Genomic DNA, 144,179 nt, shown 5'->3' on the forward strand with positions numbered 1-144,179 from the left:
AGAAAGGCACACATTTGCACTCCACTATTCATTGAGCAGATTCCTTTTAAACAATGTCTTATATTATTATCTCTACTCTACTCCCCAATATCCATCTCCCACTTTATTCCTTATTTCCTCTAGTCTCAGAAGGAGTCAAAGTCAATCCACCCCTACTTTTTAGGCTATATTAATCATTTCTCTTTCATAATTGTAGCACACTCCTTCTTTGATGTTAAAATAGTACACAAGGTAGAGAGTTGAGACTTAACCTCCCTTGCCTCCCCCAGCCATCCCATGACTAAGTTTTTCCTGACTCCCCTTAGATCACAGTTTCTCAGTGTGGCTGCAAGGTCATGGGTTATGAGCTAGTGATTAGTCCTGGGGCTACCTTTAGGGCCTGTCACTGTGAGCGTCCAGGACCAGTTGGAAGACACTTGGCAGCAGCTTCCTCAGCCTTTCCAGTGGGCATGGAAGCATCATTTTTCTGTAGGTACCATGCTGTAAACATTTCCATTACCATGGCTTCTCATTTCCTCTACAACTTCCCTAGAATTCACCTCTCACAGTGTACCCTAGGGTCTTTCCTTTTATAGATCAGCTCTACCCTGATGGTTTCCTACCCCATCAAAAAAAAAGAAAAAGAAAAAAGGAAGATCTCTATCATGAAATTTTCTAGTTGCCTGCTTTCTTGGCTTGACTCTTTCCTTGCATTTCCTTATATCAGGATGTTCATTATGTTAAGATTAGAATAAAAGGACAACAGATCCTTTTTTTTTGGCCGGTCGTGGGGCCTGAACTCTGGGCCTGGGCACTGTCCCTCAGCTCTTCAGCTCAAGGCTAGTGCCTTACCACTTGAGCTGCCAGTGCCACTTCCAGCTTTTTTTCTGCTTATGTGGTGCTGAGGAATCAAACCTCGGGCCTCATGAATGCAAGGCAAGCACTCTACCACTGAGCCACCTTCCTAGCCCCAAACAGATCCATTTTTGAGTAGCATAAGCTATAATCCACCTACTACTCATTGTTGCCCAAGTATGTCTCTACCTTCCCTGTCTCCTGTCTGTCTTTGAGAGCCAGCCCAGCTGATTTGTGCCTTTCAGCTGTGACTTCCGGGATAGCCTGAGCTCTCATTCTTTTCCTGGGTTCTGCTCCTAGCAGCACATCTGGGTTTCTGTCACTCAAACAGCATGCCAGAAGGCAGGCACATTTACTTTGTCTCACTAGCAAGCACAGTGTCGTGCTGTGGATGAATGGAGGAGATCACAGAGGAGATCCTGTGCCAATCCAAAAAAGGGCATGGAGATTTCTCAGGTGGAGTAGGTATGTTAATAGTGTGTTTCTATCATGTCCTTAGAGAAGGGAGGCAAAAATGAAGTCCTGAACCACTTCTATGTGGTAGACATTAGGCAAAACAATATACACACAAAATCTTTCTTTCTTCAGATTTTAAAACTCTATAGCCTTCATCTTCTAACTTTCCCATGAAGAAAATCAAGAAGGAAGGCTTCTTCTCCAGCACCATGGTCTACACTTCTGATCCGGGTACCATCGTTCTCTTTGATGGAGATAAAGCTGAGCTGAAGTAGGTCCTCTCAGTGCTCTCCTTTTCACCTCCACACAGACTGTTCCCCACCCAATCTCAGCCACCTCCTTGTTTTTCCATTCCTGGGAGTAGCTGCAAGCTGTATATGCAGCAGTATGGGGGGGCGGCTGTGGACTTGACCTTCTTCCTTCAGTCCCTGTACTGCAACAGTGGTATGACTGACCTGTGTCCAGAGACTGCTAAAAACTTCTCCCTGTATTTGCAAAATCCAACTCCTGAACTGTGTTAGAAATGAGTCTAGACTTTTAAGCCAGGTGCCAAAGCAGAGCTAGTCACCAGGACTTGACTTTTTTTGACTGGTGCTGGGTCTTGAACTCTGGGCCTGGGCGCTGTCCCTGAGATTCTTTTGCTCAAGGCTAGCGCTCTACCACTTGAGCCACATGCCACTTCTGGCTTTTTTGGGTAATTTATTGGAGATAAAGTCTCATAGACGTCCCTGCCTGAGCTGGCTTCAAACCACAATCCTCAGATCTCAGCCTCCTGAGTAGCTAGAGTTACAGGCATGAGCCACCAGCACCCAGCAACTAAGGCAGAGCAGGTGGGTTCCACTTGCAGGACATCTCATGGAAAGCAAGGTCCTGGATTTGATTTTCTTGGTATGTCAAGGGTCTGGCTACTATCACACCTCAACTGACTTAGTGATTGATCATTCAAGTTGAACCACTTTTTGGTTGTATTTTTACCTGGTTTTGGAGAACTTTCTATTGAGGATTTCATGGTGACAGACATTAGATTTCCATCTTTAATCTTTTGGGAGACATGATCTTGAGATGCTTCTCCAGTTGGTGGTGGAATGAGATGGAAAGATTTTTCATTTATACATAATTCAAACAACAGTAAGGAGAAAAAGCAATGAAAGCAGCCTCTCCAAGAAAGAACCAGTCCTCAAGGGCCAACTTTTCACATCTTTTTCACCTCCTTGATATGAAGAGCCCTGGGACCTATAACCCAGACCCTGGGGTGAAGTGGGATGTGTGTGTGGTGGTGGGTTGTTCTTTAATTTTCATAGTTTTTGCAAGATACAGTTCAGGGTAAGAATAGCTTTACAACAGGGTATAGTACTCTTAACTGCGGAGGCTGTAAACATAGACAAAAAGGGACTATGGAAGCTGCTGCCATCAGAAGCTGGAGGCACTACTGTAACTTGTGTTGGGCAGGAGGGTCCTACTAAGGATCACTGTTTATTTCCTGGACTCCTGTGAAGTAGCTCTCCTAGGATCCAGCCATTGGCAGGGCTGAGACACTGGTGCTCAAGCAAAGGCAGAGCTGACTCCTGTCTTTTTACAGAAAAGCTCCTCTGGGACCACATGACTCAGTGCACACCAACAGTGGCTATCAGCCAACACGAACAGCTCCATAAATCTGCTTTGATTGTTTGGTTGTCTGTAGAGGTCAAAATTGGGCCAGAGAAAAAGTTTACTAGGTTCATTTAGTTGACAGATCTCCTAATAGAGTCAGCCCTGTGCTGCTCATTCCAGCCTGTGAAGTAATCCTACAGAAGACCTTGAAATAAACTCAGCCATTTTATTGCTGGGGTGGGACCAAAAAACAACAACAAAAAAAACCACACTTCTTGGAATAAGACGAGTGTCATCGATGCTTTATTTACATGCGTCACCATTTCTTTTACAAACTAGATTATGGTTTTAAATGGAATACACAAGGCAGTATCTACAAACACCAAGGAAAGTAAGCACTGCATCTCCACTTCATTTGGAAAGGGGATAATTCCCAAATCAAACTGGTTTTGATCCTGGAGAAGAAAGGCGGCAGATGTAATTCATGGCAACATATGGTTATGTTAAAATCCTCAGTAAGAATGCGGGATGATAGTGTTCGCTTTGGAAGAAAGGATGGAGGTGCTTCAAACCAAAGCCGAGCTGCTTGATTCTCAGGTGTTTGAATATGGCCATGCATCATGTGTGACTCTAGTTGTATAGGGTAGGAGCAAGAAACTGAAACAGGTAAGACAGTTTTACAGATACTGTATACAGATATTTTTCATTCATGCAACTTTTTTTTCTTAAAAAAAAGTTAAACATGTGAAGCCAAAATGCACAATACATTTTTAAAAATATCACTAATTTTCCTGGTCCTCTTTCACATTGTTTACATTCTTGTGGATATACTGTGCTAGGACAAGTGTACAAGGGAAGACTGATTGCCAAGCAATGAGAGAATTTGAGAGAAATCAGTGACCAGACATAACAGTTTTTTGTCGTTTTTTAAAAGTGGCTGCACACATATTTCTCGAGTGTAGCAGATGCCTTGTAATCATTCATCAAAGAAAAGTACATACAAATAAAATTAAGAAACAAGAAGAAAATATCCCATCCATTTAACCTGTATAAAATGTTACCCACATAAGATTTAGATCAAATATCACAGTCTTTTCAGATACTTGGATATCTGTTTTAAGATCTTGTTTGAAAAAGAACTTCATTTTCAAAGAGCGAGGGAGTATGATGGGTGACACTGATCCAGAGGCATTGTACTCACAACCTGACTTTGTACAATTACTTAAGAAAAAAGAAATCAGAATTTTGTTTTCCCCAGTGCCCTGCCTCCCAGGACTCGGGGAGGGCTGGCATTTTCGTACCTCTTTACCAGTGATTGCACTTTTATGAAAAAAAATTTTTTTTTTGCTTTTCTTAATTAAAAAAATACACCTAATAATATGGTGTTCCCTCAAATACAACAGGAAAAAAAAAAAGAATTCAGAACTGTCAAGAGTTTTCTTTTTGCCTTTAGAGAAGGATAATAGCTTTATTTCCCAACAGCCTTTGACACCAGCATCAGGAACAAAGGACTTGCTTCCTGAATGTTTTATTCCTGCTGGCCTTTTCCAAGAGATTTAAATGCTCCGTATTCATCAAGTGAATAGTTCCTTAGGGAGAGGTGAAGTCTGTCTCTGTAACCCTTAATCTGGGTATAGGGTTAGAAGCCACCTGAAGTCACACCCTGAGTAGTGAGCCACGTGTCTTCTCCTCAGGATGGGAAAGCGACACATAGGATACTAGAAATCAACACCCCAAAGAAAACCCACTTTGCATTATACAAGGATGCAGGATCCTCCATGAACAGAAAAGAGACTTCAGCAAAAAATAATTTTCAAATGTGGTTCAGCAATCATATTGCAGAGGATTGATGCAGGAAGCCACCCTCCGATGCATTCACAGTTAATGGGGTACGCTGTGCCTGGCACTCAGACTTTGTGCCAGGACAGTGAAAGCTCACAATAAAGCTCTTTTCTAACTTTGGTACAAGGTATCAGGTTCCGAAGCCCGCAGAGAGTTATGGAGCCCCAGAGTGCATGTCTTGTCTCCACAATTATGTACTCTGCTTCCTGACTTCCTGTCACAAGTGGGTGGCTCCCTCCCTAGGGGCAGCTCACTGACTGAGGGGCTGGGGGTGACCCTGCATAATTCTCATGATTCAACAGTGCACTGCTGGCCCTGGCCTGAAGGCTGCAGTGTCATCCGAGATGTTTCAGATCACACTATGGTCACTAAGGTCAGGGACTGAAGACATTCAGAACACTACACTGTGGCCCGCAGTTAGCCCACTCTGAAAGCGGGGACCTGATAGAGGGGACAGAGGGCCCAGGCGACACCTCTGACCACTGTATAAACTGGCTCATCTAAGGGAATCTGGCCTCTGTGTGTAGGGAGTGGGGACAGAGAAGCTAAGGTGGAGATTGAGGGGGTTCTGACACCTTATTATTTAATTCTTGCCTGACCCTCTCCTGGGTGTGGCAGTCTCATACTATGTGTAGACTGTAGACGCTTGTTGGAGTTATCTAAAAAAACATTCTGTTATTCTGATCTGGTCTGAGGCTGCCTTGTCCTCATACCCGTACCCTCTGTCTTTCCCTCAGCTGTTTCAGATTAAGTCATAATCTGGTTTTAGGACATTCTGTAAGACATTGTGCTTGAAATCCAACAAACACTGGAAAAGAAGAGGATAAATGAGATGCCACATGTCTGAAAGGAATTCAACATTGTCAAGCTGGAACACATTGGAGGGTTGACTCTCTGGCTCCCAAGTGGCTCCTAGGTCCTAAAGCTGCATAGGCAAGTAAGCTATTTTGTGAGTTAATTTGTTCCTTTGAACTCAGGAGAGAAGTCTCAGGGCCTTCAAGTTGGAAGCACTTGGGATTCTCCCTTGTATCTGATCTTTATCCGATCTCTCTCTGCCCACCTACACCCTGTAAACCCACAGCAGCCCCTGCAATACCTCTGCCCAGGCAGCACCATGCAGGAAGCCAGGCAGGCAGCCCTCCTTTACCGACACTGTACAGCAGACTACTAAGGAATCAAAGGAATGGCTAGCGTTATTATAAAGGATATGGTAAGCAAGTGTGGCTCACTGACAAGCAGACCACGTAAATAGAATACATATTTTTAAAAATTATATATACTTTAAAAATGAAGATTATAAACATGTAGCAGTTCAGAGAAGGCAATACACTACAGGTCTACTATAATCACAACTGCACAACAATTTACAGACTCTGTGAAAGGCAGGGTGAAATCAACAGAGCCGGTGCTCAAATGTGACAATCAGAGCAAGGCGGAAGAGACGTGTGACAATACCAAATGGAACTCTTATTAGGCTAGGAGCTATGATCACCACCAGCATCATCCCCAGAGGAGTTATAAAGAAAGGTGCAAAGGGGACCTTGGGGGGCTAGTGGTGGTGGGTGCAAGGGGTTGGTGCACGTCCGTGTTGGTGCCCACTGCCAGGGTACAAGCATCAGCGAGAACTCAAGCAGGGAAGTCTGTGCTGAAACACTAGCTCGTGTTCCTAACGCCCATGCATAAGGCTCCATTTTTGTACTGTACATGATAAAATATACTTATACATTTGTATGCTTAAGCTTTTTACACAAAGAAAAGTCTTTGTATCACTTTGGAGAAGTCTGTTTATGCTGTGCTAATCAGAGCATCGTTACACCAATTTCATATGTACCAAAAGTGTTCCCAACTTTTCTGTCTACAAAGGGGGTGATGAAGACAATCACACTTTCCAGGATAAACAGAAAGCACCTATACAGCACCATAACTTTTTGAAAACACAACAAAATGAAATCCATAGAAGCGGGAAAGTTTTTCGTTTTTAAAAAAGTTTAAACTGTCCTATTATTTTTGCTTCCATTGTATCTCTTACACAACTACAACTTAAGCTTACGTTAAAAAAAAGCAGTTTGTATGCTATTGCCTTTCACCCATATACTTCTACAAGATCAGATGACACACAGCAAGGCTGAAAGTAATCAAGGATGTATATTTCAAATGAGATCTGCCCTCCCAACCACTCGGTGTGTCCTCTGCTCCTATCTTATCTCACTGGAAGCTTAGTCGCCCACCTGTAAGCTCATTTCTTCTGAAAAGCAAAACAAGACACATTTTCCCCCTCTTTCCTTTTCTCCTTAAAATTTAGTCCCATAGTGGCATTTGGCAATGAGTGGATGGCTGAACTTATTTCTTTCTTGAAAAGCTACTCATTTCTAACCTACCAGCTCAAAACTGTCTACTGTATTAGCTGAAAAAAATTGATGAGAGACCACAGGTCCTACTGACTGGGGGGGGGGGGAAGGGGTCTCACCCTCAGACCACCCTACTCAGAAGCTGAGGAATGGAAACATACGGGTCAGATGGATACTGTGCTCCATGTGTGTTGTCTATGCGTGTTTCAGTCCTGGACGGGTGCGCATAGCAAACAGTTGTGCCATTGTTCAGTTTTTAGAAAAGGATAACATTCTGCCAAACAAAAGAAGAAAGAAAATCCCCCCCCCCATAGTTTCTATATTGTATTAGTTTATGGAGTTCCATGGGCTCAAAAATCTTACCATGCCCAGAGCCAGAATGGTATAACATTTTCCTTTTGTTTCTAAATGTGCCTGGAAAGGATGGTTAACATTTTAACAGAAAAATACTGCAAGTTAATGTGTGTGAAAAACTCAGAGGGTCAAAAGAACACAAACACAAAACAACACGTAAAACATCCCATAAGCCATCGCGATATTAAAACACCACAGAATCGCCCACAGGGGCTCACAATGTGCTCTGAAAGAGACTGGGCGGTGCTGACGGTGCCGGTGCCGTCCTCGCTGGCAGGTGGCTCACCACCCCGTACCAGGAAGGTTTTGCATACTTTATAGAGTTCAGTTCCAAGGGTAAGTGCTTCACCCAGAATAAAGGGCTGTTAACAGTCTCTGCTGGGTTAGGAAAATGGCGCGGGATTCACAAAGGTGTTAAGCTGTAAACGGTATCACTGTCCACTTGCTGAGAGCAGATTTGGCAAAGGGTTTTCTCTGTAGGTCTTGTGTCAGTTTGAGGGTCTAAAAGGCAAGAAGAGAAAACCAGATATCGTTAAGGACATTCAAATGGCAGCAGTGGGCATCCAGGGGCATGCTTCATCATCTTCCCATCTGCTTACCCTCCTTTGCAGCCCAGGGTACAGACAGAAAAGCTGTTTGCTACAGAATTTTAAAGGTCTGAAAAGTCCAAGGACAAAGTGGGATTACTTTCTTTATTTCTTACTTGGTCCTTTATAATCAAATGCTCTGAAGTGGAAAGGCCCACAGGAAATGAGAGCAGCACTTCGGGAAGCTAATGGAGGAAGGCACACAGGGGAGGCTCTGGTGGGCCCTGTTAAGTTAGGCATACCTAGGGTTACCAAGTTTTGTGCTAGACTTTGGAACCCAGGGGTTTTTCCATGGTGCTTTTCTGCTAAAGCAAGGCACTTTTATCACCCAAAGCAGACATCAGCTATATTTCTACCCCCAGCAGACACAGGTGGGCTAAAGGAACTTTCTCACTATCCTTTCCATCCATACTCTTCATGCAGGGGAGAGGACATGGCCCTCCTACAAAGGCTCAGTAAACCTGCCTGCACTGCACATGATGTGTAGTAAGGACTTACTCTAAGTAGGCTATCTTGGAAATTTAATTGCTATATTAAAAATCTGCAGAGAGAAAAAAAGTTTGTAATACATACCAAGCCAAGCAGACCCCCTCCCCCCCCCAAAAAAATCATGTTAACAACTAACAGCATTGTTTTGTTGCCAGTTGTCTTCAATGGAAAAGACTGGTAGTATTCCCAGAGCATCTGAATTTAGACAAGTGTTACCTGATTTCATGGGGTAGTTAAACCCAGAAAAGAGGATTAACACCACCACCACCACCAAAAACAAAACAAAAGTACATTAGAGATTATAGCTAAAGGAACTGACATGACAGGCCTGGAGACATAAGATCTTTTGTTTATGGAGACAGTGTTGGCTGTCATGGTAGTAAAGAAATGGCTCCAGGCCAAGACATGGGTAAAAAAGTGGCAGTGAAGCATCATAAGCTCATGATCTTCTTACCACCAGGCAGAGTGACTAAATAATGAGCAAGGTGCCAGGAAGCTCACACTCAATGAGGTACATACATCTGCCCCTGCCCATGGAGGCAACACGTGTTCATTTGGGATTTCCACCAGTGTTCTTCTGACTCCAGTCTCTTCTGTGACTAGGGGTAATCTCACCTTCTACCATCAACATTTGCAAAGGCAGCAAGAATAATATTTATAGCAATGGTTATATTTACCTCTGCTATAGCTCCAGAGAAGGTGTTTTACTGGAAGGCAGAGACAATAAAGATCAGGAGGCCACTCCCATCTCCAGTATTTAGCTTCATGTGTTTTAGGTGGTTTTTTTGTGTGTGTGTGTGTAATAAAATAATGGTTTCTTACTTTCAGAGGGAAGAAAGCTAAAATAAATCGCAGACCTTGGTATTCGTGAGAAATTAAAGCTGGTGATAATCTAAAGCCTCTGCCAGGATCCCTGAAGCATGATCACACAGGTGCTCACAGATGAAAGTCTGCTGAAGGGAATTTGGGTTTTTTTTTCCCCTTCACAATAACACTTAATAAATCACAGTCTAACATCACTATGCAATTAGTCATCAGGGATCTGGGGACTACAGTCCCCAAGTCCCGACCCTGACTTTCTGTAAGTTCTAAGGGAGGTGCGTCAAGATATTACCTAATTCAGACCCCTCCTTGGTTCCCTTTGGTGTTAATTAATCCACTGCCAACACTGGTGCATAATGGGAAGATAACACACTTCATTCCCTAAGTACAGAGGCAGAGCTGCAGATAGCTGTGCTGCTGGGGTGCCCCAATACGGACAGGAGGAGCCAGAGAACACCTAGACCCCAGGTGTGGCATCACCTGGTCAGGACAGACCATCAGTCCTGAAACCAGGGTAGAAGGCCTTCCTGGGGTGGTACAAAGACATACCAGCACCCATCCCCGGGTCACACACCCACTCCCTCAGCAAAAGGGCCCAGAATCTTCTGGGAGTATCATCATTAAAAAGGAGATGCACTAATTATCACTCCCCTTCCTGCAGCACAAGACAGAGCAGGAGGACTTGTGATGCTATGTCCTGGATCTTCCTCCAGGGTCTCCAGCCCTCTTGGGGAGTCTGCTGCAGGAAGCTGCCTTGGTGCTTATGGTTGAGGCCACTAGTGCCAGGCATAGGGACAGAGGCAGCTCCTACAGAGGGCACATTTAGTATGGAAATGATCACTTCATACAACTGAAAGGCTGCAACAGGAGGAAAACAGACTGCAAAATATTGTGAAATTAAGCAACCAGATAGATAAACGCAGAACAGGAATATAATCACCTTCTAAGAGAAGCACTAAGATCACCACTTACGACAAGCCCCAGGAAATAGAAATAACCCTTTGGAAAAGAGCAACTGCCTGGACTTCAGATTTCTAATGGCTCTTCTGCAGCTCAGATGGTCATTTGCTTTGGTCAAGGACCAGAGGAGGTGGGAAGCACAATCAGCTACTGAGCTGGGAATTCAACGATGCTTGGCTGGGATGCAAGTTTCATGGGATTTAGCAAGCTCTCACCACCCTCTCATGGATTAAAGTATGGCCCTTTAGTTAACTGTGAGGCTTATGTATGTGTGTTGATACCCTTGTAGTGTAAAAACATATCAGATTAAGCAAAGCTTTTGGAAGGAAAAGGAAGTAGATAGCTGACAAAACCACAGCTGTTACTTGGCAGTTACTAGGCAATACACCAATTAACGACGAGTAGAAATGGTTACCCTATCTCACTGGTGACTTTCACCAGTGAGGGAGGAGGTGCACCCCCCCCCCCCGCACCCTCGCTACTCAATAAGTTTAGAATCAGGCTGTTGATGCAAGGAAAGTGAAATGGGGAGGCCAAATAAATGATGAAGCCCAAACTAAAAATATCTGTGGATGCTGTCATTTGGTCTCTGGTGAGATCAGTCCCTCTGTAATCCTGGCATCTGCAGGGAAGACAAGCTTCTGCCTAATTATCACCACTAGGTCACATGATGTTCTAAGAAAGGGAGATGCCTCTAAAAGTACAGAAAACATAACAACCCAATCAACTGGAATCCGAGCATGGACATAACTATCCCTACTCCTGTCCTCCCACAACATTCTCTGCTGTGGAGAAGTGCACACTTGTCAGCAGGGTTTTTATCTACTTGGCAGAGAAAGATGACTTCAATACTGACTACGCTATAGAAGGAAAATGAGACATAGGTTAAAACCCTCACACCTGCAAATCCACGCAGGATAGCAACCATTTTCCTAGTTAGAATTTTAATTTAAAGCAAAGTCAGCATGTAAAACAGAATTAAAGTAAAATGACACTTCCTTTATGCTTGAAAACAAGGACAGTTTAAGCTCAACCTTGTAACTATCGGGGCAAGCTGGAGCCTACACAGGAACACTAGGATAAAGTGAATGGATCCCTCAAGCTGACAGGACAGCCCCATGGGGAGTCACAGAACAGGTGTGGGTTTCAGAGTAAACCTGGCAGTACCATCTCTGTTTCATTCCTAGAAGGACTGGAGGGACATCAATCCATCTGGAGTCTCAATCCAGCACCCACCAAGGCTGTTAGAATTGGTGTCACCCCAGGAAAAACATTTTTGCAGGTCTCAGGCTAGGCAGCCTCATCTAACTTTGAAATGCCAAAATGGTAGCACTTCCTGTACAATTAGTTCATCTCTACAGGCCAACATTACACTGTGTAGGCAAACAGGCTACCACTATAATTTGGTCATTTCACATTAGCTTTTAGATTGGGACAGCTGAGGAAGAGGAATCAGACACCTTCAAGAAAATCAGCCTGGTGGTCAGTGATGGCTAGTGCAAATCCATCACTAAGCCTGTACTGTTGACCACAGAGCCATCTTCTATGTCTGCCAGGGCAAGGGAGCTAACAGGTGCAACTGCATGAAGTCCATTTTGGTAAGTGCTATCACTTTGCCATGTTAGGTAGTTATGATGGAAATGGAACAGGTAAGGAAGTTCTAGGCAGATTAGAGGCCATGTTTCTATCCAGTTGTAAATCCTCCCAAAGGAAAAGCTAAATATCCAGAAAACCTGGCACCTGGGCTGTGAATCTTTCTACTAGAGGAGGTCGAAGAGATAATACAGAGAAGCTAAGAGTGAGGATTTTTTAATGATAAGGTGACAGGGTAAAGAATTTGACTACTCACACTATTGAAAAACATTTTTTTTTTTTTTCATGAGAGTAGAGCTTGACTTGTGGAAAGTGCTATGCTGGTGACCTCTTAGGAATGCCTAGCTTTTCAGGTATTTAGTAGAGCCTGTCAAGGAAGGCTGGTAGGTACCTGCAGCTAGCCCTGCCTACCCTTGCTGGCCAGCCATTAGTTCATGCTGACAAAACATGAGGAAAAATGAGGAGGGAAGTGGCTGTCCTAAGTCATCACAACCCAGACAAAGGACTGTGCAGAGGACCACTGATGGCTACACAGGTTCCATAGAAATAAACTAGCTCTGTCTTGACACTGCAGCATGGATTTTTTCTTTAGCCAATATTCTATATACATGTCATTTAGTGTCAATAGTAAAGTTGTCGAGATTTCCTATTTTCTTGAGAAGACTATTTCTACAAAGACTATTATGTAAAGTGTGGGATATTAAAGAAGCATTTTAAAGGCAAAAAACCCCCAAACCTTTAAGGAGTATTTGGATTCCCCTCTGAACTGATTAATTATAATATCCAAAGACTTTAGCTGGCAAAGACTAATGGGATTAAGTTCTACCTCATTCTTACCTTGTATTCCAGTGTTAGTGGGAACAAACCCTCTACTCGCCCAATGGCTCAGGCACAGGGATGCTTTGTCTAGCCCTCTCTTCTCCCCACCTGCATGAATCACTCCTGCACTCAGACAGCTCCTCCACCCCATCTTCCATTGTTTGGCCTCTACTGAATGCCAACACCTCGCACCTGGCACCTGATCACATGGTACCTGGACTGAGCACTTCTTTGTGAAGTCTGAGCTTCCAATATGGTGAACTCCCCGAGAGAAGGGAAAAGGCTTCCAATGAAACCAACCATTTAGGAAACATCTGATATTTTAAGATCACTGTTTTAGACATGATATTTTCCTTCAATCTGCATAGATTCCAAGGGGAGCAACAAAATTTCTTTCACATTCCAAGTACCACGGAAATTTGAAAGTACAGAACAGTTAATGTTGGTTAGATAAAATGAATAAACCATATTCCTGGAAGAAGCCTCACGCTGCTTCCTATCTGCCCTATTGCTCCAAAAGCTACTCCAATTTGCCAAGAATGAGTCTCACTGGAGGTGGGGCAGAACCCAGGACAGAATGTAAGATTTGTATAGTTTTTGGAGGCAGGGACTGTTTTCTATTAAATTTCTAATATTCCTGTATCTTATAAGACAAAATCAATAGAAGGCATGATTTTTTAACAATTTAACATTTCTATTCCTTATAAGACAAACTCTTAATAGAAGGCATGATTCTTAACAATCAACTGATTGTCAAGTACTTAATAAAGAATTAGCCTTCTTACATCTTTTCTGTATATCCCAACATATACAACCATTATCAACAGCACTCAAATCCCCAAATGAATAGTCCAACAATTCTATGTCTCAGGGTACTGTCATGACACAGTGATCCACAATTTTAAAACAAAAGGGATCTGGAGCCCAGGGAGGAAATGCTTAGAGCCAAGCCATGACCTGAATATCACTGTTTATCTTTGCTGGGTGTGGCACTGTCCTATATGACTCTTCCCTGCATTTACTGGGGTGTGTGTGTGGGGGGAGGTGCGGGAGCTAATGGCAGATGCCCTAGATTTCCAGAAGGTAGGGGACCAGGAGGTGTAGTCACCAGTCTATTAGAGGGTCTAAGAACAGAAGTAGGGGCGATGAGAGGTGCATCCTCCAAAGTTCTCTTTCCCTACTTCAGATACTATAAAGGGTTTGTGAGACAATCTAATTTTCCAAGTAATTCTGAAACCAACAACAAAACCAGCAGAGTCACATAAATAGTTTGAACCACTCATCCACATGCTTAGTGTGACCAGGACATGCTGCTGACAGATGGTGACCAAAAAGCAGTCATCACACTATAATACAGGAAGCAAACCCAGGGGGAGCTGAAAGGAGGGGTTCCAGCATGGCTCTTGATTGAGAATGACACAAGAGGGTCCTGGGCTGGTGTTCTGGCAGTGTGAAGACTCGGAGTGATAAAGTCTGTGATAAAGTGCCCCCTGCCCCCAACCTGGCCATGTCACCTGTACCTGCACTTGATACAAAGCACTTGGGCTTCCCCACCCCAGTCAGCAGGACAGGCTGAGTGGTGGAAGTTGACTGGCTCCCAGCAGGGAATAATTTGGCTTAGATGCTTATTTGGTGGCAGGCAGCATTTTCAGTGGCATGTAAGGGCCAACCTTCTAACACGTCTGTCAGTTAACATATTTTCTGACTACTTATAGCTATGTTGGGCTGTATAGTTTTCCAGTTATTTCTGAATACACAAATTCTAAATGGATTACAGCAGCATGTGCAGAAACAGAGGCCTAGTGGAACTTAAGGGGTGCAATATTGGGGTCTGAAGTCAGAGCTTCATGCTTACATGGCAAATGCTTTACCACTTGAACCACTTACTGAAAAATAATTTAGAATTTTGACCTCAGAACTCTGAGACTTCTATCTCTGGCCTTCTCTTCCTGGCCACAAACTTCCCCCAAGGAATAAAATCAAACATTCTACACAGACACGAATAGTTTATTAAAAAAATTGTATGGCTCAGACTTCTTTCATCAGAGAAAAAGAGAAGGAAAGACATACTGACACACAAACCCTCAATCAAACCAAGACTGGCAATTAAGTCCATCCTTCCAAAACACTAGAATTATCTTCAGAGACTTCATGACTAAGTGATTCTCATCCTTTAATAAATGAATGCCATGGATCTTTACAAAAAGGTTATCCAATAAGAAATCTAGAATTACAGAGTGAGGCCCACATCTCTTACTGCAAGGAAAAGAAACAAAAGCAGCCTAGACACTGGCATTCCAGCCCCATTCAGTCTTGCAGAGCACAGTATCTCAGACTGGGTCTGCTGTGACGTCTTGAGAAGGGCAGCCTGGTCTTTCAGGTTTTCAGTGACTATCTTTCTTAACAACAGAATTGTGTCATAAGAGGTAACTCATCACTGCTGCATCATGCCCGTATGAGGCAACTTTTCTGTTTCCAAGGAAGCCCTAGAAGATCTGTGTGGCCTGGGATAGCCTGGCAGTGGGAGGGCAGAAAGGAGAGTTTCTGGAGACCCGAACCATGGGCCCGGCTCAGGATACCCAGGAAATACAGCTGAGGCTTCTCCCTTAGCAGCTGGCTACTAGCTCCTATGAACCCATCAGGCCCTTAGGGAAACCTAAGGCCACACAGCCAGGTTGCTCAAGCACTCCTTCAAAGATGCTAATGGAACAATTTGGGCACCATATCTAACCTGTTGGTCCATCTGCACAGAGGCTTACTTTGAAAGTGGAAAAACATCAGTTTCTCTAATGGGTGCCCTCAAATTAGTAGGCAGGACTTCTAGGGAACATTGTCTTCAAAAAGCAAAGGCTTTTATCTGACATACAAGTGCTATACTTGTTGAATAAAGAATATAGACTGATTCTAGTTTACTGAGAAAAGTAGTGGTTCTCTGTGTTTATAAGACTCGCTGTTTTCTTTATTCTGTATCGATTTCTGGAGTCACTTAAAAATCACAAAACCTGGGCAATGTGGCTCATGCATGTAATCTTAGCTACTTGGGAGGCAGGAAAATGCAAGGAATTGCAGTTCAAGGCCAGCCTTGGCATGAAAGTTTGATTCATTCCATCCCAACCAATGGCTGGTCTGAGTGATACACATCTATTATCACAGCTACTGGGGAAGCACCATGGCTGGGCATACCTGTCATCCCAGGGATACGGTACAGATAGCCCAAGCATAAAGGGACACCCTAGCTTGAAAATAATGCAAAAGGAGGCTGAAGATATGGCTCAAGGGGGCAAAATGATCATTTAGTAAGCACAGAAACTAATAAGTTCAGACCCCAGTGGGGGAGGGAGGAACCCAAACACAATAAATATTAAATAACTTTTTTTAAAGGGGCAAACAAGACAGTAAATTCTATCAGAGCTAGTCCTGTAAGAGCTAGCCCAGAGAAGAAAGTCTAATTTTAACCCCATTGCATAGATAAGCAAACTGAGACTCATCTGAGTGGCTTGACTCAGAGCCACGAGGCATAAAAATGTGCTACTAGTCCACATTCCCTCTGCCATTTCACACGGCCTTGCTCAACTCCCTGCAGCTATAGGGAGGCCTTTTAACCCACAGTTCACCTCAGAGTAGAACCCAGGAACAGCATGCTCCAATGGGTTCAAACTGGCTTATGTCCAATGTAGGAACTGCTGCTACCTTCTCCCCAACAAATAAATGATAACAAAATGGAAGGGAGAAAAAGAACACACACTCAACTACAAAACCAAAACCTACAGCAAAAGTCCAGTGGGGCTTTTAACAGAAACCATCATCTGGAAACCAATGATGAACTGAGTGAACTCTGACCTATTCTGATAGAACTCCCGAAGCAGTGATGTTTGTATTTTTATGCCCCAAAGACACATGGAAAAAGAAAAATATACAATAAAGAAACACGGCTCTTTAAGTCAGAGTTGTCCAAGAAGTCTGGCATGTTATGGTTGCCACATTGTGTGTGTCTTTTGCTCCCACCTGGCATGTGAGGCCGTTTTTCACTGTAGTTTGGTAAGTCACCGCCGAGGCAGCCAGTTGAAGGCGAGGCCCTTTTTGATTCACCTCTATCCCTGTGCCCAGCAGATTCTCAAAATACATTCTGTCTAATGAATCTAGGCTTTGCTTAGCATTTCCATCAAAATGGGGTCTGCCATATGCTAGGTAGCTAGCTCATCCACAGGAAGAATACAGTCCACAGCTGAGAGATGCTTATTATGTGACAAAGGCATACTAACCCTCCTCCCCCCCAAAAATAAACAAATGGGCTCAAGTGACACAGCACTTGCTTAACAACTGTAATCCCCTCCTCCCCGCCCCCTGGAGGAAAACGTGAAGAACCCACCACCTATTTTAGCAGGATTTCTTAAGGACAGGATTTCTTTTTTTTCGGGTCCGGTCGTGGGGCCTGAACTCTGGGCCTGGGTGCTATCCCTCAGCTCTTCAGCTCAAGGCTAGCGCTCAACCACTTGAGCCACAGCACCACTTCTGGCTTTTTTTTCTTTTTTCTTTTGTGGTGCTGAGGAATCGAACCCAGAGCCTCAGGCATGCAAGGCAAGCGCTCTACCACTGAGCCACCTTCCCAGCCCCAGGACAGGATTTCTTTAGGGCTTCCTAAGAATGCTGATCCTGTAGGTTCTTGCAAAATTAAAAAGATGTAGTCAAGATACCAAATTTAGGAAACACTGAATGCCCTGTGTGATATAGCCTATCTTCCAAGGTTTGTAATGTTCATTTAGGTTTTAAGACAACCTGCGGGAAATAACCTAATTTTCCTTTGTTTAACACAGTATTTCCATAACAGGCTCCATTTTCTACTACATTCTCATGGACAGTTTAAGAGTAATTATTCTGTGAAGTACTTTAAGGAACAATAACGTATTAGAAAACTTTTTTTTTTTTTGGGTCCAGTCGTGGGGCCTGAACTCTGGGCCTGGGCGCTGTCCCTCAGCTCTTCAGCTCAAGGCTAGCACTCTACCACTTGAGCCACAGCGCCACTTCTGGTTTTTTCTTTTTGCTTATGTGGTGCTGAGGAATCGAACCCAGGGCCTCATGCATGCAAGGCAAGCGCTCTACCACTGAGCCAACTTCCCAGCTCAACAATAACGTATTAGATATCTAAGCATCTACAGTATCACTAATTCACAAAACAAAACTTTAACTCATTTTAGTTTCTAAAGTTTAAATTTTAAAACATTTTAGAGGATGGGGTAAAGCAAGACTTTGAAATCAAATGAACACATCAATAAGGATAGGGTAAAAGAAGTGATATCTCAATTTTTAGGATAAGAAAATCTCTACCTTTGAATAAAATCCAACCTTGGTCTTTAAGTCTGGAGAGAAAAGGCAGCCAGCAACTGTCATCCCACCTTCCCAGGACTGAGGAGAACAACAGGGGCAGGCAAGCTCTCCAGCCAGGACATCGAGGTGGCTCTTGATACACCCATTTCCCTTCCCCATACAGAAAGGCAGCCTGAGAGATGCACAGATAACCCCAAAGGAAGACTCCACTTACAGAAAATGGTATTTATAAAGCATCAAATGTTGAGCAGTACAAATACTTAAAAAGAAACTTCTAATGGGAGCTTATACTCTACAAGAATTACAATGAGCAATTGTGCTGTTTAACCCATTTGTTTATAGTCCACAGAAAGCTCCATGGCCAAGTGAGAGCTTTCTAACATAATGCCACTTATAAATGCACTTGGTTGAAGTGGAAAACTCTCAAACTCTGCCCCATGTTTAGCAGGCTGGCCAGAAGCACACATAGGTAGATGATAAAGCCAACAAGTCCAAGGAAGAGCAGTGTGTGTGCTGGATGTCACTGTTTTCCAGGGGAAAATACCATGTATGGCATGTCCCAGACTGTACAAAGAATCCCTGTTCATAGCTTGATCAAATTTCCTTTACTGTTATCAACACTAGGAAGATCCAGTCATCTCATGAATAGTAGGTGAGAAGTTAAGCTTCTTAAAGTGGCAAGAATAAAGACCTCTGCAGATGCAGAACACACTGTTACCCAGACTACAGTCGAGGGACAAATAGCTGGGTCTGTTTTTCAGGCAGAATATCATATTCTCTAAAACAGAAATTATTAACTACATCAAGAAAAACAAGACTTCAGATAAATGAAATTCCAAATACTGCTACCCGTATTTGGTTAAAATTAAAAGACATGATAGAATCACAAATCACAACCTTCAAACATCAATCAAACTGGCATTACAGATTCACCCTTTTAGGAAGGTAGCCTATGCATCAGTTCCAAATTCTAATTCTATACTAGTACATCACTAACCATTTTATAAGCAGAATGTTTAGTTTCAAAGTTCAAGCTCTCTCGCTCTCTCTTTCTCTCTCTCTCTCTCTCTCTCTCTCTGATCTATCTATCTATCTATGATACACCCTTAATGTTCTATGTTTCTATTCTGTTTTATAGATTAAGAAAAACCCTAATATTCAAAGAGATTTCTAAGTGATGTGGCTAGTGACAGGAACAGGAAGACAATGACCCCTCTCTCTTCTCCATATGGCTTCTCCTGGTGGATGTTTTCCAATCTTACCATGAAGTAGTTTAAATTACATTGTGAGCTGTTCCCTAAACGTGTCCCCGAGTGACAAGAGAGGAAAACAAATCAAAGAGCTTATGGATTCAGACATCTTCTGACATCAATACTAGGGAGAAAGTGAAGCAGCTTTCCCTCCATGGAGACACTGGTCTAACTCAAGAGGGTCCAAAAGCTTGAAGAGCTTGAGTCCATCAGTGTGTATGCCCAGGGAACAACGAGGGAAGACTGTCAGTCACAAAAAAAGTATGGAAAATGTTTCTTTTGCAGACAGACACAAAGGTCAAAGGATTTTATCTATGCCCTAAAATGAAAGCCACTTGTGAGACATCCAGAGAAGCACCCCAATATAATTCTCCAGCAAAATGTCATCTGAACAGAGCTGCTCCATGACCACCAGGAGAAAAGCCATGGGACCTCTTGCCAGTGAGTTGTAATGAATATAGAGAATGACTAAAACAAAGGCAAACAAAAGAGTCATTGCAGAAGAGCTCTTGGGAAGCTGGGATGCTTAATTTGGGGTATGAGGTCTGTGATTCTGTCTTAAGTCCTGTTTTCTGAATGTAAGAGTCTTCAATAACTTGGGCTGGGGAGGTGGCTCAGTGGTAGAGTGCTTGTCTTGCATGCATGAGGCCTGGGTTCGATTCCTCAGCACCACATAAGCAGAAAAAGCTGGAAGTGACGCTGTGGCTCAAGTGGTAGAAAGCTAGCCTTGAGCTGAAAAGCTGAGGGACAGCGCCTAGGCCCAGAGTTCAGACCTCACAGCCAAAAAAAAAAAGTCTTCAAAAACTTGACAGCTAAAGCTTAAAAGTAAAAATATGCTTCCAGCCACATGTGCTCCTGAATGCTGAGAAATTCATTCCAAGGCAATGTGGAATCTTATACCAAGAAGGTGGGCCCCCCCTTAAGGAGCTTCCACTGTCTATACTCTGCCCTGTGGTTATATTGAGCTGGTTTCCTTTCATAGCGATTTAGCAACTTGCTTTGTTTGAGTTGCCATCCTTGCCTGAAACTTGCTATGTAGTCCCGGCTAGTCTTAAACTGATGATCCTTCTGCAGGCTGGGATTACATGAGAAGTGGTTCCTTTTCAAATCAAGAAATACCCTATCAAATTAACCTCTTCCAAAAAGTTGTGAGGAAAAGGTGACTAAATGACAACTTCCAACAGGGTATAAAGATGAAATGTATCATACCCAAAGTAGTCATTTATCAGTATGAAAATTATGGTTTAGCCAATAAAGATTTAAAGCTAATATATTTAATCTCTCTTAACAGATCTTTGTACAATCTTTCATAATTGCACACACATACCCACACAAGAGGGAAATCCACGCTTGAAATATCAGACAAAAATTGATGGCACGTTTTCTGCTCAACTCATTCTTTCCAGGGAACACGAAAGTGGTGTCCTTTACAATGACAGCCAAATTAAAACTGTGTCTTTAGAAGACATACACTCCTCTTCCTCCAAGAAGACAAACCATCTATTCTTCCAAAAACCAAACATCTACGTTTCTAAAGACCAACTTCCGTCAGCTCAAGCTCAGGTAAGAGACGGCACTGGCTGGCCTGGTAGCACTGTCATCCTATTTAGTTTCCATTACATTCTTTTTTTTTTTTTTAAACCAGCTCAAGGGCCATTAAATGTCAAGAGCAGATGTCTGGGTTCCATTAAGGGCCTATTCTTGCCTGGGAAAGCTGAGATGCTTTAGCTCACAGTGCTGGCTCTCAGACATTCCCTTTCCACAGCTATCGGGGCTTCAGTGAGCTCACTGTAGGAGCCCCTTGTAATTCCTTTGCATGGAGGGTTAACAAGACTGGGTTTTTATGGCTTTGAATTCCTTTTCTCTTTCATGTCATTTAAAGAAGGGAGTAAGCAGTTTTCTGAGAATGAAACTTAAGAATAATAAAACAACAACAACCACCAGAAAGAACTGGGGCAAAGCAAAGCCTTTTAGAATGGTGACTGGGGCACAAACCTGTTACCAGAAGGCCCCAAAGTTCCCCTCAGTTTTCTAGAAGGATAGTTCCAGGGCAAGCTTTCTATTAGCTACTACTTGAGCTAAGTCCAGAGCACTTCCCATTTTGTACCAACTGAAAAAAAACTAAGGAACTACTATGAGTCAAGCCATGAGTCCAGCTGTGTGGCCTTGGGCAAACTACTTAACCTCTACGGGCTCCCTATTTGATCATCTGTCAGTATGTTTGTCTAATTGCACTGTATATATTTCAACCCACTGTAGTTTTGCAAAGCACATTCATATCCTTTGTGCATTTTATTCTTGCAAAAACCCTGTGGAGTAGCTAGGGTCATTACCCTCATATTCTAAAATGGGAAACTGAGGTGCAGGTGCTAAGCAACATGCCCATGACAGCAGCCAAAAAACTCCCAACTCTGATCCCAAATCACACCTCTGTGCCACCATTCACAAGTGTGCCACTCTGTCTGATATCATTTATAGGTTGAATAACAAGGAGAAGCACATGAATAACTGCTCCCTTAAATAAAATCTTGTCTTTTCAGCCTCTTTTTTTTTTTGGTCAATCATGGGGCTTGAACTCTGGGCCTGGGCGCTGGCCCTCAGCTCTTTAGCTCAAAGCTAGCACTCTACTACTTGAGCCACAGCGCCACTTCTGGTTTTCTGCTGGTTAAGTGGAGATAAGAGTCTCACGGACTTTCCTGCCCAGGCTGGCTTTGAACCGCAATCCTCAGATCTCAGCCTCCTGAGTAGCTAGGATTACAGGCATGAGCCACCAGCGCCCAGCTCATTTGTATTTTTAAATGCTTAAGTCCTGAGCACTAATCTAGATGTCTAGTACTACAGTGAAGAATAATCTAACAGATCAGATAATTCACATAAGAAAGAGTTCAGAAACAAATGCTCCATCACCATGATGTTGGAAAAAAAAAGATGACCAGACGCCTCATCACATGGCAGACTGACAAGGGAAGTGCTGGATCCGATTGCCTATAAGGGAGCCCTGGGGTTTCCACCCTTCACCTTCAAGCAGGACCTAAGATTCCCTTCCTTCTCCTTCTGCTCTCATCCACTCATCCATCATGTAGGGGGGACTGTGCCATAACTCAGTGAGGGCTACAGGATACAAAGGAGCCTCTCTGTATATGTGTGTGTGCTCTTCTTACTATCAGAAAAACTCCTGAGGAGGGAAGGGTACCTAGCAGCCCTATTTGGTTATCAAGTACAACTCTGGGGTGACTGTCTTGGAGCCAGAGGACTGTGTACCACTGACCTACAGTTCTCTGGGGCAGTTAAAGTCAATAAAGGACACGTGTTCTGTGGCCCTTCCTTCTTATTGTTATGCCATAGCCTTGGGCACTGACCTGCTTTGCCCACTTCCCCTTTCCTCAGTGATCCTTCAGCCTGGCACCCAGCTCTGAGATGAGGCCTGCTTAGCACCAGTGAAGTTCCCCACGTTCAAACCAACAACGTTCTGCGTGGAGATGAGGGAGTCAAAGTTAAAATCCAACCCATCAGCATCCATGAGTTCACTACGGATAATGGACTCCATGTCACATTCCAAGCTCCCATTGAACATGTCCAGGTCCAGGTCACTGGGGAACTTCTCGTGGCCCATGACAGGAAGGTTTGCACTAGTTGAGTATAAGGAGGAGCCTGAGAGAGAGTCTGAGAGGGTTTGCATAGACTGGTTGCCAGGAGACTGTTGCTGGTGTTTGGCTGACCCAAGGCTGTTGGAGTCACTCAAGCCCATGTTGCTGACGGAATTCGACAAGGCACGGCTGCCACCAAGAGCACTCTGGGTTTGGTGCTGATGGTGGAGCAAGTTCTGATTGACCAAACTCCCCTGGGTAGGCTGGGCAGCAAAGGACATCATTGGGTCACTGCGAAGAATCACGTTCCGGCGGGAGTTCTGAGCAGACACAGCAGTGCTGGCCTGAGACATTAGGGGGTCTGACTGGGTCATCATGACATCGCTGTGGCTGAGTGAGTCCGAAGTGAGCAGGTCTTGGAGTGTCTGGTTGCCATAGTGTGACATGGAAGAGAAGGTGGCTGGCTTGTTCTCTTGGATGGTCTGCATGGGAGACTGGCGCAGGGAGTTCAGAGATGAAGGTCCAAATACGGTGCTATTAAAGGAGCTGGTTGGAGAGCCCAGGCCAGAGCCCTTGGTGGTATATGGGAAGCTAGAGCTCCGCTGCATGAGACTCCCAGTGGGTGATGACTGGGATGAAGGGAGTGTGATGTTATCTAGCAGGTCGTCCATGAGGTTCTCAGTCAGCCCATCATTCAGATTCATAGTGCCCGCCATGTCGGTGAGCCGTGGCAGCTCCATGGTGCATGGCTTGCTCACTGAGGGCGACAGGCTGGCTGAGCTGCTGTAAAGCATGGGGGAGAGTGGTGCGTCGTCGTCCTGGACATCATCCAACTCTGTGCTTGCCAGGATGGGTGATAGGCGGCCACTGACTGTGCTGGCATTGGAATTGGTGCGTGAGCGGAAGTCTGTCCACGCATCCAGCTCATCGCTGCTGCGGGATGTGGGGCTGCCGGGCCACTTAGAGAGCTGGGAAGGGCTGTCATCTGCCGACTCCTGTGCAGTCTGCAGGGCTGCCTTCTTCTTGGCTGCACGGCCACGGCTCTTGGTGTACTTGTTGCTGTTATCCATGGAGACGGCTCTTCGCCGGGGGGCCTTCCCACTCTTTCCCCCATCAGGGTTGATGATCCACCAAGAGCTCTTGCCAGTCCCCTCATTTTGGACCCGCATGAATCGACTGTGCAGTGACAGGTTGTGCCGAATAGAGTTCTGTAGAGAGAAAGGGAAAAAATGTCAGACATGAGCCAGGATGCACGGAAGAAATACATAAATCAAAAATTTCCATTTTCAAGTCTTTCCATCCCCCACATCCCCCTGGCTGATACTAGGGTTTGAATTCAGGGCCTCACAGTCGCTCAGCTGGCATTCTACCTCTTAAGCCACACTTTCAGCTGGCTTTTTGTTGGATATTTTGGAGATGGAGTCTTAGGGATTTTTTTCTGCCCGGGCTATCCTTGAATTATAATCCTTCCAACTCTCAACCTCCTGAGTAGCTAGGATTAGAGGCATGAGCCACTGCTAGTACTGCAGCTTAAAATCAAGGCCTTGTGCTCTTGCTTGGCTATTGTTGCTCATGGATGGTGCCACCTGAGCCATGCCTCCAGTCTGGCATTTTGTTAGTTAACTGAAGATAAAGAGTCTCAGAGACTATTATGCCCCCAGCTGGGGCAGACCCTCAGATCTCATCTTCTAGGCTAGAGTAGTTAGGATGTCTGCAGTAAGCCACTGGCACTCAGCTAAGCCTCCTCAATGTTAAAGACTAAAAATGATTTACAAGACAATCATCTACATGATTTTCCTACATGCAAGTCATGGAATAAAGAGGCGAGGTAAGTGGGAGGTTTCATGTCTAGGAGGTTGGGAGATGGTTTCATAGCAAGGAGACGCTAGGAACAAACAAGCTTATTGACACCGTGTTCCCCCAATTTGTAAGTTTTATTGTCCTTTCCACAATTATAATCCAATATTAGAGTTCACACTTAGAATTTATTGCCACACTACTCCTTTCTTTGTACTTTGCAACAGAGCTCCCTGACTCTCTAGAAGTAATTCATCATCTGAGCATGCATTTTACTCCCCCATGGTCCTCTCTTCCACAGTAACAGAGGCAGCATCTACTTCTTAACTACTTCTATGAACTAAGAATAGGAATTGTTACCTGCCTTCCCGTGACTCCATCCACCCCATCTATTCACATCTTATTATGTCACATCTGGTAGACACAAGAATGATAGGTCAGGATTTTCTGGGTTTGTAAAAGAAACAGGCAAATCTCCAATTTGGAAGAATTCAAATAATTTATATACGATCCCCTCAAGGTAATGTGGGTTGAGTGCAGAATGTTCTGTCCAAGAGTACGGTATAAAAAGAGGGAGAAACACTTTTCAAAAGGTTTTTCAATGGACAAAATATAGTAGGATTTCTCTATATTATTAGGTTAAGCAAATATATTAGCAAATGTATTAGGTTAAGCAAATAAAAATAGAATATATCTAAAAAAAACAGGGAGAAAATTAACTTTACAGTGGAGAAAGCTGACAAATATTATCTCAGCCAGGTGATCAAGATCAACACCAATGGAAGTACCTGTTGGTAGTCTGTACCTTTAGAAACAATGTGTTGAAAATAAGCAACTTTTGTATTCTTTTTCTCCAAAACCACAATTCCAATCTAATTATGAAGGAACATTAAGCAAATCTCAATTAAAGAACATTTACAAAATGCCTGCCAGCAAAGAAGAGCCTAAGGAGATATAATGGTTACTGGTAATGTAGTGTCCTAGATTAGAAAAAATGAGGGAAGTCTGAATAATATATGGATTTTAGCTCATCATAGATGTCAATATTGGTCCACCATTGTAACGTAAGTACCACAATGTAAGATGTTAATAGACGGAAAGTGATGTTGGGTATATGCAAACTCTACTATCTTTGCAACTTTTCTACATGTCTAAAACTAAATAAAAGGTATGCATGCTTTTTTGTGTGTGTGTGAGTGTGAATGTGTGTATGTATACACGTATATGGATGAAGAGAGAAAGGGAGAGAAAGGGAGAGAGAGAGAGGGAGAGAGAGGGAGAGAGCGGGAGGGGAGAGGGAGAGAGTGAGTGTGTGTATGTATACACACATATGGATGAAGAGAGAAAGGGAGAGAAAGGGAGAGGGAGAGAGAGGGAGAGAGTGGGAGGGGAGAGTGAGAGAGTGAGAGTGCAGGTCTTGTGGCTTGAACTCAGGGACTACACCCTATTCTGAGCTATTTTTTTGTTCAAGGCTAGTACTCTACTACTTGAGCCACAGGCTCCACTTCCAAGTCTTTGGTAGTTAATTGAGGGGTAAGAGTCTCACAGACTCTCCTTTGTGTGTTGGCTTTGAACTTTGATCCTCATATCTCAGCTTCCTGAGCAGCTAGGATTACAGACATGAGCCACCAGTACCAAGAAAAAAGATTTACATTTTTCAAGTACAGCAAATATCCTCAAAAACCTGTCTCCAAAAATACCTTCTTCCTTACCTAGTAGATATACCTGGTTGTCAGGTGTAACCCAGATTCAGTTCTATCTCTGCTACTAGCCAAACATGTGACCCCAGACAAATAATTTAATCAGTCTGCAACAACTGCAGTACTCCATCTTCATTACAGCCATGATAATATCCTGCCAGGGATGACATAATGACGATAGATGATAATAACACACTTCAGAAGCCAAATCACGCTAGGCAGTCAGGGTGTTCTGGTCGCACTTGTGAAGTGCAGAGTCCAACAGTGGGCTCATGGCCTGGGGCAAGCTCATTCTGATCTGTAAAATGCTCCTTGTGCAGAAAAAAAAAAAAAAAGAGTTGATGGTATGGTCCACATCTGGAACAGCATCTGCAGGCCAGATGAATTTTTATTTGCAAGTTAAAGATAAAAGATACTGCCTTTTGCCATGTATTAAATATGGATATATATCCATAAATATGAATCTTTTTGTTACCATTCTTTAAAATTGGCAAATCTTAAAGTGTATTTATATAGAAGATACAAATACATGTGGTCTACCAGAATGTTTTTAAAATACAGAAAGACAGCATGATTTTTACTGTAAGTAAATGACCCAAAATACTCAGTGTTTCCTATGCATGTTCCCATGCAAGAACGAACTGCACTCCAGGCAGAGCAATGAGCATCAGCAATCTTGGGTCATACTTGGCATTTCTACAACTGCCATCAAGATGTATGGGAGAGAAAAAAACAGACAGCATGCTGAATATCTGATGAATCAAATAATCATGTACCCTGCTTCTCTTTTAACTCTTACATTTTTTAAGATAATAATAGCAGCTCTACTAATGGTTCAGAATTAGATTCCCTAGAAAAGTCCAACACTTTCTCTGTGAAATAGGCATAAAGCATGATCTTGATATGTACTCTGCAGAGTTCAGGAAAGACGCAAGTTCAAGGTGGTTCCACTGGTGAGTACTCACAGATGACTTGATTAAATAAAAACATAAACACAAGCTAATGCATGAAAAAAAAAAATCGAGATGTCCTGAAGTTACAAGGGTACTGCAGACATCTTTCTAATTACACTCGCCAGCTCCTTTGCTCTAGATTCTAAAAAGAGCTTATACCAACACCCAGAATTAATCAGAATGAGCAATTGTTAAATATCATCTATCCCCTCTTTAAAAAGCATTTGGGGAAGAAAAATGTATTTTAGTTTTATCACTTACAAACCTACTGAAAGAAAAACATTTTATGGAAATTCAAAATGTCCTGTGTGGATTTTTGGATGGTCATCTATTACTATGACTATAACCTCCAGCAACCTATGTGTATGCAATTATAAGTTACAACTAGCTGAATTTAGAGATGGATATTAAGCTACTGTAAGGTATGTGGTAAAGAGGATGGAACACACATATTGAGGGCCAGAGCCATACAAGTCAAAGCAGGAAAGGAGGGCCATGAAGACAAGCCACCCATTCAGGTCCCCAATGGCAAGGACAAAGATCTGAGGGGCTTACAAGCTTCCAGCATGGGTTGTTACTGAGACACAGGTTTCAGAATCACCGTTTCTAATTCTTACTATAAGCCTGCAGAGTCTGTATATCCATGTTTAATAAAGGTTCAGGCTAAGAGATAGGAAACAATTTAACACAAGACTCCATAGCTGGTCCATAAAGAACCACAACTGAAATGAGGCTTCCCAACTCTAATCTCACATTTTCTTTACCATAACCCTTCCTAGATCCACTACCAAATTATTCACTAGTCACCATTTAATCTATATGTGCTAACAGTTCAAGAGAGCCTTCTAAAGCAACTGATGCTTAAGAAAGAAGGACATAAAAGCATTATTGTATTACTTTGATTTTATTTATGAACTATTGTGGGGTAAAAATTTGGGGCTCTCCCCCACTATTTTGTGTGTGTGTGTATGTGTGTGTACTAATACTGGGGTTTGAATTCAGGGCCTCGGCCCTGTTTTTGAGTTTCTTTGTTCAAAGTTAGTGCCCTACCACTTGAGCCACTGCTTCAGTTCTGGTAGTTAATTGGAGATAAGAGCCTCAGAGACTTTCCTGCCAAGGCTGGCTTTGAACCAGCATCCCCAGATCTCAGCCTCCTGAGTAGCTAGATTGAGCCACCAGCACCTGCCTCGGCCAGCAAAAAAAAATAATAATTTTTTAAGGACTTAAAAAAAGAAAAAAGGCTTTCTGGAGAGCAAACCCGAGGACAGCAATGCCTTCCTTCCTTAGTGATGCAGCCTGCACAGCACCGTCTCTAAGGGGACACAGGGTGGTCTCTTTAAGGATGGGACTACCCTCAGTTTCTGAAACAAATTCTACCTTCTTTAATGAGCAATTAGCTTCAGTGGGTAGCCAGTCTTCACCTGACTCAAATTTTAGAGGTTTGGGTGGCAGAATATATTGCCTAAGGCATATATCTAAAGAGCACTCAGACAGGTTTTTCTAGTTACTTAAGACAACAGAAACAGAAACTGGTAGGCCCTCATCTCAGCAGCATCCTATTCACACAGGCTGTCCAACTGTTCCTTTATAAAAATCCATAATCTGAAAAGTAGGGCATTGACAATGGCCAATAAGCATGACTCACACCTGTCTGTTTCTGCTTCAAATGCCAGAAATGTATTCTGTTTTCCTCAGAAGCCAGGACTTCCAATGACTAGCTTTTCCATCTAGGTTTTGGTGAAGCAGGAAAGGCAAATAATAAATAAACGCCAAGTAAAATACCAGTACTGTGATGTTTCTCCACTGATAGAATTTTCAGTTATTTTCCTAAAGGTCCTTCCTTTGCCTCAATCTCATTGTTTAAATATTAAAATAGTCTATGATTTCCCACAGATGTATGTATCATCCTACCAAATAATCTAAAATTCTTAGGATTAAATTTGTTTGGAGACTGGGAGATGAAGCTAACTAAAGAAATAAATCAAAAGAACTAGAATTTTTTAAAAATCATGCCAAGATTTTGAAAAAACACGGTGAGTTGGCTAGAGAACTGGGAGTAGCGTTTCCTTAACAGTGAAGTGATTAGTTACATCTGACCAACCAGGCTCCTGCTGCTAAAGCTCAGGCCATTCCCTCCCTACATTTACTTACTGAAGGAGCCCAGAAGCTTCCTCAACCTGAGACCATGAGAACAGTTCCAGTTATTTAGATCCACTACTTAGTAATCAAGATGCTGATAAGTAACAAGGAAGCAAACATCTCTAGGAAGAATTTTTTTTTTTTTAACAGTCCTGGGACTTGAACTCAGGGCCTAAGCACTGTCTGAGCTTCTTTTGCTCAAGGCTAGCACTCTACCACTTGAGCCACAGCACCACTTCAGGTTTTCTGTTTCTGCAGTACTGAGAAATCGAACCCAGGACTTCATGCATGCTAGGTAAGCACTCTACCACTAAGCCACACTCCCAGCCCTCTAGGAAGAAATTTCAGCTTCAGGAACCACTATACCAGTTTTCTCTCAACTTGAACCTAAAGATTTATAGAGCCTTAAGATAACTCTATCACAATGTGTTCAAATACTCTCCATCTCATTTGTATGTCAATCTTTGCTTCTACAAAATGACAGACACTGGGTTAGAAGCCCATTAGGTATGATTCATTAGCAAGAGAGCTGTCAAACCTGGGTCTTGCACATTGCAGCTATAATCTCCTTCAAGGAGGCATGTGCAGTAGGTACATGGAGGAGGTACATTTCATAGTCAAGCTGACTGCACTGTGTGGGCACTGCCTAGAGAGTCCTTTGCCTGGACCACCCCCAAATAGTTAGCATAAAGATGACTGCACTTATTATAACCCAGTAATTACTTTCTTGCTTACTGCAAATGCTTAAGTATCCATGCTCCCTACATTTATAAAGACTGGTTAGGTAGATGCCAGAAGCTGTTTAAAATGAAAAAAGTATCTCACCAATAATTAACAAAGCAGATAATTCAACACCCAGTAAAAAGTGGTCAGAGGAAGACACAGTATTGAACAAATACTCAAAGTTCATGGCAAGTGCTAAAGCTGACACCTGCCTACAATCTTAACTTTAGCTACCCTATGGAAAAAGAGGGGTTAAAATGTTCTCTGTCCACCTCTGGGATCTTTGAGAAGATTAAACAAAGCTCTGCATGCACACCAGTCAGCAGAATGCCAAGCACAAAGCTTGCAATAACTGGCAGATCCCATGTATAGCAGCTGTGAGATCACCAACCTTAACTTAACGGTCTTCCTGGCATCATATGCTTTATGCCAAAAGGTGAGAGGATGGTTCCTTCTAAGGAAGGACTCCAAACTTTTTTGTTGTTGTTGTTGGTCATGGGGCTTGAACTCTGGGCTTGGGCGCTAAGCTCTTCAGCTCAAGGTGAGCAGTCTACCGCTTAAGCCACAAAGCCACTTCCGGTTTGCTAGTGGTTTATTGGAGATGAGTCTCCCGGACTTTCCTGCCCAGGTTGGCTTTAAACCGAGATCCTCAGATCTCAGCCTCTAAGTAGCTAGGGTTACAGGCGTGAGCCACCGGTGCTGGGTGAACTCCAAACTTTTGAAAGTGTTTAAAGGTGCTGCATTAGTTGGGAGTAACTGGAAATTTCTTAATGGTTCCTCTACCCTTATGTCTGCTCTGGCCCTTTCCAAGTCATGTTTACCGTGTGGAGATTGTGCACTAACACAGATGCCAGCTGCATGTGCTTCTCCTGGAACAGAGGGGGTTTTGTCTGGAAGCAACATGTGGTATCAATTTATCTTTCTCAGCAACAGTAACAAGAAAACGACTCACTTTAAAAATTAAAAAAAGGAGTTGTGTAATTTAACTCTTAAACATCCCTGTTGGTTTTTTTGGAACAAGACAATCTCTCTCTCTCTCTCTCTCTCTCTCTCTCTCTCTCTCTCTCTCTCTCTCTCTGTCCCTCTCCCCAATCTCCTCCCCTCCCCCTCCCTCCCTCTCCTTCTCTCTTCTGGGCTGTCTATAAAGCAACAAAGTGAGTTATGGTTGTTAACTGTGGAGCTAGGCCCACTACATCCCACTAGGCAACTGCAGGTGTCTACTGGTCCTTAAAAGGAACTTCAGGGGGGGAGCAGTGGCACTTCACAGGACCACCTTCAAATGCAACGTGCATCTTCTTTTCACAGGATCAGCATTTCAAGGTCTCATTGCTTAGCTTGTGAGCACTGGTAATTTACAATGAGGAAGTGGAATGCCTGGATTCCAATACATACACCTGTAGAACCACAGGTGACAAAGGTTATATGACAGTCCAACAGAAACAGGATCAGAAGCAGTCCTAGAGGTCAGTGTGCCACAGCAGAGCAATGTAAAGAGACAGGATCTGAGCAGGTGCTTTTGGTTTATAACCACAGGCTCTCTCTCAAAAGTCCCTTCAGTAGTATTCTTCACACTGGCTGCCTACTAGAATCATATGTGGAGACTGTAATCATTTACATTCCACCCTAAACGTTTCTGATTTGGTTACTGTGGTTATGGCCTGTTTGTAGGCATGGTTTCCAAGCTCCTCAGATTATTCTAATGTCAATTAGGGCTTGGTAAGCACTAAAACATCACCTCCCCCTATTCTGTTAATGTCTCACTGACTGAGATCTGACTCCAACTTAATTCCTAGTTTTCCTAGGTTTGGTGACTACATAATGATATTCTTTAAGCCAAAGTTTCTACCACTCAGAAGATAAAGGCGAGAATTGGTGTCAGAGACTAAAGTTGTAATTTTGTGTGGAAAAATGGAAAGTTATAAAAATTATTTTAGATAATTAAGGTCCAAATCTCTACATCTGCTTTTTCTCCCCATCCCAACCCCCAGCAGTACTAGAGTTTGAAACAGACGTGAATTTGCTTTTGCTTACGAATGATTAAGTATATGGAAAAGGATCCTGATCTTGAACTGCCTCTTTCTGCCCTGTGGTGCTTCCCCACTCAGCATGCAGAGGTAAGAAGAAGAGAGCCTGGAGATTTTTACAAAGCTAAGGACTGATCTGGCTTAACTGGGAGGTGTGAGGGTGGTGATTTTCTTAGATATCGCTAGAGTCTGATTTTTAGCTCTCTTCTACTAGATTTTTATATACTTGAGGGCTAATTTAATGTTTAAAAGTATAGAAAGTATGACAGCATAAAGCAAAAAGTTGAGATTACAAAATTATTTCATAAATAGTATCCCTATAGTAGGAAAAAATAAGCATTTCAGATTGAGAAAAAATGTCAATAAACCTGCATATAAAAAGGATTGCACAAACAACTCTGATGTGTAAGATCCAGTCTAGCTCTACTCTCATTCTTGTCTAAAACACAAGTTTAAACCACCAGGGGACTTTTTAAAGACGATGTTCTAAAACAATATTATTTGGAATTTGGCTGAAGGCTTATATTTCCAGTTAGAAACAAGACTTCCCGTTACATTCACTGACAATAATTTTTTACCCAGAGATCTCCTTTAGAAATTAGTATTTAAGTTTTCATGCTGCAAGCAAATGACAGGCTCTGGTTCCTCATTAGGAGGAATAAAATAATAAACACCTGGTGATCAAAATGGTGAATCCATTTTCTATCCAGACAACTCTTAACTTTCCTATGGGAGCAATGGCTAGATAGACAAGGTTAAGACATTTTTTATCCTGCCTCCAACTGAAAAAGAAATCCTGGATGGGAAGCCAATTCTTCTAACTGGCATGTGAAAGATGGTCACGACTCTACTGAAGAGAGGTTTGCTGGGTTTTCTAATGTAGATTTTCATACTCATTTTTTTTCTTTTTTCACTTAGCAATCTTCAAGCTCTTCCACAGCTGTTTCTGCTCTTGGAGGGCAAGAAGGAACATTCCATTCCCCACAGCCAAACCTGCACTTCCGGCACACACAGAACCCTGGCAGCCTTGCAACTTCAACCCACACCCACTCCCTGCAACACCCTCCCTCCCCCCAGGCTACTTCCCATTCCAAGTCCTACCCAGACTTAGGAAGCAGCAGCTAGGGCCCTAGTGAATGGATGACGGTTCCCAGAAAGCAGGTTAAATTGATAGTGTGTGGCCAGCTCCAAGCTTTTTCCAAGTTTTATCTCCGGTATTACTGAAACTGTTTCACAGTCCATAAGCCCTCAGCAAACCCAAGTTCCTGAAACATTTTAGGACTATGCACATCTAATAATATATACTCAACACCTCAAAGAGTTAAAATTAGCCAAGGAATTAGAACATTCTTAAGATTCTGAAAACAAGAATAGTTTTATTAACCTAATCTTCAGTTGGATTAAAAAAATAATAAAGCCCTACCTTTTTTCCACTTTGAAAACTTACTGTGTATAAAAATGAAAATACTTAAAGGGGCACTAAAATATACATCCAGAATTAGGGAACCCATCAGAAATATATGTTACATATTATATTTATGTATATATATTATAATCACTTTCATGACATTAAACAATTAAGTTTGGCAGTAAGCTCAGTAAAAAGTGATATTGGGGAAAATGGAGAGGCTATGAAACAGCCCTAACTTTATAATTAAAGGACATAAGAACCAAAAAGGCGCAAGGCCATACTTGCCACCTTCAACCAGCTATTTAGTAGCCATAATGTGAGGCATTTTCAGACCCTTGGCTTGAGGTATCAAAGTAATACCACTCAGAAACAGAGCATTAGTTCTATATCTGGATTGCCACATCAATTTGAAGGGATTATAAAGTGAAGAGAGAGCCGGGTGCCAGTGGCTCACGCCTATAATCCTAACTACTCAGGAGGCTGAGATCTGAGGATCAGGGTTCAAAGCCAGCCTAGGCAGGAAAGTCTGTGAGACTCTTATCTCCAATAAACCACTAGAAAACTGGAAGTGGCGCTGTGGCTCAAGCGGTAGAGCACTCGCCTTGAGCTGAAGAACATAGGGACAGTGCCCAAGCCCAGAGTTCAAGACCCATGACCGACAAAAAAAAAAAAAAAGTGAAGAGAGTACAAAGGATGGATATTACCTATCTTCCAACCATCCTCCCACCCAACAATCACCCACCTATCTTATTTTGTAACTTGAGTAATACAAATTAGACACTTTAAAGCAGATAGCATCTCTTATATAACCCTAGCACTTGGCCTAGGGCCTGGTCCATAGTAGGTATTAAAAAAATTCATCCAATCAGTGGATTAGTTGGAAGGGTGTAGAAGCCACAAAATATTGTGTTTTTAAATGAAATATGATAAACTGTGAAGCCAATGAATGACACTTGTATGAGTGAAGACAGAATATATGTCTACTATTAAGTCTTGAGTAGCATTTGAGTTGTTTTCAGATAATCAAGAATCGCCCTAAGTGTTAAAACATAATGACATAGTTTGACATGTAGGCTTATTTTTCCAATAATAAGGGATGGGAAGAACAACAAAATGACAGTGTGCAGACTACTCAATGGAGCAAGGCCATAGCAGAAGGTGTCTAAGATCCATCTGGGATAAGAGCTGACTCCCAGCCTGTATTAAGATACCATGGGCCCTCATTACTTAGTAATGAGGCTGGCTCAGAGTTCTCAGAGTCATGCTCAAAACCACAAATAACACACCCTTCCTTGCTCTAAGTCTCCTCCAAGCATGCCGATTCATAAGAAGGGAAATTCAAAATAGAGACTACTTCACCTGTAATCTAAAGGAAATGAATGTATTTGGTGCCTGCCAGATGCTCTGTGCGTGGTAATCTGATCTCATTTTATTTTCAACACAAGTCCGCTGGAGAAAACAGACATGGAAAGATTAAGCAACTCGCCCAGTAGGCCGTGCTACTAGAAACCAAGCCCGAGGCTAACTCCAAAGGTTCATATGAGAGTTTTCCTCTGAAGACATCAAACTGGCTCGGGAGGGCAGCAACAGGTGACCAGAAACTTCAAAATCTATGTGACTGAATCAAATGTTCTGCATGTATTCCTTTAGGATGATGAAGGGGAGGACATGACAACCATGAAGCAAGCCTTGTTGGAACCATTCTAACCATCTGCTAAAGCTAATTGTTCAGAACTGAAATCTTTTTCTCCTAATCTATTCTGGGATTGCCACTTCTAGGCCACTATCAAATATGATTACAGACATAAACTGTTAAGTATTCAGGCCTTGCTCAGTGACATACCTGGTGGCTACATGTTCACGAAGAATTAGCTCAAGTTAAGCAGCATTACCCAGCTGTCCCTGGCAGACCTGTTCAGGCCCACACACAAATGGCACCATGCTACAGCCGTCCAGCCAGAGACATCAAGCAAATGTTTCTTAGTGCTCTGGACCTTGCTATCATGATGCTTAATTCGAAACATGGATTCTACTCTATACCATTTAAAACATGCAATTAGTCTGTTATTTGGCCAGAAAATATTAGCTTGCTTTAGACCACGTGAATCTTAAAAAAAAAATACAATATCTTTTGCTTGCCAATGACTACAGAATCAGAATTCTCTGTTTAACCTCAGTCAGAAACTCTGATAGAAAAGTGCTGTAAGGTTGCATATGGGTGTTATTTGTCTTCTGGATTCAAAACCTGCAGCAACAGAACCACTGACACTGCAAACACATTGAAAGGATGGATTGGAGGTGCTGAGTGGGTGCGTTAAACAGCCTGAGTTTGACATCTGAAATCCAGAAAAACTGCTTTTCTGTTCTTAGTTTACAATCTCTCCCTTTGCATGAAATTTATTGGCTTTGCATCACACATACAAACACAACTGTTTCCAGCTCTTCAGATGTTGAAGCTCAGAAAAACTGTTCCTTTTTGCCTTGTTATGTCAAGAGCAACCGATTTCTTTTTGGTAGCTCTGAAATACATGCCAATATGTGGGCACAGTCAAACAACTACACACAGGCCCACGCCCTGGAAAGACTGGAAGGGGTGGAGACAACCTTTTTGGGCTAAGGAAAGGAAAAGTTTGGACTAGTATTTACAAAACAGACAAGTGTGTGTACATGAATCTGGAAACAGGCTATCTTCCAAGTGTCAGTGTTAATTATGTTAACAGTAACCATCAGTCAAGGTGTTACTGGTGGAAGTTGAAAAATAAAGTAAATGCCATATCCAGCTGCTGACAAGTACAAATAAAATAATCAGTGACTTTTTCTTTATAGGAATTGAGTCTACTCTGCAGAGACTCGGGTAACCAGTACCCTATGTCTTCCACACCCCACTGTAATCCAGCTAATGTGGAGCCTCCTAGGAGAACTGCCTTCCACCCTACAGTCTCATCTGCATATGCAGTGTTTCACTATACTGGTTTTACAAGATTGCTTCTTGTTGAAAACCACAGGATGCAAAAGTGGCTGATGACCAACATAATGATATTGCTAAATGGTGAAGTGAACCAACCGCTGATTCCAGGACACTCCTGGGTGCCAATTACACACCCAGATGAGCACAAGACAGCTCAAAAGTCTGCATAAAGTTATTAAATAAGGGTACTTCCACTGACTAAAGAAGCAGATAACCTTTCCATTTTCCTGGAAAAGCTTTCACTGAGCCACCTAGATACTCTTAAATTTAAAGTCTAGGATGTTCCCAAATGTGCAAGTTAGTTTTGGGCTGTTCCCTGAACTATGATACATGAAGCAGGCTAGCAAGTGCAGACTAAATCAGCTTTTCTAAAGGCCACAACAAGAACATAGTATTTTAATATTAATATGTGCCAGACTATAATCCCCTTCATATGCACTGCGAGGTAAGCCTGAAGCACTTACACTGGAAACATCTGTGTTAGTAGTATAATATCTATCACACAAAGAGCAGGAAGAATAATATTAACTAGCAAGGAGAGTCATGGGCAGACTATAAAAGCTAAACACAGTGTAGTAAAAAGAGCAAAGTCCAGTAATAGGTGCTTCAAAAGCTAAAGGTATTTAGGAGCTAGCTCTTTCAGATTCTTTTCAGGGCTGCAGATGACAGAAAGGTCTAAGAAGACGAGATAAAAGCATGGGAGGATTGGGAAGTAGGCCTACCCTTCAACTAGCATGTGTGACAGTATATTCCATATACTGGTTGCCAGGGATTTCAGGCCACTCAATGATGCAGGGCCACTGGCCTCCTTCATGGAGTTGGACTTAACAGTTTCAGGTCTATTTTCTCTTTCAACTTCCTGAAGCCCATCATCTAGTCCTCCTGAAATCTCCAGCTCTTTCCTCTTGGGTGGGATGTGTGTGTGATAGAAGAGAGAGAGATCATCAAGACAAAGGAAAAATACACAAGAACAGATGTTGCTGAGCCATTTTCTGGTTCAGAGGTATCTTCAAGTACACACTTTCAACTCTCTGAGGAATCATGTGAAATAATATTGCCCCACATTATTAGCTGTTTCTTCAGAAACAAGTCCATCAGGTTATTTCAAACAGCTATGACCTCAGCAGTCTCCCTAAATAAGAAAGACAGCCAAGCACTGATGTTAATGTGTGGAAAGAAAAGCAAGGGTATCAGCCTCTTATAAGACTGACACATCTAGGTTGGAAGACACCTGGGCCTCTGGTATTTGCATGTCTTGCAAGCAAATTTACAATGACCTTTGTCATTTCAAGGACATCTGCATTTGTGCAATAAATAGCCATAAAAGATAAGTAATAGTGTAAAGAACAAAGAGACTTACAGCCCATTACGAAAGACTGAGGATAGCTAGACTCAGGGTTTCTGGATGACCCAACACACATGCAGGATCAACTTGGGCCCAATTGGATCCACCCCCCACCCCCACCCCGGCTTCCTGGAACCCAGGATGGGGGTATACTATGTAAGAATGAACCCCAGAGTCCTGTGTTGGGGGGAGGTCTAGTCTCAGATGCTTGAAGTCCTGGACAATCCTGTAAACTGCTCACAGGTCTTTAACTGTATAAAAGATGCCATGGACTGATAGTACTCTGGCTTGCCTCCTTCTTTACCCCTTCATAAATAAAGAGAAATCATGGTAAGAGGATGTAGACGAAGAAGAGCCACCAGCATGAGAGGCCAACCTATATAGCTCTAGTACTTGTGAGTGTTCTGACTGGCTCTATTGAGAATCTTTAAGACTATATGACAGTAAGCCATGAATAAAAAGTGGGGGAAAAAGAAACGATCCTCAGATACCATCATTTTGCTGCAATTCATCTGCATCTGACACTTTTTTACAGCTGTTGCTCAATATTAGGGCCTGTAAAAAAATATAGTGAGCAAGCCAGGCACTGGTAGCTGACACCTGTAATCCTAGATACTTAGGAGGCTGAGATCTAAGGATATCAGTTCAAAGCCAGCCCAGGCAGGAATATCTGTGAGACTTCTTTTTTTTTTGGTCGGTCGTGGAGCTTGAACTCTGGGCTTGGGCACTATTCCTGTGCTCTTCAGCTCAAGGCGAGAGCACTAAGGCTTGAGCCACAGCACCACTTCCTGTTTTCTGGTGGTTTATTGGAGATAAGAATTTCACAGACTTTCCTGCCCCGCTGGCTTTGAACCATGATCCTCAGATCTCAGCCTCCTCAGTAGCTAGGATTACAGGCGTGAGTCACAGGTGCCTGGCTCTGAGAGATTCTTATCTCCAATTAATCACCAAAAAGGCTTAAGTAGAGATGTGGCTCAAGTGTAGAGAGCCAGCTTTGAGCAAGAAAAGCTAAGGCAGAGTGCCCAGGCCCTGAGTTCAAGCCCTAGTATGAGAACGTGTGTGCACGCGCGCACACACACACACACACACACACACACACACACACAGAGTGAGCAGAGAGATTTATTTCTATTTACCTTCCTCTTCCACAAGTCACAGAAGTAGACCACCTACATCCACCCCTTCCCATCTCCCTGGCCACCTGGATACAATGCAACCTTGACCATAACCTTTGTTGAGTTTCTGTGGGGGCTACAACTTCATTATGGAGCCCTGGGCCATTTTCAATGGAAGAATCTCTCTTTAGTACCTTGATTTGTCTATGGGGTGCCCTCCATTTACCCATGGTGGAAATGCTTCCAGGTCTTTGCCCTGGCCACAATGACTCTGCAATGTGTTGTATGTGGAAACCTAAGCCTCCCTCCTCATTCTGTTACATCTCCCATGTAAATTTTCTTCATTCTTTTGATAGTGTTTTGCAGCTTTGGATCTATTAAAGGAAAGTAGACTAGGCAGTTCTTAGCAATAAACATTTATATACTCTCTCCAAGTTTCTAAACGAGGAGAGTTAATTTTCTAGCTTATTAACTATGAACCAGGAGCCTTTGCTATTAAATAAAAACCCTTACTTACATGATTTCATGCACCACAGTTTTAACTACTGACTTAAGCCAGACACATTCTGGTATAGAAGAAATTGGTATTTTTCTGTTCCTGCTCCTTTCCTTTTGGATAACCTACTTCCATTTTGGCAAAAGGGGTTGAACATTTACTATGGTGTTTATATGCATCTACATGTCTAATGCCTGTAGAATGACACTGGATTGTTGCCACATGGCCAAATAATGTGCTCTTTGAGAAATAATTATCAATTAGAATGCTATAAAACAGGCCAGCAGTTCCATTCTGCTCAGGCTGTGTGGTATTTTGGCCACCAAACACAAAAAGCTTTCTTTGGTTACTCCTCACATCAATCAGACAATTACTTTAGTTTTCTGTGATGTGGACATTCATGGAGAAGAATGCAGACATCCAGAAGGAAACTTGGGTCAGCTTGCTAGACATCAGCAGGTCACTGCGTAGGCACCCTTGTTATAAACATGCCCAGAGACCCCATTCAAGGCGGGGTGGTAAAGGCTGCAACAACTTACAAGTAATCAATTTTTAGTGCTTCTAATCTAAGGTAGCTGCCAAAAGAATTTGGCAAAAGCTCTTATTTTAAAAACTTTGCAGGTATTGTTGCTCTCATAAGGAAGTTTTAGGTTTCCCTCACCATCTATATATGTTGTCTAAAAATGGCAGGCAAAATAAAGTTTAAGATTTAGGTATCGCGCTGGAAAGGTGGCTCAGTGGTAGAGCGCTTGCCTTGCATGCCTGAGGCCCTGGGTTTGATTCCTCAGCACCACATAAGCAAAAAGAAAAAAAGCCAGAAGTGGTGCTGTGGCTCAAGTGGTAGAGCGCTAGCCTTGAGCTGAAGAGCTGAGGGACAGCTCCCAGGCCCAGAGTACAGGCCCCACGACCGGACCCCCCCCCCAAAAAAAAAAGATTTAGGTACCATTTGGATTAAAAAAATAATTCTGTGGCTTTTCTTTTATTTGACAGTTCTATGATTCTATAAATAGTACATAACATTATGTTTAGTGATGATTATTGAAATATTTCTTGGGGAGAAAAGGCATAAAATATGGAGAAGTCACATGAGATCATACAACAACGAAACGGAAGAGTCAAACAAAAGCCCATGCCCCATATTGATTTCCCTCCCTTTCTCCTGTTCCTCATCTATGACACATGGAAAACTCTGAATACATTTTCTTCAAAGAATAAGTGAATTCCTTCCTTAGTGTCTCCTTTGAACTAAACTATGTGAAGTTAGCATCGGTTGCAACATGCCAGTGAGCCACTAAAGAGGGAGACATTCCCTGTTCCCAGATTCTGCAAGGAAACCCGTTTTCCCCAAATCATAGTAGTGTCAGACTTAAGTAAATCAGGTTGTCTGTCTTATTAATGGACAGACAGCACTTCTACAGGCTGCGCTGGGGCAAAAGAGCACAAAGCACACAGAATCATTTTTGCTCTTTGTTCTCTGGCCCACAGCCTAGGCAGGAAGGAAGTGGAGCAAAGATCAGATGTCACTGGATTGGTGTAGAACAGTTCTCTTATCCCATAACCAGGTATAAAAAGTAGAACAGTAGTTGTCGATTTCTTCTGAGTCTTGTTAGATACCCATGAGGGTAAGCACCAGTTTCTAAGGTAAGTAGTCTCAGCATTTAAAATGAGCAATGTCTACTTGGGAAGCTGAGATTGGGAAGTAAGAAACCCTGAGTTCAAACCTTAGTACTACCAAAAGAAAAAGAAAAAATATCCCCAATTCTCTAGATCCCTTCCCAATTCTGCCTCTAGCCAGTTTAATTTATATTAGGTCTGAAAAGGTCAAGCTGGCCATGGGTGAAGAACTTACTGTTTACACAATAAAATTGCAAGAGTGAACTAAAGATGAAGCCATCCTGTACAGAAGAGCAGGACACAAGAACTGGGGTGCAACAGATTCTTCCTGTGGAAAAGCTTTCCATATAGACTGCCAAAAGTTGGGGGAAAGGAGAATTGGAAAAACCATTTGCATTTTATGACTTGCTGTCTTTGGATTTGAAAGTAGAAAGCCCATAGAAATTCTTAAGCTAGGAAACTTAACATGCACTTATTAGATCATGTAAAATACAAATTCCGTTCTGGATTCTTGCAAATGAGCTCAATCTGTATGCAAAGGCTAGAAACAAACAAGTTGTAATAATAACAAAAACTGATGTAGTTGAGGATGAATTGACTTTAGGGAACCACTAACTGGACTTTATAGAACCACAAACTGGACTCATCTGGACATCAATAGGACATTCCTACCTGTGATTATAAAAATGGATGTGAAAAGTGAAAATTATGGTCTTTCTTATCGATACACTCAAATTATTCTAATTTTTAAAGATCTTTTGTCATTTATAAACCTTGAATTGAGAGATGAAAAAATTTTCAGTCTTTAATTTTCATTGATTTACAACATAATAGATGCTTACTCTAAAAATTTGGTAAGTGTGAAGAAGCAGACAAATATATCTGCTAGATCAAAGCTTGTAGACCGTGATTTTTTTTCCCCCTTTAATAAGAACATCCTGCATGCTATCCTGATCCCTGGTCCCCATTAATGTTATAACATCCTACTCTCTTAAATATATTACTAAAAACATCAATGACCTGTGCAAGTCACTGGCTAGTTATATACTGTTCCCAAATTCTGAATTATTATTGTCTTTATAGTGACAAGTCCTGGATATTCTTGAATTTTTCCTCCTAAATTCCATGTAGAATGTACAACATAAGTATGCAGAATGTTATTCCTTGTTAACCCACCTGTACAAATAGCTCTTCATAGGATGTGTAATATTTGAATTCAAGATACAAAGTCTTTCTGAGTGAAGATGTTGGTTCTCTTCATTATACACTGAGATTTTGACTGTAGATTTCCTTTAGCCCTAATACACACATCAACCTTGAAGACAGCCCTCACATCTTTCTTTTAATGTCTGCTTATGTACTCATAAGTCCTCACGTGCCATTGTGCTTGATATGAGAGCCAACCAAGCCACCAAAGAGGAAAAAGACCCCAAAAATGCAATAAGGTAAATTATGCCTCAAATATGAATCATCCAAATGTTGTCCTTTAAAAAGTGATATGTACTTTTCTGAGAAAGTTAGCCTACAATTAAGCTACTCAAATTAAATATCAAAGAGAAGAGCCTGAGTGGATTCCAGGGTGAGATGGGGGTATTACACTCAACCTGGAAGCAAATCCACAGTCCAGCTTCACCTGCTCCTTTCAAAAGAACTCCTGCCATTTCCATCACCTGTTTTTTGTTTCAAGGAATGCTTTCTGAGAACAGAATAAAATGGACACAATCTGACTTTCCTCACATAAGTCCAATGCATTTGTGACTTTATTTACAATACCACATACTATAGTTTTTGTATCTGGAGTTCTAATTTCCTTCCCCAGAGTGTGTTGGTGGGGGAAGGGGAAGAGGAGAAGCATTGCACTTTGCATTTGAAGGAACAGATTTGGGCCTCACCCAATGAGATTGTAGGAACAGGGCCTGACAGGAGGACCTCCAGTCTTCAGGTCAAAGGAGCAAACTAATGCCAGGACTCCAGGCACCTCCAGTGAGAAAGAAATCCTAATCTTTTATCTTTGGCCATTACTATGAAATGTGTTCCCCTTACCTGCTAGGGCCATCTATCTATACAATGTACAATCTCACACAAGGATTCTGCAGTCTGTGGAAATGAACACCCCAGACATTAGCCAGGACATGGTATCCCTTTCCTGCCCCTTTCTAAGTGGGCTCAACCCAGAGGCTTACTCTGATCAGTGCAGAGCAGAGACTGAGACATGTGTGTAAATTCCACCTCTTCAGATCCACTGGCAACAGGTCTAGGGAAGAAGTGCACAGGCCACACCTACATCTCCCTGCAGGAGAACACTTAAGGTATGCGTAGTGTACATACTTGTGACCCCAAACACTTATAAATATGTTAAGTCACACAGAGATGGCACCATGGCACAAAGATCACTTCCATCTCCAAGTCTTCTCTTCAGAAGCAGGGAGGCAGGAAGCACAAGGTTCCATTTTGGAGGCAGACCATTCTAGGTCAGCTGAGGGCTGACCTACATAGTCCCACTTTGAGGGGGGAAAGTTGACTCCATTAACACACAGGCTGTTAATCAGCAGAGGACATAGCTTTCCTTTTCTGAAACGTCTTACCTAGGCAACTGCTACTATATACAAAAGTTGTACTTAAAAAAAAATCTTCCTTTTTGGGGGGTGCGGGGAGGAAGGAGCTAAGGAGGTGGAGAGGGAAGGGATGGTAGAGGAAAAACAAAGGAGGGGATAACAATGCTCGATAGGAAATGTACTCATTATCTTACTCAGGTAACTAACCTCTCTGTATAGTATCTTTACAATAAAAATACATATTAAAAAAAGGGGAAAAAAAGAAAAAATCTTCCTTTTTCTTGTCTCTAAACACTTGAGTCATTGTAACCAACTCTTCTCCAGTGACCTAGCCAATCTCTCTGATAATGGCAGTGGGTCAGCATGTTCTAGACAAGATGAATTCTACTGTATCTAGCCACTTTATTTATTTTTTAATCTAGTTTTGTTGTTCTTATTATAAAGATGATATACAAAGGGATTACAGTTACATTAGTCAAGTAATGAGTACATTTCTTTTTGGACAATGTCACCCTTCCCTAGCTTTCTCCCAGTTTTTCCCTCCTGTCCATACCCATAAGTTATATACTTCATTTTCAACATAGTGTCTAGTGAGTACCATTAGCTAGCCACCTTTAATTCTATCCATCTTCCCTCCATATGTCCTACTTATAAGGCTATTCTCCACATCATGCCATATTATGAGTGGTCAGCCACTTCCTCACCAAACTTCAAAGTAAGTACTCCACTTCCTCTTAGAGAGGAAGAAGTTCCTAACATGCCTAAAAAGCTTAATAGCATCTTAGGATTTATTATTCCCCTTATTGTGACATATTTTAAACAGATAAACATAATTATATAGAGTACAACAAATACTTAGGTACCTACCACTGAACTTCTAACAGGTCAAAGTATTTTTGCCATATGTACTTTAAATAATATTTGAAACTAAAAAGTATTACAGGCTCAAGTGAAGAACGTGATGTATTCTCTGCTCTTCTATGTCTTCCACTTCCTCCTCTGTTGATTACTATTCTGAAGTTAGTACTTATCGTATCTATGACAAATTTAATTTTTACTATATAATTACTTAATATTGTTTATATGTTTTGAAATTTTACACTTTGTATCTTGTCATGCAACTTGAGTTTTTGCTCAGTTTTTTAAATCCTTTTCTATAGAAATTCTCCAACATATGCAAGAGTAGGAAGAATGTTATAATAAACAGCATATACTCGTGGAGCCTTGTGGCCAATCTTATAACCACTTATGACCATATATGGATTAAGTCTATTTCCTGCCCACTCAACCTCCTCCTAGCCCTCCAATTACTCTGAAACAAATCCCATATAGGTACAACTTTTAGTTTCTATCAGAGCTGACTGGCTTTCTAAAGAGCAGCCAAAGCAGTAAAGGGGAGGAGGGATATCTATACACAACCTAAATTACTCTAGGAATGATGGCTCAAATCCTTAGGAATGCTGGTTGTGGCCAGGTTTAGTAGTCTGAGCCAGAACATCTACTTTCCTGGTAGCTTTCCAGCAAGTAGGAAGGTCATCCCTGAACCTTTCCATTGCTTGCTACCTTTAGCTTCAACTCAATCTTTGCTCTTAGTTCTTGAACCACCCAAAATAATATCCTCTTGTTATCCAGAAAGAAACCCCATCTTCCCCCTCCTTCAGATCCTCAATGCCTGCACTGCCCTCTAAACAAGCTGACATATACATATTTGACAGACTTGCTAGAATTTATCAAGTGCTTTCTTTGTGTGCACTGTTCTTTCTATGCTTCACATTGGACTATTAACTCAGACAAGGAAACTGGCACACAGGCGTTAAACAACTCTTCAAGGCCAAACAGCTAATAAATGGAACCATGTACTGAGCCCAGGTGGATGGGCTCCAGGGCCTACACAACTCACATTGCTTCCTTAGCAAAAAGACCTGTTTCTGGTGGAATGTAAAGATGCCATACATTTATCAGACGTTTGAAGGCTATGGAAATTCCCTCAGCAAATATGTGATAAAGAGATGAGTGACTGAGTCAGATTGAAGGATGCTTGTCAACTACTCTGGACAATTGGTTCTCAGCTCTATGACATTTGACTTTTCCTTTAAGAGGCCACAACCAAATTGACTCTGTGTAAAAAGAGTGAAATATAGTATAAAGGTATAGACAAAAGCCTTTTTATTAGTCCAGCTTCTTTCTTCAACAGCCACTCTTAAAACAGGGACTAGAAGACAGACTCTGCTCTTAATGCCTGAAAGCACGTGACCCGTAATAAAATTGTGGTGCATCTGTAACAAAGAGTGCATTGTTCTGCATGCACAAAAGGGGCAGAATTGGCATGACCTAAGTATTTGATTTTCAGGCAATAAATGCTTCAAAGTTTGGTCAGTTATAATAAGAATTTTTTAAAAAGAAATGTTCATTTTTCCTTTTAGGACAAAAATCTAGAATTTTACTCAGATTTTTAGGCTGTATTATCTTAAATATTATTTTGTTTATTAAATATAATCTTTGTTTAAAAAAACAGCAGATAAGATAATCCCTCTTCTATTTATATCCCTTCTCTTTCTCCCCTCCTTCTCCCTCTCCCTCTCCCCCTTTCTCCTTCCCCCTCCCTCTCTCTGCCCCTTCCCTCCCTCCCTCCCTGTCTCTCTCACACACACACACACACACACACACACACACACACACACACACACACACACACACACACACACACACACACACACACACACACACACACACACACACACACACACACACACACACACACACACACACACACACACACACACACACACACACACACTCCTACCCATCTCCTCATGCATGAGTCAAAGTTTTTATCCAAAGCTGGCTCAGGATTATCCACTGGATCATTTTGTTTACTTGAAATTTTTAAACAAGAATAAACACCACTGTCCTAATGTCTTGTTTTGTTTATTCAAACAGCATTTACTGAGTACTTAGTACTTAGTAGTGCATTAAATGTGGAAATACAGCAATGAAAAAGAACCTCCTCAGAGAACTTTTTATTTTTAATATGTGGACAAATTCCCTTTAATTCCTGGCTTATAAACCCTCAATTGAGACCATCCTCTAGCTGACATTTTACTTTGTTATAGAAAAGAGTAACGTCCAAAAAGTGGCAATTGAGTGGGAAAGAGACAGTGGTGAGGGGCTGGGAAGGTGGCTCAGTGGTAGAGTGCTTGCCTTGCATGCATGAGGCACTGGGTTCAATTCCTCAGCTGGAAGTGGGGCTGAAGTTCAAATGGTAGAGCGCTGCTAGTCTACAGCTGAAGAGCTGAGGGACAGCGCCCAGGCCCAGAGTTCAGGTCCCACGGCCAACAACAACAACAACAAAAGAGACAGTGGTGAAAAAAAAACTACAATCATTATGTTAACATACTACTTCAGAATTTGAAAAACTTTTAAAAATTCTGCTTTATTCTTGGCAAAGTGTAAACCTCTTCATGACATTCCTCACAAACAAAAATACCAAGGTGTCATGAGAACACTGTGCTTACTGTTTCTTTGCTCTGACTTTACATAGCTCATGCAGAAGGACCTGGAGAAACAGAATTGGTTAACACAGGTGGGTCCCCAGTTCAGGCATGATGCTAACTTCTCTTCTACTCCTGTGACCCTCACTGATAAGACACAGGAAGTTAACAGAGATTTTTGCAGGCCTATCCTGAACCAAGTGTACTAAAAGGCTCCTGCAGGGCTGGGAAGGTGGCTCAGTGGTAGAGTGCTTGCCTTGCATGCATGAGGCCCTGCGTTCGATTCCTCAGCACCACATAAGCAAAAAGAAAACAAGCCAGAAGTGGCGCTGTGGCTCAAGTGGTAGAGCACTAGCCTTGAGCTGAAGAGCTGAGGGACAGCGCCCAGGCCCAGAGTTCAGGCCCCATGACTGGACCCAAAAAAATAAAAATAAAATAGAAATAAAAGGCTCCTGCAGCCACATTACCACACTTTGAATAACACAATGCATAGTGGGCTAGGAGAGAAAAAAAAATTGTATGGAATAAAACATACTAATGAATGGGAGGACACTGCATTTCTATGCTAAGTTTTTCAGAGTACTAAAACTTTCAAGGTTTCTTAGGCAATCTCCCTTTGATGATGAGGTATTCCACCTGGGATAACCCTTGACCCCCAGATCCCCACTACACTTACTGATCCTCTGCCAGGCTGCTTATCATGATATGCTTCCAAAAAGAGACTTAAGGAAGCTGGGATTTTTTTTTTCTGCTACTTGATCTTGAACTCAGCCTAGGTGCTGTCTCTGAGCTTTTTTACTCAAGGCTCTCTACCACTTGAGCCACAACTCTACTTCTGGCTTTGCTAATTGATTGGAAATAAGTCTCTCAGATCTGTCTGCTTGAGCTGGCTTTGAACCACAATCCTCAGATCTCAGCCTCCTGAGTATAGGACTATAGGCGTGAGCCACATGCTCCTAGAAACTATATTCATCTTTGGAATCCCATGGGGCCTAGAACCATGTCTACAGCAAACTCAGTGAGAGTTTTTATATTAGGGAGGCTCTTTCTATCATGCTACAATGGGCACACAGCTTAGGGCTTAGGGCTTAGTTTAAATCTAATAGACCCTCTAATAGCCCTTAGTAAACTAGGGCTTAGTATAACTCTAATAGACCCTCTAGAGTTAATTTCCACTTTCAGGAAATTTGGGTGATAGGAGAACACGACCATGATACTGTAAGAAAACAGATATACCCAGAATGTGGGACATTCTGCAGAATTTGACCCAGTTTCTAAAATGAGTCAATGGCATGGGAAAAGAGTGTGTGAGTGTGTGTGTGTGTGTGTGTGTGTGTGTGTGCATGCGTGCGTGCGCGCACGCACACACACACACATGCATGCGCATCTGTGTATGTGGCTGTTAACTGCTCTTGATTAAGAGATATAATAATATCCACATGCCAAATGTGGCACTTGTTTAATACTAATTCTAACAAACAACCCTGAAGGACAGTTCTTTAAAAGACATAATTGAGTTTTGGGTTTTGTTTTTTTTTAAATTATATATCAGCACTAGAGCATATCTGACACTTAGTAAGGATACTATGGGTTACCCAAGAAACTGTACATCCATGCTTTCCAAGGTGCAGGCTGCCCTATACAAAGGTGAAATAACCGAGGCCTGGGATCTACCTTAAAATTCTCAGTAACAAGCAACAAAAAAAGCCAAAACCCAAGACAGAGAAGGTAGATTAAGCATATGGAGAAAAATCTTGATAACCACTACATATTATATATATATATATATATATATATATATATATATATATATATATACACACACACACACACACATATGTATATAATACATATATACACATATACTTTTGCCTTTGTTAAATTGTTCATAATTTCTAAAATAAGGAAGCTATAATTTTAAAAACACTAATGGGTAAAGTAACCTCATTAACCACTCTTCTAATTGTCAGAAAAGTAGCCTCGGTGCTGGGACTCAGGGAAAGAAGAAAGGAGTACCGGCAGTGCAGTGTGGGTAGGTGCACTGCTGAAAATCACTTAGAAGCACCACAGCATCCATTTCCCAGCTAGCTCACCTGACAAATGATAATCCTGGGCTTTCTTTTCTGATTGTCCCTACTAATATTTTTCACAAAACAGAACACTTGCCATAAAGTCAGTTGAGTAATAAGGAGTGATTCTATTAAACAGGGTCCATCTTAAAGATGTTTCTTCTGCAGATGCTTGGCACTGCTCCTTTTTTAGACAGGAGTTACACCCAGGCCCCTCCAGGCAACTCAGCATATAGAAGAAGCTTAGTGGGACAAGAATGTCAGAAATCATTTTACTGTAGTAAAGCACCTAAGAAAATAAAGCCTTAACTATGTATGGTTTGAGGAGTTAGGCATTTGTAGATCAGAGGCAGAAATATATATTTATGTGATGGTAGTAAGTTCCAGATTTAAGGAAGCAGCATAACTGCACACATTTTAGAAAGACTACTACCAAAAATATCTAACTTAGGTGTGGTGTACCTCTATAAATCCAGCCCCTGGGAACTAGAAGCTAGAAGCTAGAACCTGGACTAAACTGAAAGATTCTAACAAGTGAAGAAAGGAAGATAAAGAAGAAAAGAGGGGGGAGGGGGAAAGAAAAGAAGCCAGGTGTTGGTAGATCATGCCTGTAATCCTAGCTATTCAGGAGGCTGAGATCTAAGAATCAAGGTTCAAAGCTAGCCCAGGCAGGAACGTCCATGAGATTCTTATCTCCATTTAACCACCAGAAAACCAGAAGTGGTGTTGTGGCTCAAGTGGTAGAGCGCTTGCCTTGAGTTGAAGACTTCAGGGACAGCGCCCAGACTCAGAGTTCAAGCCCCCCGCCCCCAAAATTAAAATCTGTATTCTCAAACTCTTCCTTCTCACACTTGACTACTCTTCTTTTTTTGCTCTCCCTTGTCACCAAGGATTATTGTATTCTTTCTTAAGAAGTTACTACAAAAGGTTATGTTTGTTAACTGAATAGAATGCAGAAAAATAATCTTAACTTTAAGATTATTACTTTACATTAAATCAAAGGTATTTTTTTCATTCTCTCTCTTTTTTTTTTTTTTTGGTCATCATGGGGTTTGAACTCTGGCCTGGGCACCATCCCTCAGCTCTTCAGCTCAAGGTTTGTGCCCTACCACCTGAGCCACAGCACCACTTGGGGTTTTCTGGAGGTTAACTGGAAATAAGAGTCTCACGGAGTTTCCTGCCTGGGCTGGCTTTGAACCATTATCCTCAGATCTCAGCCTCCTGAGTAGCTAGATTTACTGGCGTGAGCCACTGGCACCTGGCTGAGAATACAGTTTTTTTTTTGTTGTTGTTGTTGTTTTGGGTCCCATCGTGGGGCCTGAACTCTGGGCCTGGGCGCTGTCCCTCAGCTCTTCAGCTCAAGGCTAGCGCTCTACCACTTGAGCCACAGCGCCACTGCTGGCTTTTTTCTTTTTGCTTATGAGGAATCAAACCCAGGGCCTCAGGCATGCAAGACAAGGGCTCTACCACTGAGCCACCTTCCCAGCCTAGAATACAGGTTTTTTTAATCTTTCTTTTTTATTTAAAATGAACTTGATTTTCCCTTTGCATCTTGAAATATAATTACATATTTCCTATATGGACCTCCTTGGATTTGTACCAAAAAGCAGTATTTTCCTAAAGTAAACCAAGAGATTCTTTTCAACCATTAGTCTGTCCTAAGAAATGGCTCATTAGAACAAGAAACACACTACATTCCATCAACATAGACTTCAAAGCCTTTGGCTCAGATGCAAAGATGTCCTTGAAAGTCCAGGGTACAGTTTGACCTGGGTATACAAACTTAGATTTTGCTCACTAAGTAAGTAATTACTCTCCTAGAACATTCTCAAAATATCAAATAAGTTCATGGAAAGAATGAACTCATTTGCCTAAGAAAACGCAACTCTATTTTATGATGTTCTTGTCAGAGTTTGTATATTACCTGGATGCAAAAGCCTTGGAAGCAACAATTACTACAACTGTCCAATAACCTATTTTCATCAAAGAATATTATTTCTTCAATCACTTCTAAATCCAGTTAACAAATAAAACATCTGAACCTGCAGATTTTTGTTGTTGTTGTTGATGACAAGGAAAGGCTGTATCAACTACTCAAAAAGATGGAAACACTTCTTCTTTTTAAGTCAGGTTCATGAACCCATACCTATAACACCTTAATTCCCTTCCTTCCTAGGCTTTTGTTAGTAGCTAAGAGCTAATCCTGAATGAAACATCCATACAAACAAGTGTATACTTTGGTTACAACTTGTTACACTGTGTTTTCTACAAAAGCCAGAGAATCCCAGGGCATGGCCCTTAGTCTTTCTTTGTCTTCCTAGAAGGAGGATATATGATTTTGGTATAGCAGACCATGGAAGAGAAGGATACACATGGGCAGGGGAGGGGATATCCAAGAACAAAGGACAAGCTGAAAAACAATGACAAGCTTGTCCAAAACTGAAGGCCACGCTCAGCAGCCTGCGGAGCTGAGCAAGGGCTCATCCTTATTGAACCTCAGACAGGGAGGAACCTGGAGGCACAAGCTTCTCTACTCAGAACCAGGAGGTGAGACATCAAGGAAGCAAGGTTTACAGGTGCAGGTGGGTTCACTAAAACCTACCTGCCCAAGAGTTTTCTGCTCACTCACAAACCAGCCTATATCTACCCACACTCACCACTGACCCAGAATAATGAAAGGAGGTCAGTCAGTTCATAAGCTCATCAGAAAAGCATCTGGAGACATCAAGGATTTTTGGTGTCTGCCAAGTTACTTCCTAAGGGTTAGTCCTAAGAGCTCAACTAGAATCCTCCCAGCCCCAGATGTTGGAAACCAGCAACCAATTATGTGAGGCTTATGAAGATGCTCTTGTTCTCAGGCTAATTCAAGATGGGCTGCAGAAGATGGGTGAACACACCAGTACCAGGCCAGCTCAGACTGCCTTCTGTGACTTCTCCCACTGTCTTGTAAATGGCCCAGTCTGCCTACTGCTATCCACTGCCCCCAAGAGAGGGAAATGCTTACAACTTTTAAAAAAAATGCCTTTTTATGCAAAATCCCAGAAGATGCAAATTTCTGAAAGAATGCCTGAACAAGAGGCTGGGCATACTAGGGCCCTGTGCTCTCTCTCAGATACCACAGACACCAGTGACTCCATTTATGCCGGCTGTTTGCTGTTGCTGCTGTTGCCACCCTTTGCCAGGATAAATGAATAAAGTGCGTGGATCTAACGGGATCTGTAGAAAGTGGATGTGTAAGATTCTCTCAGCAGGGTCCAGGGTCAGCTCCTGCTGCCTCCTCCCATCTAGGAGAGAAAGGCTCCCCTCCATGTCTGGTGGAGAGAAAGAGACAGGGAAAATACCTAGAAGGGGAAGATAGCAAGGAAGTTCAAAAGAAGAAAATGCACCAAAATGAAAGATAAAATGAAAAAGGGGGCAGGGTCTCAATTCAACCAAATGCTCATGATAATTCTCCAAGAAGCAGGGACTCCTTCCTCTGAAGGAAATTACTCTGGACAAGATCTGCCCTCCTTTCCTACCCACTCCTCCTCCTGGCTAATTCAGGTACAATTCAGGACAGAAATCTTTCTCTCTTCTCAGCTCTTTTGTCTTTCACAGCAACACTACCCTAGCCTTTCCTTCCAGGGGCCTTTGCTACTTTCTTCCTAGCCCACCATACAAAACTGTGATTTGTCCCCTCAATCACATGAGGCCCTCCCATGCTTAGTGTCATAAGAACAGGATGACTTGAAACCAAATTCTGGAGAAATTTTGTACTATATCCTAGGCAACTGCCTACCTGGCAAGCACTGAGGGGCCTAACATCAAGAGAGCTAAAAGTTTGTCACCCCTGCTTTTCTCTATGTCCCCACATATACTCACTTGTTAAATGGCCTTGTCCCTATCAGGCTTCAGGCAAGATTTCTCAGTCTTGGCAGTCAGTAGCAGTATTTGGGGCTGGGCAATTTGTTTTGGTGTCCTGTAGGATACGTGGCAGCATCTCTGGGCTCTACCCACTAATATTCAGTAGCCCCTCCGTCCTGTCCCTCCCCCCCACTTCAGCAGACAGTATCCCAATGTGTGTGTGTGGGGGGGGGGTTGTAACACCCTTCTCCCTCATGTTGAAAATCTCTGGCTTAAGACAGCACCTCTATATATTCTGTTTGCAAATTGCCATATTCTTAAAGTGAGAAGACCAAAACTGCTACAAACTAAGTCTTCAGTATGAATTAATCTGTGCTCTGAAAGGAAAACACCCTGACAAGGACATGAATAAACTGAGAGGCTCAGGGTTTGGTCAGGGCCAGGGTGAAAGGCGGAAATGGAGACTCCTGTACTATAGAAGGAAACAGCTAACTCCACTCAGATGTGACATGTAGGGAAGCAGAATTCAAGGCCCACATCTTATCCAAATACTACAGACTTGACACTGAGAAACTAAGATAACCTCAGAGATACCAAGCCACACCAAACATCCTAAGCAAAGTGCTGTTACTGAGTAAAGTCTAGTGCAACTGGCACCCTGCAGAGAAAAACTAGAACAGGTAAGACCAAACTCACAATACCTGGTGAGGGTCAGCCTCACAGGGACTCTGGACATTTTAAAAGCAACCAACAATTATAGATCTGTAAGATTTGGATGATACACAAAAGGTTAAAACATTCCTGTCCTCAAGTTGCTGAGGACAGGAAGCTGAGAATAGAAAAAGGTTAATTATACATTCATCAGCATCTTTATCACCACCTAATAGTAGCAGCTGTAGTTTATGGGAAGCTTGTAATTTGCCAGGCTCTGTGTTATGCACTTTATAGTATAATCCTCTTTTAATCCTTCTAGCAACCCTATAATACAGGGAATAGAGGAGCAATACTACTCTCATTCTACTAAAACAAAACAAACAACAACAACAACAAAAAAAAACCAGACTGACTTGCCAATGGTAAATGCATATAGCTGGTAAAACTGAGCTTTAGACACAGATTTCTGTAATTCTATAACTCATGTCTATGACTACCATGTAGTGCTGTGTAGGAGGCCCCAATACCACACGAGTGCAAAGTGCCAAGCACTGTTAGGACCTCAAAGAAAGCCAAAGATTGGAATTGGCAAAGAAAGTGTTTCCACAGCAAACATTCTTTAAAATTTAGCTCCATGTCTCGAAGTTGCTTAACTAGCCACTGGAAATGCTACTGCCCACAAGAGAAGTCAAAACTTTTCCTTGAAAGAATTCAGGGTTGGAACGAACAAATGGGTTACTGGAAGCAGGCAGAGATAAAGGCCAGTAAACATTCCTTTTTCTTCCAGAGTTAAGTATCTTCCTTTCTAGTGTGCTTAAAGCTTTACCTTCTTTTTCATATCCAAACCATCTCTTCAGTTCAGTGTGTAATCATCTCAAAGTCATGGGCTCCTCTCACATACAAAATTTCCTGCATTCCATCTTTTTGTTTTTGTAAGTCATGGGGCTTGAACTCTGGGCCTGGGCACTGTCCCTCAGTTCTTCAGCTCAAGGCTAGCACTCTACCACTTGAACCCCAGAGCCACTGCTGGTGGTTTACTGGAGATAAGAGTTTCATGGACTTTCCTGCCTGGGCTGGCTTTGAACTTCGATCCTCAGATCTCAGCCTCTTGAGTAGCTATGATTACAGGTGTGCATTCCATCTTTACAACACTTAAAAGACTTTCAGGTTTTGCCAAGTCAGGCCAATGTGAGCCCTTCTTTGACTCTAAGTTTGATTCTTACTTCTTAAGGCATTTTCATCCTAATAATCCATCTACTTCTCCCAATAGTAGATGTATATCTGGCTGAAGAAAAAATGGGGTGAAAGATGCATTCTGAGAGCTTTTCATTACCCTACCTAAAGTACAGCCTACACTATACACATAATAAATTTCTTCTGGACTCTGCCTTGTTTAATTGTGTTTTTAATTATGCCTCTTGCCATAGCCTTAAGGATGATCAAGGAAGTCCGTGATGTGACTTGATGATTTGGTTCAAGCATACCAAGTCACCTGGATGACTACTGCCTGGATGAGCTGCTGCTCCTCATGGGCAACTCCTAGTTTTTCAGGCAGAGCAAGGGCCTACAAAGCCTGGTTTCTAAAGTGCTAATGGAGCTTATACTGGTTTCGTGATTCACTAAGTAGTACAGGATGTACCCAATTACACATCTATTTTTTCCCAGTCTTATTTCATAAACCCCAATTTCACAAGAACGTAGATTCTCCATCCAAAGTTATCCAACTTGAACAATTAATATAGTGGTTATCCTAAAAAATTTCTTTGGAAGAAAGGGTATAAATAAGATGACATTTGTTCAAACATCTAAGAAGTATCTACATTTTAGAGATCATGGCAGGCCATAGGCATACATATAGTACTAAGGATCAATACTGAAGCACCAAGCAATAAAGACTCTAGAACTGGCCAACTCTGGTGTCTAATTCAATTTTGTCATTACAAATATTTCCAATGTTAATTGTGTTCTTCTTTACTCCACCCCAGATTAAAAACTTGAAGTCTTTTGGTAACAGTCTGCCAACAGCAGCTGCTCTTGACTGAGAGAGGAAAAAAAGAATATTGTTATTATTATAAACAAATTATTAATTCTTTCCCAGATAAATAATGACTTGATGTTCTCATCCACAGATTCAAAAGCATGGCTTCATTACACAAATGATCCCAGCTCTATGGGAAAACATCATGCTTTCATATGTCTTTGCCGTGTACAGCCCAACCACATGTAATGTGTTATGGAAGAGATCAATACAGGGCCCTGTCTGCAAAAGTCAGGCATTCAGTTTTTAAGGAAAAACCTCTACATCTCACATGGAATAACATAATGATACTTTCCGTCATGCTATTTTCCTACTGAAGGAATTTTCCCCTCCAAAGAAAATGATAGGCAAAAAAGAAAAGTATGTATCATCGAGGCATTAAGGAAAAATGTTTCACTTGTAGAAACAAAATCAAAATATAACACCAAACCATATTAAGACTTAAGACAGAAATCAGCCAGTCATACAGTGTATTCTGAAATCCCAAATTCAAGCATAGCTTGCCCCCACCTCAAATTAGAATGAAAGGAATAACCTAAAGATTTAACAGGGATTTTGTTAAAACTGGTTTGGGGAATGAACCATGCTCTCAGCCAAGGGGTGTTATTTAACTATGTGGCACCAAGAACCATCTGTGGACTCTCCCTCTGACTGTATGAACGTGGCCTATGCTGTGAATGTCATCTATAAGGATCCCTGGCATTTAGGAAATGAGGCCTTGAGAAGGCGGTGCCAGGTCTTAACTTGGCATGCACCAAAGACTCATTTGTCAGGCTTTGCAACCAAGCTTAAGTGAGATTTAAGAGTAAGACATGCCAAATGAAAACGCTTAAGGATCATTAATCACACCCTCATGACTTCAGATATAGCAATACAACATATGCTATGTAGGTCTGGTCTTCAGTCTTAATCAAGGATATTAGCTTCCTACTACCAACAGCCCAAAGGTGGAACTGTCTAAAAAGTGGGGCAAGTATGAGCCAGCCCACTCGTAAATTTTATAATTAAAAAATACAAATATGAAGCCAGGAGCTCACTCTGTAATCCTATTTGGGAGGCAGAAAACAAAAGGACTGCAATTTGATGCCAGCTTGAGCAGAGTAAGTTCCTGAGACTCCTTCTCAATTCATAGCTGGGCATACTGGTATATGACTCTTACCCTAAGCTATGGGAGAGGCTAATATTGAGAGGATTGAGGTTTCAGGCCAGCCATGAAGAAAACTTCTTGAGATTCCATCTCAAGGGTGAGAAACTGGATGCAGTGCCACATCCTGTCATCCCAGCAACAATAGAAAGCCAAAAATAGGTAGAGTGTGGTCCAGGCGGGAATGAAACCCTATCTCAAAAGTAACCAAAGCTGAGGACATGGCTCAAATGGCAGAGCACCTACCTAGCAAGCCTGACCAAAGTATATATTGCCAAAATAAAAAAGGCTGATAATTTTGCTATTCTATTTTTTTTGAGGGGGGGGGTCCGGTCGTGGGGCCTGAACTCTGGGCCTGGGCACTGTCCTTCAGCTCTTCAGCTCAAGGCTAGCACTCTACCACTTGAGCCACACGCCACTTCCGGCTTTATTTTTTCTGCTTATGTGGTGCTGAGGAATCGAACCCAGGGCCTCAAGCATGCAAGGCAAGTGCTCTACCACTGAGCCACCTTCCCGGCCAATTTTGCTATTCTTGAACACAAATAGTAAGAAGAAGTGACATCAAATTTACATCTGAGAACATATTCAGTATTCCACTTTCAGTCTCTGATGTTCAGTTTCTTACTGTCAAAGATTGGGTAATAAATCTAAGAATCTAACCTTTTAACCAAACTAGGAAATCTATTTTTACTTCATTTGTTTGGCATATTCTAACTGTTAAAGAGAAAGAGTGAGCAATGATGCCAAGCAGGGCCCTAGGCTTTGCATGTAGGTGACTAAACTGCATGCAACGTGTCAGTTATTCAAGAAATGACCAGCATATCAAAAATTCAGGAAATACTTCTACAAATCACACATGCCCTAATTAGTGTTAGAAAAGAAAGATAACCTGACTGTAGTATAGAGTTTATGCTGCAACAGAAAAAATTCAGGAATGCACACAGGCCTCAGAAGAAAATTGCTTTAGTTTGGGGTTAAATCATCCTTAGATTGCTATGGACTGACCATAACAAAGTTTATAAGCTAACTTCCAAATGATACAACTGGTTCCAAGTAACTATGTACTAAAACAAAACTTACACTTAAGAAATAAAAATCTAGCACTCAACGCTGCAAAATTTACAGTATCTGGGACCCAAGCAAAAATTACCATGTGTACCAGGAACTGGAAAATATGACCTATGACAAGGAGAAAATTTCATCAATAGAAACAGATTCGAAAGTGACAAGATGACAGGATTAGCAGACAAAGACATTCATTAAGCTATTGTAATTGGGCAGCTTCTTTGAAAATAATGTTGTGGTAGTTCTTCAAAAGGTTAAAAAGAATTCTCATATGACCCAATAATTCTATTATGCATAAAACCAAATAAACATCTACCCAAAAACTTGCAACAAATTATTACAACAGCCATATTCATTATACCAAGAAGTAGAAACTCAAACATCCACCAACTAAGTGCATAAACAAAACTGGTATCCATACTAAGGAATATTACTAAGCAATAAAAAGAATAAAGTGTTGATAAATGCTATCACATGGATGAACCTTGAAAATAATATACTAATAGAAAGAAAATAGTCATTAAAATACATGATATCATTCATATGAAATGCCCAGAACAGTCTCTGTAGACTGAATATTTCATGTTAGTATTGTTTGGAAAGGAATGGGGAAAATGAAATACAGGATTTCTTTACAGACTGATGAAAATGTCCTAAATTTAGGGCTGGAATGTGGCTTAGTGGTAGAGTGCTTGCCTAGCATGCATGAAGCTCTGGGTTTGATTCCTCAGTACAACATACACAGAAAAAGCAGGAAGTGGTGCTGTGGCTCAAGTGGTAGAGTGCTAGCCTTGTGCAAAAAAAAGGTCAGAGACAGTTTCAAGCCCCACAACTGGCAAAAAAAAAAAAGGCCTAAACTTAGAATACAGTCAAGCTTCCAAACATTTATAAATGTACTAAAATCCATCAATATGCTTACTATATGACAATTTGAATAATACTGTCAAAAATTATTAAAAGGCCAGAAATATAGCTCAAACAGTTAAGTGCCTTCCTAAAAAGTATGAAGTGCTAAGGTGTTGAAATTCCAATAATACAAAAAAAAAAAAGAGGAAAACTATTATAAATATACTCTGCACGTAAAGAGGAGTAAAGTGAAGTACAAAAATGGAGACAGAAGGGGCTGGGAAGGTGGCTCAGTGGTAGAGCGCTTACCTTGCATGCATGAGACCCTGGGTTCCATTCCTCAGCACCACATAAGCAAAAAAAAAAAAAAAAAAAAGACGGAAGTGGCACTGTGGTTCAAGTGGTAGAGTGCTAGCCTTGAGCTGAAGAGCTGAGGGACAGCGCCCAGGCCCAGAGTTCAGGCCCCATGACCGGACCCAAAAAAAATGGAGACAGAAAACAAGCCATTCCTGTGGCATTTCCAATGAGGAAAACAACCTCTCTGAAGGGGTGTGTGTGTGTGTGTGTGTGTGTGTGTGTGTGTGTGTGTGTGTGTGTGTGTGTGTGTGTGTGTGTGTGTGTGTGTGTGTGTGTGTGTGTGTGTGTGTGTGTGTGTGTGTGTGTGTGTGTGTGTGTGTGTGTGTGTGTGTGTGTGTGTGTGTGTGTGTGTGTGTATTATATATAAGATATATTTATGTATCTATCTTCAGATATATTATATCTTCATATGTGTATATGCAAGATAGGATCAACAGCAGGTTAGAAATTGCCTAAGATCCAAAGATCCAATGGTTGCCAACTATCCAAAATAAAACACAGAATAAGACAAGAAATAATTTCATAGAGTATCAGTGATTTATGGAAACAATATTAAATTGTCTAACATTTGTAATTAGAATCACAAAAAGAGGGATAGGTTAGAGAAAAACATTTGAAGAATTTTTTTAATTAAAGACTTTAAGTGCTTAAAATCAAGAAAATTCAATAAATCTCAAACAGAACAAATATACTGAAAATCATATAGGTGCATATCATAATCAAAACAAGTGATAAAAAATATTTCAAAGCAGCAGGGAAACATCATTAGGAAGAATGACAGAGGGAAGGAAAGAAGAGGGTACTAGCAGGATGGAATTGGACTAATAAGGATGAAAGAGAATGAAAACTATCAAAGCAGGTTGTTTACATATATGAAAACAGAACAATAAAACAAGTTGAAATTGTTTTGGAAAGAGGATACGGGAGTGATAGAGTGAGATTGATTGGAATGTATTATAAATGTGTGACAATGAAATGTATAACAATGAACTACCCCCCATAACAGATAAGAGGAAATGACAGGTGATCACAGACTGGCAATGACAAAAGGGGAGAGAACATGGAACGTGATGTCTCACACATTGCTGGTGCAAACATAAAATGGCACATCCACTTTGGAAAAAGTTGGCAGTTTCTTATAGATCAATGTATACTATACCTATAATCAACAAACCTACTCCCGGGTATTTCTCCCAAAAATTTTTTTTAAAAATACTATATCACTAGCAACAAATCAAATGTTCATTGACTGGTGAGTGAATAAACTACTGTGATAAATGTACATAATGGAATATCCATAAAATGGCACACTTCTTAGCCATTAAAAAGAATGGGCCACTGATAAAAGGCATGAATAGCTCTCAAATGCACTATGCTAAGTGAAAGATGTTACCACAAACAGCTACACTGAGTAGGATCCATTTATGTGAAATTCTAGAAAGGCAAGAAAGCTCTGCTGTTACCCAGGGACAGGAGTAGGAGGGGGGGGACTAACTGAAAAAGGCCACTAGGGAGGGAAATGCTTGAAATGCTTTAAATCATGACCATGGTCTTAGTTATACAACTTCATATATTTATCAAAACTCCAATTTTATACTGAAATAGATAAATTGTTTCCAAATTATAAACTCAAAACATTTTTTTTTTCCTGATAGGTAAACTTCAAAATAAATCACCATAGTTAAAAATGAGAAAAAGACAATTTTATTTCCAAATGCTTCCAAAATTTTTGGTGGAAAAGTCTTTATGGGTCACAAAATGGGGGAGGAGAGAGGAACAAAAGCAAAAAAAAGATATAAACACTAGGAAAATGTGAAAGCTACTCTGAATTGTTTTATACAGTATCTGCATGCTTCAGATTGCACCGAATCTTTGTTTGCAAAAGCCACAGAATGTGGATTTCTGTCTTTAAAAAACCATGCACAACCACCCATTCATGAGCTCCATTCTAATTTCCTCTCTGACTCCAAGCATAGAGGTGAAAAAACGCAGCCCATTAGACTAAGAGGGTCAGTCTCATGACTCTCATTAACACTTAGGAATACTTTGGATTCTGTTGTTTCTTATAGACCAGACTTCCCTGTAGCCAGTTTACTGTGAATTCCTCCATAGGAGACTATATTTAAAAGGTAAGCCATTTACCTAATTCTTAGATTGATTCCTTTTATTTGAATAAAAACTGTAGTATTAAAAATATTAAAGAAAGTTCTTCAATAAGGAAATGGTTAAATTACAAATCCATCCAATCACTGCCCTGTTAAAGCAGCTAAAATATCGATTATAGGAGGAGGGGGTACACAGCAAGGAACCCAAAGGCTCTTATTGAAACTGAATACCTAATTCATAAGCACATGAAGAAACCTGTAAGGAACTCATAAAAACCAAGATTTGGATGGGTTTTCTCAACTTCTTTACAGTATATGTGTATGCATGCATGCATGCGTGCACACATTAAATCCAACTTATATCTCCTGAGTCTAATAAAAGGATTCTATCCTAGAGAAGGAGCCCTGTGTCACAGTAAAGTCCCCCGTCACGTCTGCAGCATGTTCATAAGTGTGTTGTTAAAGCCTAAGAGACATCTGAAGAACCTGGAAAGATACATCCTGTTAAGGGGTTGTTAGTGAGAGAACACACAAAACTGCTTTCCAGTATAAGAGGGGTCACTTCGTTGGCCCAGGTGGCTGACCCAGAAACACAAATGCCTTTGCGTATAGGTGATCCACAGCACTGGCACAAAGAGATGTAATGAGAAACATTCACCTGCCCATCTGGTGCTGGGCCTCATCACCTCCCTTCCTACCACCACCACCTGCAATCTCTAGGCTGCATTTTCCCCACCACCCTGAAAACAATAGACTGGGCAATTAGTACCTTGGAAATATGGCCCAAGGTGACTCAGCTATAAAGCAGCTAATCTGGACTAGAACCCTGGGCTCATCGGCATGCAATGGGTAAAGCAGCTTGGTGCAGTTCTGTACATGACAACTACTAACTACCTCAGTTTCCAAACCGTTCCTACCCACTGCTGTCTCCTAGGAACAACTCTGGAGATCTGTCTAATCTCTGAAACAAAACCTTTTGGAAGTGACGTGACCATTCACCATTCATTTGAGGGGGTAAAGTTAAAAATAGTAAGGCTTAGAGATAATCCATTTACTCAGCTTACCAGCTCTATGGAATGTGAATTACAATAGGCTGATCTTAAGACATTTAAGAACTAATCTCCAATAACCTCTTCTGCATCATCCTTGGGTAACTGGGTGTATGGAAGTGAAACCAAACAATGGTCTGAGGTCCAAATAACAAACCTTCAGAGATGACAAAAGTCCTCTGGCATTAACAAAAGAAACCATGCTCTATCCTGCTGAGCATTAACTAAGCAACTATCCTGAGGTTGAAATTAATGTCCAGGGGATTTAGGGTCATTTATCTGACTGAATAGAAGCAAAAGTTAACAAAAAGTTAAGCACCTCTTTCTCTCTCCAACTTTAATGTATTCTAGTTCTCTCCAAATGTTTTAATGTTTACTATTAGAAATGCTACATCCTATTAGTCAAAAGAAGAGCCTTTAAATGGCTTTTCCACTTAAATAATTTTTTTCTAGTGTGTTTGTAAGTCCAAAGGCAGCTAAGAGGGACCCTACATGGTACAGTCTCTTCAGGGACCATAATGTTGGCTGGCTGGTAAGGTATTTGGTTTCCTGATTTCTGTTATTCTTGCTTCTGGATTTTGTTTTGATAAACTGTAGTCCAGTTTCAGCATCAAAAACAGGTGGTGTTTTCTTTTTTCTTTGAGTATCTGACTTTGTTTGGCGTTGTGACTATAATCTAGTCCATGTTCCATTTCCCTCTGGAAACATGGAAAAAGAGAATTCCCAATTAGAAATTAGCCTCTTTGGCAGAACTGCCTTTAAGATCAGAAAACAGGTCTATACTGGCCAATATTTAAACAAAGTGGGTGAACCTATTATATTACCCAAACACCAATTTTCCAAGGGGCTGAACTAGAGCTCTTATTCTACCCAGCTATTCTAAAGAAGACTCTGTATGAAAACTATACTTATACATATATATGACACTCTAATTACTTCTGCTAGGTAATTCAGGAAACTGGACAAGAATTTCTATACATTCTTCAACTCTGGCAACCTATAATCCCAAGGTCTATGGAAAAAGGCAGCAAATGGGACAGGACCAAAGGTTGACAATGTCATTAACTCTCCAAATGAGAAGGATGATATGACCTAAGAAACTAGCAATAATGTATATTGATCTTTTTAAGCTGTCTTCTGCTAAAGAACACACGTGTACATTAGGATGTGATCTCCTTTGGGGAAGGGTAAATGGGGTTGTCTTGTTCACTGACAGGATTTCCTGTCCCTACCATATTATCTAGCACATGGTAGCAGTAAATATTTATTGAATAAATGAATACATTTCCTTTTTAGTATGTGTGGTAAAGCATTTGCTATTTAATCTGTGAGTTATTAAAGGGGATGCTTATATTTTACTATATGTCAGATTACAGAAAAACTGGTCCATAAGGTTGCCTTGCACACTTACCAGAATTTACCTACCATCTCCTCATCATCTGAACACAGTGAGACAAACTGTTATGTGATGTCAGGAAAATGAACCCTTAGATGTGTATTTTAATGTTTTTTTCTTTCATGCATGTATTTCTAACGCATTTATAAGATTATCTCTTTGTTGCTTTGTATATCCCTCCCCCACAGTATAACCCCTGCTTTCACTATATTTGATGTCAGTATAACTTGTGGAGGAGATAGGGAAAAACCAGTTGTTTAAGGATACAGGTGGACCTGTTGCAACAATGAGAAGTTGTCATGTCCAAAACTAGCTTTACAACGTCAGTGGGGGGGGGGGGGGGGGAAGGAGAAGGATTGGGATTGGGGGGAGGGGGGAGGCTGGGAAGGGATGTGAAGGGTAAACAAAGGAGGAGGCTGCAATGCTTGGTAAGAAATGTACGCATTATCCTGCCCACGTAATTGTAACTCCTCTGTACAGTATGTTCACAAATAAAATTAAATTAAAAAAAAAGAAACAAACACAAATTATGATCCCATGTTTAAAACAGGTAATCTTTCCAGGATTAAAAAAAAACCCACAGTGTCAGCAAAACAAGTTTCTGAAGTAGTGTAATAAGTATTTTACAGTAGTTCATTTAGCATAATATTTCTTTCATTTCCTAAGTGTGCCCTTTTAAATACAAAAGATAAAACATTAAGTTAATACTTTAGAAGTCCATGATACCTTTATTCCATGAGTTTGAGAACCAATGACAACACCTTGGTACTAAATATTCTAATATCCCAAGAGTATATTTGGGTTTGTTTGTTTGTTTTAACTTACAAAGCAAACAAAACGCTAGGTGCTGGTGGGGCTCATGCCTGTAATTGTAGCTACTCAGGAGGCTGAGATCTGAGGATCTCAGTTCAAAGCAGTTCAACCCAGGTGGGAAAGCACATGAGACTTATCTCCCAATTAACCACCAAAAAAGTAGAAAGTGGAGCTGTGGCTCAAGTGGCAGAGTGCTAATTTTGAGCAATAAAGCTCTGGAACACAGCACCCAGGCTCTGAGTTCAAGCTCCAGGACCAGCACAAAGGAAAAAAAAAAAAAAAAACCCACAAAGCTGGGTACTTCCCCAGTGGCTCACACCTGGAACCCTAGCTACTCAGGAGGCTGAGGTTTGAGGATCCCAGTTCAAAGCCAGTTTGGGAAGGAAAGTAAATGAGACTCTTATCTCCATTTAACCAGCGAAGAGCTGAAAGTAGAGCTGTGGCTCAAGTGACAGAGCACTAGCCTTAAGAGAAAACAACAGAAAGGGACAGTGCTAAGGTCCTGACTTCAAGCTCCAGGACACACACACACACACACACACACACACACACACACACACACACACACGCACACACGCACGCACGCACGCACGCACGCACGCACGCACGCACGCACGCACGCACGCACACACGCGTGCACCTCTCAATCTGGACACCTGCTGGTTTAACCAGCCCTGTCTTCTACAACTACGTAAACTCCTGCTAAGCTATCTTTATGGGGACTACTTCTCCCTCTATTATATGGGCAACCAAAATTTAAATTGTTCATAACAGAAGTTATCCAGCTTACATGAGGTGCTTAAGAAAGACATGCAAATTTGTATTGCTAAAGGTGCTCAATTTATATACTTTAACCACTCAGAATGAGCAGACTGATCTGATACCCTCGGTTTAAATAGGACAGGAGGGTAAAAAGGACTAGGCAACATTCACTGACTGGCTCCCTGGCTGTCTGAATGTACTTGTTCACAAGCTGCTTCCAGGAAAGAAGGCAGAGAAAGTTTTCAATGAGTCTTCTCTGTGGACAAGTCGATCTTGAACAGAGCTATGCAGTTGTATTAAACTGGAGAAGATGTTTCCTTTTCTCCTTTTGATTTTTGTTTTACCTATGACATTACCACTGTGTGTCTAGAACCAAAGTGAGAGGCAACCACAATTTAAGGGGCCCTGATTACTATGCAGAAAACGAGGCCCTCCCAGTCAGCCTTGCCAATGAATCACCCTTGGGAAAAAGAGCCAGGGTACAGTGTGTAGTGGTGAACAAAAGGGAATGGGGCGAGGTACTGGGGAACTGGTTTCAAAAAGAATTCTTGTAGACAGAGTTTCTGTATTTCTAGGCAGGAGAGACAACTGGTCATCAACAAGAGCATTATTGAGCTCTCCTGAGGCTCTACCCCAAGACTCACATATCAAATCCCTGATACCAATTAGCTCCTTTCTCACTCTGCCCCGCCTCTTTTAAATTGATAATTGTTCTGTTTCACACAAGAGTTTCTTTGTGGCATAAACTCTCTTAATTTACTTGTAATTCTTCCATAATCCTCTCATCCCCTAAAAAAAATCCCAACGTTTTAGTAATAACAATTTGCAGAGCAATTAAATACTAAGTATCACATACTTGAATTATAACACAAAACTTTTTTCTCTTGGAGGTCTTTTGGGTAAAGCACCATGTTTTACAACATAATTGAATCTTTTGACTTTTGTCAACTTTCTTTTGGTGCAAATACTGGGGCTTGAACTCAGGGCTTCACACTTTCTCTCAGCATTTTTACTCAAGGCTGATGCTCTACCACTTGAGCCATACCTCTACTTCCAGCTTTTTGGTGATTAACTGTGATCCTCAGATCTCAGCCTCCAGAGTAGACAGGATTATAGGCATAGGTCACCCAGTGTCTAGTTCTACTTTTCTTCTAAATTGCTAGTCCACAGGGTAATTTGCTTCATGCTGGTCTTCTCTGCTCACCTCGCTCAGCCCTTTTCAGCCACCCTGGTTGTTCTAGTCACAGATAGTAATCAAAAAGGACACATTCAGCCAGGCACCAATGGCTCACGCCTGGAACCCTAGCTTCTCAGGAGGCTAAGATTTGAGGATTATGGTTCAAAGCCAGCCCAGGCAGGAAAGACCATGAGACTTTTTGGTAGAACTCTAGGCTTGAACACCAAAAGCTCAGGGACAGTACATATGCCCAGAGTTCTAGTCCTAAGACAAGAAAGAGAGAGAAGGGGTGGGGGGAGAAAATCTATGAAACAGCATTTGACCTTAAATGCTTCTCTGTCTTCTCACTGGACCATCACACTCTACAAGGGAGCCACATCACAAAATGAGAAACGCTTAAAATCACCACTCACTGATGGCATTCAGATATGATACATGTGGACATCTCCACGAAGACAAACAAGAGCTAAAAACAGGGTTCAAATCAAACAACAGAAAAGCAGCAAAAGCAGCAGCAACAACAAAGTAGTCTTCAAAAAGAAAGTCTAAGACCTCCAGACTAGCACTTTTCTTTGGCTAAATGTACAAGATGTCACTCAACTTCAGTTCTAGCACAGACCTAGAACTATAATATTTATTTTTTGTTCAAACACAATAATGAATGATGTAGGCAAAATGATTACTCCTTGTTCAGGATAGGTCAACATAAAAAATGGTCACATCACAGTATCTAAGAGGAAAGGTCCCCAAACACCATCTCACCCAGTTGACACCCCTGGCTCACTCCCCAAAAGATACCAAAATTCACAGATGGTCAAATCTCCTACATAAAATAGTACATTGCTGGGGCTAGGAAGATGGCTCAGTGGTAGAGTGCTTGCCTTGCATGCCTGAGGCCCTGGGTTTGATTCCTCAGCACCACATAAGTAAAATGAAAAAAGCCGGAAGTGGCGCTGTGGTTCAAGTGGTAGAGCGCTATCCTTGAGCTGAAGAGCTGAAGGACAGCGCCCAGGCCCAGAGTTCAGGCCCCACGACGAGACCCCCCCCCAAAAAAAAGTACATTGCTGGTACATACTCTATGCATACCCCTCCCATATACTATAAATCATCTCCAGATTACTTAGAATGTCCAATGGGATTCTATGTAGAATGATAAACAAAAAGACCACTTTTACTACACACTATTTCTAGACACTTTTACTATGATACCACAGGCAAAGAAACAAACAAAACCCCCCACAAAATGCAAAAAAAAAGAGGAAAAGAACAAGTCTATATAAATGGGATGGCCATTTGCTGAAAGTAATTTTCAAAGATTTATCTCTGAAAACAAATACATTTTCAAGGTGTTGGTAGCTATATATTAACTCTTATTTCCTCAAAGTCACTGCCTAGTCAGAAACACTAAAACACTTTAGCATAAGGAGAGAAAAAAAGCATCGCACCACTTCAGCTTCTCACAGCAGTTCTATTACTTGACTACCCAACTCTCAGCTCTTAAGAGCTTCAAATGGACTCCTGTACTTTATCACAGACCAGCTTTCATTAAAAATAATTCACAGGCCAACCATGGTGGTACATACCTGAAATCCAACTTACTTGAGAGATTAGAAGGATTTCAGACTGAGCAAATCCAGGCAAAAAATTAAAGAGACTCTACCTTAACCTGGGCATTGTGGTATATGCCTATGGTCCCACCTATATAGGAGATTCAAGGTTCAAAGCCATCTAGGAGAAAAAAAATGTACTCTTTGAAAACTAACTTACAGAAATATAGGGCTAAATGTGTGGCCCAAGTGGTAGAATATCTGTTTAATAAATACAAGACCTCATGTTCAATTTGCAGCAATTCCAGAAAAAAAAAATTCACATTGGCCATGATAGTGCATAACTGTAATCTGAAGACTTACAAATGACACAGTAAGGGCTGGGAAGGTGGCTCAGTGGTATAGTGTTTGCCTTGTATGCATGAGGCCCTGGGTTCGATTCCTCAGCACCACATAAGCAGAAAAAAAAAATGACACAGTAAGATCATAAGTTCAAGATCATTCAGTCTCAACACCCGCCCCCCCAAAAAAGGACAATCACATCCCAAAAGGTTATTTCTTACCTCCTCTTCTAATGCTAAGAATTGAACCCAGAATCTCACAAATGCTTAGAACACACACTACACTAACCTAGATCCTCAGTTCCCCTCCCCCATACAACTTTTTAAAAAAATTCTTTGCTCTTAATAGTAGGTTTAAACAAAATTTACAAAACTCTTCAATAGAGTCCCCAAATACCAAACGGTATTTGGGTGGTTATCTGATATTCTGAAAGATTTCTTAGGCCATGTAGGACTCAGTACATATTTTAAGTATATGCTGCAACAAGGCATAGTAGATAGTTTCAAAGATCTTTTTTATTTTTTTTTGTCGGTCATGGAGCCTGAACTCTGGGCCTGGGCACTGTCCCTCAGTGCTTCAGCTCAAGGCTAGCACTCTACCACTTGAGCCACAGTGCCACTTCCGGTTTTTTGTGCTGAGGAATCGAACCCAGGGCATTATGCATACAAGGCAAGCACTCTACCACTGAGCCACCTTCCCAAACCCAAAGGTTTTTTTGTTTGTTTGTTTGTTTTTAATAGAACTGCTCTGCACTGGGAAGGTATAAGAAGTTGGTGTTTTCTTATTCTGCTAGAAAAGGGTTAAAGGGGTTTAAGAAGAAAAGTGAGAGGCTAGAAAAAAAGAACCTTTAATGTTTTTTGCATATATACTCTGGAGCATCAGTTGCAAATCTCAAAATAAGGTGGGTGTGCATTCAGATTTTCCTAGAATAATTTCATCAATGATATTTACAAAAGCAAAAAGCTAAAGTGAAAAAAGAATAATCCATCTAGAAGTAACCAGACAAAGTATTTCATACAATAGAAAACACTACCGCATCATGAAATGTTATGCCATCTTTCTAATGAAAGATGGGCATTTACTTTGAAGTAATTAAAATTTACATTAACACAAAAACTAGAGCACATGTGTTCATGACAGCTTTATTCAAAATTTCTCCAACTAGAAAGACCCCAAATATCCATCAATTGATGAATGGATAATATAATGTGATACATTCAGTAACAAACAGGAAGAAAATAATGACACATGTAGTAGCTTGGATAAATCTCCATGGAATTAGGCTTAATGGAAGGAGACAATCCCAAAAGGTCACATATCTTATGGTTCCACTTGTATGGCATACTTGAAATGGCAAAATTACAAAAATGGGGGCAGGGAAGGTGGTTCAGTGGTAGAGTACTTGCCTTACATGCCTGAGGCCCTGGGTTCGATTCCTCAGCACCACATAAGCAAAAAGAAAAAAGCCGGAAGTGGCGCTGTGGCTCAAGTAGAGTGCTAGCCTTGAGCTGAAGAACTGAGGGACAGCGCCCAGGCCCGGAGTTGAGGCGCAGGACTGACAAAAAATAAAAATAAAATTTAGGAAAAAAATTATAAAAATGGAAAACGTGATTATCTGCCAGGGGTTCAAGGTTTGTCATGGGGAAGGAGGAAGGTGTGGCTTCCAAGGGGGACTTGTAGTGATAGAAACAGTTGATACTTTGATTGTATTGGTGTCACTACCATGGTTATGTATGCTCTAAGTTTTGCAAAATACTACTATGGGGGTGGAAGGACTGAATAATGGGACTTCGGAGTTATCTTCATCATTTCATGTAATTGCATGTGATTCTAATAAGACATTTAATTGAAACAAAGTCATTGGTGATTATTTACTGACACAGAAAAATATCCATAATCCTTCCCCTTTTATGAAAATTATACCCAAAGCATCCACTCACAAAGTCCCTGGGGCTTAAGTTAAATAAAACAAAAAAAGCAAAAAAAAAAAAAAACCCACAAGTTTTAAAACAATATATATAATCCTAGTCAACCAATCGGTAAATAAGCACAAAAGGAAATGCTAATTGTAATTAATTGCAGAATTATAAGTGGTCTTTTTTATGTTCTTCACTTTACAATCCATGGTTCCTGTATTTCCTAGAATATATGCATATGGAACACTAATTTGCATGAAGTGAATCCTCCCATGAAGTTACCTAGGTTTTGTCAGTGGTCTTTTAAAATGAGAGACTCACTTCAAAGTCTTCATGATACCTCCAAAATCTTGACATATTTCTCCAAGGGCAGAAATATCCAAGAACAAGTATTGCTAGGAAAGCAATTCAATTGTGCTTAGGGAGCAAGATGAGGGTCTTCTACAAGGAAATCTGAGATGGGACAATTCACAGCCACAGTGAACAGTAAATGGATGGAAAGAAATGGCTGAAAATTATTTGAAAAGAGACAGCCTCAGAGAAGCTACTGTATATGGTGGTTTGGACTATACACGCTTCCCATATATATATTCTAAAGCATTTCTAAGTCTGGACTATACACGCTTCTCATATATATTCTAAAGCATTTCTAAGTCTGGAAGTCAGGTTTAATGGGCTATAATTTTGTTTTTTAAAAAACAGGAGAAAGAGGAAGAGTAGGAGGAGGAGGAAGAAGAAAAGGGGGAAGAGGAAAAAGAGGAGGTAATAGGGTAGGTAGGTACCTCATCACACCAGTAATTCTAGCTTTTTTCAGGAGGTTGAGACCTAACTCAAGGTTCAAAGCTAGCACTTGCACAAAAGTCCTAAAGACTCCACCTTCAAAATAATCAGCAAAAACACCAGGCTAAAGATATGACTCAAATGGTAGAGCATCAGCAATGAACAAGCTGAGTAAAAGGCTTTGGCTTCAAGCCCAATACTGGCAAAAGAAGAGGAAGAAAAAGAAGAGGAGTAAGAAGTAGAGGAGGTAGAGGAGGCAGAAGGATTTCTGAAGAATTAGATTCACTGAACTGCACTCAAAAGTTGGCACAGTAAGCCAGGCCCATAGCAAGCAAGCCAAGCCAAGCCAAGCCAAGCCAAGCCAAGCCAAGTAAGTAAATTCAGAAAATGTCGCAAGAGCAAAGCTCTGAATTCAAACCCTGTTATCAGTAAGAAAATGCCCATGAAAAGAATTACATTTTTAAGGAATGCTCCCAAATCTGTATCAATTCAGAAGGGGTCCTACCAAGGACATTATTATGATATTAAGAAAATTATGCCAGTCACCAGTGGCCCATGCCACTGAGGTGGCTGAGATATAAGGATCATGGTTTGATGCCAGCCTGGGCAGAAAAGTCCCTATGAGACTATTAATCACTCAAAAACCAGAAGTGGAGCTGTGGCTCAAAGTGGTAGAGTGTTAGCCTTGCACAAAAGAGCTCAGGGACAGTACCCTGAGTTGAAGCCTCATGACTGGGGGGGGGGGGGGAATTAACAGGAAAAAGGGAGATGGAAGATAGGGAATGAAAAAGTATACTCATAAAGTTACTCTGATCTAAGAATAAGCAAACAGCTCTTATCTACTTTTCTAATGAACTCTGTTTGCATCTTATGCAACTGCTCAATTTTAGTACTTATATATTAAAAAGGAGCCAGGTACCAATGGCTCAAGCCTGTAATCCTAACTAATCAGGATGCTGAGATCTGAAGATCGAGTTTCAAAACCAGCCTGGACAGGAAAGTCCAGGAGACTCTTAACTCCAATTAGTCACAAGAAAAAAACAGAAGTGGCTGTGACTCAAGTGCTAGAACTAGCCTTGGGCAAAAAGGCCTACGGACATATTGGGCCTTGAATTCAAGCCTCAGTATTGGCACACACACACACACACACACACACACACACACACACACACACACACACACACACACACACACACACACACACACACACACACACACACACACACACACACACACACACACACACACACACACACACACACACACACACACACACACACACACACACACACACACGAAAGAAGACTTATGAATGCACAGATAAGCATTGGCACACACACACACACACACACACACACACACACACACACACACACACACACACACACACACACACACATATGAAAGAAGACTTATGAATGCACAGATAAGCATTTAGAGCTGCCCCTAAAAGGCCAACTTGAGAAATAAAGAAGGAAAGATGTAGAGAGCTTTGAGTAGAAAGGGAGAGCCCCTGCTCTGGCTGTAGTCTCTAACCACCCTCCAGGCTTCAGTATCAGGAAAAGAGATTATCAGCCATCGCATCTTGCTACATAAAACAGGTTGTCATTCCTGGAAGCCCTTTCTTTGTTTGTTGAACCAATTCCACAAATGAGAACCTTCCCAGAACATATTTAGAGTTCTTTTCCTAAACTTCTGTTTTCACAATAAATTTCCAGGAAGTCAAGTCACTATAAAATGCATAACACCCACCCTCAAATCTTCACAGCCCCAAACCTTTTGAATTTATGCTTGTGACTCATGTTGTAGTTAACCTTGTCCAAGAGAAAACACTGGATATTTTTTAATCCCTGTTTCCCAGCAGGCCCAGCACAGACAACTGGTTCAAAGCTGTGTGTCCCAGTCACTCTTCTTTGTGCATCTGCTTGTGGCTGACTCCATTGAGTTTATCACTCAGCAACTGCTTAGTAATCCCCAGTCATCCCCACGCTACAAATGTCCATATCAGCAGAGCTGAGTAGCAATAAATCAGCAGAATTCAGTCAACCCAGTCCTCTGGGGCTGAGGACTAGGGTGAAGATGAAGAAACCACTAAAGGACACAATGTTAGAGCAAAAAATCAGAGAAGTGTAGGTCTTCTCCCTCCCCAAGTTAGGGAAGAGGAAAGGTCAGGAGGAAGGCAAGGATTAAAGCCCAGAGAAACATGGAACTTAATCCTGAAAGGGAAATACATGCCCCACTCCAAATAACCAGGACCTCAAACTCTATGGAAGAAATCAGGTTTTTGTTTACATAGTAATTCTTTTCTTGCTTTAGTTTGAATGCTCATAAATTCTAAGTAGAATTTATGAGTTTAGGATAGATGACTTAACAAAATAACCTCTTATTTTCAGCAAAGGAAAAAGAATCACTAATTTTAAAAGATCAAAGCACAAAGTCTAACTTTAGTAGCTCTTTACAAGATGTCATAGGATAGACTGACTCTGTGATACATCTCACGAGTCAGGCAGATCTAAGTGCTTATTAAAAATCAGAGGGTAGAGCACTAGCCTTGAGCTAAAGAGCTGAGGGACAGCGCTCAGGCCCAGAGTTCAAGCCCCACAACCAACAAAAAAGAAAAAGAAAAAAAAATCAGAGGAAGCTGGGGCTGAGAAGGTGGCTCAGTGGTAGAGGCCCTGGGTTTGATTCTTCAGCACCACATAAGCAGAAAAAGCCGTAAACCATGTAAACCAGGCTCCTTTACTACAGGCCTTGTCAGGGCATTCAACCAGCTGGCACACACACTGAAGTTCCTCAAGGGTCACAGGGCATGGAGTATTTCCCAACTCATTCAAATGCAGATCACTTTTTAAATAAAATGTGCCACTACCCTGTGGTTTAAGCGGTAGAGCACTCACCTTGAGTTGAAGAGTGCAAGGACAGCGCCCAAGCCCAGAGTCAAGCCCCACGACAGACCAAAAAAAAAAAAAGTGCCACTATGCTAGTGTTCTAGATTCTCCCAAATTCCTGAGTCTATGGCTAGGTGAACATTTACCCTCCTGTTTCTTCTAAGTAGCCTTTCTTAGCACTCATGTCTGATTACCATTTCCTATTTAATTAACCTTCCTACTCTCTTTGAAAACATTCATCTTCCTTCACTGCTATCAATACATATTTGAAAAGCTGTTCACTAATCAATTCCTAACTTTTCTTTTTTTTTTTAATTTTTTTGGGGGTCCGGTCGTGGGGGTCTCAACTCTGGGCCTGGGTGCTATCCCTCAGCTCTTCAGCTCAAGGCTAGCACTCTACCACTGGAGCCACAGCGCCACTTCTGGCTTTTTCCTGCTTATGTGGTGCTGAGGAATGGAACCCAGGGCCTCATGCATGCAAGGCAAGCACTCTACCTCTGAGCCACCTTCCCAGCCCTAACTTTTCAAGTAATCTGAAAATTTTCCCTATACCTGAGTCCACATTCATACTTTTGGCTTTGAACATTAAAAAAATTACAATAATAACAAGGAGACTTACATGGTCCATAAGCCCCATATGAAAATTGCATACAAAATGTCCTGTGTCCTGGAGAACTACCAGTACAACTTTCTCAATACAGTCTATTATTTCTCAAAATCCCTGTTAGATAACAACAAAAATAGTATTAAAAAAAAAGTTTATAGTGCTAAGGTATAATAGAGAGTAGAATTGTAGATAATGAAACATTTGACTTCTGCAGTAAAATAATACACACTAACAGATAAATTTGGGGGACATTCTTTAGATCTTAGGAAGAAAAATTAAGGCTGACAACCTTAAACAGAAAAGGACAGCAAGTCAGAGGCAGGGTCTTGTCAGTCTGACAGAATGAAAGGGTACAGGGCTGCTGCCAGTAGAATATTTACCTTCTGTGCTTGGCTCATTAATGAAAAAAATCAATTTCTTGTAGAATTATGATGATTATCACTAACAGGATTAAAACATCAAGAGACTCTGGGATCCAGCCTCAAAACTAAAAAAATAAGTAGATAAAAATAAAGAGCCAGGACTGGTGAAACCTGTCTACCTGTAATTCCAATATTGGAGGTAGGAATGAGAATCTCCAATTCAAAGCCAACCTAGGGCAAACAGAGTGAGTTCCAATGAGATCCTATCTTAAAAATCAAAAGGAAAGCAGGCATTTTACCACCAGCAGAACCATATGCAGAGAGGTCACTGACTTCATAATGTGTACAAGAAGTTTCCTAATACAATTCCATAAAACAGAACAGGTTTTATTTATCCTAAAATCTAAGGAATGGAGACAGAAAGGGTAGGCTATGGTCTCTGCTTCCTTCCATCTTTTCTATAAAAAGTACTCTATCTTTAGGACTTACACTAACAAACTGTCTACCCTACAGAAAGATACACTTCTAAGAGAGAAGAACATCAAATAATAAAAAATTACAGATACTTCAAGATCTTATTGAAATAGGCTCCATGGGAGGGCAAAGAGGTCTTTGATACTTAATTGCTCTTGTTTGGTTTTTTAAAACTAACAACTTACATTGTATTTCATAACAAAACAATGAGTATGCTTGGGAAATTAATGCAACATAATAAGCTTCCAAGTTTTTCTGTATAGCTAGTTAAGTCTAGCTTAAAGTCAGGAGCGGTAGGCATTATAGTGAAAAGTAGTTTTTCACTCTCCCTCCCTTAGAAATATCTCTCACATTCCTGAAACAATTTGTATTCCCCATCACCACCTTAAAGCATCATTAGGCTTATACCTCTCATAAATGCAGAAGAAACAGGCTTTGGTTGTCCCAGCTGGTGGCTTGAGAAGAGTTTGCAAAACCCAGCTGCTTGGAGGAAGGGAAAGTCAAAAGGAAATGCAGAAGTCTTGCCACCAAGGGGAAAAAAAATATATCTCTCCTGTACAACACTGAAATACCAGGAGGATAAACTGAACTTTTAGTTCTTGCTAGTATTATTTGGAGACATACCTTAGATCACGTGTCTCCTCCCAAATTACACATTTTCCTTCATACAAAGTCCACCAACACACACGTGTGAGAAAGGTTTTACAAGGACATAATAAAGAAAAGGAAAGCCAACATACAAAACTTCACTCAGGTGAATAATTCATTCTTATCTCAGAGCATAGGGGGCAGCAGCAATCATGTTTGGAAAGAGCTGGAGTCTTGCCAGACTCAACAAGCCTGATTTGCTCACAAGTGAGCATGCCAGTGTTTGGCTGCTTTGTCCTAGTACTGTACCAACAGTCACTGAGACACACCAGACCCACAAGCACACAGAACCCAGTGGGCACAGAGGGCCAAGGCTACCACCCAGCAAGTGAGATTCACTGTGTATATTTTCAGTGTTCAAATAGCCATAAAACAAACCACTTAGCCCAAGCCCAAAAGAAAGTCAGAGGGAGCTGGAGGCAAGGGAGGGAGGGTGGAGGGAAAGAACCGGGGCACCCAGACTGGAGCAGCCCTTTCCACGAGTCAGTCTATTCTTTTATTCCATTAATAAACTGGCACTTCTGTTATTTTTTACCTCTCCTGAATGGAAGGGCAGAAAACAGAAATTCTTTTTCCTACTTAAACTAAAAATCTCAAATTGCTTGTTGACCCTCGCTTAAAACCAATTTTTCGACAAGTTTTGAGAGCAAAAAAGAGGGAAAATGTATCAGCAAAAAATCCCCTGCCACCTCCCCTTAGCTGCTCCAATAGCTTGAAGTCAAGGTTAACACAGCCAAAAGATGCCCAAAAGAAATGCACTAGGGGGAAAAAAACCAAACTATTTACTTTTCTCCCGTGTGCCAATTATTTAACTTTCCTTAAGCCCAGTTAACCTTCTGACACAACCTCTTCTCAGCCTGCCAAGTACATCTTTTACCAAAAAAAGTGCAGATCTAAAATAGCTACACCTTTTATTTCACAATCAACATCTTTTGATAAACTAGAAAATAAAAGAACATCTTGTTACTATAATGTGTAATCCTCTCTTCTAAGAAAACACACTTATACCAAATACAACTAACGTGATCCATTAAAAAGCAAGCTAGTTCTTAGATGCTGATGTCCACTGGACACTGAGGACTTAGGCTTTAAAATGAACACTCAACAGTAATACTCTCAGTACCTAGATATTCAAATGCCCACTAAATTATACATCTCAAAGCATGCATCTATTTCTCCATGGACATACTGGTGAAATGCTAGAGAACAATAAATATACTAAAACTCCTCTTGCCTCTCAGTACTACCACACAATCCTAACTCAACACCCTCCCAACAAATGGCTTCTCAGAGACTCTAAAACCACAATGAAAAGTGCGACCAAGGCCCCAGCTGTGGCAGAATAGTGCCAGAAGCAAAATTCATGTTTGTCTTTTAGGATGAACAGTGGCTTAGACAGGTGTGAGGAGCCATGGCACAATTATCGGAGGCACACACCCCCTCTTCCCACACACAGATTAACCAAGTTTCCACCAAACTTCCATTCCAGAAGAACACCAGGGCTTCCAGAACCAACTCCTTGAAAATAATTTCAAGTGAATTTATGATACAACCTTGCCTTTTACTAACAAGGACTATGTTTCTGAAGGGAAAGCGTTTCTACTGTTGAAATCATGGAACAAGGAGGAAGCAGATAAGCAGGTGACACAGGCAGACTTGTGGGAGAGTGAATAACTGAGTACTGAAGAAATGCGACACTGCTTTAAAAAATGGGCATGCACTATTCAGTTCTCCTTCCCCACTCCCCTTTCTTCACCTTCTTCTCTCTTTCGCTCTTTCTCTGACTAGGGATTGAACTTAGAGCCTCCCCATTGCCAGGCCAGTGCTGTATCATTTGACTCAAATTCTCTAAGCACCTATTTGTTCTTAAGCTGCACAAAGAAATCCCAACCACAGCCATTTCTAAATGATTTATGTTTAAATCAACTTCATGAGGTATAATTTACATGACCAGAAAAAGTGCCCATTGCAAGCATGTAGTTAAATGAATTTTGGCAAATGTACATACACCAGTGTAATTATCACCACAATAAGCACATAGAAAATTTTCATTTCTCCTCAGAAAGTTCCCTCCTCCCAGTCCCAGTGCCCTTGGCAATTGCTGATTGTCATTCTATCATTTCTAGACTTTCACATAAATGGAATCAAACCGAATACACTCTACTATATCCGTCGTTTTTCTCTTATCATGATTTTGAGATTCATCCATATTATATATCAGTGGTTTGCTCCTTTTGACTGCTGAATAATATTCCCTTTGTTTAGATATACCAAATCCCCCCCTCTTTTCTTTTTTTTTAACTAAAAAAAAGGGAAATGCTTTAAAATGTGTATATAAAACTTGGTAAGGATAACATGACTTTCTTTTCTTTGAAGGTACCTGGAACCCATAAATAGTTCTGTGTAAGTATGGATCTCCAAACCTGGCCTTCAGAATTATTTTGCTCACCTCCCTAGGCAATAATCTGTTCAATGAGATGGGAAGAAAAAACAATAACGCGAGATTTCTGTTTACTGCCAGCTCAAGATGCTATTTCAAGCTGCTAAAGAACTATGAGGAGGAAACTGTAACCAAGCAAATTTTCATGTGCTGCTTCCTGAATGCCTGACCAAAAAGTGAACTTTTGGATTATAGTTTAATTTGAGTTCTGATCTTTCTGCTTTTTCCTGACTGTTCAGGATTTTGGATTTCATGCTGACTCTTGAGTTACTCTTCCACCAGAAGGATGTGATGGGAGTTCCCTTGAGACAGATCACCCAGAGAAGTTTTGTTTAGAAAAGAAAACAACCATGTAAAATTTGTTTAACCTGACTGTCACACCATGCAAGACTACTAGTGTTTCCAGGGGAACAGATATATAGCGAGTATCTACTCCACATGACACTTAGTTTCAGGGCAGCTGTCTGTCTGTAATAGGCATGGCTGTTATCAATGGAAATGGACTACCCTTAGCCCAATGTGGGGCACAAAAATGAACACAGAAGCTCAAAACAGAGGCAAGTCCTGACTATACTGAGGTTGTAAAATAAGACAATTTAATATCCCAGGTACAAAAAGGGGTGTCTTGCACCTGCCGAGCATCCCTAACTATAACCCCAAACAGGTCTCTGTAATAGTTACATGGGCCAACTGGAAGAGAGGCATGAAGTCAAATGTGGAGGCTGAGTTCAAATGAGCTCTAAAGATTCTCTCCACTCTGAAAGTTTTAATACAGGGCTCAAAAATGAGCCATATTTGCAAAACTAAAATGAGAAAAGCTTTTTTTTTTTTTTTTCCTGTTTTGGAGTGAAACTAAGACTGAAACTCAGTACCTGTTGCTCTGGCTCATTGGCTAGTGCTCTACCAAAAGAGCCCGCCTCCAACCCCAAGTTGCCTATTTTTTAAAATCGTAATAGAATTTGGAAGCAAGGCATCTAAAATTATGACAGAAATACTAGTCCTAATTCTCTGTTAAAGTATTAAATATTACTTTTAATTCTTAGCCATCATAGTTTCTAAGTTCTTTGTTCATTCTTTTCTCAAAATTGATTATCTCTCAAAAAAAGGAATTTAAGGTCTGGGAACGTGGTTCAGTAGTAGAATGCTTGCCTCGCATGCATGAGGCCTTGGATTCAATTCCTCAGTACCACATAAGCAGAAAAAGCCAGAAGTGGTGCTGTGGCTCAAGTGATAGAGTGCTAGCCATGAGCAGAAGAGCTCAAGAGTTCAGGTACCACTACCAACCAAAAAAAAAAAGGAATTTAAATTAAATCCTGCTAATGAGTTTTAGCCTTCATATTTTACTTGATATATTTATGAGTTTCTGTGTGAATACTAATGTTTAACAATTCTGTTATTATGCTGTATATAGCATGACACTTTCGATTAGAAATATATCCCTTAATGCCAAAAGCATAATAGAGGGTGAAAATGTTCCTTGAAAAAGTACTACATCAAAAAAAAAAAAAAAAAAAGTACTACATCCTGCAACAGTTCATCCTGGCAACATGCTTTTGCTTCCCTTATTCATGAAATTTCAAAAGATCACTCTTTGGTTTAACTAGCAATCAGAAGGAAAGATTTTACACACTTGCAATTAAAAGACTCTACTTTAGAATCAGAAAAGGCAACAGTCTAATCCAGAAGCTGAAGAAAGCACTGCTTTCCAGATATTAGTCACAGCAGGCTTGTTGAGCAGCCCTTACACACACACTCACTCTCTCTCTCTCTCTCTCTCTCTCTCTCTCTCTCTCTCTCTCTCTCTCTCTCTCTCTCTCTCTCTCTCTCTCTCTCTCTCTCTCTCTCTCTCTCTCTCTCTCTCTCTCTCTTCTGCACTTGAAGTTAATGGTAGTTTCCAGTCTAAGCTGGACTGTAGGGAGAGCCTGCAAGCTTGCACTGGAATTGTAGAACAGGGTATCAGCTTGAGGCTGGCTGGGTTATGAATAAGAACTGCACTCTAAGAGCAAAGTGTGCCGCAGGGATGTGAGGCTTTCCAAGAGGGCTGAGAATGCCCTGGCAGGAGTGTTTGTGCAAACACACAGTCCGTCTTAGTACTCAATGTCCCCGGCCTTGGAGAGGAAGTAAACAAGGATCCGGGTCGTGCCTGTGTCTGTGCTGCCCTGGGCAGCCACGGCCTGGCCCGGACAAAACTCCCAGCAGCCTAGCAGGACTGCTGACTGACGTCACAGAGCACCAAACTGTGGGCTGTGTGTGACCAGGAAAAATTACAAAGGCCAGTTTAAATACAGCTCTCTACCACTTAGTCCTTTCTTTTCTTTCTTTCCCCAAACAGTAATTTTCTGAAGTAAAGCTGGATCATGGAAAACAGCTACTTGTGGAATGGGCCAGAGTCCCCAGCCACAGGGAAGCAGGCTATCCACTTCCCAAAATAGATCTGGGCTAAATAATCCCATCCTACAGGACCCAAAGCAAGGTTGAGTGTGTTGTCTTAGGAAACACCCCCAGGACCTTCAATCTGTAAATGCTGTACTGTAAAATCTATTGCAGTATGTCTACCTAGTAAGTGTTAAAGAACTACCGTTCTTAGTTTCCATCAAAAACTAAATATTCCTTCAAACTTTTCAATTTTCACACAGTAACCATGTGGTTCTTTTTTGTTTTGTTTTACCCAGTTGCAGAAAATAGTCTCAGCCTGATAGAAAGAGACTAGGGCCCTAGAACCCCACTGAGGCTTTCAGTGTGAAGGCAGGGCCCAGTCAAGCTATATTTGGTTTCTCCAGCCTATTATAACTACTGCAAGTTCTGGCCTACTGTCTCTCAGCCAGAGGGCATGGGTGGCTTCTCTCACAAAGACAATTTCAGGTGTCTTAGTATTTTAGGTCTTCTCTTAGCCTTGTCTTTTGGAGAGGTAGAGGAGGTGGAGGTGGGTAGAATCTAGGGAATGAAAATGCAGAAGCAGAACTAACTGGAGAGAAAAGGGCAGAAGGCACAGTTAGTACATATGCCCATATCTTTCATTTTTTATAAAAAAAATGCATTCTTGTAAAGTTGACCAGGACTGAATTGCTTGAAATAGTAACAAAGCAACCCATTACTTACAAATTGTAAAAAATCAGGCTGGGAAGGTGGCTCAGTGGTAGAGTGCTTGCCTTGCATGCATGAGGCCTTGAGTTTGATTCCTCAGCACCATGTAAGCAGAAAAAGCCAGAAGTGGCACTATGGCTCAAGTGGTAGAGTGCTTGCCTTGAGCTAAAGAGCTGAGGGATAGCACCCAGCCCAGAGTTCAAGCCCCATAACCAGCAAAACAAACAAAACAAAACAACAAAAAAATTGTAAAAATCTAACAATTCATTAAATAAGTTTAATTGTATAAATGTAATCTATCCTTTTGTAACACTTTATTTTTCATAAGTTTAGCTTTTTGCATTTTGATAAATATTATTTTATATGATCAGAGTAGTTTAGCCTTAAAAAAAAGATTTTAAAACTGCTAATACTATCTTCGGTCAAGACTAGCAGAAAGAACAAGCCAAGAGTAGAAGAAATACAAAGTGAATTCTAAGTTAAACACAGGTTTAAAAAAAACCTCATTTCTATTTTTATTAAATCTATCAATTTAAAACAAAATAAAACACATTCTTCATGGAGATCACAAGCAATTCAATTAGTACACAGACTGTCAGAGAAGTTCAAGCTTCTACCTTTATTAAAATGATTTAAAAACCATCTTCCTGTTCAAATTTTACACTTATGGGGCCTTACTCATAGGGTTCTTTGCTATACTGCATTCAGCAAACAGACCAAGAAACCACTAGAGGAAGAGGGAAAAGAAAGGCGGTGCCCTTCTCCTGTGTATCCTACTTAATGTTAGGAGAGTGGAAACACTGGTCTGATTCATCGCAGTGCAGAGATCCTTAAGTTTTCTATAAAAATATTATGAGTGTCCGATGACTGACTTAACACAACACAGGTGGGCAAAAGGAAAGTTCCAGGTTCCAGAACCAAATGTACCAGCAAGCAAGCCAACTAAGTACAGATAACCTCAGAGAGAGATTAAACATCTCACCAGTGGTTTCTGATGACAATGCAAAAGCAGGAGAGTACATTGTACTTTAAACAATGCCTCTTCTGTTTGCAGGAACATGGACTGGTCTAAAATGGAGGGGGGGGGGTGCAAAGAGAAACAGGTCAATACTGAGAGATGGCTCTCACTTCAAAAGTAAACTGTGTTATCTCTGTGCCTGTCTGTGCTCACATACATACGTACATTTTGGTAAGAATCTGCACGATGCAGCAGAGAAGCCACAAAGCTTCCAGTGGCTGCCTAACACTCCACTCCCACCAAACCCCATATCTGATGCTCCTCAATGGATTCCCCTTAGTCCCTTGGAGAGCCTGGGACTCTTTCACTTCTCACCCAGAAGCATGTTCCAGACCAAAGAATCAGGGACACCAAGAAGTGGAAAGAAGCCAGGGCACGGTAGAGCTGTTTTGCTCAAAGTTCGCGCTCTACCACTTGATCTATTTCCAGCTTTTTCTTGGTGATTAATTAGGAGATAAGTGTCTCACATACTTTCCTACTCTGGCTGGCTTTGAACCAGGATCCTCAGATCTCAGTCTCCTAAGTAGCTAGGATTATAGGTGTGAGCCACTGGCACCAGGCCATGACTCTTTTTTGCTTCAGCTAATAGAAAGTCTGGCACCAAATTTGGGACCTATCAAGATTAGACCATCCTTAATACTCAGGGTTTGTCATTTAAGATAGCATATTTGTATAAGTTGTCAACTATGGTACAAGGGGGAGCACATGGGAACCTAAGTTGAAATTCACATCTTTAGGGAAAGGTAGTCTTTGCTTTTCTGTAAACCCACCCAATGGCAGTGCTGGGAGCCTGCTGAGAAAATGTAAGGGGGATAGAGTTGAAGAATCACCAGGCATGTACCCTCAGCTCTATGCCAAATACTCAGGCAGGATGGATTTCAGTCATATGAAGGACAGAAGCAGCACAGCCCATCACTCAGTGGAAGTCTCTGACAGAGTGGATTTTGGATGACATGTGTACTGAAATCGGTTTAATTTTTCATTTGGTTAAAACCTAGGAGGCTAAAGACTAACAGAACAACAATAATGATGGCTTTCCCTAAGATGCCCTGATGGCATATAAGCCCTCTAATGGGAGGTGAAAAGAACTTTGAATTAGAGGGAAGCTTGGCCACACCTCACAGAGGCTCCTGGCTGTCTTGGAGAAACCAGCCAGTTCCATCCTACTGAAGTGCTGAGGAGGGAGGGTCACAGAGGGCTCTCCTGGAGGATGAAGGGCATCACTACTACCTGGACTCCAAACCAACACTTTACAGTAGGTCTCTGACCAGGCCACCTGACAGGTCTAAGTCACATTGCAATATCTGAGGTTTAGATTTTGGGGGCCCTCAAGAGAACATAAACTCCAGGTATGAAACCTATATTTTTTAAAAGCTGGAACAATAAAAGAGCAAAGACTCTGCAGGGCTTAGAGATTCTGAAAACCACAACGATTTATGGCAAAGCCAGAGACAAAGCTACAGAAGGAAGCCAGCTTCAGGACCCTGTGTAGGCTACATGCTTCCATTTCATCATGATGAAATAAAGTTTCCTGCCTTTTACCTCCTATCAGAGTGCTTCTAAGGCTGTCCAGGACACCTTGGGAAAAGCTGTCATTATTACTCTATTAGTCTACAACTTATGAGATTTTAGCCAATTGAAAATCTAAACCACGTTAAATACACAACCAATACCACCCAAAATTGGCTCTCCATCCTAGTAAATGTAAGTTTCCAGATGGCCAGGTTGTAGGTAAAATCATCAAAAAACTGCAAAAGTGCCATATATTATATGCCTTCTACTCATTAATTCACCTAACACAATGCATGTTAGAGATGAGCCAAGTGATCTCCTTTACAAAAAGCAGACTCACTATTCTTTCATGGTTACTCAACGAAGAGCAAAGTCAAAGTGAAGGGAAGGAGGATCCCTACCTTCTGATAGCCTGCAATCCATCAAGTGGGGCTGTACTTAATCACTTTGCTTTGAGGGCAGCAACAGCCTTGCAAGAAATTCGCTGATTGCTATAGTATTTTTATTTGATTACTATAATACTTTTATCAAAAGAAAAATAAAAAAGAAAATAAACTCCAATGACAAACTTCTATTGTTCAGAGTTTTTATCATCAGAGGTGAAAATAATGAATAATGCCACAATGCCTAGTTCCATGAGACTTCTCTTCTTTCTACAATTTTGGATTAGTATAGTCTCACAAGGAATGCTGAAGCTTTGGTTTGCATATTGCTATCACTCATTAGAATACAAACTCACCAAAAGTAATGCTAAGGGGTACATGCCTATAATGCCACCTACTCTGGAGGCTGAGGCACAAGGATCACTTGAGTCCACATGTTTTAGGCCAGCCTGGGTAATACAGCTACACCTCATCTCTACAAAGGGATAACAAAATAACAACAATAAAAGCCATGCCTATTTCAAGACCATATTTACTCTATGACTTGCCACATGTTAGCTGAATGAACACAGATGGATAATCATGGCTGTGCCCCAGCGGCACATCCTCATGTCCTATACCCATGACCAAGTCATGTGAGCCCTAGACATACATACTTTCCCCTGGCTTTAGGCCTGGGCCTGGCTCAGGCTGCAGAAGTCCACACCAATGCCACCAGTGCTGCTGAGGGACCAGAACATCTACCATCTGTGTGACTAACAAATCTCTATTCAAAGGAGTTAATATTCAGACGATTGGCTGGTTTTCTGTTTTTTTTGGAGCAGAGTGTTGCTATGTTCAAGGCTGGACTCAAACTCACAATCTTCTTGCCCCAGACTCCCTAGTGCAGGGATTATAAGCATAAGCCAGCACCTAGCATCTGTTTTTATTTCACCGTTATAGCATGCACAGATCAATTAACCACAGCATTAGGAACCTTACTTGCCACAAACCTTTCAAAAATCATTACTGAGACTGGTATCTCCTAGTAAGATTAAAAGTGACTATAAGTAGTAATTTTGTTCTCAGGGTTAAAGCAAAAGAGATTTCTCATTCCAAAGACTACCAAAGTAGTAGTTAAGAAGAGGTTAGCAATATCAATCAGCCTTTATCACAGAAAGTTTCAGAGAGGACTAATTCTCTACAGAAGATACTCGAGTCTACCAAACAATATTCTACTATTATGGGCTACTCAGCATTCAAATTGGTAGAACTGCAAATTTCCCTTTGCAGCAAACAGCTGCCAATTAAAGCTACTGATCCAACTAACTGTGCCCACTCCTCTGGCACAGAAGAACTAATTCCTAGCAACATTACATGCAGTGATTCTTTCTCAAAGTCACAGTTTATGTAGGCTATGTAGTTTCAGGTAAGCTCCTTCATATTCCTTAATTTTCTCATGTAGAAAGAAAAAGGGGGGAGAAATCAGATGATACCCAAGGCATTCTGATTTGAGATACAGGAGTAACATCATCAGCTGAGTATTAATTTGCTTTTTAGAGTAGTCTTTATCCTGGGAAGCCTTACAGAAAACAGGCCCAGGTAAGATGGATGGGGATATAAAGTGGAGAAGAGGTTTGGGCCCTGAGTGACATGTGGCAATCACACCTAACCCTGGGCTGTGGCAGGGGGCCAAGGGTGGGCTGGCCAAGTGCACCTCTTTCTGGGACAGGCTAGCCTTTCCTATCTCCTACAGGGCTATACAGACAAGCAAGAGAAAGCAAACCACTAAGTCTTCCCTAAACATTGTTTCCTCCAAAAGAAGAACCATACAGTTAGCATGCTCTAGAGGAGTCACTGACTCCTCCATGACAAACACCAAAACCAAATGGATTAAGATTAACAGAACAAATGGCTCCTTGATTGTCTCTTAGGACAGCTCTGTTTTACATGTAAATAAGACAATTTTTATTTTTAAAAGTCTAACTAAGCCAGGCGCCAGTGACTCACGCCTGTAAACCTAGCTACTCAGGAGGCTGAGATGGAAGACTGCAGTTCAAAGCCAGCCCAGACAGGAAAGGCCATGAAACCATCTCCAATTAACTACCAGAAAACCAGAACTGATACTGTGGCTCAGGTGGTAGAGCACTTACCTTGAGCTGAAGAGCTCAGGGACAGCGCCCCAGCCCAGAGTTCAAGCCCCATGACCAACACAAAAACAAAAAATTCTAACTACTTTTAAAAATACTAGCGGTCTATGATTGAGAAAAACTTGTTTCTGAGTTCTTACAACTACATACAAAGGTTCCCAGAATGTGCCTCCAATGAAAACCTGTTTGCCACCCCAAGAACACAGTCTCACTCAGTACAGGCTGGAAGACACTTAAGTGGCAAGAAAATGGCCTATGCCAACCCAATTTTTAAAAAAAAAGCCGATTTCTTCTTTCTTCTGTGAGTTAAGGAAAACTATTTTGTTTCAGTATTATAGCTGAAACTGTTTATATAATATTCCAAAAATAGCCTACATTGTTTTGGGGACTTTTTCTTGGAGTGTGTGCAGCCTGTATTTTAAAATATTGAGAAAGCTTTATCTCTCTCATTAATCTCTGAAAAAAATGGAGACACTTTTTATTTTTCATGCAGATGAGAAATACCAGACAACCATGTTACTTTAACGAAGTGTTGGCAGCAAGCCGAAGATCATTTTTCACAAAAGGGTGATAACAGGGCAAAGGCGGCATGGGTACTTTTCTGTTTCTTTCCTCTCATTCCTTACCTATCAAACACAGAGGACTTGACAAAGAGAAAAATGACTTATAATTCTGAACTCCTTGGAAGATACTTCCAGAAACACAGAGCCTTATGATCTCTATTATAATGCTAAAACCACAAAATAACTTTGCTTCCTCTTTCTCTTGAGGAGGGGAGAGCTGCTACAGTTCCCTTTCCTCCAGTCTCAAAGGCTTCTCAACTGGAAGCAAGTTCTATTTGCACTGTAATTATAAAATGTGGTCATTAGTGACAGTACTTATCTGGGAGTACACATGTGTCGTTTGATAATGTTCTTTGAAGAAATTATACAACTGCTTAACTTTATGTTAAACCTGCCATTGTCCCTAATATTTCATTACAATCACAACTATAGCCCTAGCTTCTGTGAAGGAATTTCTACTGGGCTGTCTCCCATGCACCTAAACCCTCATTTGCCAGTCCAGTAATCCCTGTTCTCCATGACACGGCCTCCTCCTGCTGCTCCTGTTTCCATCACTCACTAACTATTCACTGATTCACTGTGGTCAACTTCTTGGATCACTGTATACACAATGTCCTAAATCTACAGTGTGAAGCAGATCCAAAGAGAAGAGTGAGAGCCACACCCAAATATCCCACTGGACACCAAGCTCTCTGTGGCTATTCACCAAATTATTACAATATGCAATTGGACGTCCTACTTTCCCAGTGTGGGAGGAAGAGAGGAAGGCAGAGAGGATTGTGAGAGCAAGGGCGAAGTGAGAGAGAGTGCAAGCACAGTGACCACAGGAAACTTAGATGCTGTTTGGAGTAAAAGCACCGCTGTGTCTCATTTGTAAACCTGCAAAAGATGATGACCTAGTTACCATTCTTGGGACATCACTAACATCTCCACAGACAGGAGACAATAGGCAGTTTGGAGACTCTAATCCACAAGAAGGGTCATACATCACCAGAGTGCAATCTAACAAGCCTTTTGTGTTCCATCTGAATGCCTGTCCACAACCTATCTTTCCCATGGGTTCTCAACCCCAGGTGAACACATGTGTCTGTGTGCCAAGAGAAGATCACATAAACTTCTCCTTTCTCTACTTTTAAGCCACAATGAGAACTATGATAGAAAAAAAAAATCAGCCTTAAGGACGTGACAGTATTATAAAATCAAAATCTCCACAGCCGGGTGCTGGTGGCTCACGCCTGCTATCCTAGCAACTCAGGAGGCTGAGATCTGAGGATTGCAGTTCAAAGCCAGCTGGAGCAGGAAAGGCCATGAGCCTCTTATCTCCAATAAACCACCAGAAAACTGGAAGTGGCACTGTAGCTCAAGTGGTAGAACTGAAGAGCTGAAGGACAGTGCTCAGGCCCAGAGTTCAAGCCCCATGTCCAAAAAAAAACAAATCTCCAAAGCTTGGTTAAATTACTGACTTTGGAGTTTATTTAGTCAAGGTAGAGATATATCACTTGCCAGTTGAGTACCCTCAGCCAAATCACTTAACCATTTTGTACCCCAGTTTCCTCACGTGGAAAGAAGAGCTATTAAGGATCTTAATAGCACCTGGCACACTACTAAGAAGTATTCAGTTAACAGGACCTTTTAGTTACAGCCATGAAAATGATGGATAAACCAAGGTTGTGACTATACAAGAAACACCCATCCACAACAACTCACATTCAAGATGTAATTTTCCGGTGTGCCTTATTTTTTGAGTAAAGAAACCCTGCAGTTTTAGTCAGAGCACAAGGACCTTCTTTTCAAAAACTAAAGCTGACTCTATAGCTTCCTACCAGAGAAGAAGGTAAGGTTGAGAACATGATGTCTCTCACTGCCATTTGCAGACTAGGGTCACTGGAGCCAAGGTCTCAGGGTCCCCCTGCGCTACTAGTCTGTCGCCAAGCAGGCTTTTTCATCTAAGCCTGATTGTTTGGTTTGGAGGGAAGAAGGGAGGAAGCTTAGAGAGAGAGAGAGAGAGAGAGAGAGAGAGAGAGAGCGCACATACATACATGTGTGCTAGTCCTGAGGGAAGAAGGGAGGAAGCTGAGTTTGTGTGTGTGTGTGTATGCGCACATACATACATGTGTGTTAGTCTTGAGGCTTGAACTCAGGATTTGGGCAACGTCTCTGAGCTTTTGTGCTCAAGTCTAGCACTCTACCATTTGACCCACAACTACAGTTTTGGAGGTACATTAGAGGTAAGACTGTCCAGGACGTTCCAGTCTAGACGGCTGGCTTCAAACTGCAAATCTTTAGATCTCAGCTTCCTGTGTAGCTAGGATTACAACTGTGAGCCACCCATGGCACCTGGCAGCCTGATTGTTTTTGAAGGCATCTTACTCCTCAGTAAATGAATTGCTAATGTCAGATCCTTTCTAAATACACCTCTTATATCCCCAAATCAGCAGGCCAGAGATCTGTGTTTTTGGAAAACCAAAATGGAAGTGCAACTGCCACTGTTTTTAGAAAACATTCATGTCCCAAATACTTTAAATTCTATACTACCTGCATCTACCTGACTTCTGATCTTTATAAGTCTGTAGTCCTTTCCTATAATCCAACTGTGAATGCTAAGGACACACTACTTAGAACTCTTCTCCAATTCTGGCCCAAGATATGAGCCTCTCATACTGTTATCCCTTCTGCATGGACCTTCTGATGGTGTTCCAACACCTAAACTCACCTTTGTGCCCTTTCCAGGGATCCTGGAAAATACAGGAGAATGGGCTACCTGTTCTTCCCACTATTCTGTGAAGAAAACCTGGATCAGCGTCTTTTGGAAGCTGAGCACTCAAGCCATATTGCCTTGTATACAGTAAAAGGTCTTTACTTATGGCAGGTTTTGTAATCCAAACTAACATGGTGGTTTTTTTTTTTTCATGTGTCACATACAAGAGTGTTTATGAATCTCAGGCAATGTTCTGAAGCAGCTACTAAGAGATCCTGAGATGAACTTCCAATCTTGGCCAACCCACTGTTCTTTGCACTATTTATATTTCTAAAGCCATCGGCTATGCCTGATATGGCCAATCATGAGGCCTGCTTAATGGACTACAGAACCCAATGATACTGGCAAGCAGTGATAACTTGTTTTGATCTGTCTCTGGCTTCACCACCTTGTGTGGAGGTCAGGCACCTTTTAGGATCCTGAGGCAAGATGAATGTCACCTGCTCACTGCCTCTGACTCCAATACAGAAGCTGCATCACTCTCCCCTTCACTCCCGATTACACCCAGCACATTTTAATCTTATCTTTCTCCCACATGTCCCATGTCCATCTGAGGATGAGTCAGTGCAGCTACTCCCGTCTGGTACTGGTCTTAAAACTAGAGACATTCCCAAAAGACCAAAAGCAAACAAGGAAGGGGGAAGATCCACAACAACCAGAATCTGACCTAAACACAAGCACTTTAAATATATACCCTAGGATGAACACTTTTTTTCCTTTGCACCTGAATGGATCCTTTGTTTCCATAATTGTCATCTGGGAGGTCCGTACCCTTTCCTTGTACAGAAAGCTACAAGGATCTGTGGAAGGGGACCTAGGGCTTTGTTATATTCCAACATATCCCACCACAATATGTATGTGTTCCTTTTTCCCTATTCTTGTCAGGATTCTAAAGCCAAGGTGGCATGAGAATGATATTTTTCCTCCCAGTCTGTGACCTGGAAATTTCCACACTCTTAGCAAATTATTTTAAAAGAGTGGTACTTTAAATTACTCTAAAAGAGTGGAATGTCAGCCTATAGTCAAAATGCCTAGAGGACTTGTTAGGACACAGATTGTCAGGCCTGAGTTTCTGATTTAGTAGGTCTGTGGTGGGCCTAAGAGTTTGTATTTCCAGTGTTCCCATGCGATGGCTTGGGACTCACACCTTGAAAATGACTAGCTTAAAGCATCAGAATATGGTAGAATCTCTAGAATACCAGAGCAGAAGAATAGTAAGTTTCTGTGTCTCAGTTTTCAAGATTATGCAATGACTTCAAACAGCACCATCTCTTCTTACAAGTTTCTGCAAACTTCAAAATAAGTTAAGTAGGGTCCAATGGAGACTAGAAAAACAAGTGGGAGTTGGAAACTTTAAATAAACCACATGCAATTAAAAGAAAGGAAAGGAGGAGATCCTAGTTAAATATAGTTTGTTAAGGAATGATGCCCTCATCTCAGAAGCCAGTTCAACAGTGCTTTTCATATAGAGCTTCTAGGGGGCAAACTCTACCTAGTAATCTTCCCATGATGCAGTGAGAAATGAGTCCAAAAGTCAACACTGAGATATTCAACTTCCACAAAACCTCTCCAGTTTCTCTAAGAACATGGTTCTCAACCACGGTTCTTAACTACATGGAAAACAAGAAAAGGATGGGGGTTGGGGGTATAAGGGATTGTGCCCCAAATGCTTTATTATATGACCTAAGCAGTACTTGTTTGTTTGTTTTAATCTTTCTGCATGACTCCAAATCATAGCCTGGGTTGAAAACTATTGGCATTAGTGAGCAGGCACAGAGACATAAGAGGAAGATGGAGAAGAGAGAAAGGAGTCCCTTTAGAGAGTGCCTAATAGGTAGGCAAAGTGAAATTCCAGCTGATTCCTCAACCAACTTTGGCTGTCTCAGTTCAAAAATCAGAAATAACTTGGATCACTATGAAAGTGCCTTCATTTGCCAAAGACAAGAATATGGCAAGCGGGGAGAATGGGATGGGAAGGGGAAACAAAGGAGGAGGCTGCGATGCTTGATAAGAAATGTACTCATTATCTTGCCCATGTAATTATAACCCCTCTGTACAGTACTTTCACAATAAAAAAGAAAAAAAACAATATGGCAAATCATGAAACTCTTATAATAAAGTGTACTATTTCTTTTCCATAAGAGTTAATAACTAGAAACTGAAGACAGAGTTTTAAGTTTTCACAAATCATCTAAAGGATCATCTTTGAAGTCAGGAGCCAAATGATAAATAAAATTTCTTCCTCAGCAAAATTCTTTCCTTTTTTTTTTTTTTTTTTTTGGTCGGTCATGGGGCTTGAACTCTGGGCCTGGGTGCTGTCCCTCAGCTCTTCAGCTCAAGGCAAGCACTCTACCACTTGAGCCACAGCACCATTTCCGGTTTTCTGAGAGGTTTATTGGAGATAAAGAGTCTCAAGGAGTTTCTTGCCCGGGCTGGCTTTGAACAGCGATTGTGTAGCTAGAATTACAGGCGTGAGCCACCGGTGCCTGGCCTCTTTCTTTCTTTTGAGGCAGGAAGAAGGGAAGATTTAAAAAATAAATTTAAAAGCTCATGCCTGTAATCCCAACTACTCCTGAGGCTGATCTGCGGGTCATGGTTCAAAGCTAGGCTAGGTAGAAAAGTCTGTGAGATTCTTAGCTCCAACCATCCAAAAGCCAGAATTGGAGCTGTGGCTCAAGTGGTAGAGCACTAGTTTAAAGCAAAAAAGCTCGTGGATAGTGCCTAGGCCTTGAGTTGAAGCCCCAGGACCAGCACACACATACATAAAAAGTAACACCCAGAGCATTGGGTAGCTGAAGTTATCAACCCAGTAAAAACTAACAAAGGAATTTTCATTCTTTTTTTTTTTTTTGGGGGGGGGTGGGGGGTCCAGTCGTGGAGCCTGAACTCTGGGCCTAGGCTCTGTATCTCAGCTCTTCAGTTCAAGGCTAGCGCTCTACCACTTGAGCCACAGAGCCACTTCCAGCTTTCTTTTTGCTTATGTGGTGCTGAGGAATCGAACCCAGGGCCTTCGGCGTGCAAGGCAAGCACTCTACCACTGAGCCACCTTCCCAGCCCACAAAGGAATTTTCAAAGTTGTAAAATCATATGGCATGGAAAATAAAACCAAGGCATTTTTTCTTCCTTCTTGACCAGTACAGTTACATGACATAACAAGCTATTTGTTTATTTTTTGCAGTACGAGAGACTGAATTCAGAGCCTCAAGCAGCACTGCTAAACAAGTTCTCGTCATTTGAGCCACGTCCCAGTTCAAGGAGGCTGAGGGGAGTTAACTTTTTTTGAAAGATTTATGATCCTGTTTATGGAAAAATGAAGAACATAAAACAAACCAATTAGAAGAACCAGATACTGGTGGTCATAGGAAAGTGCAAAGATTTTCAGAGCAAGTAACAAAGATGTCAGGTGAAAATTATCTCTGCACACATCAATGAAGCAAACCAAGAGAATACAGATAAAATTCCAGACATTTTCACTGTTAAAACAGATTCATCAACTTAATTATTTTTTTAATTTGATTAGAAAATGTAAATGTAGATAAAATTATTTTTTAATGGTAATAAAAAATCTGGCCAGGCACTGATGGCTCACGCCTGTAACCCTAGCTACTCAGGAGGCTGAGATCTGAAGATCATAGTTCAAAGCCAGCCTAGGCAGGAAAGTCCATGAGACTCTTAACTCCAATTAATCACCAGAAAAACAGGAAGTGGCACTGTGGCTCAAGAGGTAGAGCCCTAGCCTTGAGCTGGGGAGCTGAGGGACAGTGCCCAGGCCCAGAGTTAAGCCCCAGGACGACCAAAAAAGAAAAGAAAAAAAAAAATCTGTAGTGGTACACACCTAGAATCCCACCTACTCAGGAAGCAGAGACAAGAGGTAATATCCTAAGTTTAGGGTCAACCTAGGCAAAATGACAAGAGACCAAAAGAACTATGTGTATGTCTCAAGTAACAAGTTAGAAGCCTTGAGTTCAAACCCTATCATAGGGAAAAGGAGGGGAGGGGAGGAGAGAGAGAAAGGGATGGAGGGAGAGAGGGAAGGGGAGAGGAGGAAGAGAAGAAGAAAGGGGAGAGGAGGAAGAGGAGGAGAAGAAGAGAGAGGGAGAAAGAGAGGGGAGAGAAGAAACAGTAAAAGGAGAAAAAGGGGAGAGAGAAAGGGAGAAGGAAAGTAATTTTTGTTCAAAATATTCACCTGGTGAGTTTTAAATTTTGAAGACAATCTTTATTTTTTTTTTAAAGACAATAGTTTCCACTAGCACCACAAAATACCCTTCTTAGTTTAACTCATAATACTGTGTTTATTCAATATGGCTGTCCACAATTTAATTCAAAGAGTTCTCTGATTTTACAAGACTATCAGAATAAACTGCCCTCCTACACCAAAGATCACCTGTGTTGTCAAGTGCTAAATTTCACCTTAGCAAATGACATGAAGGTAAAGTGTGATAAAGCCTACAATATGGCTGAAATAATTTAGTCTTTTGGTCTGAAATAAGGATTGTTCTTGGAAAGGGAGGAGACTAACTAGGACTGATTTAGTTCATTCAGTTCAACAGAGGACATGCACCTATTCTAATAGGAGGCTGTAAGCTTACCTTTATTGGATAAGGTTGGAGATAGAAGGCCTGATCTAGGGCACTAATTTCAAGAAACAGTATACTGCTCACCTAGGAAGTTATCTACCCGGAGCTTAAGAGCTCAAGTGTGCTAAAACCAACACACATACATACACACATACACATATACACACATACACACCTCAATAGCTTGAAGAGAATTTTTAATGATCAGGCATTGGTATTTTCATTTCTCCAAGCTCGTTTCTCAGGGTTACATAATGATACAGAAGATCTAACTGATCATTATTATTCTAAAAATTTTTGAGAACTTCAATTTTTACTTAAAAAATTATGTTGGCTTAAAATTTTAGTTCTGTAGACTACTATTTCTTTGCACAACAGGTATATTTATACATGGCAAACTAATGTTGCTAATGGGACCATACTGAAAAACAGCAGGTAAACAGAGATATATCCCTTGTCAGGCTAACAAATGAATGGACTGGGGAGGAGAGGGGAGGAGAGTACTCAATGCAGACTTGGATGCAAAAACATAAAGGATTAGTTTAATCAGTCCTTGATTTGAAAATAATGTTGCCCAGAAGCCCCAGAACAGCTTTGAGAAGGCTAAACACTCTAGAAGACCTACAGCAACAATATAAAACCATTATGGTATAGAAGAAAATTAAATTTAAAAATATACTAAATAAAACAAAAGCACAAAGCTAAAAAGGAGAGGAAGGTGAGCAGGAAGCTGACTGTGAAATGTGGAACTAAGGCAATTATCTTAGATAAAATGTTTTTTGTTTGGTTTGATTTTTTTGTCGGTCATGGGGCCTGAACTCTGGGCCTGGGCGCTGTCCCTCAGCTCTTCAGCTCAAGGCTAGCACTCTACTACTTGAGCCACAGTGCCACTTCTAGCCTTTTCTGTTTATGTGGTGCTGAGGAATCAAACCCAGGGCCTCATGCATGCAAGGCAAGCAATCTCCCACTGAGCCACCTTCCCAACCCAGATAAATTGTTTTTTAAATGGTACTATCTTAGAACTCAACTATTAAGCTGGGTGCTGGTGGCTCATGCCTATAATCCTAGTTACTCATGAGGCTGAGATCTGAGAATCGTGGTTCAAAGCCAGCCAGGGAAGGAAAGTCTGAGACTTGTGTCTCCAATTAACCACCAGAAAACTGGATGTGGCATTGTGGCTCAAAGTGGTAGAGCTCTAGTCATGAGCAAAAAGAGCTCATGGACAGCACTCCGCTCCAGATTCAAACCCCACAGCCAACAAAAAGAAAGAAAGAAAATCAACTATACAGACAATCTAGGAAAACAAACAGGTTTGAGATTTGAAACATCTCAGTTTGTGCCTTAACTTCTCCCTTGGTCTCCCTATCTCTACCTTTGCACTGGGAATAGACCCTAGAGCCTGGCACATGCTATACATGTGCTCCTTCTGAGCTGTGCCCCCAAGCCTACAACTTGATCTTTTTAATATCATAGTAGGTTCCAAGAAGACATCCAAGAAGCTCCGCTGGACACAATTTTATTCCCTCTTTAAACATCAGGTTTATACCCAGAGTTGCACCCTCTTTTAAAAGGCCACCATGGGCACTGCCACCTGCTATCTCCACTCTCCCCAGCTTCTCCTACCATCTCCACATGCTGACTGCGTTATCAGGCAGAAACGTCTGGCCTGCTCATACTTATCATGGGGCTTCCGTCTGTCCTCTGGCACTGTCCAGACACTACTTACCTATCTTCATTATGAAACCAAATTTTCTTCCAGTGTGCACAGAACAACATGGAATGCTCCATATTTTGCTAGCCATGTTTTATCTTAGGACAGCTGTCAAATGCATTCCTGTGGGCAATTAAAATCACTATTTAAGCCAGGCACCAGTGGCTCACAACTGTATTCTAATTACCCAGTAGACTAAGATCTGAGGACTGTGGTTCAAAGCCAGCCTGGGAAGAAAAGTTTGTGAGACTCTTACCTCCAATTAACCACCAGAAAACTGGAAGTAGCACTGTAGCTCAAAGTGTTAGTGTTAGCCTTGAGCAAAAGAGCTCAGGGATAGTGCCCAGGCCCCAAGTTAAAAAATAAAGTTTAAAAAACACCAGGGCATGAGGGATTCATTCACACATTTTCACCTTGAAGACAAAAGCAATAGGTTCTTCAGTAGAGATAAATCCTTGAACTTGAACCTGGCCAGCAACTTACATTATATGACATTTTCCGTTTCTGTCTTGTCAACCTGCCTTTAAGACAGCTAATAGCTGCACTGAAGAGTCAAGCACCTTAGAAAATATTTTTAATACCTTTAAGTATAAGATCTGATCTGGCAGGCAAACTTCTGTCAGAAACTTGCAAATGTGGGGGTTTTCTGAAACCCACTTTTCTCAGTGCTGCTGTCTATTCATCTACCTGCTTGACACCTGCAATAGCACAGATGTCCTATTGTCACAAGGCAGAAGTTTCTCAGAGATGAGCAACTCCCCAAAGGATTTTTTTCCCACACTATGCATCACTCTATTAATTCTAAATAGTACACTCTGTATCTGACCTACAATAAACCTCATACACATAATGGTGTTCTCAGAAATGAGAATCTCCAAACCGATAGGTTTCAGGTAGAACTCATTCTTAAGTCTCCCCTGTCCCGCAACAGAGGGCCCATGTACTATGAGTCCACACATGTGTCAATGGAAGGAGCCTAAACCATGGCCAACCTCTACTCCCTACCAATATACAAAGATGCATTATTTGCCCTGAGGCAGCCACAACACTGAATGTAAGCATCAAGACATATTTTGTAAAATAAACGTGAGGAGGGCTGGGGAGGTGGCTCAGTGGTAGAGCGCTTGGCCTTGCATACATGAGACCCTGGGTTCAATTCCTCAGCACCACATAAGCAAAAAGAAAAAAGCCGGAAGTGGTGCTGTGGCTCAAGTGGTAGAGTGCTAGCCTTGAGTTGAAGAGCTGAGGGACAGCGCCCAGGCCCAGAGTTCAGGCCCCATGACCGGACCCAAAAAAAAAAAAAGAGGATTGGTGGTAATGTAGGTAATATAGATAAAAAGGCAGCTTAAGTCTTTTTTATTGTCCCTACAACCCTGGGGACAAGAGAACATATCGAAAAGAGTTTCAGAGTCCAGATCTAAGTTTGAATCTCAAGCAGGTAACTTTCACCTCTGTGAACTATTTAAATATTTATCTGGTAAGATAAATATTAGACATAATGTAGCTGAGTGCTTGGCAGATATTATGTGCTCAATAAATCACAGGTACTGTTATTTTCAAAATTATTATAATTATGAATAACTAAGCCTGAGAATGTCTTTTGTAGACTTTTTTTTTTTTTTTGTCGGTCGTGGGGCTTGAACTCTGGGCCTGGGCGCTGTCCCTCAGCTCTTCAGCTCAAGGCGAGCGCTCTACCACTTGAGCTACAGCGCCACTTCCGGTTTTCTGGTGGTTTATTGGAGATAGGAGTCTCACGGTCTCTCCTGCCCGGGCTGGCTTTGAACCGTGATCCTCAGATCTCAGCCTCCTGAGTAGCTAGGATTACAGGCGTGAGCCACCAGCGCCCGGCCTTTTGTAGACTTTTTATTGTAAAAACCAAACTGTGATTCCAATCTAATCCAGAAATACCATTATGCAATATAAGAACAGATGTAATTCTGATTCTTAAATATGTATGAGCATTTCAAGCCAAACACCTACTAGGTTCCAGAAAATATCTGTTGTTTCTAAGAACTAGTCTTATGCTGTATGCTTTGCCTGGACAGCTGGGTTTTTAAACAGAGGGATATGAACCTGAAACTTAAGGTGCTGGAACTTAATAAAATTTGAACTTATCTGGGTACCTGCAGCTCTTGCCTATCATCCTAGCTATTCAAAAGTCTGAGATCTGAGAATCCCCCGACAAGAAAGTTCATGAGACTCTTAGCTCCAATTAATCACAAAAGAACCAGAAGTAGAGCTGTGGCTGAAGTGTTAGTGCTAGACTTGAGCAAAAAAGCTAAGAGACAGAGCCCTGGCCTTGCATTGGCACATGCGTACGAACACACACAAACAAAAAAGCCTTAACTGAGCACAGAACAAGATGAGGTGAGATGATAGCAGAGAGCTTCTGGATTAGAGCTACTATCATCATGAATGGGACACAGCTCATCTTCTGAAGGGAAGGTCATAACATACCTCTTCCTGACTTTGTAATGGAAACTGCTCTGGCTTGACTATCCTTAGCTTGTGACCACATCCCTCCCATCTTTGACTCCACTCTTCATGGCTTTCTCTAGCTCTCTAAGCTGTGTCCTATCCTCTCTTTTAAATACACCAGTCATTGTATTTAGAGCTCTCTTAATCCAATACAATCTCAACTACTTTTAGAAAAACCCTATTTCCAAATAAGGTTACATTCTGAGGTTCCAGGTAGATCTGAATTTTGGAGTGGTAAAATTCAACCCACTACAAATGCCAAATCAAAACAAACTACCAACATCCAAATAAAAATGGATGGAGACTACAAATTACTGTAGCACAGAAGCCTCCAGTAGATCTATGCCCATTAAATCTGAATTGGAAATAACATTCTTGCCTTTCTCCTACTTAGGGAAACTATATAAGCTTGAAAGATATCAAAAGTGTCATAATGAAAATAGCACTAAAACAGGACGTTTTACTGACCCAAACACTTGACATGCTCTGCAAAAGTTTGAACTAAGTACTACTGAACATTTATATATAGAGTATTAGGAATAAAGTAACCAAAAGATGAAAAAGGCACATTCTCTCAGTGAAGTGTTCTCATTTAACTATGTGGAGATGGGCAATGCATTGTGAGTTTTAGAAGACCAAGGCTCCTTTTCAAAAGTTACTTTATGTATTTAATCTCCACCACAAATTTGCAGTGATGACCATTAGCTTCCATGGAAGCTCAACATATCTGAGTTCTTTTTTTAAATCAAGACATTATTTTATTTTAGCTTTACGGAGGAAAAAAAATATTTGAAATCAGCCTATGTAGACTTGTGTACTCCCTCTGCTGGCTCTAATGTTAAAGTAAATTTCCAATGGCTTCAGGAGCTGAATTCTTTTCAGTAGATATCCAAAATACAAGGAAATATATGTAGATAACACACACACACACACACACACACACACACACACACACACACACACGTGTTCAAATACATAAATAAGAAATCAAAAAACGCACTAAAAGTTGCCAAAGACATCTCTGTTGACTTTACTACAGTTCCCTCCAGAGGGAAACAAAAGCCTGTGTTTGGTTTGAAGAGAGGTCACCTCCTGCTTCAGCCCTGCTCCCTACAAATGTGCCTCATGGCTTCTTTGCTCTGCTCGCACTCTCCACTGCAGGAGCAGGCAACATCTCTGCCCTCACCAATGAAGTGCCTGACTTCTTCATCATAGGCAATGACCAGGAGTAGAACTGCTAGAACCACCGCCTGCCAGAGAAGTTAATCTGTTTCACTTTGTAATGTTATCCCATAAGTCACTAAGGAATTGCAGAGAAAGTCTCAAGATTAGAACTTCAAAACAACCCATGAGAAGTGTACGCTTTTGAAAAGCCTGGCATTCAACACACTGCAGTCATTTGTGTTTAACCAGGACAGTGATCGAGTCACCATCATCTTCTACAGATGCTTGCTATTCTGCTTCTTTTTCCTTCTGGAGAAACTGCAACACTAGAAAATGAAAGCGATTTGGTCAAGAATAAAATGTTTAAAAGATACTGAGACTGCTGGCAGTTATGCAATCAGAACTGGAATCTTCTGTCAGAATCACCAGCCTAACCTCTTATTTAGAAAACTCAGAGAAGCTGCTGACTGGCCCTGAAATATTTCACCTCACAGACTGCTTGCTGCCTTCTCTTTCATTCACAGGCAACAAATCTCTCAGTTAATGGATATAAACTACAACTAAATCTGAAACCTGTGTACCTAAACATGCAGAACATTACAAACTCCTAACAACTATGCTCCTATAAGAGGAAACTAGCAAACTTGGCTGGTGATTCTTCAGCAATTTCCCAACAGTGTTGGTAATTTCCAGACAGTGGGTATAGATGTTACATAAAACAGAGTACACTTACAAAAGAAAACTTTGATTTCATCTCTCTTATAATGAAAGGTTTGTCTCAAGATCTGGTTTCCCTCTGTTTCTGGGCTGAGTGAATTTTCCAGGCACTTCCATCCTTGTTAATAAAGTACTGTAAGAAATTCTACAGATGGCAAAGCATCAGTTTACATTTACAGCACATCAAATCAACATCAGTGACAGGAGGTGGAAGGCTCTAATGTCCTCACAGCTGCAAATACCCAAAACTCTATACATGGTATCAGCTCAGTCCTAACTCTCAGCAATCCTTTTCCATTAGATTCCTAGAAAAAGTCCATCTTTGTGGGCCAAGGGCATGATGGTCTAAAAGGTAGCTCCATGTATCATAAATATTGATATGCTTGGTTCTTACCTTGTACTTGGGAAAATCCAAGAGTTATTGGAATATATTTTTTTAAAAAAACAAGCAAGAATTATGGGCAGGGCAGAGTAGGTGAGAGGGCTTTTCAGCAAAGTGAGTTGAGAATGCTGATGGAGAACGCAATAAAGAGCAACATAGCCACTCTAAAGACAGTCAGCCAGAGAAGAGGAGGAGCTGAGAACAAATGAAGAGCCTGCAGAACTGCAGGCAAACTGCACTGACACAAACTGCTGTGAAACCACAATGGTTAGGAGCAGGCACCACAGAACAGTGGTACCCTGAGCTCATGTAGACATCCTCTAAACTTACCCCTGCTAGCTGTGAGACCCTGAGCCAGTCACTCAGAGTGGCCTCACTTAAAAGTGGAGTAGGTACATGATCTTTAAGATCCCTTAATTCTGAACTTTAACCACTTAACAAGGCAGATGAGTCACTGTATCAGAGTTGTACATCCACTCAGAGGGAAGCCAGGCCTGTAACCAGGTACTGGGAGACAGACTTGGGGATCCCACATTCAAGATTTTCTCAAACTGATTCATGTTGTAGTGGCCTTGAATCTTCTATAGCAAACTCACAACAACCTGCAAAGAGCTAAACGCCAACTCCAAGCCTTGCCCAACAGCAACTCTGTCATTTGCCAGTAATTCTGAGAAATGCAGACGTATGGGCAACAAAGACACGCTCATGAAGCAGCCTTGAATGTTGTGTCTGTCTCTACCTACAGAGTGAGAAAACCTGTGAACTGGAACCTTATCTCCCTGGTGCTACTACACACAAGGTACCATCTCTTGGGTTATCCCAGAGGTCTTGCAGAATGCCCTGCACAAAGTATGCCTGTGATAAATATTTGCTGAATGGCGTGTGATGCAGATAAGTAAAAGGTGTCTTTTTATTTTTTTTTCTTTTGCCAGTCATGGTGCCTGAACTCTGGGCCTGGGCACTGTCCCTCACTCAGCTCTTCAGCTCAAGACTAGTGCTCTACTACTTGAGCCACAGCACCACTTCCAGCTTTTTCTGCTTATGTGGTGCTGAGGAATAGAACCCAGGGCCTCATGAATCCAAGGCAAGCACTCTACCACTGAGCCACCTTCCCAGCCCCAAGGTGTCTTTTTAAAATGTCATGTTCATTACTGTACACCAGCTGGAATACCCACTAACATACCTGACTATTTCTAATATACAGCACAAAGGCAAAGTGGCTCTTCAGGACCCTTCAGTTTGTGACACAAGACAAAAAAGAGAACTGAGGAGTCAAGAAAGGGATCATGTTTGTTCCCACAGGCAAGATTAATGGATAGAAAAGCAAAATAAATTTCATTCTTTCTAGCCTAGAAATCTGGAATTCAAGTCTCTGCACTGTCACCAATAACTTTGTACATATGGTATCTGCTAAAAATTTCTCTATCCCAAGAAAATGACTTTTCAGTAGACAAAGTCTCTCCATCAATTTTCAAAAAAAAAAAAAAAAAAAGCTGGTAAATACTAAAAAGTTTAACGTCAAGATGTTCTTCTATCGTGTCATTTCCTTAAAATAGAACCTTCCTAAAAATATGTCTGCTATAGTTTCACTTCATTTTCTAAGACGGAGATAAACACATAAAACACACACTTAGCTTCTTTTTTGAGGAATCTCTCTGCTACATAGGGCTCACAGATTAAAGTTGAAAAGGTCCATTTCTTCACTTCACAGGTGAGTGACACAGCTTTGAGAAAAGAGGAAAGTCAGTCGCCCTGGTGCAGTGTCACAGCAGAAAGAGGAAGAATGTTAGTTGAGAATCACTGACAAAGACAGGGCTGCCAAAGGAAATTACAAAACATCATTTTGGCAACATGAGTCTAACAGAAGACAGATTCTTAACACACGACCATAACTGGCCCTTTGGTGAGTTATTCCAAGAATTATTGGTCATCCAACATGCAATTATAACTTTGTCCATTTGCAATTTTAAAACTAAGTTGCAGTTAAAACAATGTTCTCTCAATACAGTATGAGGGGAAAAAACAGGTACAAGAATCTCTAGAATAAGAACAGTAAGTACATAAAGAAGTATTTGGGGGCAGGTCAGCCCTCATCTTTTTACCTTGGCAAGAAGCCACAGAAGCACACATTTTCTCGTGAAGGGAGGCTCAGCTTGACCTCTGCAGTAGCAGCAGAAGTCTTCACACAGTACTCCCAAGAAACTCAAGGCTGCCTATAAGTATGACCCTGCCCTGAGCCACAGGAAATGTAAGTGTGGGTATGTGCAGGGGAGTAAGTGATAAATAGACTTTCCTGGTAAACTCTGATCCTTAGAGGTCCCCAAGGCAGGGGGAACTGAGAGAACTCACTGCTTCAACTATGGTTGCACTGCAAGAAGTCTTAATCTGAATTAAAGAAAATATAACCTTTTCCCCTCTAACCACATCTGATTATTCATTTCTACTTTAATGTCTGAGGTAAAAGGACCTGTGAGATAGCCATCATCCTTCTCCATGGCACAGTATGCATCTGACAACTGTGACAACTGTACTTTGACCAAAGGCTTCCTCTTTTTGTTAAAATGGGATCTTTCTCATCATTTGTATGGCTTCATACTTCCTAACAGCTATACCAACTGGTACTGTGCAGCAACATAAATATGGCATATTCACACGGCCTTCAGCAACATGTATATGTCCTGATGCTGAAATTAGAACCAAGGTGCTTTTAGATGGAGGGTCAAACATGCTTTTCAGGAAAGCAACCTCTACATGTTTAAAACTACTCATTACCAAAAGAATTAATATAAACCTTATAACCATCATTCCTTCTGATCTTAATACTGAAGAATGTACACAGAGATTTTGGTTATAGTTATACTCCCCCCAACCTGTAAAAGAAATAAAGGAAAATTGATGTGGATAAGATTTTCAGACATAAATAAAAGGACAAGAGAACTAATTCTATAGAAAAGAAACTACTCATTACTTAGTAAATGACTTTTTTTTTTTTTTTTTTTTGCCAGTACTGGGCCTTGAACTCTGGGCCTGGGCACTGTCCCTGAGCTTCTTTTTGCTCAAGGCAAGTGCTCTACCACTTGAGCCACAGTACCACTTCCAGCTTTTTCTGTGTATGTGGTACTGAGGAATTAAATCTAGGGCTTCATGCATGCAAGGTAAGCACCCTACCACTGAGCCACATTCCCAGTCTGGTAAATTACTTTTTTTAAAGGTCAATTTAAATAAAACAGTGTGTATAGCCCAGTGCCAGTGGCTCATACCTGTAATCCTAGCTACTCAAGAGGCTGAGATCTGAGGATTGAGGTTCAAAGCCAGCCCGGGCAGGAAAGTCTGTGAGGCTCTTGTCTCCAATAAACCACTCGGAAAACTGGAAGTGGCCCAGTGGCTCAAGTGGTAGAGTACTAGCCTTGAGCTGAAGAGCTGAGGGACAGTGTTCAGGCCCAGAGTTCAAGCCATCAACCGACCAAAAAAAAAAAAAGAAAGAAAGAAAGAAAACAGTGTGAAAACAAAGACTTCTAGAACTGCAGCTACTAAATTACTTTTGTACTAACTAGCTTCATGATCTTAGAAAAGTCATTAACTTCTTGAAGAATCAAGTTCTTCACCAGATCAGCAAACAATTCTAGCTATACATTAGGATCACTTCAGGAAATTAAAAAGAAAAAAAACTCTAATGCTAAGGTATACACAGCACAATTAAGTCAGATTCACTGGGTACTGGTATTTTTTTTTAGTTTCCAGTACCAAGATATAAACAGGACAGAGAACCACTGGTCTAAATTCCAATTTCCAAAGCCTCCCGTCTAATTCTTGCATTCTATCATATTAGAGTGATAAGTCTAGTTATAAGATCTCATAATGCACTGGCCCAAAAAAATCACAAAAGAAGGCCTAGACCTGACCTGTGGGCCCTGCATGCCCACATATCTAGGAGAGGTTAACCTGAATTCTAGACATTTTGGGAAGTTAAAGTCCTAATGCATAACTCAGAATGTGAATAGTGTGGTTTAAAAGAAGATGCATGCTTCCAAAATGACTAATCACAATGGGAATCAACTCCTAAAGTGTGATGCATGGAAATGGGTCACAATTAGTTCCTGACCTCTCCTTCCCCCCCTTTTTCCACCCCCACTAAGCCACGAACACAAAAAGATTGGCTATTAGTCATAATCAGAATATGAAACCAGCCCCAGTTTCAAAAGCCTTCTCTATCATCAAAGATTTGGAAGTTCCTGCATGGCCGCATCTTTTGATGAAGGTCATCTTACAAAAACTCAACCTAAATTATATCCCTTTTGTCTTCAAGGATTAGTTGCCACATGATACTAAGAAATGGAATTGGTAAGTATATTTTAAAAACAACCACAAAATATATGCTGTCCATTTTCTCTGATTCTACATACTTACCTCCCCCTTCCTGACTTTACTCTGACATTAACCCTTGCCACCTACTTGGAAGCCTAGTTTTCTTTTTATATTTTGTTTGACTCCTTAAGTTTTAAAAATCTTTTTCTTTCTGACAAACCTATTTTTAAAAGCTATCACAGGAGCAATACATTGAACCATACTAACTCTGTATAAAGAGGCCTCAGATCACACAAGTGGCTTTTAGATCAAAAATAAGATTCATAATGCCAATATCTGTATTTTCTTGTAGTGAGACAGTTGTGGGATACAAAGTACATATTTTGCTTTCAAAGTATCTAAACAAGGCCTCTTCAATATTAAGCATTACAAAAAAAAAAAACCAGGCACTTTGATTACAAAATGTTTCTAAAAGCAAATTAAAACGTTGCCCACTCTAAATTCTTTAGTTTGTTCATATACAGGCTCATCTCCAGTGCTTCTATCCAGTTCTCCAGTTAAATGAAATTGTTCTTGTTTTCATACACCTAGAAAACCTGGACCCAATGAAAACATAAGATTCCCCAATGACAACTGAAGAAGGGACAGAGGAAGAAAGCAACTAACAAAACAGAGAGAAAAAAAAAACCTAAGCTGCAAATAAAACTGGTAAGTGATATGTATCTCCATCTATGGTGGATTTTTCTCTAGCAGTTCGGACATATTCATGGGGGCGGGGAGGGGAATGCCAGGGAGGTGCCCACAAAGAGCAGAGCCCTGGATATCAGCAGCCCAACAGGGCAGGAGTTAATCTCTTTGGATGCCCAACTGCAGGAAGTCATTACATCATAGGCCTTTCCACACTTCTCCCTACCACGTGTCCTATGCCCCAAGAGGCTGAAAAGGTTCATTTATAGGTGGAAGCCTTTATGGCCTGACCCAGCCCTGACATCAGACCTTGCTCTCAACTGAAGTGCAGGCCCAGAGTCCCCCACACCTGACACCTGCCTCACACTGTGCCAGAACCCAGGCCTCTGCAGGAGCAGCAGGTGCAGGTAGTCTATGTTAAGTAGCAAAATTGACCATTCTAGGGCACAAAACATTTTAGAGGCTACCCGAGGGGCAGATCTCTTAGGAATAAGCGTTTAAGCACCAGAAATTAATGAGGACTGACCAGGAAAAGGTTTGCAATTGTTGCATGCTTGATAATGGGATCAAAGCGTCTGCGGGACAATTGACTACAAAGCCCAAAAGTTGAACCCAAGGTTCTTATTCAGAAAGGTAGCACATTCAGTAAGTAAGTAAGTTCACCTTGTGGTGACCAACTGGAAACCAAAATCCCAAACATTCTCCTCTCCCCCTCTTCCTTCACTCCAGGCCCAGTGTCCTCCCTGCAGGGGAGTATAGAGATCTATTTCAAAGTTGGCTTCGGACCTACCTCGTTGCTGCTGTCCGGGTAATCCTGCAAATGCACTCCAGTCCATCTGCCCTTTCCTCGTAAGTGTCCCTTGCTCACCTCTCCTTACCTGGTCATGCCCAAGGTTGTTTTTTTTGGGGGGGGGAATCCTCCAGCAGGCGACCCTCCCCCAAACTCTCCTTCCTGTAAAAGACATCCCCCCGCCCCCCGCAAAACAAAACAAAACACAGCTGAGACTCCTCTGCTAACCCTTTTCCCTGACGCCTGCAGCTGCGCTGGGTCCGTGGGATCCTAGGCGCGTCTGGCGTTGCGCAGGAAGCCCGGCCAGAGGGGCCAGCAGCCCCGGGTGGGTACGCACCTTCCAGCCGGCAGAGCTGTTGCTGTCGCCCTTATCCTTGAAGTAGGGCACACAACGCACCATCCACTCGTAGATCTGGGACAGAGTGAGCCGTTTGTCCGGGGAGCTCTCGATGGCACGGGTGATCAGGTCGGCGTAGGACAGATTTCCCCAGGCATTCCGACGCGAGGAGCATTTCCTCGCCTGCCCGGAGCCCCCAGCCGCCCCCGGCTGCGGCGGTGGCAGTGGCTGTTGGGGCTGCAGAGGCGTCTGCGGGCCCCCGCTCAGCGCGCCCGCCGCGGGAGCCTGCCCGGACCCGAGGTCCTGCCCTCCGGAAGCCAGCAGCCGGGCCGAATCATCCAGGAGCAGCCCGGAGCCCAACGCGCCGCTCCCGCCGCCGCCGATCGCCATGGCCGAGCTGGCTCGGCCGCTACTGTCCTCGTCGTCTTCGTCGTCGTCCTCCTCCGGGATCATGGAGTCGGCGGCTGTCTCCCCCGAGGGCTTGGCCGGACTCGCCTGGAGCTCCGGCCTCTGCAGGGGCCACGTACAGGAGCGCGGACGGCTCTGAGGCTCGAACTCCGGGTCCAGCTCCACTTCGAGGGGAGAGAGCGGGACTGGGGAGGCCGGTCCCTCTGCCATCTTCGCCGCCGGCCCGCCGGCCCGCGGCTCGGGCACTCGCGCTCTCCTCTTGCGCCGGGGCGGGGTACGGCGGGAGAGGGTCGGGGGCGCCGCTGGAAGCGCGAAGAGAGAAAGAGAGTTGGTTATCCCGGATCGGAGCCCGCTCCGGGGCGAGTCCTCACCCTCTTCCTCTTCACCACCGCACCGCGCCCGCAGCCCAGGAACAGGCAGACCTGGGGAAGTGCGTCCCGCGAACCTGGCGCCGCAGACACCGCCCCCTGGCCCGGCCGCCGGGGAGACGCGAGCGAATCGACAGCTGCGCACGGGGCAGCCCCCTCCCGCACCGCCGCGGCCCGGGCTGCGGGTCTCTCTGGCGCTAGGTGGACGGGCGGCAGGAGGGGTGGAGGGGTAGAGGGCGGGGGGGGCGGGGGAAGGGCGGCCGCGCCTTCAAAGTGGGCAGCGGCTGGGACTGGCGTAGCCCCGCCGCGGTCGGTGGGGCGGGCGTGCGTTTGTTTATGTTTCGCTCGGGCCCGCTCTAGTACCTCTCGCGGCGCCACCACCGAAGTCTGTGGCGTCTTCGGCTCGGCTCCCCTTCCGCAGCCCCGCCGCCTCCGCGGTCCCCGGGCCGACTCCTCCCAGCCCCGTGGCCCGAGCCCCAGAGATGGCGCGAGAGTCTCCCTTGCCCTCCCCCCCCCTCCTTTCGCCCGAGGACGTGGAGGGCGAACAGGGATCGAGTGCCGACTGGCCCTTGTCACTTCCAAAAAAGAGAGCGAGAGATGGAAAGGGAGCCAGCAGCCCGGCGGGTGCTGGCAAAAGGGTCGAGCCCTGCAGCAAAGGCCACGGGGGCGGGGGCAAGGGGGTGGGTTTGTTTTTTCTCGGGGACGTGGTGCCCCCCCGCCCCTTCCCCAGCCGGGAACCGGGAGGAGGAGGGGGAGCAAGTCGGAACATAAATCTTCCAACAGGTCGGGAAGCGCCAAGTGGCCCGGGCTGCCAGAAAACCCCGACCAGCACGCTCATCACCTCCTGGCTCCCACTGCTGCCATCTTGACAGTTCCCCCTCTTCCCTTAAGTCCTTTAAAAACACTAGCGGGAGAGAAGAGGGGCGCGCACACCGAGTCACGAGGAGGGAAAAGGGAAGCGCCTTGCCCTGCACGGAAGCAGATCCGGAGTCACCGGGAAGGCGGCCGCCCCGCTGCACTGCTCCGGCGCCTACCTCGGTTCTTCCCTTCAGGGACGAGGCGGGAGGACAGAGAATCCCGCGCTGGCGCGGGGCACGGCGAGGAAGGGGTGCGCAACCCCGGCGAAGGAGAGGCGCTCCGGCCGCCGCAGCAGCCCGCCCGAGGATCCGCCTGTCAGCCTGCGCGCCGCCGCCTTCCACATTCCTCCTCCTCCCTTCCACGAGCAGGGCGGCCGCGGCAGCAGCACAAAGTTATAGACACACGCAGGGAGCCTCAACCTAGGCTGACGGCGGGCGGGCGGGCGGGTCCCCGCCCAGGGGGAGGGCTGGGGCGGGGGCCGGGGGTGCTGGTGTGCGTGCGAGTGTGAGTGCGCGTGTGTGCTTGCGCGCGCCTGCGCGGCTCAGCTCCGCGGGGCTGCGGGGCGTGGGTGTCGGGGCGCGCGCTGCGGGCCGGGGCTCAGCGGGCTCCTGCAGCGCTACGGGCTGGGTTCCTCCTTTCCCCTCAGAGCCTCAAGGACAACAAAGCGCGATGCTGGCTTAGGAGCCGGAGAGGAGGATCCCTGAGCGCCGACCGCCCCCACGGCTTGTAATAGAGTGGCCTCGCCTACTCCAGGTAGGGCACCTGGCACTTGGGGTCCCTGTCCTGCGCGTCTGCCCGCCGGGCTCTATGCTCGCCCTGGTATCTGATTCCCCATTAGAACCCAACACCAGGTAACACCCAAGATAAGATACTGACCTCAGATGGCAAAGGTTAACTGGCGTGGAAATACTGACCCGCGAAGATGTTGGTACCTGCAGGACTTCGATAAGCCAGTGCCCTCAGATTGGGTCAGGCAACGAAAGGTGCACACTGAGCCCCTTAGTTAGATCACAGTCGTGTAACACTTTTCATGGAGTCCTACCACACCGGAAAGAAGTGTAACTAACTCGACAAGAAAAGGGCACGGTCCGACTATTGAAAGTGGGAAACAATTTCTCATCTGAAAATGACAGCCAAACAACTGCCTAGAACTGACTTTTTGAAGAAGAGACGTGCCTTTAAAACATGTTCACAAGTCCTTAACCCGCCGTGTCTCCAAGCGCCTGACGACGAAAAGACGACATGCAACATGCACACCAAAAGTCCACCCACTTTGGTTCAGAAATATCTTTTAAAAATAAAAATCCTTCAAGCCACTTCAGATATTTTAGTCTAGAAATGGGCTCCGCAACAACTCAAGACACGAAAACGTCCAAGAGCCGAGTGCACACAGGAGCCCGCCCACTCTGCTAATACCGGGCTCCGGGCTTTGCGCAGGGTCCGTCACTCAAGTGACGCCAGGCCCCGCCCCTGCACCAAGCTAGTTCGACGCGTACAAACAGATGATGTCATTGTCTCCACACGCGCGTGACCCCGGAGCTCTGCGCCGCGTCGCCATTCGCTGCGCCGCTCACTCGTCAAGCCACGCCGCGCGCTGACTGGCCGCAGCCACCAGTCTCCAGGCCCCAGACACCCCCTCCACTCCCCTCCCCCCCGCAAATAATAAACAATCGAGTAAAATTCGGAGGAAGAAGGGGAGGGAGGAACGGAGGAGAAGAGGGTGCGCCCAGAGGCAGTCTGCACGCCGACGCCGGTGGACTGAAAAAAGGGGGACGTGAGAGGACGAGGGAGGGGAGGCAAGGCGCGGACCCGGGGCGGCGAACCGGCTCGCGGCGAGCAGGTGTCGGGTGGGAAACTTAGCGCTCGGGGAAAGCCTCGCACCGTGGACACTAGGGCCGCGGGGCAGCCGTGTGGGGGCCGGGGGCGGGGACTGGGCTGCGCCGAGCCGCGCGGGCGGAGCCGGCCGACACGTGCGGGAGGGGGGCGGGAGCGCGCGGCGCCGGCTCGCCCGCGGCGGCGCGCGGCCCGGCGGCGGCGCGCGCTTGTTTACCAGCGCACGTGGGTGTTATTTTTAAATGGAATGTGGGGCTGGCGGCGCGGCCGAGTGGCGGGCGCGTGGGGCCGCCCGCGTTGGCGGAGGGACGCAGCGGGGCCCGCGCCGCCACCTCGTCGGCGAGGCTGCACCCGCGCGCGCTGCCAGCGTAGCGGGAGGCTCGGGCCGGGGATCGTGACTGCGATTTTTCGCGCGCTGCCCGGAGCTGATGATGGGCCCCCGCGGCTGAGTCGGGTGCCTTCTTTGCCCGGGGTTGGGCTCCCGCCTTCACAGGCTGCGAACAAAGCGGCCTGTTCGTCCTTACCCTGGAGGCCGAGCAGATCTCCGGGACGCACGCTGGCGCACACACCTTTGCCGCGAAGGTGGACACGGCCCCCTGCTCGGTCCGTGTACCCTGGCTCCGAGCGGCCCAGCCCACACGTGCCCTCGGGTTGTCTCTCGAAGGGGAAGGCTGAGGAAAGGGGGGCTCTCTAACTTCTTTTTGGGTTACTCCTCTCCCTGTGCCAGCTTCTATCAAAAGCCCCGAATCTGAATTTGATTTACAGCCTGGCACCATGGACGGCAATGGGAGGATTGCATTTCAGCTTCGAGGCTCCCAACATGGCAGGAAGGAGCCAGCATGCTGAGGAGTTTATTTCCCAGGTCTGGTATTTCAGTCCTGGAACCCAGAGTCTAGGTCGCTCTGAGAACTGCATTTTTAAAAAGAAATCCAAATGGTTTTCACACTTAAAGTTTTTTTTTTTTAAAATACAGCTTACAGTAAACGAAGTACATGCTTGTTTTGTAAATTTAAGCAGTCTATTATCATTAGAATACAAACCTACAGAAGTAAAAAGAATTTGTGTGTACACTAGTGGGGCTCTCAGCCACTCTGTTTTCACTATGAACATATTGTTCATTTCAGAATTCATACCCCAAGGAATCTCCAACACATGAGAGTTTAAAGATTCATCAGATTCATTGAGAACATTATAACAAAATCTGTGTGTCTCTTTCTCTTCAATTAACTACCAAAAAATAAATACAGCTGGAAATAGATCTGTGGCTCAAGAGAACTAGCCTTGAGCACAAAAGCACAGGGACAGGCTCTTGAGTTCATACCCCAGGATTGACACAAAGAAATATATTAAATATTATGCCTATAGTGTTGGGTAAGTGTTAGAAAGTTGGGGACCAAAACACTTAGGATGGCAGTAACTAAATACTGGGCTTTGTAAAGTGGCATCTCACCTAAAAATTACAACACAAGTATGTTGGTCCTGTGGACAAAACTGAACACAGAAACTGAATTTCAGAGATTGTTTCCTGTTAGTCTGAAGTTGCCTTTTGTATTCCCCTTGTAGGCCTCCTTACTCCTCCATTTCGTTCTACCACTTTCCTTTTGAAATAAGCTTTGAGAGAAGAAAAGATTTATAAACAGAACTGTGTCCTTAAGATTTTCATTCATACCCAAATGAGTGTTTAATGTGGTAAGTAAACAAGGGAGTTATCCTCCCAGAAGAATAAAATTCTGTAATAAATTGCAGATCCAGTGAAATACAGATTGTGGATAGTCTTAACATAGATTTAATTTCTCGTCCTTTAAAGTTCTTTAGAGTGAGGAGGTCATGGCACTTCAGCTCTACTTAATTGGTTGTCACATTGTTCCTGGTGTCAGAAGTTTCAGTCTATCAGGCCAGGAATCCCTGCATTCTCCATCATGTGTCCCCTCTGAACTATTATAAAGAAACTGGGTAAGTTTTGGTTGTTGACTTAGAAAAGTTGTTTTTTCCCAAGTTCTTGCCCATTTTTTACCCTACTTCTACAAATGATTTGAGGTGGTGACTGAGAAGCTGAGTAAACTGGCCATTTTAAACAGCTGGTTGCGAGGGGGTTGTCAGTTGGTGCTGAGCTCTCCCTCTGAAAGGGCTGCCATTCAGCACCTGCACTAGCCCTATTCTCCGTGCACTGGAGCCAGCTGGTCTCCCTCTGTTCCAAATTCTAGAACCAAGCACACTCCATCTTAGCAAGTCTTGTTCTTCTTTTGGATTAGCTGCTATGTTAACAGATATGTGACCCAACTAGAAAGAAAGAGTGGTCCCAAATCTATGCCTGACACCTCATTAGTCCATTTCTCTACCTCTCCTCAGCAGACCATACGCATAGAAACATTCTTCTAGGAGCACTGTGTATTGAAGTACATAGTAAGCTTGTCCTTTAGAGGCACCATTCCAAGCAGGTTTCATCATCACCCGTAAGAGAACCAATAACTCCTGTCCTCTCGCTTTCCCTTTGCTATCAGTGGGTATGACATTCCCTGGGCACCTGCCTCAGTTTGTGACAGTGACTATTTCTTTATACTTCAGTTGGAAAGATAAGGGAACCAAAACGTTGTAAATAGTCACCTGAGATGGTATTGGGTAGATGAGAAAGGGGGACGAATTCTATATTTTGGGCATTGTGCCATAACAATCACTTATTTACAATTCACTTATTTATAAGCCTCACAGACACCATATGAAGTAGATTCTATAGTGCTAAGTTATATGGGGTTTAAGAATTCAGGATCTCAGGCTTGGAATGTGGCTTAGTGATAGAGTGCTTACCTAGCATTCATGAACTCCTGGGTTTGATTCCTGAATACCACATAAACAGAAAAAGCCAGAAGTGGCACTGTGGTTTCAAGTGGTAGAGTGCTAGCCTTGAGCAAAAAGAAGCTCCTGGACAGTGTGCAAGCCTGGAGTTCAAGCCCCAGGACTGGTTAAAAAAGAAAAAAGGGAATTCAGGATTTCAAGTCTGATTCCCCCACTTCCCAACTATGTGACTTTAGTGGTAGTATGTAACCATTGAGCCCAAATTCCTCATCCACAAAATGAGAATAAAATCTCTTAGGACTGTTGGAAGAATTGGGTTAAATGATATTTAAGATTAGAATATACTATAAAAGGGAGGCTTTTTTTTTTTTTTTTTGGTCAGTCCTGGGGCTTGAACTCTGGGCCCGATCGGCTCTTCAGCTCAAGGCTAGAGCTCTACCACTTGAGCTACAGCATCATTTCCGGTCTTTTGATGGTTTATTGGCGATAAGAGTTTCACGGAGTTTCCTGCTGGCTTTGAACCATGATCCTCAGATCTCAGCCTCCTGAGTAGCTAGGATTACAAGCATGAGCCACTGGCGCCCAGCTCCCTGAGCTGCTTTTGCTCAAGGTTAGTATTCTACCAGTTGAGCCACAACACTACTTCCAGCTTTTTCTGAGTAATTTATTAGAGATAAGAGTCTCACAGACTATTCTGCCTAGCTGGCTTCAAATAACTATCCTCAGATCAGATATCACCCTCCTGAGTAGCTAGGATTACAGGCATGAGCCACTGGTACCCAGCTGAAAGGAGGCTTTTTAAACTAGTGAGCCCAAGAACTCAGGGCTCTGTCCTTTGGCTTTGCTTTTTCATTATCAGCAGTGTTCTGCCACTTGAACCATACCCCCACTTTTATACTTTCTTTTTTTTTGCCAGTCCTTTGGCATGAAGTCAGGGCTTGGCACTGTCCTTTAGCTTTTTTGCTCAAGTGCTTTACCACTTGAGCCAAAGCTCTACTTTGGCTTTTAGGTAGTTAATGGGTGATAAGAGTCTCAGACTGTTTTGCCTGAGCTGGCTTCAAACCTTGTTCCTCAGATATCAATCTTTTGAGTAGCTAGGATTACAGGCAGGAGCCACTGGTGCCTAGCTACTTCCAGATTTTTGTTGGTTAATGGGAGATAAGAATATCATAGCTTCGCCAGGGACTTACTCTGGACTTCAGATCTCAGCCTCCCGATTAGCTAAGACTATAGGCATGAGCCACCAGTGCCAGGCTCCATCTTGAACAAACTGACTTAGAGTTTCTAAAGGTAATCTAACTTTGGAACATAAAAAAAAAGTTTATCAGGTGAATCAAGCAGGGCAAGTAGAGGCCCCTGAAAGGAGTTTTTATCCTGCACAGTGTTTGCCCTCAGCACTGATGAATAGCTTCCTGCTAAGTATGAGACAGGGCCATTAACTGATTACACTGGAGGAGGCATGCCCATACACAAAACATACCAGTTTATCTCAAACAACCTGCTCTGGCAGGGTCCATCCCTCTCACTTCACAAGAATTTGCCTTAGGTTGCCCAGCAGGCCCAGAATTTGAACTGAAATCTTACTAAATACACAGGGCATGCTCCACCCTCAACCCTGCTCTGTCTCCCCAACCTTGGCCCTAGAGAAAGGGAGCAGTGTTCTGAGCCATTTGGCCTTATGAAAAGAGTCTGGAGCCAGACAAGCAGAACCTCAAGGATTTCCATGGCCAGGCCAAAGCTGATGGTTATGCCCCCAGATGATTCTTTTCTGGATTTCTTAGGTGTTATAAAGTTTATTTTAGTTTGTTGCCATTTAAGAGGGAAGAGATTCACCTGAAATCTAGATATCTAGCTCTTGAAAAAACTGGAAGATCTGGTAACATTGGTACCTACACTCACATGGTTAGTATAATTGGTCTGTGCGTTCACCTGCATGGTCAAACCCTCTTCCCTTGTTGATACCTCCTTCCAGATGACTGGGCTTTACTTAGCCTCTAACTGGTACCTGGTACTCTGTGCTGGAAGGCTAGAGTTGGGACATTCTAGTTCATGAGAGAGAACTGTGTTTGTCATTTGAATTGAAGACTGGGAATATTTACCCACAGGATGTGGCAAATGCTATCAAGCCTGCCTTCTTTCCTTCTATTCTTCCTTCTTTCCTTCCTCCCTTCTACCTTCTTTCCTTTCTTCCCTTCCTCCTTCCCTCTTTTCCTCCCTTACTCCCTTCTCTCCTTTCCCTTCTTGCTGTTAGATGCTTGGCCAGTGCCCATTTCCTCCAAACACACTCTCCTCAGCCACTGTCTTACACTCTAAGGTGGATGATTTGTTCTGAACAGAAAGTCAAGGACAGGCTCGGTGATGGTGGCTCACATATAATCCTAGCTCCTCAGGAGGCTGAGATCTAAGCATCTTGGTTCAAATCCAGCGTAGGCAGGAAAGTCTGTTAAACTCTTACCTTCAGTTAACCACCAGAATACCAGAAGTGGCACTGTGACTTAAAGTGGTAGAGCACTAGTCTTGAGCAAAAAGAGCTCAGGCTCCGAGTTCACACCCCACAACTAACAAAAAAAAAGAAAAGAAAAAAAGATAGGATTACACCAATATTCTAGTATTCCCAGGATTTAGGAGATAGAGGCAGGAAGATCTTGAGTTTGAGTCTAGGCTGGGATATGTACAGAGACCTTGTTTCAAAACAAAAGATACTGAAAGAGGACACAAAAGCACTTGAGTCTGTCTGAACTCTGCTTACCAATTGGCTGTGCATTATCTAACCTCACTTTTAGCATATATCAGTTGTGAGATAGGGTCCACTGTGAAGTTTCCACACATGTATACAATGTATCACTCTTTCCTATCTCCCTTTTGAAAATAATTTCAGCCTTGAGTGAAAAAGCAAAGGGACAGTGATTAGGCCCAGAGGTCAAGTCCCAGTATGGACACCAAAACAAAGATATTCTTGGGAATTCATAACTAGGCTTTATGTAACATTAACATGTAACATTATGACTCAAATTCACAATATCATGGAATTATAAAACACCTTCATAAATTCCACATTATGGTGTTTTAAGCAACTCTCAGAATCAAACATAAATCTTTTCTGGGAAAATACCTTGAACTTAGACCCTGAAGAATTCCCACACATAAAAATTTACGAACAGACTTTCACACCATGAAGCACAAAACAAACAAGGAACCAAGTTCTAAATGAGGACAGACAGAAACAAAACTAGTGTTGAACAGTGCTTACCTCCCATGCATGAGGCCCTGGGATCAATTCCATAGCACCACATAAACAGTTTTAAAAAAAGGCCAGAAGTTGCTTAAGTGGTAGCGTGCTAACCTTGACCTGAAGAGCTCAGGGACAGTGCCCAGGCCTAGAGTTCAAGCCCCATGACTGACCAATAAATAAGTAAATAAATAAAATAGGAATTAAAAAAAACTAGTGTTGAGCTAAGCAGACAGAAAATAAGTGAGCTTAATATAAAGAAATAAAAGAGAAGTTTTTAAAAATATAAGAACAATTGTTTCTTTTTAACAACCTCAGTATTTTAAATCCAAGTATTTCCTATTTTTTACTTTTTTTTTTTTTTTCTGGTCATGGACCTGAACTCTGGGCCTGGGTGCTGTCCCTGAGCTCTTCAGCTCAAGGCTAGCACTCTATAACTTGAGCCATAACACCACTTCCGGCTTTTTCTGATTGTGTGGTATTGAGGAATCAAACCCAGGGCCTCATGCATGAGTGGAAAGCATTCTACCACTGAGCTACCTTTCCAGCCCTTTTTTTTTTTTTTTTGTCAGTCATGGGCCTGAACTCTGGGCCTGGGCACTGTCCCTCAGCTCTTCAGCTCAAGGCTAGTGCTCTACCACTTGAGCCATAGTGCTTCTTCTGGCTTTTTCTGTTTATGTGGTGCTGAGGAATCAAACCCAGGGCTACATGCATGCAAGGCAAGCGCTCTACCACTGAGCCACCTTCCTAGCCTGCAGCTCTATTTTTTACTTTTTTTTTTAAGATAGAGTTTTACAATGTAGGCCACCTTCACTTTAAACTCAACAACTGTTTTCATTGACTGTTGAGTGCTAGGGTTACAGGCATGAGCCACCAGGCCTAGCTCTAAATGTTGAGGATCTAAGGTCAGAAAGATTAATAGCTTGCCAACTGAAGGAAGAAAGTAAAGCATTCGAAAGCCAATGAGAGTTTGTGGCTGCAATTTTTTTTTAATGTAAACGTAAAAAACAAACAAAAAAACCCTCCTGGGGCTGGGAAGGTGGCTCAGTGGTAGAGCACTTGCCTTGCATGCCTGAGGCCCTGGGTTCGATTCATCAGTACCACATAAGCAAAAAGAAAAAAAGCCAGAAGTGGCGCTGTGGCTCAAGTGGTAGAGCGCTAGCCTTGAGCTGAAGAGCTGAGGGACAGTGCCCAGGCCCAGAGTTCAGGCCCCATGACTGGACCCCCCCAAAAAAACCCTCCTATTATAAGATAAGTGATAAGAAGCTATGAAGTCAAACTGGACTGTATTGAACTACATAAGCTGTGCTTCAATTACATTTTTCATGTTGAGAGAACTTGTGAAGTGAGCATGTGCTAGTATCTGCCTGTTAGAAAATTAATATAAAATGCTTCATTATTGGTATCTTAAATACAAATGGCTTTAAAACATTGTGCTGATCCTTTAAAGAAATCAAGGTCCCATGGAACTCTTCAATATACATTGCATACATCTCTCCAGGTACAGTTTGGTACGCGTGCTATGTGTGTAGTTTTGTGGAATAGTCTGGTACTAAAGCCCCCACAAAGTGGTTTAGGGATTCAGAGAACATTAAATCTGATTATTGTCCCTCCTACAGTCATACCTGGAAATGGAAGATGAAACAAAGATGACAGGAAAAATGAAAAGTTCAGCCACATATGCAAGTCTGATGTGAACATCAGTTAAAAATTCTCCAGCAAGCACGTGTCCAGCAAAGCCTGGCACACAGAGGAACCAAGTGGTCCCACGAAGGTGGTAGATTGGGATCTGAATACCAGTCATGTCTTAAAAGAAAGATTTTCCTTTGTCAGAGGAAATTCGGGTCCTGGGAGAGCCCTTCTTAGTAGCCCATTGGAGGATTTAGGGTGGGGGTGGGGGTTAGTGAGACAATCATTTCAAACCCTTCTCTGCCTAGCCCAGAAGATGGCATTCAAAGTGTGGAGTCCGAGCCCCCTCTGCCTGGTGTTGGATCTGCTCTGCCCAGAAGATGGCTGGCTGTTGCCCACAGCATGGATTCACCCTTACTTCTTCCCCTATTCTTAGAGTGGTGCTCACTCCTCTCATGTCCTGTCTCTGCCCTCTTGTGCTCACTTCTGGAGAGACAGCTGAAGCCACCAAAACTCGTGACAGGATCACTGAGTGAGACGTGTCAGGAGGAAGCACCATGAACCTGGAGTGCATTTATGGAGGATGATACGTGAGCCTTACACATTCATGCAGCACTCAGAGTCCTCCTGTGTCTCCTTCTTCAGGCCCTTCATTTCAAATGACTTAGGAAATCTGTATATTGGGGGGGAAAATGAAACCAAGTGAATAATTCCATAAATGAAACGTGCCTGAGTGCTCTGGCCTGTTTAGGGAATGAATCAAGTCTAGCCAGGTTGGGTCAGGCCCACCTGTGTTTTCACTCTTCTCTTGTTTGCTTGCTTGTTAGTATACTGGGAGTTGAGCCCTTCTCTTTCAGCCCGTCTTGGGCTTTTCTAGGTTCTTTTTTTGGTTGGTCATGGGCCTTGAACTCTGGGCCTGGGCACTGTCCCTGAGCTCTTCAGCTCAAGGCAAGCGCTCTACTGCTTGAGCCACAGCGCCACTTCCGGTTTTCGAGTGGTTTATTGTAGATAAGAGTTTCACGGACTTTCCTGCCCGGGCTGGCTTTGAACTGCGATCCTTAGATCTCAGCCTCCTGAATAGCTAGGATTATAGGCGTGAGCCACCAGTGCCTGGCTTTTCTAGGTTCTTTTACAGTGGACCTTCACTCTCGCAGTCTGAGTTGCTTCATGGCAAAGTCCATGTCTTAATCTCTTTTGAAAAGAAAAGAAAAAACATTTCTTTTTTTTTTAATTTAATTTTATTTTATTTGTGAACATACTGTACAGAGGAGTTACAATTACATAGGCAGGATAATGCGTACATTTCTTACCAAGCATTGCAGCCTCCTCCTTTGTTTACCCTTCACATCCCTTCCCAGCCTCCCCCCTCCCCCCCAATCCCAATCCTTCTCCTTCCCCCCTCTTCCCCCCCTCCCCCCCCCACCAACGTTGTAAAGCTCGTTTTGGACATGACAACTTGTACTTCTCATTGTTGCAACAGGTCCACCTGTATCCTTAAACAACTGGTTTTTCCCCATCTCCTCCACAAGTTATACTGACATCAAATATAGTGAAAGCAGGGGTTATACTGTGGGGGAGGGACATACAAAGCAACAAAGAGATAATCTTATAAATGTGTTAGAAACACATGCATGAAAGAAAAAAACATTAAAATACACATCTAAGAGAAAAAACATTTCTTGACATCCTGCAAGGCATCAATGTGAGAGAGAGCTCAGGACCAGGAGCTCTTGAGATTCTGTGTTCTACCCTGCACTCACTAGACTCATTGCCTTTCCCAAGTCTCAGTTTCTTCCTCTCCAAGATAAAAGGGCTCGACTAGAGGAACTGGAAGGTGTTCCTGCTAGTGCCAACTTCTTTTTTTTTTTTTTTTTTTGTCGGTCGTGGGGCTTGAACTCTGGGCCTGGGCGCTGTCCCTCAGCTCTCCAGCTCAAGGAGAGCGCTCTACCACTTGAGCTACAGCGCCACTTCCGGTTTTCTGGTGGTTTATTGGAGATAGGAGTCTCACAGTCTCTCCTGCCCGGGCTGGCTTTGAACCGCGATCCTCAGATCTCAGCCTCCTGAGTAGCTAGGATTACAGGCGTGAGCCACCAGCGCCCGGCTGTGCCAACTTCTATCTGTGACCGTTTTAGTTAATTTTTTCAATCAGCATTCATCCAGTGCCTTTGAAGTATACCCATTACAAACGTAGTGCCTGGGTCAAGTGCCACAGCACTTTTCATTTCTCTGGTTTGCATGTTGTGAGTGCTTACTGGGGCATCAAGGTTTAGCTATTTCCAACTACTAGCCTTTGGTCTTTCTTGGTAAGAGCCATTATTGTTATTTTTCCACTAGACTGGAAGCTCAGTGAAGCCAGGGACTCCATCTGATTTGTCTTTATACCTCAGCATATCAAAGGCACTCAATAAAAGCAGAAAGGTGGGCTGGGAATGTGTCTCAGTGGTAGAGCACATACCTTGTGTGCCAGAGGCCCTGGGTTCGATTCCTTAGCACCACATAAGCAAAAAGAAAAAAGCCAGAAGTGGCGCTGTAGCTCAAGTGGTAGAGCGTTAGCCTTGAGCTGAAGAGCTGAGGGACAGCGCCCAGGCCCAGAGTTCAGGTCCCATGACGGACCCCCCCCCAAAATAAATAAATAAAAAATAAAAGCAGTAAGGAGGCAAGAACATAAAGGAGGTGGGTGTTAATCCTTAGAATCTTCTCATACCTGTGATATCAATGGGCACAGAAAACAATCCATAATTAAGTCACAGTCCCTGTCCACAGAGAGGGCTATTGGCAGCAAACTCTGACCTTTTACAGAATCAACAATCATCAGAGCCATAGAAAAATTACTTTTTTTTGTTGCCTTTTGTAAGTGTGTATTATAATCATGGTCCTGACAAAGATGTCAAATGCATCTTCATGCAAAGGAGGGGAGAAAATATTCCAATTGAGTTGCCAAATTCATTGGCTTCTAATCTTAGAAGATCTACACCAGGAGAGCCCATCCCTGCTGAGGGAGTATTGACACGAGCTACCCCCGCTCTGTAGCTGCTTTAGTGTTTCCAAGATGCTCTTCAGGAATAACTCATTTATTCATTTTCTTTCCCTGAGTCTAGCTCTGGCATCTCAAAAACTTCCTTGACCTATTGACCTGTGAGGGGCTTTGTTGTGGTTGTGTTCCAACTAGATCACTTTCCCCTGGTTAATGCCACATCCCTCATTAGAGTATAAAACACAAAGTTTTTCTCTGCTCAGCTGTTGGTAGGCAAGGTGCCCTCTTACACACACATGGCAAACCAATTTCTGAGTTCTGTGCCAGTGACATATCTCCACTTTGATTCTTCTTCTCAAGTTCCTTTCATTTGAACCACCAGACACTCCTGGTGTCCATTTGAGAAACCACCTCCATTGCATTTTTGAGCCAGGTTTTCTACTTAGCCCAAGAGCCTGTCTGGGGCTAAACCATAGCTGCACCTGGAGCACCAGGTCCTCGGATCCCTCCAGTAAATGGCCAGGTCCAACATACGGTCTCCTCTAGTGCCTTCCTCTCCGTAAGCAGCATCTGCTACAGTGCAGCTAATTTTCTTCTTCCTTTCTGCCCTTCTTCCCTCTCTTTCTTCCTCCCTCCCTCCCTCTTTCTCTCTCCCTTTACCTTTCTTCTTCCTTCCTTCCTCTCCCCCTCCCTTCCCTCTTCCTCCTCCTCCTGCCTCTCTCCCTCTCTTCCTCCCTTCCTCCCCCTTTCCTTCCTTTCTTTCTAGCTTAAACAATAGACACTGTTCTAGAACTGTTCTGGAAGTTAAAAGTCCAAGATGGGGGGGTCCCAGTAAACCCAGGTCTGATGAGGTTTCTTCCCTGGTTTGCAGACAGCCATCTTCTCCTGAACTCATGTGGCAGACAGAACATTCTAGTCTTCTCTTACTTTAAGGGCACTAATCACATAAGGAGGGCCCCACCCTCATGACTGCATCTAACCCTTATAACTCCTGAAGTCCTTTACTCCTAATGCCATTCCACTGGGGGTTAGGCATTCAATAGACACATGGTAGTTGGGGGCAAATATGAACTCTATACTTCTTGAACGTTCTCCCAACAGGTAGTTAGTATCCTTGAACTTCAGTTTTTGTGAGCACCTGGTGATGGCATGCAGGAGCCAGGCCCAGGGGCAGCTAGTTCATTTTAATTTCTCCCTCCCAGATTCTGTGTGGAAGGCTTTAGCATGAACTTACTGAATGGCATTTTCCTGACTAAAAGGAAAGCACACGGTGGCCCCAGTCACGCTGTGCATCTCACAGCTCAAGATTCAAGAAACTCCGATGACATCTGTGAAAGAGGATTGAGACATTGAAGAAGGAAGCTCAGCCTGACCGAGTAGGGTTCTCTGGTGGGAACACTCAGACCCCCCAGGAGAGGAAGAACTGTACACAAAGGACAGTCAGGAAGAGTCTCACCTCTTTAGCATGATGGGAAACAGCCTGGGAGAGGCTGTGGTTTCAGCTTTGTCCTCCTTTCTGGATGGTAGGGAGAGGCCCAGATGCCCAGAGACGCAGGCTTCATCAGAATTCCCACTCTCCAGTGGGAATCTAGCCCTCTCAGAACCTGTCTTTGTAGGAAAATGGGTTTTCTCCACAGCCTCTGGAACCTGCCAAAGGGCAGCTTTTTCTGAGTGTCTGCATTTCACTGTCTTACTTCACTGAAGATCAGTGCTAGGACTGATGGCAATTCATCCCAAGGCCCACTCACTGCCCCGCAGCACTAAGACACACTGACACCAGTCACTCTAGAACATCTCATCTGCACCAGCCCAGCCTGAGTTCATCTCATCTCTTACTTGTTCTTTGGCAGAAAGGTAGGTCACACCAGAATCCCAATTCTGCGGGTGGAGAGGGGAGACAGAGGGGCAGAGGAAGAGGCAGATTCAAAATGTCCCCTCCCTGTTCGCTGCCTTTGCTATCAGACTTCACAGCGCTCCCCTGTTATTGTTCTGCAGAGAACTCTAGAAAAAGAAAATGTATCTCTCTACATCATAACCTACCCAGAAGAATAAGCTATGTTGGCACCGTGTGGCCGGTTTTCAAGTAGAGGACTGGTGCAGAACCCAAGAGGAAAGGTCTTTGCCTGAGTTAATGATCTCCTCCTGCCCTCTTGTGGCCGGAAGCTGAGCATACAGGCAAATCTCCATCTCCCTCCCTCCCCATACTTCAACTTCTATACTCTGATATTTAAGGTTTGATGGGGTGAAAGAAGGAAGGACAGGCAAGGGAGAAGTGGAAAAGTCTCATTCCTGCAGAGAGAGAGAGAGAGACAGAGAGAGAGAGAGAGACAGACAGACAGACAGACAGACAGACAGACAGACAGACAGACAGACAGAGACAGAGACAGAGACAGAGAGACAGAGAGAGAGATGGGAAGAGAGAGAGAGAGAATGTGTGTGTGTGTTTCAGAGAGCTTAGCCTTTTCACAGTTGGCTAGCACTCTGCCACTGGAGCCATGCTTCCAATCTACCTATTTCCCTGGCTCATTGGAAAGTGATTGTAGATTTTTCTGCCCAGATTGACTTCAAATCTTGATCCTCAGATCTCAGCCTCTGGAGTAGCTAAGAATTTCAAAGTGTGAGCCACTGGTGCCCCGCATCCTGCAGCTTTCAGGGTATGTTCCTCCTCAGGCTCCCTCACCCTGGTTTAAGTACAAATCATGGTCACTGTGTTCTGGACAGAAGTCTAGTTGCACCAACATTTTATGAACTCGAGGCTTTGCACTTGCTAGCCAGGCACCTAGATCATTTATAATTTGGTGGGGGGGTGGCTGGGAATGTGGCCTAGTCGTAGAGTGCTTGCCCTGCATGCACAAAGCGCTGGGTTCGATTCCTCAGAACCACATACACAGAAAAAATCAGAAGCTGAGGCTGAAGTGGTAGAGTGCTACCCTTGAGCACAGAGAGGCTCAGGGACAGTGCTCATGCCCTGAGTTCAAGTCCCAGGACTGGCAAAATATTAGAATCTTTGAAGCAAAATTTGGGAGTAAGTGTTCGCTTACATATGGTAAGAAATAACACTGGGTGTCTCCAGTTGTGACTTCTTGAAAAACTACATCTGGGATATGGACACTGATACATCACAATCTATTCTATTACCATATAGACCCTGCCCTTCCCCCTTTTCTTCTAGCTGCACCTACTTCCCTTCTACCACATGCATCTCCCCCTAGCTCCTAGCAACCACTAATCTGCTGTCCATTTCTATAATTTTGTTATTTCGAGAATGTCACATAAATGGTACTGTGGTATGTGATTTGGAATGAGAAGCACTTTGTTTTGTTTTTGAAGCAGAATCCTCCTGAGTTATTTCCCTGACATACATTGCAGAGCCCTATGGGAGTTGCAGGTGTTGTGACTACTTTATATTCTAACCAGAATGCTGCATGTATGGTGACATCACATTGTGGTTTTAAATTGCATTTCCCTAATGGTGCAAGATGCTAAATATCTTTTTGGTTGTTAGTTCCACCGACATTCTGGATCCTGGACATTGAGCTAAGAGTTAGGCTGCTCAAAAAATCTGCTGCTCACACAAATTCTAGACTAGTAGCTAGAATATGTGACTGTCTAGAATTTCTGGATGCAAAGGTTGCAAAGATTTTCTCCCAGTCTGCAGTTTATCTTCCTATCCTCTTAACAGTTTTTCACAAAAGCTTTTCATTTTGAAGCAGTTAATTTATCCATGTTTCCCTTTATGGATTACATTTTGCATATTAAGAACCCTTTGCCAGCCCTAGATCCTGAAGATGTTTTCTGATTCTTCCAAGCATTTTATAGTTTTTCATTTAACATATATGTCCATGATTGATTTTTCAGTTAATTTCTGGATGGAATGTAGGTTTGATATTTATTTGCTTATTCACCCTCCCTAGACACCTACTTGTTCCAGCATCACTGTGGAAAAGCCCACCCTTGTTCCATTACGTTACTTTTACACCTTTCTTAAAAATCAGCTGGGTACCACTTTCTCAGTTCTCTATTCTGTGTTACTAATCTCTGCAACTATATAGTGTTAATTATGATAATTCTAAGTCTTTAAGATTTTTTAAGTTGTATAAAGGGGTTTCAATTTAATGTGTCAGCTGATGAGAACAATGCTTCTTGATCAATGTCACCCTAAGTCTTAAAATTGAATATTTTTCAAAATTGTTTTAGCTTTTCTCATTTTTCATTTGTCTTTCCATATTGTTTAGGATAATCTTCCTTAAATTTTGGAATGGCTTTGAGATGAACTGCTTTAAGCTTGAGTGTCCATTTTGGGGAAATGTCATCTCGGCTGTATTGGGTCTTCCAGCCCATGAACATGGTATGTCCTCTATTTACTCCTGTCTCTGACCCCCAGCATCTTGTCTTCAGCAGACAAGACAAGTCATGTTGTTAGGTTTGAACACAGTAACTTTTAACAATTATAAAATAAATTTTAGCATCTATGTGTTCATTATCAATATATACTGATTAAGTTGATGTCTATTTATTTTATAGTCTTTGTGCTGAACTTGTTTATTCATTTTATACATTTTTTCCATTGTGATTGCCTGATATTGTCTACATAGACAGTCATGATATTTGCAAATAATGTTTCTTTCTTCCTTTATGGTCTGTTTGCCTTTTATTTCCTTTTCTTACCTTATTTTAGCAGCTAGTAGGTTAGCGTTATGTCCAGTAAGAGGCATGGGAGCTGACATCCTTTGTTATGAATCTTAGGGTGAAAATACTCTTTCCCCAAGGATAATGATAGTTAAGGTTGCTTTCCTTCTGTCACTAGTTTTCACTAAAGTACTTTAAACTTCCCCTCATAAATTTATTTTATGTTATATGTTTTAGTTTTGGTTTTATTTATTTATTTTATTTTGTCAGTTGTGGGGCTTGGGCTCAGGGCCTGTGTGCTGTCCCTGAGCTCTTTTGCTCAAGGCTGGTGTTCTACTACTTTGAGCCACAGTGCTACTTCCTGTATTTGAGTGGTTAATTGGAGCTAACAGTCTCACAGGGATTTTTCTGCCCTAGCTGGCTTTAAACTTCAGTCCTCAGATCTCAGCCTCCTGAGTAGCTACAATTACAGGCATGAGCCACCAGCGCCTGGCCTATTTTATATATTTTAAAGAAATGTTTGGTGTCAGAGATTGAATCCAGAGTCTTGCACATGCTGAGTACACTGCCTACCACTCAGCACCTGAGAACTTTTTTGTTAGCATAGCTAAACTATACAAGGTGAGGAGAGTTCATTGTGTCATTTCCATACATGTATACAATGTACTCCAATATATCACTCTCCCTCACCCCATTGCTCTTCCTAGTAATTGTGTGTGTGTGTGTGCACGCGTGTGCACACACGTGCATGTACGCTGTAGCTTGAAATCATAGCCGAGGCACTGTCCGTGAGGAGCTTTTTTGCTCAAATCCAGCACTGTATCCTTGCAGATTTTTGGAGATTAATTAGAGATAAGAATCTCATGAACTTTCCTGCTCAGGCTAGCTTCAAACCAAGCTCCTCAGATTGCAGCCTCCTGAATAGCTAGGATTTGGTTGAATTATCCAAGGGAATCACCTGAGTTTTGAGACCTCTTTTTCAGGGAGTTCCTGATTCAAATACCTTCACAGTTCTAGGAGTCATCCAAATGATGAGGTGGTAGTTTGTACTTTTTAAGAAATTGGAACGTGTCATCAAAGCTGTCAAGTTCACATGTGCACAGTTGTTTGTAGTCTTCCCTTATCCTTTTATTTGTATATGTGGGAGTGTTCACAAATGATGCCACATTTTTGGCCAAAAATTACATCTTGATGTAGCATTTCCGCACCTCTTTAGAATTTTCTCTTTCTAACAGAAGCTAAGTTGTAAGGCAGCTCTCTCAACTCATTAAAAACCATCTATTCAAGTTACTGTTGTAAATACACCTGTTAACCATATACTACTGAACTATTTATTACTGGAAAACCTGGCAAATTCAGAACTTACAGGCAAGTTTTCTTTTTTATTGTTTATTGACGTATAAAATCTGTGTGTGTGTGTGTGTGTGTGTGTGTGTGTGTGTGTGTGTGTGCGCGCGCGCGCGCGCACGCAGGCATATGCACATTTCATCAGGGGGCCTGAATTCAGGGTGCTATCCCTGAGCTTTTCTGCTCAATGCTGTATCCTGCCACTTGAGTCACAACTCTACTTCTAGCTTTATGGTGGTTAACTGAAGATAAGTCTCATGGACTGTCCTCCCTGAGCTAGTTTCAAACTGCAATCCTCGGATATCCTCCTGAGTAGCTAGGGTTACAGGCATGAACTGCTAGTGCCTGGCTAAAACTTTTAAGTCCAACAAGTTAATCACTTTGCAATAAGTAATCCAAAAACTCCTATATAGTACAAAAACCACATCCCTACCTCTACCTCTGCAAAAGACTAGGAAGACTTCTGCACACTCGGGTTTGCTGTACCACCTTCACCATAGCCAAGCTATGGACTCAATCTGAGTGTCCACCAACAGATGAATGGATAAAGAAAATATGTAGACACAACGGAATATTACTCAGCCATCAAGAAGAATGAAATGTCATTTGCAAGAAAACAGATGGAACTAAAAGTCATGTAAAACAGTCATGAGCCAGGTTCAGAAGGATAACTACTATATTTGGGGAGATGGGATGAGTCAGAGCAGGACAGGGAACGATAATGAGGGATAAGAAATATCAGATAAATATCAGATAATAAATATTACCTGATATTTATATATGAAAATAGCATGATGCAACTTATCAAAACTGCTTTAAGATGCGGGGCAGGAAAGGGAAAGCATGATAGAGGGAATCTGCTTCCTGTCATATGCCAGGCAAGCAAAACACAGCACCCTGCAAATAGGTATGGTTTCCCCAACTTACCCACAAGGAAAGGGAAATGGAGCAAGTTAAGGTCACTTGCTAAGGTCACACAGCTATCACAGATCAGTGATAGTGATTTAGTGACAAGCTGTCACTAAATGAATTGGATACCATGTTCCCAGGAGCTGAACTGGAAATTATAGATATTGAAATCTGCCATTGCAGATCTTGGAAAGAGAGTGGACAAAGGCAGATAACAGAAGTTTTAAATGGGGCAGCTGCAGCCTATGAGGGGGAGAGGTCGGAGGACACTTCCCCACCCCTGTAACCCTGGTGAATAATTTCTGGTCTTGAAAAGCAGAATTGAAGGGCATTCAAGTCCAGCGTACAACTGGGGACAAGGCACAGCCTTGGAGGAGAAAGCTCTTCCTGAGCCAAGGGTTAAGGCAGGGCGTTCGCTCTCGCTCGCTCTCTCCCACTCCTCTCTCCTCTCTCCTCTCTCCTCATCTCTCCTCTCTCCTCTCTCTCACATACACACACAGAGGCTGAGGGGGCAGCCCTGAATGAGGAGCCAGGCCTAGGCCTCTAAGCTGGTCATGTTGGTTCCGAAAGAAGATGGACTTTCTAGTGGCTGGGAAGTCAGTATGTTATGACAGCAGCTCTAGATGTCAGTATCCTGGCCCTATCCTTTGCTGCCCTCCTCCCCCTAGCCCCACCAAAACCAATTCCTCTTCTTTCTTCTCACTATCACTAGAGACTCTAAAAAGGAGAGAGTCCTGACATGAGGGCTTACCTCAGCCATACATTGTGTGTGTGTGTATATGTGTGTGTGTGTGTGTGTGTGTGTGTGTGTGTGTGTGTGTGTGTGTGTGTGTGTATTTTGTTCCACACTTAATGTTGCTTTATCATGGTTTGAGGATTCTTTTTTTCCTTTGGTCTAGTCGTGGGGCCTGAACTCTGGGCCTGGGTGCTGTCCCTCAGCTCTTCAGCTCAAGGCTAGCACTCTACCACTTGAGCCACATTGCCACTTCTGGCTTTTTTTTTTCTGTTTATGTGGTGCTGAGGAATCAAACCCAGGGCCTCATGCATGCAAGGCAAGTGCTCTACCACTGAGCCAACTTCTCAGCCTACTTAAGGATTCTTTTTATGCTGTTAAATCTGATTATGTTAGTTACACAAAAGTATAAGCAATTATTTTTAATTCTACAGACTATGTTACTCTAATCAACAGAAATCAACTGCTACTTCTTTAGCAAATGAATTTAATATTCTACATGTTATAGAGTTTGGTTAAAATATGATAGGTTATTAATACAAAATGAGGGAGACATTGTGATGATAGTATCTTTTTTATACTATGCTCCCTGAATTTAGGGTTCTGAAGATGGATTATGAAGTCTGAGAGAAAGAAAAATTAATTCCATTTCTTTCAAACATCTTTGAGAAGAATAATGGTCAAGTCATTGTAGTTCCCACTTGTTGCATTTCCAGAGCACTGGCTAATTTCCCAGGGCACTCAGCACACATCGCTGCACTGTCACTCTCTCTCTCTAATCTACAGTGGGAGACAGGCAGGACCTGCCATCACCCAGCCTTCCCACTGCACAGCACCACTGTCCTCAGTCCTTTCTCTGTTACTGTATTTCCCGGCTGATTTGAGTACCCTTGCTTATTCCCAGAGTACCAGCTCGCTTCCCTCTTAACACGTCTCACACTGTGTCCACTTGTGTTCCTAACAGGTCATGAGGCCAACATGGCCAGGCAGTTTGTTCCATTTATGTTGGTGTCCCTGTAACCTGGCTCTTAGCACAGCACAAAATGATGAATGAATGAATCAATGAATGGTTAGTGAATACTTCTATGCTAATCTTAACAGCTTTATTGAGATGTAAGTCACATACCATAAAATTTAACCATTGAAAGCACCCAGTTCAGTGTATTTTGTATACTCAACACAATATACTTTGACAGTTTTTTGTTACTCTAAAAGAAACCTTGTGCAAATTAGGAATTATGCCTCATTCCTGCCCCCATCGCCAGGCACCACTTTCCAACTCTACAGGTTTGCTTCCTCTAGACATAATATATACATGGCATTATATGGTAAAAGCCCTATGGCTAGCTTTTCCCACTTTGAAGATGTTTATCCATTTTGGAGCAGAAATCAGTACTCCATTTTTGCTATGGAATAATACTCCGTTACATGAATACATCTTATATGTATCCAGCCATTAAGTTAGAGGACACTTGGGTGGTTTCCTCTCCTTTTTGGCTACTATGAATAATGTTATTAATATTCATTCACATGTTTTGCAGGGATTCAGTGTGGTGAAGAGTCTGGGATTTTCAGCATTCATGTTGTCTCCTTAGCTGGGCCTGAGGGCCTCAGTCATCCCTAACACAACCTCCCAGCTCATACTGCTCACCTTCAAGTGCTTGATCTAGATACTTTCTATTCTTCTCTCTTTTTACAACTGTTGACCATACCCCTTTGCTTCTGATACATAAATGTCATTTGTCCATGTCTTCTCATCCACTGTGCACCATCTCATTTCCTCCTCCCATAAACCCTGTCTCTAGTGTATTTATGTTGTTGCCTATATATGTATATATATATATAAAGATATATAGATAGATTTTGTATTTCAGTGAATACACATATAAGATGTATACATATATATACATATACATATATGAATTCTTTTCTGGAGCTGGGCACTGTTGGCTCACACCTGTAACTAGCTACTTAGGAGGCTGAGATCTAAGGATCATGGTTCAAAGCCAGCCTGGGCAAGAAAGTCCATGAGACTCTTATCTCCAATAAACTACTCAGAAAAAGCCAGAATTGGCACTATGGCCTAAGTGGTAGAGCACTAGCCTTGAGCACAAAGAGGCTCAGGTTCAGCGCCCAAGCCCTGAGTTCAAGCCCTAAGACTGGCAAAAAAAAAAAGAAGAAGAAGAATTATTTTCTGTGTAGGCTTTCTAATTTTCCTCCAAGAGGATTCTTCTTTTTCTTTACAGTGTAAAATTATTCAGGATTATATACTTCAGTTTTTCCTTATATATATATGACCATTGTGAAGAACCTATAGTAATTTTTAAGTTCTTTTATCTTACTGTGCCTATAAGTTTAAAGTAATAAAAATTTAAACCTTAAGATTTGAAAACATATACACAAGAAATTTACAAAAGGATGATAGACTTAAAGGAAGATTCCAATGATGTAACTTCTCTGAACAGCTAAAGAACAGTCTAACAAAATGAATACCAGAAAGCTGAAATGTTTTTGTTTGGGAGGTGCAGAAAGGGGAAAAGTGCTAGTACTGGAACTTGAACTCAGGGCCTGGCATTGTTTCTTAGCTTTTTCAGTAAAGGCAAGCACTCTACCACCTGAGACACACCATAGCTCTACTTCTGGCTGTTTGGGGGTTAATAGGAGATAAGAGTCTTACAAATTTTCTTGCTCAGGCTAACTCTGAAGTGTAATCCTTAGACCTCTGCCTCCAGAGTAGCTAGGATTTGGCAAGTGAGGCACTGGTGCCTGCCACCAGGGTTTCTGAGCTTTGTCCATGTTGCCATGCCAGTACGGCTGTTCTTCCCAGTGTGCCGTACCTGCCAGAGGTCCCACTGCATGCCATGCCCACGTACCTGCTAGTCCCTAGGATTGGGTGGACTCAGTGGACTCACAAAGACTCCAGTTAATCCCGCTTTTGATGCTGTTTCACTGCTGGCAATAATACATCCCTCTCCAGATTGCTGCAAGGATTAGTACCTCAAAGCTCTGCCAGTTGCGGTGACTCTAGCTCTTTGCCATCACAAATGGGGCTGTGAAGAGCCATCCCCCGCCCCCGTGCATGCTCCCTTACCCCCTCCACCTTTTCTTATGCCATCTTTCAGGGTCCCCATCTTCATTAATGAGGCCACTTTTGTTACTACTGTTGCAGAGAAAGTCCGAGATCTGGGCCTTCTTCACAACACTAATTTCCCAGTGGTGCTATCTTGGGCAAACCACAGATTGTTCTGGAGCCTTGTTTCCTCACAGTTGGGATAATCCTCACCCCCTCCCTCAGAGAAGGCTGTGGGGTAAACTCCAGGTGGGAGTAAGTGCTCTGTAACCTTGGAGATATTGCCTGGTTTATGGGGATGGAGATGAATGGAAGAAGAATCCAGGCCTCTAGAAGGTAGGAAACGGGGATCCAGAGGTACCAGGGGAGTCTAGTACCTGAGAATGGCCTCACAGGTCTGTGGACTGGGTGTCAGAACTATGACAGCAAAACTCTATGCTCCCTTGAAAACATTCCAGCCAAAGAATCAGTTATCCCAGGACAGGAGACCTAGCTGCAGGCCCATCTCTACATGGTGGCTAACTCTGTAGCCACAGGCAACATTTCTGTCCTCACTGCAAGTTAGAGCCTCATGGTGGGGCATTAATGAGTATGGATACTAGGGCCCGCCCCTGTACAATGGCACCTGTGTCTCTGAGGTGCATCTCCACCCCGGGAATGGGCAGCATCTGTTGTTCACCAACCTACTGCTAATATTGTTTTCCTATCAGTTCATCACACTGACCACAAGATGGTGCCCTTTTTCTGGGAAATCTCTGATGTGCACCAAAGGAGTAACAATTTTTTTGCTATGCTAAGCAATTGGAAAAGAGAAGGTTTGGAGCTGGGCACCAGTGGCTCACACCTGTAATCCTAGCTGAGATCTGAGGTTCACAGTTCAAAGCCAGACAGGGCGGGAAAGTCCATGAAACTGTTTATCTCCAATTAGCTACCGAAAGGCCAGAAGTGGAGCTGTGGCTCAAGTGGTAGAGTCAGACAGAGAGAAGCTCAGGCCCAGGACTGGCACAAAAAAATTAAATGCAATAAAAGAATGGGCTTGAATTATTTAACCACCTCAAGCATCTCAGTAGGCCATCTACTATATATTTTTTGATACACATACAAGACACATAGGTACATTTACTATGCATCTTTTTCTATACTACATCCCTTTTCCTTGAAAAGATACACTATCTTGGAGACTATACTATCTTTTCGGGGAAAGGTATATGGTATCTTAGACACCATTTGGGTTTGGATGGATGTTGTTTTGCATTCTTCATAGGGTAAGAATGCCAAAGCAGAGAACAGACACTGCTGCCCACTAATATCATATGCATTAGTATCCATTACAACTAATAACACATTTTATCCAGTTTTATCCATTTACAAAGAGCTCTTTACCAAGTAGCCTCAAAAAAATCTATAAAATGGGCATTATTATTATTATTATTTATAAGAGGATAAGGCTGAGGCTTAAGCACTATCTTATTTAAGGTCAGACTGGCAGAGTTGAATTTTCTAGCTCTAGATCTTCAGCCCTTTCTCCTGCATCCGAGAGATCATAGTCAAGTCTGGAGAATCCTTGAGAAAGGAAATTTCTCAGTATAACCTTTGGAAAACTTCACACACACACACATACACAAAGACAGATGTCCTGGAACTTCATGCCATGAGACACAAGGTGGACAGACATACCTGTCTGACTGAACTGTGAGGTCAACGGAGGTAAAGCTGTGAGGTCCTGGGGAGGAGTTGACTGCAGGCAGCACACTCAACAATTTTCTCTTCCAGGAAAATCAACTGCTACTTGATAATGGCCAAAGTTTAATCTTCATTCTGCCTTAATAGAAAATTGCAAACTCATCTCCAAAGATAACCCTTTTCTACCAGTAACTGATGTCATATAAGATCAGGGGCTCTCTGTATTTGATTCCAGAGTCCTGAATCTTGTATATACATTTTTGTAATTTGGGGAGGGGAAGGGAAATAACAAAGTGTTGAATTAAGGTTACAGGATATCCCATTGTAACAATGAGATGTACAAGACACTATGTTGAAAACGAACTTAACAACTTTGGGGCGGGGTGGTGGGGGGGGGGAGAAATTGGGGAGGTGGGGAGTGAAGGAATGGTAGGGGGAAAATGAGGAGGTAACAATGCTTGATAGAAAATGTACTCATTACCTTAATTGTGTAACTGTAACCCTCTGTTCAGTATTTTTACAAAAAATATACAAAAAAAATTAAAAAATAAAATACAAAAAAGATCAGTGGCTCAAGATAACTTAAAAATATTACTTACAGACCTGTTGCTATACAGATTCTCATAACGGATCAAAAACCCTAGTGTCAGAGATGCAGGCCACTCCAATCCTTGGGAAGTGTTTGTTCATTTGTTTTTAATCTCAGATGAAAGTGTGGCATTGGTAGGATCAAGTTAGATGGATGTGTGCATGTTGTGTTCAGAACAAAGGCAATGAAATGTAAAGTGTAAAAAAATAGTGTTTGGATCATTTTATTTTATTTTTATCTTTTGGACAATCCTGGGGCTTGAACTCAGGGCCTGGGTACTATTCCTGAGCTTCCTTTGCTCAAAGCTAGCACTCTACCACTTGAGCCACAACACCAGGCCTGAGCTTCTTTTGCTCAAGGCTAATTCTCTACCACTTGAGCCAAAGCACCACTTCTGTCTTTTTCTATTTATGTGGTACTGAGGAATCAAACCCAGGGCTTCATGCATGCTAGGCAAGCGCTCTACCAGTAAGTCACATTCCCAGCCCCTGATCATTTTATTGACTGTAATGTGTATATCAGCAATCCAGTATTCTTTTTAGCCCTTTTCTGTACCTTAGCTTTCCTATCTATAAAATGGCCATAACAGTACTCATTTCAGAGAAGGATCAAAAGAATTTATTAAGTACTTAGAACCATGCCAAGCACATCGTAAGCATGTGTTTCTTAAATAAGTGCTTATGTGCACATCCATTTTATATATTTTGCAAGAAAATTTTTAATTTACAAAACATTCAAGTAATTTTAACCTTCCATTATTTGCACACTTGTTTTTTTTAATTTAATTTAATTTTATTTGTGAACATACTGTACAGAGGAGTTACAATTACATGGGTATTTGCACACTTGTAAGTACAAGAAATACACTTCAGAAAGATTAAAGTATTGCCTTATGATTAAATTATGAAATTTCATTGCAGATGCATATATGTGAATAAAACAATACAATAGGTTTTTTTGGCCTCAGAAATAAGTTAAAATTGTTTAAATCTACCATGTTGCCTCATGACTACTGTTATCAGCAAATAAATTAATACTATCTAAAGAAATACAAAAGTAATGACAGCAATCAGGTTTTTATTCTTTTTTCTTTTTGGCACTTGGGATTGAAGGGAGGGCCTCACACTATCTATACAAGCATTACCACTTGAGCCATGCCTCTAGCCCTTTTTTTTTTTTTAAAGGAAAAGTTTCCTTTTCCCCCCTTACTTGCCTGCTGTTAAGTCTGGAAAGCAGCAATCATTTTAATAATGTTTTTTGTTTGTTTTTGCTTTTATTTTTATTTTTTTCTTGGTTGTGGGGTTTGAACACTGAGCCTGATTGTTGTCCCTCAGCTCTTCAGCTCAACATGAGCTATAGCACCACTTCCGGTTTTCTGGTAGTTTATTGGAAATAATAGTCTCACGGACTTTCCTGCCCAGGCTGGCTTTGAACCATAATGCTCAGATCTGAGCCTCCTGAGTAGCTAGGATTACAGGCGTGAGCCACCAGTGCCTGCAGAAAGTAGTAATCATTTTAGAGGGTATTCCGGACTCTGCTGGCTTCCCTGGTCTGGGTTTCTAAGAAGATAGGCTCTTCTTCCATAGCAGTACTTGGCTCCGACCTCCATTTCTTAGCATGGATGTAAAGCACTCCCAGTAAATATATGTGCTCTAAGAGATTTATGTAACTTTGGGGACAAAAACTGGATTGCTGAGAATTTAATAGGGACACAACTCAGAAGACACATAGAAACGTGCTTTCTGACCTATGGGTTGTTTTCATGTCTCATTTTGTATCACAAGTTGAATATCCCTATTTAGAAAATCTGACATCAAATTCTGAACCCTTTTCAGCACAGACATGACACTCCAAATGGAAAATTCCATGGCCACCTTGCATTTCTGGTCACAGTCAAAACACAGGCACACTACAAATATTGCAGACAATTACTTTCAGGGTATGTGTATGAGCTTTACATAAAATAAATGCATTTTTATGTTCAGACTGGGGCTCCATCCCCAAGATACCTCATTACAAATATATAAACATTCCAAAGTCTGATAATGTTAGAAATTCAAAGCACTTCAGATCCAAAGCACTTCAGATAAAGCATACTCAACACTCCTTTTACTAGAACTACCATATTGTTTTCTAGTAATAGTTAATCATTAAGATTTTTTTCTTGCATATTGTTTGGTGAACCAATCTTTGGAGATCAAGATAAATGAAGATGTATAATTTCCAGCCACCATGAAACTCCTTCCTCTTCCTTGCAGATAAAGAGATCAAGTCAGCCTTACCTTCTTGCCTCGTTCTCTACACAGCCTCTCCTCCAAGCTCAGAAAGCCTTTTCTACTTTGGCTCAGCCCTCCAGCCCCAAGGGGAAGAATAGGAGTACATCTTCCAGTTAGGTAGGTAAAGCTTGCATTATAGCTTCATCTACAGACATAATAGTTTAAAAGTTGTTTAAGGTCCTTATCACCAAGGTGATATAGGATAGCTACACTGAAAATTACATAGGCTTCTGTGCATTGAGTCAGGGCTTAATGCTTCATCATTACTTCTGTTAAAAAAAATTAGTCCAGGGCTGGGAAAGTGGCTCAGTGGTAGAGTGCTTGCCTTGCATGCATGAGGCCCTGGGTTCAATTCCTCAGCACCACATGAACAGAAAAAGCCAGAAGTGGCACTGTAGCTTAAGTGGTAGAGCACTAGCCTTGAGCTCAAGAGCTGAGGGACAGCGCCCAGGCCCAGAGTTCAGGCCCATGACTGACCAAAAAAAAAAAAAAAAATTAACCCAAATATCTCAACTCAAATGAACTTTTTCAAGAGCACCTGAGTGGAGCACTCTTCTACATACACCAACATATTCAGAGAATACACAGTTCCCATTTCTACTAGTCACTCTATCCATCTATCTGTCCATACCATCTTTTTATATCAAGAATAGTTATTAAAGGAATGTCAAAAGGAAAAGTAAAATTTAGGGCTAGAGGTTTGACTAAATTGTACAGTACTTGCCTCACATGCCAGTACTGCAGGAGAAGGGAGATTAAGATTTAAATAATAAAGGTAAACAGTTACATTTATTTCATCAAATAAATGGTGTATTTACAACAGTGTAAGCAATTTCCCTTTATTTTATTACCAGTCCTGGAGCTTGAAGTCCGGGCCTGGGCACTGTCCCTAAGCTTCTTTTGCTCAAGGCTAGCACTCTACCACTTGAGCCACAACACCACTTCTGGCTTTCTCTGTGTATGTGGTACTGAGGAATCAACCCAGGGCCTCATGCATGCTAAGCAAGCACTTTACCACTAAGACACATTCCCAGCCTTACAACTTCACTTTTGAAGCTTCAGTTTCCTTACCTCAGGATGTTATACTCAATTTCTAGCACTACTTTTTAAACTGGCCTAATGTAAATACCTAGTGTTAAGTTAAGCATATAGTGCTATTTCCCAATTTTCCCCTTTTACTTAATCTCTTGGAATTGTTTTACTTCAATAGAATATTTTGGAACCACATTTGACTTTAAGACACTCTAAAGTTTTCTCTATGGTTGCATAATCAACCAATGTACCTGCTTGACTATTTCAGGTTAATATCTAAAATAGACTATGTGGGCACCATTGTCTTACGCCTGTAATCCTAGCTGTTTAGGAGGCTGAGATCTGAGGATCACAGTTCAAAGCCAGCCCAAACAGGAAAGTGTGTGAGACTCTGATCTCCAATAAACTACTCAGAAAATGACGGAAGTGACATTGTGGCTGAAGTGGTAAAGCATAGACTTGAGCACAGAGAGGCTCAAGGACAGAGCCCAGGCCTTGAGTTCAAGCCCCAGGATTGGCAAAAATTAAATAAAAATAGACTACGGGAATAAGGATCAAATAGGATTCAAAGAGCTTACCTATGCTGACAATTACAATCATTGTTGAACCAACTCATCTCTGCCTATTTCCCTAAATCCTTGATCTTTACAGCACTTTTTAGACTTTATATTTTTTCTTTGTCTTTTCTGAAGAGGGATTTAAGACTCTCTTAACAGTTTCATCCCAAATCCCCTCTTAGTGATAATAGTGACACCAAGTGTTATTTAAATCAATCAAGATACAAGTTTGATTGGCAAATCAAATTTGTGTGTATGTGTGTTCGCACATGTGCGTGTGCCAGTTCTGGGGCTTGAAATCAGAGACTGGACACTGTTACTGAGCTTTCTTGCTTAAGACTAGTGCTCTACCACTTGCACCACAGCTCTGCTTCCACTGGTTCCACTTTTTGCTTGTTAATTGGAGCCATCAGTACCTAGCCGACAAGTAAGATTTTATTTAATGCTTTTTCCAGGTGGTTTCTATTTATTAGTAGGTCCAACTCTTTGCAGAGTCAAAGGCAAGGCAAGGAGCAGCATTTTGCAATGTCAGCTAGTATAGGTGAACCGTGGGAAGGAGTCTGCTATCCATGAGGGTCTGGCTGGTCTCAGATGAGCAAGTGTCCATTCTGCAGCAGGCATGTCCATGACTGCATTTCCTCCCATACTCTGGTACTTGCCTTCCCACTGGCTGACAGTCAGGGAACTGCCTGCAGAGCTGCCTGTTGGTTCAGATTTGGTATTTGCTCCTTACTTATTAACACTATACTCCTTGATTTACCCAGGTATCTCTGCATACACATAAGATCCAGCCTTGCCTGCCAAGCATGATCTCAAGGTTTTATATAAATGCAATCCTGCCTGCCAAGCATGATCTCAAGATTTTAAAAAAATACTCTCCCAGCTGGGCACTAGTGGCTCATGCCTGTAATCCTAGCTACTCAGGAAGCTGAGATCTGAGGATCACGGTTCAAAGCCAGCCCAAGCAGGAAAGTCCATAAGACACTTATCTCCAATTAACCACCAGAAAACCACAAGTGGCACTGTGGCTCAATTGGTGGAGCCCTTGCTTTGAGCTGAAGAGCTCAGGGTCAGTGCCCAAGCCCAGAGTTCAAGCCCCACAACCAACAAAAATTAAAAAATAAAAAATACTCTCACTAGCATGAGGAAAACCTGAAAATCTAGGGGATTTACTATAATTCACAGCCAACTCTCCTCCTTAAAGAAATCCCATATTTAAACCCACATTCTAAAATGTTATTCCCTTCAGTTTATAGAAAAATCAGAAAGCTCTTTTTCAAAGTAAAATGCAAGGTTCTCTTCCCCTTATAAAGATGGCCTTCTTAAGTGCTACAGCCATACAAGCAAAGCTGGAAATGTCCACATACCCTACATTTACTGTGCGGTTGTTGTTTAAGGTTCATTCAGGTGGCTTAATGGGAAGCTAACATGTCTGGTTTGACAGTAATCTTCACGAGTGGTAATTATAATATTGTAGTGCAGAAATTAGCACAAATAAATAGGCAAAAAAGTAGACCTATAAAAATGTAAGTCTTTAACTTACTAATCCACTACATCTTTGACAGCAATATTAGATTAAAATGGTCCAGAGGACAAAGTGCATAATTAATGATGAGAAAATGGTTCCTTCAAGTCTTAAAATACAGAGTTCTCCCTGTATTAGTCATTTATCTAGTTTTATTCATGTGAGATTGACAGTTACTTCTTGCTCCTCTCCCCTTCGTTCCAGTACTGTTCAGTCTGCATTTCTGTGAGTCGGGAAATTGTGCGCTGAAATGCAAAGATTTCCTCTTCTCCAGTAAACATGGAGAGCCCTTCTGCTGATTCCTGGTTATAAAAACAAACAAAAAAACAAAACAGCACCAATTAAAGCCACCCAAATGAAAACTTATAGAAGTACATTTTTTTCAAAAAGAAAAGCTTTGAGTAACCTATTTAGATTTAAAATTGCTATATAATTTCCTCAAATACTATCCTCTTAAGTGAGACTACAGAATCAACAGATCAAAACTGATAGGCTATAAAGAGCACAAACTGCCAGGAAAAGTTACAGCTCCTTCCTCCAAATGGGCTTTTGCCGGGGCAGAAGAACTGAAGTCTTCGTTCTTAGAGTTTGTGTTGGTATTTTACATCTTGACTAATGTTTGCATGGTCACTTTTTGAGAAATATAGACTGTAATATTCTTACAGAAGTAAAAACAAAGTCAATTCTGCTTGGCCTGAGGCAAATTTAGACTCCAAGCTCCAGAAGAACTGGGCAAGCATCAGCTTGTGTCTTCATAGCCTATCACCCACAAGTATCCCTGAAGTGTTTGCTAAAAGAAGATTCGGAGATGATTCATGGATTTCTTTTTTCAGCAAGGGCCTTCCTGAGTACTTCTTGAGTCTAGACTAACTAACCCACACACTTGGATTCTATCTCAAGCACTGCAGATTTAGCAATCATGAAGAACATCCAGAAAAACATGGTACAGCAGGGAAAGCCTGCAACCAGAAAGTTCCAGGTATGGCCCACCATTACTCAGCAGTGTGACTGTGGGCCATTAGTCCATCTCTCTGGAGTTCATTCTGATGGTCTGATGTGATCACTGAGTATTCCTTCTACTCTTAAATGGTAATTCTCTGAAGTTACTGATATTGAGGATAAGTCTGCTATACTTGAGAGAAAAGAAGGCAGCAAATCAATGGTTAACTATCTGAATTCTTTCTTCAAAATGTAACATGTATCAAACCAAAACAATTAAGCTGTTTTATAATAAAAAGAGATTATGTTAATATCATCTACCTGGCTCAGTCCCAAATCATCCATCAGTATTCTGCTTTGCTCCAACACACTGTCATCATGTTGATACAAAAATAAGCTTGATATAGGAGTCGACGCAGAACAAATTACCCGCACCTGTAATAGAAGAAAATAAGTAGATGGTGTTACTCTTTACATTTACCAAGTTGAAAGTAAGAAAAATTTCTCATAAGATAAAAAAATAATCTGCTCTTTCACAAAGGGAGCTTGGATCTCTGCTTTTAAAATGTCCATACTTTTTCTAATAGTTTGTAGTTAATAGATATATTGAAACTGAATAGTATTTTTCCAAATATTTCTACACAGACTATATCCCATGGAAAAGTATGGAGCAAAGGTTTAATTGGGACACTCCAGGACAGCAGGGACCTGAGCCAAGGTCTTCTGGTGCTAAGCTCAATGTTCTTTCCATTGCTGCTATGATTTACATGTTTGTGTGCTCTCCAAAATTCATGTTGAAACTTATTCATAGTATAGTATTATTAAGATGTAGGGAATTTCAAGAACGACTGAGCCACAAGAGCTCCAGAAAGATCTGCCTGAGTTCTTTTTTTTTTTTTTTTAATCCCAGTCCTAAGGCTTGAACTCAGGGTCTGAGTACTGTCCCTAAGCCTCTTTGTTCTCAAGGCTAGTGCTCTACCACCTGAGCCGTGGCACCACTTCTGGCTTTTTCTGAGTAGTTCATTGGAGATAGGAGTCTCACAGACTTTTCTGCCCAGGCTGGCTTTGAATTGTGATCCTGTGATCTCGGCCTCCTAAGCAGTTTAGGATTACAGGTGTGAGTCATTGGTACCTGTCTCCTGTCTGAGCTTTGATCATAGACTTTATAACCTCCTGAACTGTAAGAAATAAATTCCTTTTATTTATGATTTTCCCAGCATGTGATTATTTTGTTATAGAAACATAAACAAGCTAGGACAATTATACTTGACTCTCAACTTTTATGTCTCTGTGGAGCTGGTCCCTGTGTGTTGGCTCCCACATGCACTGTAAAAGAGGTAGTTATGTAACTTTACTGAGTAGCTGACAGCCAAATTCAGCCCATTATTCCTTTACTCCTTTATCCCTAGCTTCTAGAACCTACATTTGTAGCAGCATCCTGTCAGGACATTCTTCAAAAAGACTAGGCATGTGTGATAATATATTATAAGTGGCTTTTATATATTGCATGTTCAGCAGTTTAAATGCAAAGCATACTTTTCTTCAAATTTAAAACATCCTGGGGGCTGAGAAGGTGGCTCAGTGGTAGAGTGCTTGCCTTGAATGCATGGGGTCCTGGGTTCAATTTCTTAGTACCACATAAACAGAAAAATCCAGAAGTGGTGCTATGGTTCAAGTGGTAGAGCACTAGCCTTGAGCAGAAGAGCTGAGGGACAGCGCCCAGGCCTAAAGTACAAGCCCTACAACCAAAAAACAAAAAACAAAAAACAAAAAACAAAAAAAAAAATCCTGGTATTTTCAGGATTCCTATCTATCCTTTAAAAAATATACTAATACTTTAAAATAACATGCTAATATTTGGGACTCACCTTCCCATATCCAAATAGCTTTCTACCACCACTGATAAATTCTATTTATCACAAATGATATTTTTCATTATTTAAATGATAATACCCTTATTTTACAAATCTCCATGACTATATTCTATAATACTGTGTATTGCTCTCAATTTATGAAATAAGATAATTTGGGCTACACTTTAATATAGCATATAATCTCTAGGTGCATGATTTAGTTGGAGCTAATGGTGAGAGCAGTTTGTACATGCCAGTCTATTGCCAGACCAATCTTTCTTTCTTTAAATAAAGAAGTAGGTATGAGGTAGGATTGGGTAGTAAGGGATGTGGGCACAGGCTTTAAGATATGTCCAACTGAATTATATAAACATAATGAAATTCTTGTTCCTCCAATCTATGAGCCATCTATTATGTCCCTATACCACTTTTTTTGTAAAGCTTTGGCTGTAAATACAATGCTACCTCCAGAATCACACACTTCATTCCAGAGCTCTTGAGATGAGTGGAGAGTCTCTGCAGAAGACAACCACTCACAGCTGACAGGCCTTGACCCCTAGCTCTCTGACCTTGGCCTCTGCATTTCCTGACTTACTGATCATGTGTGTATTGGCTCTCTGGACACAAGCAGCAGGTTTTGTCGACACACTTAATGCAAGCTTTCCTTGACCCCTGCACCAGTGCTTGCTTGATGCATTTTATGTAGGCAAAGCTGTAAACACCTCATCCTAGCTACTCCTGGGGCCTGAACTCAGAGCTTGGGTACTGTCTCTGAGCTTCTTTTTTTTGTTGTTTTTGTTTTTTGGTCTGAGACTGGGACTCAAACTTGGTATCTGATGCTTTCCTCATTGGCTGGCACTTACGACCTGACCTGATCCATGCCTCCAACCCTATCCTTGAGCTTTTTTGTTCAAGGCTAGCACTCTACCACTAGAGCCACAGCTCCACTTTTGGCTTTTTGGTGGTTAATTGGAGTTAAAAATCTCAACAGGTTTTTCTGCCTAGAATGGCTTTGAACCACAATCCTCAGTGAGCCTCCTGAGTAGCTAAGAAACAGGCATGAGCTACCAGTGCCTAGCCAAATCTAGATTTTTAGGTAGCTCAGATGGTGGTTGATGCAGGTAGTTCTCAGAGGAATTCTCTGGGCCAACCCTCAAAACTTCTCCCCCAAGATAAGTGCAATCTTTCCTGAATCCCTTAGCCCAGGTGCCTCTCTGTGTCCAAAAGGTCATCCCACAGTGGTGACTGGCCACTGACTTCTCTACACATGATTGCTGTTTCCAGCCTTTGGATTGTAAGTTTGCAAAGGCAGGCACCCTGTCCAGCATTATTGCCATTGAATTTCTATTGCTCACTACTGTTCTTAGCATCATAAAGATGTTGAGTGAGTCAGAGAAACATTGAAATCTCACTTGTCCCTCCCAGTAGTTTGTTATGTGTCTCCTCTACCACAAAGTCTCTTCATTTTAGAATTACTATTCTAAGTCTATACAGTGACTAGGGAGTACAGACTCAGAGCGGTAATTCTAAATGCACTAAATGTCTCTTATAGTAAAGTAATAGTTAAGTAATTTGAAATTGCGCATACCTTGGCTGTCAGTGACAGCTCACCTTTATTGTGAGCTCATTACATGCCAGACAAGGCTCTTAGTGCTTATTTACTCATTTCATCCTAACAAGAATCTTGTAAAATAAGTACTAATTTTATCCCCTTATTCCAGAGTAGGAAATTTGAGTTCAGAAGACTAAGCAGGTTGTTAAGATAGGCAGGTTGGCATTAGGGCTCACTACCACTGAACTATATACATAACTGCCCAATGGCTCTGCAATCCATGCTAAAA

The 144,179-nt window shown here is 42.2% G+C and overlaps 2 protein-coding genes and 1 long non-coding RNA gene across 5 annotated transcripts in view; 1 reads left to right on the forward strand and 2 right to left on the reverse strand.

Moving 5' to 3' along the window:
* Nucleotides 1-3,165: 3,165 nt before the first annotated feature.
* On the reverse strand, nt 3,166-109,132 carry Foxo3 (forkhead box O3). Of its 2 annotated transcripts, none has more exons than XM_070010914.1 (4): nt 108,915-109,132; nt 107,105-107,814; nt 22,629-24,064; nt 3,166-7,925 (listed from the first exon to the last, which is right to left on the reverse strand). In XM_070010914.1, the coding sequence occupies exons 2-3, from the start codon at nt 107,720-107,722 to the stop codon at nt 22,664-22,666; spliced, it is 2,019 nt and encodes a 672-aa protein (XP_069867015.1). In that variant the 5' UTR covers nt 107,723-107,814; nt 108,915-109,132; the 3' UTR covers nt 3,166-7,925; nt 22,629-22,663. The 2 variants fall into 2 exon arrangements, with proteins under 2 accessions (XP_069867015.1, XP_069867016.1); XM_070010915.1 differs by lacking the exon at nt 108,915-109,132 and adding an exon at nt 108,244-108,276.
* Nucleotides 109,133-111,031: 1,899 nt separating this feature from the next.
* On the forward strand, nt 111,032-118,902 carry LOC138819413 (uncharacterized). Of its 2 annotated transcripts, XR_011369430.1 has the most exons (5): nt 111,032-111,433; nt 112,135-112,260; nt 112,379-112,524; nt 118,213-118,367; nt 118,531-118,902. It is a non-coding gene; the product is annotated as an uncharacterized lncRNA (long non-coding RNA). The 2 variants fall into 2 exon arrangements; XR_011369429.1 differs by having other exon boundaries at nt 111,032-112,260.
* A 15,237-nt stretch (nt 118,903-134,139) lies between these two features.
* Nucleotides 134,140-144,179, reverse strand: part of Afg1l (AFG1 like ATPase) — a 169,461-nt gene continuing 159,421 nt past the window's right edge. Inside the window, exons 12-13 of the mRNA XM_070010860.1 lie at nt 140,807-140,920; nt 134,140-139,848 (exon numbers count right to left, since the gene is read on the reverse strand). Of these exons, the coding sequence (XP_069866961.1) occupies nt 139,720-139,848; nt 140,807-140,920 (243 nt within the window). The 3' untranslated portion in view covers nt 134,140-139,719. The remainder of the gene's footprint in view (nt 139,849-140,806; nt 140,921-144,179) is intronic.

The sequence above is a fragment of the Dipodomys merriami genome, unplaced genomic scaffold, assembly GCF_024711535.1.
Source record: "Dipodomys merriami isolate MVZ:Mamm:240054 unplaced genomic scaffold, mDipMer1.0.p SCAF_8, whole genome shotgun sequence".
Classification (NCBI taxonomy): domain Eukaryota; kingdom Metazoa; phylum Chordata; class Mammalia; order Rodentia; family Heteromyidae; genus Dipodomys; species Dipodomys merriami.

Bases quoted from the DNA above. Each gene is read 5' to 3' on its own strand.
- Foxo3 (XM_070010914.1), bottom strand. From the start codon at position 107,722: ATGGCAGAGGGACCGGCCTCCCCAGTCCCGCTCTCTCCCCTCGAAGTG. The intron at 24,065-107,104 runs GTGCGTACCCAC...TTCTCTCTACAG, and splicing joins ACAGCTCTGCCGGCTGGAAG to AACTCTATTCGGCACAACCT.